The 112470-nt window shown below is 39.4% G+C and overlaps 1 protein-coding gene across 4 annotated transcripts; it reads left to right on the top strand.

The window, feature by feature from the left end:
- The first annotated feature begins 7461 nt into the window (after positions 1-7461).
- TASOR2 (transcription activation suppressor family member 2) lies at positions 7462-111761 on the top strand. Of its 4 annotated transcripts, XM_080669711.1 has the most exons (24): positions 7500-8024; positions 37507-37640; positions 43332-43477; positions 43751-43846; positions 44875-44947; positions 59586-59677; positions 63256-63393; positions 63522-63646; positions 63730-63749; positions 63849-63948; positions 66945-67045; positions 68775-68878; positions 71800-71872; positions 71972-72034; positions 77754-78470; positions 82073-82315; positions 88637-89513; positions 91110-91539; positions 94127-97873; positions 105040-105165; positions 105750-105903; positions 107216-107321; positions 109834-110015; positions 110591-111761. In XM_080669711.1, the coding sequence occupies exons 8-24, from the start codon at positions 63621-63623 to the stop codon at positions 110704-110706; spliced, it is 7185 nt and encodes a 2394-aa protein (XP_080525837.1). In that variant the 5' UTR covers positions 7500-8024; positions 37507-37640; positions 43332-43477; positions 43751-43846; positions 44875-44947; positions 59586-59677; positions 63256-63393; positions 63522-63620; the 3' UTR covers positions 110707-111761. The 4 variants fall into 4 exon arrangements, with proteins under 4 accessions (XP_080525834.1, XP_080525835.1, XP_080525837.1 ...); XM_080669708.1 differs by lacking the exon at positions 59586-59677 and having other exon boundaries at positions 7462-8024; XM_080669710.1 differs by lacking the exon at positions 7500-8024 and having other exon boundaries at positions 37511-37640; positions 66945-67123.
- Positions 111762-112470: the final 709 nt, after the last annotated feature.

Here is a 112470-nt window from a genome sequence, read left to right as displayed (position 1 = left end):
GGAATTCATAAATTCCAAATCATTCACATTCGTTAAAAAATAAAAAATAAAAAGCCTTTTCAAGTTCTTCTCATGACAGAAACGAACAATCTGTTTCCAAATGACTCTCAGTTGACAACTGAGTAAGGGAGCTTTTTCTTTAACCAACCCTGACCTACCCTGAGCCTAATTGTAGAAGTTAGTTTGGGCAAGAAAGTAAAAATATCAGGAATCGCCCTGTCTGGAAACACACAAGGATAAGCAGAGAGCAGAAAGTTTGGTGGGTCACCCAGGCAGAGGCTTCCCGAGGACTTGAATGTCCAGTCCAGTCCAGTCATTAGGCACTGTATTGAGCAGGGTTGGAGCCCTGTTAGAATTCAAAGCTGCTTGGAATTGAGAACTCCAGGCCTAGGGATGACATTTCAAGTGTATTAGCAATGTGTATTTGTACCCTTTTTTCCATTTGTCTACCAAAATTAGCCTCTTGAATTTTCTTTGCAAGCTTATTTACTAAATGTAGTACATTTTGTAATTAATACATTTGTCATGGGATGTTATATTTTCCCCATGACAATGCCATGTGCTTGTATGTTTGTATTTTCTTCAATATTTCTTCCTTGACAGAGTATCTAGATATGAGTATAAATCATATGTTCATATTTTTATGTGTATACTAGAGGCCCGATGCATGAAATTCATGCAAGAATAGGCCTTCCTTCCCCTGGCTGCTGGCACCCGGGACCCAGGCTTCCCTCACAGCCCTGGCTTCGTCTGGAAGGCCATCCGGAAGGACGTCCAATCTAATTAGCGTATTATGCTTTTATTATTATAGATGCCATATATATTTATTAGCAATACAATATAAATATAAATTTATATACTTAAGTCTATATATATGCATGCAAATATTTGCTAAAATATTAAAAAGCAAATATTCCTTATTAGCTTATTATGTTGTAATTTTTCTTCATTCTGTTACTTGATTTCAATAGTTAATTGCAGAAAACCTTTTTTAAGTTTTTATGTCGGGGTGGGGAACATCCAGCCCTCAGGCCATATAAGGCCCTTGAAATCATTTGGTCTGATCCTACCAAGGCATTAGGAGTGAGTAAATTAAATGTTTGACCAACCCAGCTGGCGTGGCTCAGTGGTTGTATGTCGCCCTATGAACCAGGAGGTCAGGGTTTGATACCAGGTCAGGGCACATGCCCATGTTGTGGGCTTTCTGTGAGCTCAATCCCCAGTGTGGGGCATGCAGGAGGCATCAGATCAGTTGATGTTTCTATATCTCTCTTCCTCTCTGAAATCAATAAAGATATATTTTTTAAATGTTGGACAAAATACAGCAGGCTAATTTTTAAGTTGATAATTTTGTATGGCCCAAGAATGATGTTATAAATAGCCAAATGGCCCTTAGCAGAAAAGTTTCCCCACCCCTGTTTTCTGTATTCAGAAATATATTGTGAAAGTATTTCCTCTTTCTTCAATATTCAGAATGTATTTTTCCCACCAAGAGTAAGAATATGTATATTACTCTGTTTTGTTGTTATTAAGACTTTCATTCATCTGGAATTTGTTGCAATATATAGAATCCAAGTTAATTTTTTTCTAAACTGAAACAGAATTGTTCCTAAAATAGTCATTAAATAGTAGTTTATTTGTCTATTTTTGTGTTAATATCCTTTTATTGTCTATTAGGTTCAACTATCTTATTTTTCTTTTTTAATTGAGATATAATTGGCATATAATATATTAGTTTCAGGTATACAACATAATTCAATATTTGTACATATTATAAAATGTTTGCCACTGTAAGTCTAGTAAACATTCATCACCCACAATTACAAATATTTTCTTATGATGTGAACTTTTAAGATCTACTTTCTTAGCAACTTTCAAATATAAAAACAATGTTATTACTTACTATGTGATACATTACATCCCCATGACTTATTTTATAACTGAACTAGAGGCCCGGTGCATGAAATTCATGCATAGGGCAGGGGGAGTGTCCCTCAGCCCAGCCTGCACCCTCTCCAATCTGGGACCCCTCGAGGGATGTCCAACTGCCCTCGGGCCTAAATGGGCAGTCAGACATCCCTCTCACAATCCAGGACTGCTGGCTCCCAACTGCTCACCTGCCTGCCTGACTGATTGCCCCTAACTGCTTCTGCCTGCCAGCCTGATCACCCCCTAACCACTCCCCTGCCAGCCTGATCAACACCTAACTGCTCCCCTGCCAGCCCGATTGCCCCTAGCTATCCTCCCCTGCAGGCCTGGTCACCCTCAACTGCCCTCCCTGCCAGCCTGGTTGCTTCCAACTGTCCTCCCCTGCAGGCCTGGTCGCCCCCAACTGCCCTCCTTTTCAGGCCATCTTGTGGCAGCCATCTTGTATCCACATGGGGGCGGCCGTCTTTGACCACATGGGTGTGGCCATCTTGTGTGTTGGAGTGATGGTCAATTTGCATATTACCTCTTTATTATATAGGAAGTTTGTGCCCTTTTGACCACCTTCATCAACTTTGCACCCCTCCCCCTACCTCTATCACCAATTGGTTCTCCGTATCTATTAATTCATTTTTTTGTTTTGTTTTGTTTTAGATTTCACATATAAGTGAGATCATATGATATTTGTTTTTATCTTGCTTGTTTCATGTACTATAATGCCCTCAAGATCCATTCATGTTATCTCTCTCTCTCTCCCCCCCCTCTATAAAATCAATTTTTTTAAAAAAACTTTTTTTTAAACCAACCTATAACTTCAGTCATCTCTCCACATTCGTGGATTCCCAACCTTGGATAGAAAATACTGCTATGTCCCAGGTTGGCTAAATCCATGGATGAACAACCCGGGAATACGAAGGGCCAACTGTATGATTATTTTTAAAAATGTGGCATTTTAAGTGGTTCTGGCCAGTTCAAACCCATGTTGTTCAAGGATTAACTATATTTTTATTTGTAAAGTTCACAAATCAAAATGTAAAAAATAATTATACATCAGTATTAGTAGGAATACCAAATATTATTTCACAACTGCCACTATGTGCTTCTTCTCTGACATGATTCACAGAGATCCAGTCTTGCTCTTTAATACCATTCACTTCCTTTGTCAACGAGCTTCTTTCATGATGCACTGTTCTTGAATCTGGCTGTAGGTAGATTTTTGGTAGATGTTAGTGACGAGCAACACATTTTATATGAGGATCATGTTGAAATTTCTTCTTTGATTTCTGGTTATAATCTTTGGCTACCTGTTCTCGTGATGTAAGCATACCATATTTTTCAGATGCATTAGCTTTCCATAGGTGAATATTCATTTCATCAGACCCACACATAATGTACTTGCTGTCAGCAGTCCATTTTACACAGATAACATGTTGTATCTCTTTGTTATATTTCCCCACTTCTACTTTTGTTCTCAGGAATAGATTTATCAAAACTAGCAGACATGACTTCTTTCCCAGTGGGAGAGTAATCCACATACACCACCACAGATATGTGATCCATGTGTACCATTACAGGAGTGTCCAGTGCACGCACACATGATTTGAAACAACAAAAAAAAGTATTTTTATTTGCAATCAACATGTTTGTCTTAGAAAAAAAGAATACAGCCCTGGCCAATTTGGCTCAGTAGTGAGAGCGTTGGGCCTGCAGAAGGAAGGGTCACATGTTTAATTTCTGGTCAAGGGCATGTACCTCAATTGCAGGTTCCCCAGTAGGGGTGCATGTGGGAGGCAACCAATCGATGTTTCTTTCTCCTCCTCCTTCCCTTCCACTTTCTCTAGAAGTCAATGAAAAAAATATCCATTGAGGAATAAAGAAAAAAAATACAGAAATAACTATGAGATCCAATACGTGAGTTTAGCAAGTTGCAGGATATAAGGTTAAAATGGAAAAATCAATTTTATTTCTATATACTAGCAACAAACCATTGTAAATTAAAACTTTTAAATATCACCAAGACAAAAAGATAAATATAACAAAATGTGTGCAAGACCTATACACTGAAGACTAAAAACATTGCTCAGAGAAATTTTTAAAGATCTAGAGATATCATATTCATAAATTTGAAGATAGAATATTAAGATATTAATTCTTCTCAAATTGAACTATATGTTTAAATCAATCCCAAACAGAATCCTAGCAGTTGTTGTTTTTTAGGTAGAAATTATAAGCTTAATCTAAAATTTATACAGAAATTTAAAAGAGAATAACCAAAACATATTTGAAAAAGAAAAAAGTTGGAAGCAATGCAAATTTAAACCATAACAGTCCCCAGAATAGCTAAAATAAAAAAGTGTTGGCAAATATGTAGAGCAATTAGAATTTTCATACATTGTTTGTGGAAAATTAACTTGGTAAAACCAATTTGCAAAAAGTTTGGCATTATCTATAAAGTTTAACATATGCCTTCTTTATTGCCACAATAATTCTGCATAATAAATAACCCCAAATTCAGTGGCTTATGACAACAGCATTAATTCTCATACTCATTGATCTTTGGAAATCTGAAATTCTGCTAATATAAGGTGGGTTTGAGCTACAGATTGCATTCCTATTTGCTCCATATATGTTTGTTCTGAGAGCCCACACTGGAGGGGAATGGCCACATGATACATGGTCTTCTCATGTGCATCATCTGAGCTCAAGAGCCAAATCAAACTATACATGGACCCTTAAGACTCCTGTTCATATCATGTCTGCTCATACTCTATCAGTCAAAAATTCACATGGCTAAAAGCAAATCAATGGGATAGAGAATTAAATTTGGCTAACAGTGGAAAAAAATTTTTCATAATTGCCAAAACTGGGAATAACCCAATGCCTACCAACAGTACAATGGATAAAAAAAAAAAAAAGTGCTATATCCACACTTACATTTAGAGATTTCCCCCACTGGAGAAGTAGAGTGTTCATTATGAGACCTTTCATAAGCCGAAATGGTGAGAAGTGAAGAGTATCCCCCACTTTCCAAAACATCATGATATTTCACCCTGCTACATTAGTACACTAATAGCTTTTTCCTTTTTTGGTAGTGAAAATAGGTACTAATGTCTTCTATAAAAGTGAAGTGACACAATGCAAACTATTTGAAAGTGAGAGATAACCTGTATAATAATGAAAATGAAAGAATAAGTACTCACAAAATTATGAGTCTCAGAATTTACTCCAAAGAAATCAAGCACAAAATCATTCAATTTATATAAATTTGAAACCACTAACTGATAAAGTTTAGGGATATACAATTATGCAGAAAACTGTCAAATGATGCTTGTTGGTGCCAGTTCAATCCCAACAGAAATCCCCAATTGGGGTGCGGTGAAGAAGGAAACTTGATTCAGTGCAAAACAACTAAATTGTTGCACAGCACAGCTGTGAGGCAGCCCTGGGACCAGGCCTCTCTCCAGCTAGATAGCTCTGTTCTGCTCCTCCCTGGTCTGCTTCCCTCTACTCGGACAAAGATGTTCAGTGTTTCAGCTCAGCCAGGGAAACAGTCTTCATTGGAAAGGAAATGTGCATTCCCAGAGCCAGAGAGAAGCTGACTTATAGACAGAAGTTCCTACTCCTAGTCCTTGATTGATCCGTCCTTATGCAAATGAGGACTCCAAATCTTCACAGTTTGATTGGTACACTTTCACTTTCTCTTCCCCCCTTCCCCTGCCCTCCTTCCTGTCATGATTTTGGTCAGAATAGAGCCACTCTGACTGTGGGTGATGGACGTATAGCTGCAAAGGTCCTATTGGATGGGGAAAGCCTCAGTCCTGTTGATTGAAATAGATTCCAGGAACTCTTATATAAGGGTTGGCTCAGATGGCAGAAACACAGTGCAGGCAGGTAGTTCAGTGCAAGCTTCTCCCTGAAGTGCAGTTTGCATGAGAGGCCCCTATGTGAAAAAGGCTGTTAAGTTTTTAAAATATTTTTGCTTTTTTAAAATGTGAGCCTAGTTAAGCTACCAGGAGTCCTTCTCAGGGACCAGTAGGTACCTTCTTTCTCAGGGTCCACAAAACTGATTAAGAAAGGTAAGGAATAGCCCAGCCTGTGAGGCTCAGTGGTTGAGTGTGAACTTAGGAACCAGGAGGTCACCATTTGATTCCCAGTCAGGGCACATGCCAGGGTTTTGGGCTCCATCCCCAGTAGGGGGCGTGCAGGAGGCAGCCAATCAGTGATTCTCATCATTAATGTTTCTCTCTCTCTTCTCTCTCTCTCTTCCTCTCTGTAATCAATAAAAATATATTTAAAAATAAAAAAGAAAGTTAAGGAAGAGATTACCATGGAAGTTAGAGTAGTGGTTTGGTTTGGCGATAGGGAAAGGAGGTGGGTATTAGTTGGGAGGTGGCACAAGAGAGAGCGTCTGGGGTTTTGGCAATGTCCTATTTCTTGACCAGGTTGGTGGTTTCATAAGTGACGAGTCATAGAATTGTATATTTTGGTTTTCTGTCTTTCAAAATACCTATTTTATTCTCTGCTTCTACAGCCAACCTTCTTCAGTTCCTGAACACAATTTCACTTCTAGGGCCTTTGCACTTTTGTCCTTTTGCTTGAAAAGCTCTTCCTCCACATCTTCCAAGGCCTAGTTTGGTCTGTTTTTATCATTGAAGTTTGACGGAGAATGTCCTTTTCAGGGAGATCTTGTATCTGTGCCTGTTCTGCCCCTGGCCTCCAGCCTCCAACCTCATCCTTCAACATTTCCAGCTTGGTTTCACAGCAGCATTGTTCAATGAAATTCTATTTTTGCTGTGGTGGTGATAGAGGTAATTTACTCCTGTCATACACCTCTAGAATAAGTTTCATCAGGTGCAGGGTCCTTGTCCAGCTTGTACATGACTGTAATCCTAGTGCCTAATTAAGTATCTGGCCACAGTAAACAGGAAAAGATGCCATTTAATGAATATTTCTATACCCAACATGTGGCACAGGACCTGTTTCATGGTGTCACATGTAGTACTCAATACCTCTCACTGGTAGAATTAGTGCTATTTGTGGTCCCTTTGGCTCTCTGCAGATTATAAACTTCTAGAGGTGTTTTCCTAAGGAACAGCCACGTAAACAAATACTACATAGATTTAACATTTGTTAAATTACAAGGACTAGATTTCATAAATGTCGCTTTCGAGCAAGATAAAACAAGCCTCACAGGGCCAGCTTCAGGGAGCAACGAAGGAGAGGCAAAGGCACCACACCGTAGAGAAAGAGACTCCCTCAGCACGGGTAAGCCCGTCTCAGTGGCGCCTCCGCGTCCTCGCCTGAGCGATTGACGACTCTCAAGCCCCGCGAGAAGACCCTGCGCGCGCCAAATCCCGTTGTCCAATCCCGGAGCGCTCTGCAGCACTGCGCCTGCGCAGAGGCGAAAAGCGAGCGCCGCGTGGACGTCAGTCCCAGCCTGCGCCTGCGCGTCTTCTTCTCTCGGTGATTGGCTTCTACCTTTAGTAAGTATGCTGCAGTTCAATTTTCACTTTCTCTTCCCCCGCCCCTCTTCCTGAGGCCGTGGGGTTTTACTTCCGGTTGCCAGCGCCGTCACTGAGAGTCGACTGTTCCCTCCGATCGCGAGGCGTCTTGGGGGTCGGTTCCTTTCTGTGATCCTCTGAGGGAGGGGCGACGTTTGGCTGACTAGCGCGGCGGGGCCTGCAGGCTCCGAGCCTGGACGCCGGGCCGCGTTCCACCCGCCTGCGCATCGGGCCCGCCCTGCAAGGCCAGGGCCGTCCTCCCGAAGCTAGCGGCACGAGGGCGGATTGAAGGACGGGCTGCGACGTGGAGGGTCCTGCGCGCCTCTGACGAGCTTGTGCTAACCGGGGAGTCGAGGGGCCATTGGAAATCCGGGAGGAGGGGGAGTCCCGCAAAAAAGCGACTCAAAGGCTCCCTTGCCAGGAAGGAGGCAAAGAAAGCGGCATATTAACAAGGTCCGAAAATATCTCTGGCACATTTGCCCGGGAGGGATCGAGAGAAAGGAAGCGCGTGTGTGAGGAGCGGAAAACATAAAAGCATGGGGAAGATATTGAAGAATAATCCCAAAATCTCGGGGGCTGCGCCAGCACAAAGGACAGGTAAAACTTCCCCCTTGTGGACGCTTGGGTTTGTGGACCTTCGTAGACACCTGGCTACGGTGCATGGCGTAGTTGCTTGGGCATTTGTGGCTTAGCTATTGTAATTAAAAAATTTTTTAATTGTATTTGCATGCTTTTTGTGAATGATTAATGACTAACGCATTCTTGCCTATTTGCCCTGCTCTAGGGTGAGTGGGGTAGGAGGGGCTGGAGTTTTCGGAGTCGTTTTTGCTTTGCTGCTTTTTAAATTTCTCCACCTTATATCACTTGTGGCCATTCTCAGTATCATAATTTGTTTCTAGGAAGTCAGCATTTTACAAGTTGGTATAAGGTTTCAGAATTTACCTTTCCCCTTTTTGAGGCAGAAAGTCTGGAACGGTATAAGCATTTCCTTTGAGTTGCTTGTTAGAGAACAGTTTCATCTTTATGGACATTATAATAAATAAACTTTGCTTATTTGGTTTGGAATGGCTGTTAAGTAATTTTCTAAATGTTCTCCATAAACCCTGAACCACACGTTCTTTCTATAGAGACTTCATGGCAGTGTGTGACCCTTTCTTTTTTAAAGTAGGTGTAAAAGGAAGAAGTCTATCCATGGGGAGGGTTATTTAGCAACCAACTGAAGTAGCGTCATGATAGTTTGGTACATGCAACCCCGCTGTTTATCTGAGGGTGGCACCAAGCCGCATTTTGTGAGAGAACTTGTCAGATTAACCTCAAGATTTGAAGACGATACATTGAAAATTCTCAAGTTTAATGTAATCACCATTTGTCTGTTTGAAATCCAAAAATTTAAATATACCTCCCTGACTCTTCTTTATTATCCCTGTAAGGTAAAATTTGAATGATAAGGCTTATGAAAATATATTCTAAACTTAGGTGTTTTATAAGTTTATGGTGTTATTGTAGTTATATTAGTGATCTAAGGACCCACAATGTTTTCCTGAAAAAAGGGTGTGCATATGATATTTAATATTATAGGATCTGAGATTGTTAGTAAGCCTACTCATGGAGTTTATAACAAAGCAGATACTCCTTGATAGTGTAAGAATACTCTTGTGTTGAAAAACTGCCTTCTGGAACTAGATAGCACTATACAGTATGTTCAGTACGTAAGTAAATAACCCAGACTAAAGAAAAATAAAAAAGTGACTGTACACAATTATTTTAGAAAGACAAAGAGCAGTGTTTGAAATTTTGTGTTTTCAGGACATTTGCCCAAATGTTACCAAATTCTCTCTTTAAAAAGTTTTTTTATTGATTTCAGAGGGAAAGGGAGAAAGAGAAACATCAATAAGAGAATAATCGATTGGCTGCCTCCTGCACGCCCCCTACTGGGGATCGAGCCCTCAACCCAGCCTGTGCCCTGACTGGGAATCAAACCCTGACCTCTTGGTTTATGGGTCCACGCTCAACCACCAAGCCACAATGGCTGGGCGGATATTACCAGTTCTCTTTAAAAACTGTATCATGAGCATCTCCTGTAATCCAAACATGGTTGCTTAAATGAATTACAATCTGCAGTACCTAAAAACTTGCTTGAGACGTAGTCATCCTAATAAAGAGGGAATATGCTAATTGACCATCACTCCGTCACAAAGATGGCTGCACCCACAGCTGAGGCCATGTTCCCATAAGGAGCCTTAACGAGCAATCAGCAGGGACCTGAGGCTACACCCTCCCCGCCCCCAGGGAGCTTGACAGGGCACCTCAGGCTGTGCCTCCCACCTGACAGGGCACCTCAGGCCGTGCCCCCCCATCCAGCGGGGCTTGACAGGGGACCTCAAGGCACGCCCCCCGTCCTGGCACCGGGCCAGGGGACCTGAGGCTACGCCCCTGCCCAGTGGGCCTTGACAAGGGTGGACTGGCAGGGTTTGGATCTAGCCCAATGGTGGAGGGCTGGCCGGGTCTGGGTTTCACGCGATTTTGAGGCGCATGTGGGTGGGCGGGGACTTGACTCTGGGTGCCGTGGTGCGCCCCAGACTCTGACAGGAGGAAGGTTTTCATATACATTTTACTAATTTTCTTTCATCTCTGACACTTCTATTATACAGAAAGGGCAAATAGCAATATTAAATTATTTCCTCTAATTAATCCCCTTTTAATGTGCACGAATTTCGTGCACCGGGCCACTTGTTTGATATAAATGCAGTATGATACCTATTTAGTATAATTAAGTAGATATGGCATCTATCAAGTGAGTCTTTCATCCCTTTATGAATGAATGCTTACGTTATTTTCAAGTTTTTTCTCTGTAACGATGCTGTAGTGATTATCTTTTTTGCTATTATAAACAATGCTTTATATGCTCATAATAATATTTCTGTAGAATTGATTCCCTGTGAGAATGCTGGATAATAATACTGTTAACTGGCCCTCAAATGATTGTAGCTTTTATAGTTGCTAAAACGGTGTGTTTTTATCTTTCTACTAGTTAGCACTGGATGGTAACTTTATTTCTTTAATATCTTACTAATTTTCTAGTAATTGAAAATAAAATGTCATTTTCATTTTTATCATCCTTGGATAACAAGAAAGTTAAACATTTTTGGCCGGGTCATATCCTTTGCTTGTTTATTTGGGAGGGTGGAGGGGATTCTGAACTCTTCTTTGACTTATATATGTTACCACACTGTTTTAATTATTGTAACTTTATAACATATTTTGATACTTTCTTTTGAAAAAAGTTTTGGGCTCTTCTTTTGCATATTTCTTCCAGATGAAATGTAGAATCATCTTTTCAAGTTCTATAGAAAATCTTATTGGGATATTGTTTGTGATTGCATTGAATTCATAGATTAATTTGAGAAGAGACATCCTTTGAGTTTTTCCTTCTAGGAGAATAGGTATGTCTCCTTGTTTCTTATATTACAATTTTTGTTGTGAAATATACAATTTATGTGTACTGTAAAAAAGAAAAGTATATGTGTACTCAGCTTAATAGAACACTGCAAGTACCTTAGAAGCCTTTAGCATGTGCCTCTCCCTAGAAGCAAAGTATTCCCTGCCCCATCACCATGGTCATTCTGAATTTTGTGTTAATTACTCCATTGCCTTCCTTTATAGTTTTATCGTATTGTTTACTTTCATCTGTTTTTTAACTTCATTTAAATAGAATCATACTGTATATTCTGTAAATTACTTTTGTTAAACATTAAATGTGTGCCCATAGTTCAGTAATTCAGAAACTTTTTTGGGCTCAGGACTCCTTTACACTTTTAAAATCTATTGAGGACCCCAAAGACCTTTTGTGTCTGTGGATTATATCATATTAGTCATTAAAACTAGCCAGTTTTAAATATATCGAGCATCTATTGGTATATTTACACCAATAATAAAAACAAACCCATTACACCTTAACATAAATAACATTTTAATGAAAAGTAACTATTTTCCAAAACAAAAAATATTCGTGACAAGAGTGGCTTTGTTTTACATTTTTGCAAATATCTTTAATAATTAGTCTCTCTTGTCTGTTTTTGCATTCAATCTGTTGCAATGTATTGTTTTGGTTGAAGTATATGAAGTTGGTTGCAAATATCTTTTATCACTTTGTGGTGGTATTTTTTTATGAGCAGAAGTTCTGGATTTAAATTTTTTTTATTTCATGTCTGTATAATTGGAATTGTTACTTGTGTGTAATTTGGAATATAAATATAATTGAACTTTTTCTCTTGTGGATAATCAGTTGTGGTAGAAATTACCATTGAATCCATTTAGGTCTGAAGTTTTGCTAGTAGCAGATTTTGACTAGTGATGTAATGTCTTTAATGGTTACAGGATTACTCAGATTTTTTTTTTAATTTTGTCAGTCGTGGTAAGTTAGATTTTTCTAGGACTCTGTCCATATTGTCTAAATTTTTTAGTATTTATTGGCACAGAGTCATTAAAAGTGCCTCTTCCCTAACCGTTTTGGCTCAGTGGATAGAACATCGGCCTGTGGACTGAAAGGTCCCAGGTTCGATTCTGGTCAAGGGCATGTACCTTGGTTGCGGGCACATCCCCAGTAGGGTGTGTGCAGGAGGCAGCTGATCGATGTTTCTCTCTATCCCTCTCCCTTCCTCTCTGTAAAAAGTCAATGAAATATATTTTTAAAAATAATAATAAAATAAAAGTGCCCTATTACTATCAATGTCTGAAGCATGTGTAATTATGTCTCCTTTTTTCATTTCTGATATTGAATATTTTTGTTCCAGTTTCCCTCTCTCCCCTTTCTGTTAATTCATTTTGCCTGTAGCTTATCAGTTAGGATTATCTTCTCATTGATGGTTTTTTTTTTGCCTTGTGGTTATCTCTATCAAATATTCTTTTTTTTGTGTTAATAAATAAAAAAAAGTAGACTACAGTAATCCTATCTAATAAAGAGGGAATATGCAAATTGACCATCATGCCATCACAAAGATGGCAGTGCCCAGTCCCCTCAGCCTCACCAGAGTCCCCCAGTCCTTTCAGCCCCATGGAGGTGGGGTGGCTGTGGCAGGCGTGCAGTGCGGCGGGACCCGCCCTCAGCGCTCTTTGTGCCTGCCACCGGATTCCCACAGTCCTTTCAGCTCAGCTGGCAGCGGGGGAGCATCTGGGGCTTGGTGCGGCTGGACCTGCCCTCAGCCCCCCAGCCTCCCAGGGCCAGCCCGAGGCACAGGCAAGCCTCGGATGTTGGCTGCCCAGCCACCCAGGGCTGCCCGAGGCTCAGGTAACCAGAGCTGGCCGAGGCTTGCGCTACCAGCAGTAGCAGCAGCAGAGATGTGATGAGGGCGTCGCCTTCCCCTGATCGCCGGGTCACCTCCCACCCCTGAGCACTCCTGGACTGTGAGGGGGCAGGCCGGGCTGAGGGACACCCCCCCCCCCTCCAGTGCATGAATTTTCATGCACTGGGCCTCTAGTTATCTTTCTAAGGCTCCTTTCAGTTCTGACACTGACTCTCTACAAACTGCCTTACTGGAGGCTTGTTATGTACAAGGCATTGGACACTGCACTAGATAACATCAAATCCCTTTTTATTTGTTGCCATGAAGAGGCATTTACCCTAGTATTTATTAGCAAGGAAGCATAAAAGTTAATATAACTTCTGTGAAAACTTGAAACTTAGAATACAGTAAAACTTCGATATAACGGACTAATTTGGACAAAGGGTGTCCATTAAAGCCAAAAGTCTATTATATAATAAAGTAATTTTTCTGAATACATATGTTAAAAAATTGACAAATTAGATGTAGACATGTTTATGTAATTAAAATTATGTGTGAAAAATTTAGTTTCACCAAAAAGTTTTCTATATGTATTCTGTAATTTTAAATTTATACTGTCTAGTTAAATGTGTGCATTCACCATCATTGAGAGTAAACAAATGCACATAGCTGGGGTGTGGCTTAGCACACATTGGAACACCAGGCCAGCAGGAGTTAAAACTGCTGCAGATGCCTGGCTGGCTGGCGTGGCTCAGTGGTTGAGCTGGCTCAGTGGTTGAGTGTTGATCTATGAACCAGGAGGTCATGTGGGGGGCATGCAGGAGGCAGGCAATCAATGATTTTTCTCTCATCATGGATGTTTCTGTTCCTCTCCCTCTCCTTTCCTCTCTGAAATCAATTTTTAAAAACTGCTGCAGAAAGTCACACAGTGAGACAACAGACCCAATTATTTCCTGAGATGCTGTGTGATCACGTGCTAATCATTTGCTAATCTTTCGCCGAACATTGCTTACAAGCAGAGACTCTTGGATTTAAATTTATGTAGACTGTAGTTGTAGATATGTTATATTTATTTATGTCAATGAAATTACTACAGTGGTTTTTTTCCACATATGGCCTATTTACTGGAATTTGTTAAAAATAACAGTAAAATAATAACAAAAAAACCTATTAATTTATTTATAAGCAAATCTTGGTTAAAAGCATTTTTAAATTAACAGTAATTATTCACATAAGATATACAAACCACACCTGTTAAATTTGAAGTCTGTTAAATTGAGGCATGCAAAATCTAGGGATTACTGTATTTTGAGAGAGCTTTAGTGTCATATTCACTCTTAAAGAGCACCTGTGGGAATTTTTTAATGCAATTTTAAAACAATTTTAGCTGGGACATATAACCTATTTACATTTACTACACTAGCTCCTATTTTGTGCTTTCTATTTGTCCTAGGTGTTCTATATTTATTTTCTCTCCTTTTTGTTATTTTTAAATATTGATTTAATATCTTTTATCATTCCATTTTTGTCTATACTAGTTTGGAAAGTGTACTTTTTTCTTTTTATAGTTATTTTAGAAATATGCATCTTTGACATTCAAAATCTAAAATTAACTGGTATCTTTACTGTCCTCTGAGACAATACAAGAATCTTAGAAGTTTAGCTTCTTCAACCCTTCATGACTGTGTGTTACTATCAGATATTTAAGCTAGAGGCCCCATGCACGAAAATTCATGCTCCTGGAGCAAGCCTAAGCACCAGTCTGGCCTCCTTCTGTGGGAGGCGACCAGGCGGGCCTATCAGGGGGCGAGTGAGCAGCTCCGCCCCCCCTCCATCGCCCCCCCCTCCATCGCCCCTCCGCTGCAGCTGGTCACTGCTGCCCAATCCCCCGCCCCCCGTCACTGTCCCCTCTCTCTGCCTGCTGGCACATGTCTTGGCTGGCCTGGCACTGACTGCTCACCAGCTCCACCCCCTGGTCGTTCCACGTTCAGTTGTTCTACCGTTCAGTCTATTTGCATATGCTTTTATTATATAGGATTTTTAAAAGTATTCTTAGCAGAGGGAGACCTGTTTAGAGTTGTTATTGTGTTTTAGTCAGTGCTTATGTACATTTCCCACATTTTTACTGCTTTCTCTATTCATTGCTTTCTTTATCTTTTTTTTTTAAATTTCTTTATTGATTAAGGTGTTACATATGTTTTAGACCAGCCGTGGGCAAACTACGGCCCGTGGGCCGGATCCGGCCCGTTCGGCTGTTCTATCCGGCCCACGGAGCCGAAAGAGCGGAGGGTTCTCTTGCTCTCCCCTCCACTCCTTTACTTTGAATTTATATTAGTTCACACAAACACTCCATCCATGCTTTTGTTCCGGCCCTCCGGTCCAGTTTAAGAACCCATTGTGGCCCTCGAGTCAAAAAGTTTGCCCACCCCTGATCTAGGGCCATTTTCCTTCTACTTAAAGTACATCCTTGGAGTATCTTTTATTAAAGGTCTTTTGATTATGAATTCTTAATTTTTTGTGATAAACTCTCAATTTACCTGAAAATACCTTTGTTTTACTGTCATTTATGGAAGATATTTTTGCTGAATATAGAATTTTAGTTTGTCAGTTTTTTTGTGTGTGTGTTTTTTTTTGTTGTTATTTTTAGTCCATTGAAGATCTCATTCCTCTGTCTTTTGGTTTTCATTATTGCTGTTGAAAAGTCAGCTGTCAGTTTCTCTACCTTTTTCTCTAGCTACTTTTTTCTCTTTGTCTTTAGTTTTCTGCTGTTTTGCTATAGTATTTATCTTGCTTGTGATTATTTGGCTTCTTAAATCTATACATTGGAGGTGCTTTGAAATGTATTTATTGGCTATTCATAATTCCTGAATTGTGAATTTCCATTTTTATATTCTATTTACTTATCTATCTTAATGTATAAATAAATCTTTGCTAAATAACATAGTATATATTTTTCTACTGGTCTTTTGCTTTGCCTTTGACTTTGTTTTCCACAGCTTTCCCAATAGAATGCATTACCAAACTTATGGATTTTTGATAATCTGATAAGTAAAAAGTAAAACTTGATAATAAAACTCGGTGACTTGCCCTGGTTGTGTTGCTCAGTTGATTGGAGCATTGTCCCATACACCAAAAGTTGCATGTTCGATTCATAGTCAGAGCACATGCTTAGGTTGCAATTTGGTCCGGGTCTGGGTGGGTACGGGAGGCAACCAATTGATGTTTCCTCTCCATCAAAAAACAAACAAACAAAAGCCAAAATACAAAACTCTGGGAATTGTCTTTTGGGAGAAGGGGTAGGACTATGACTAATGGTTTTTTCCTCATAATTTGTTTATTCAAATGTTTCTTCCATTTAGACCAGTGTTAATAAATTATATTCTTACATTTTCAAATTTACTAGTATAAATAGTGTATGCTAATTTTAGAAGTCTTTTCCTTATATTTATAGTAATAGCCTTTTTGTTCCTGATATTTAAATTTTTTCTTTTTTTAATTTTTATTATTTTTTTAAAATATATTTTTATTGATTTTAGAGAGGAAGGGAGAAGGATAGAGAGATAGAAACATCAATGATGAGAGAGAATCATTGATCAGCTGCCTCCTGCACACGCCCTACTGGGGACCAAGCCGGCAACCCAGGCATGTGCCCTTGGCCGGAATCGAACCTGGGACCCTTCAGTCCATAGGCTGATGCTCTATCCACTGAGCCAAATCAGCTAGGGCTAAATTTTTTCTTGATTATATTTGCTAAAAGATTATCCTATATAATAAAAGGCTAATATGCAAATCAACCAAAATGACTGGTTGCTATGACATGCACTGACCACCAGGGGGCAGACGCTCAATGCAGGAGATGCCCCATGGTGGTCAGTGCGCTCCCACAGAGGGAGCACCACTCAGCCAGAAGTGGGCCTAAGCCATCAGTCAGTCATCTCCCGAGGGCTCCTGGACTGTGAGAGGGCGCAGGCTGGGCTGAGGGACTGCATCCTCCTCTCCCCTCCCCCCAGTGCATGAATGTCATGCACTGGGCCTCTAGTCTAATATATTTCAAAAGAACCAGCTTCTGTTTTTATTGATTAACTCAATTGGGATTTTGTTTTTGTTTTTAATTTTGTCTCTTTTTTTAATTACTACTTTCATTATAAGAAATGGGGCATACTTTCTGTTTTCTCTTAATATTTTAATAATACTTAATTGAAGAACTAAATCCCTAGCTAATATTCTGTGTGAAGACTCACTGTTCTTTTGGCATGGTGAAATGGATCCTGTTTATTACCTTTGGGTACACCTGCTCCCTCATTAGGAGAAAGAATATTTAAGACCCCAGTTCTTGAGGCCTGGCTTCACCAGTCCAAATACCTGCTTCACCCTGTGGTTATCTTCTGCTTCTCTGTGAGCCACCTTTAGTGAACAGGACTGTTCTGTGCTCAGGGCATTTGAGATGGAGTGTATCTAAGGGTGGTTGCAATTTCAAAAACAAAAAGCTTCCTTGTGGCATGGATAAGGTATCACTTTCTCTTTTGTCATATGTAATAATTAAAAGAATTCAAAGCAGGTCTTAAAATGTAATTATGAGAGAAATTTGTTCTTAAATTTTCTTGTAAGAGGGACAAAACTACTTAATATCTTTGTAATAAATACATTAATGTGGCCATTTCATTGCAGACTGATAGTTTAATGCTAAAGCACAAATTAATAAGACAAGTTTAAAATGGGGAGCCAGAACAAAGGTCAGTTACTTTATATATATAAATGTCTAAAAATGTCACTATGTAAACTTAGAAGTGATTCTAATGAAAGGTTTTTACATGGAAAAGTATGGTTTCCAAAGAAACTGCTGACTTTTTATACAATGTAGATAAAAGATTATAAGCATCTGTTTGATATGCAAAAATATTTTCCGCAGTTGGATTGGATTTTAGAATATTAAAACAATATTCAAAAACTGAATATTAAATACAAAAGTAACCCACAGTTAAATGAAAAAGTCATATTACTTATAACTATAACTTATTTTACACAGTGGATATAAATCCAAAAAATATTTTTTCTAAAAGAGGCACCATTGGGTATACTAAATATCCAAAGTGAATTTGTTATTTTAAATAGTGTATAATTAATTTATGTATTTCTTTAAGTATTCTAGTAATTTGCTTTGTGAGCTCAGATTTTCCTGTTTTCTATATGAACAGCACAATAGCAGTGATGATTCTCCAGAATCTCCTGATTTCCTCTAGCAAATGCAGATGCTGTCTAGCAAATGCATGTTGATGTCTGAGGTTACTTGGTTAAAACATGAGTCAAGAGTAAAGATGTCCTTAGGTCAGGCCAAATACTTAATTCTCTCCTCCCCATTCAGTTTTATTTTTGGTGAGTTTTGTTAAGGCCACATTGCTTAGTGGAAAGGACTAGCATCCCCACCACAACCCCATGTGCTGGTGGCACTAGCATCTCTTGGGAATATTCAGCAGGCCTTTTATTTTTTGTAAATTGTACAACAAAGCCCCATGACCGCAGTTGGTGACTTTATTTGAACATAATAGAAAAGCTTAATAGAGGCATTGAGTTAGAATAATATCAGGTCACTGTAGTGAAAAGACATGGATTTCAAATTCGGTCCGGGATTAACACTGACCTTGTTAGTGAGTGCCTGTGGACAAGACCCTCCAGGAAATTGAAGCTTGGAGAGGTCATTGTAAAATAACGTCCACCTTTGGGTATTGGAGGACCTAAAAAAGAGGATCAAAGGCACTGTGCTTGCTTGCCTGCTGTCAGACCAGACTGCAGCTCCCCACGACTTCCCTACCTAGGTCTTTCGCCAGCTCGCGGTTGGTCGCCCTCGTTGAGTTTTAAAAGGCGCCATCCCGTGCCGCCCCGTGGCAGCCTGGTCCCGCGGCTGGCCACCTCACTGGCCTTCACTGGCGGCAGGTCCGGTGGCGCATCGGCACAGCCCCCTCCCCCACTCACCATGAGGTGAGGAGGGCTGGCGGGGGGGCCCCCCCACCCCCAGCTCTAGCTCTCCTCTGCTGCCTGGCGCACCTAAATGGTCAGCGAGCTGCCTGCCAGAGCTGCCTACCAAAGCGCTGGGTATAGAGGAGATTGATAGAAGGAATAGGCCAAAATGCCGTACCTGCAGGGGGCTTTAGGGAGTGGAGTGACTTTGGTGGGGCCATCGAAATGAGAGGTGACACACGGTTGTATGGTTCTTGAAGGTTTACTGAGTGCCTTTGTTCCTAACTCCTTATTGGATTCTGTGAGTATGGTAGTGGGGAAACCCTTGCAGAACTGCTAGAGAGATGGCATCACTTCTTACATCATTTCTGTGTGTGTAGATTTGCTATATTTTGGGTCATCTTTTGAAAATAAAACTGACTCCCAAGTGGGCTTTGCACTGCAGATAACAACCAGGGATATCTTGGATTTTATTTCTTCTGTGCATGATTATTTTGATATTAGAAAACTTTAAAACTTTTGTATATGACATGTAAAAATTTTTATGAATATCATACATTTCTCATTCTATAGTATTTTCTATTTTTTAATTTATTTTATTATTTTTTCCATCACCATTTATCCCCCCTATACCCTCTTTCACCTCTACGTACCCCCCTAATTTCCACAATCACCACACTGTCATCCATGTACATGAGTTCTTTCTTTTGTATTTTCTGTTTTTTAATGGGGACACTTTGTTTTGTAGGTCTCTTTATTATGAGAAATGCTATTTCCATTTTGTTTTCTCTACTTTGTTGTCATTTAATAAACTAACTTGTTGCTACTTAGGACTATAGGAGATCTTGTTCTCCAAAATGAAAATAGCTTTACTTCCCCCAGGTTGTATTTATACGAATGTAACATTTCAGGTAATAGTACATAAAATTGTAAAAATGTTACAAAAATTATCTGTATCCACCCAGAGACAACCTGAGTAGAGTATTGAGTATCTACTGTGGTGCTAGGGGCTCTGATGGACAAGGGGGACTTTGGTGAATAAGATAGAATATTTACCTCTATAGACCATACATTTACTTTTTGGGCAAGATAGGTCCCAAAAAAGTAAATTGATAAAATGTGGTTATGATGAGTGCTTTAAAGAAAACACCTACTTTACTAGTAGGTGGGGTGTTCAGAAGTTTATCTAAATAGGCGTCCTCAAACTATGGCCCGCGGGCCACTTGCGGCCCACCGAGGACATTTATCCGGCCCACCGGGTGCTGCTGCCTGTCCTGCTTAGCAGCCGACTCATCCCGGGCCCGCAGTGCGCATAGGAATTTGTTCATAGTTGTTTTTTAAACTATAGTCCGGCCCTCCAACGGTCTGAGGGACAGTGAACTGGCCCCCTGTTTAAAAAGTTTGAGGACCCCTGATCTAACAGGATAACTTCCAGATTACACTAAAGGAAGAGAGGGAGCTAAGCCATGGGCAAAAGGGGAGAAAGCATTCCCTTCAGAAATAACCAGTGCAACGGCCTGAAGACAGGAAAGGGCTTGAATCTGAAAGATCATTGTAGCTAGAAGTAACTTGGGAAGGTGGATTAAGGTGAGTAGGAAATTAGTAGGGGCCAGATTTTACATGGTTATGGCAACAAGAAGTCACGGAAGGGTTTTAAGTAGAGAAATGAAGTGATCAGGAAAACGAATAGATTCATTCATTACATAAATGTTTATTGAAACTTTATTGTGTATTAGGCACTATTCTGGGCACTGGAAAAGGACAAATTCCCTTATTCATAAAGCTAATAATCTAGTGGTAGGAGGATAATAAACCAAGAAAAATATCAGATATTGACAAGTGTTATGCAGAAGAGACCATTGTTTAAATTGTGGTCCATGCTCTTTAAGACTATATACACACACATATTTCTCTTTTGTAATCTGCTTTTCTTTCCCCTAATCAATTTATGGTAAGACATTTTTCTGTGTTATTAAATGAACAGCTTTTATTTGGGAACATCTTAATTTTGTTTTAAGATTAAGTATGGCAAAAATAGTCATAAGTGAAAAAATACTATATGGCAACAAAAATTTACATATTATAAGGCATCTGTTGGGAAAGAATTACGTAGTAACTTTGTTTTGAAGGTCCGACATGTGGCTTTCCTACTTAATCCCATATCCCAGCAGCTCATCTGTGTTTTTTTTTTTTTTTTACTTTGACCTATTTGTGTGGTTAGTTTATGGTTTTCCTACTTATTGAACTAGTTCTTACGTTTTTAGAACGAACCCTAATTGATTTCAGTTATTAATATCTTGATGGACTTTCTTTGCTGTACATATATTTTAGTATCAATACTAGAGGTCCGGTGCACGACATTCGTGCACTGGGCGAGGGGGAGGCATCCTCAGCCTGGCCTGTGCCCTTTAGCAGTCAGGGAGCCCTTGGGGGATGTCTGGGGAGCAGGCCTAAGCCGAAGTCGGACATCCTTAGAGCTGCCGCAGAGGCAGGAGAGGCTCCCGCCACCCGCTGCTGCGCTCGCCTTCCATCAGCCCGGTTTGTGGCTGAGCGGCGCTCCCCGTGTGGTCAGTGCGCATCATAGAACTGGTCGATTCACATATTACCCTTTTATTATATAGGACTCCTAAGAGATGGGCCTGCAGTTTCCTTTATATGCTTTCTTTGTCAGATTTTAGTATTAACATTTGACTGCTTTGTAAAAAAGAATTGGAAAGCTTTATTCCTTTTAGGTTTGGAACAGATTAAGTAGCATAAGTATTATTCTTTCATTCACTTACAAAATACGCACTTACTAAACACCCATGTGCCAGGCATTGGACTAGATGCTGGGTAATTAGAAGTAAACAAAACATACATGGTTTCTGCCCTCATAGGGCTTGATTTATTAAGAAAATAGATACTAATGAAGTCATTATCTTTATTTATTTTTTAATATATTTTATTGATTTTTTACAGAGAGGAAGAGAGAGGGATAGAGAGTTAGAAACATTGATGAGAGAGAAACATCAATCAGCTGCCTCCCGCACACCTCCCACTGGGGATGTGCCCACAACCAAGGTACATGCCCTTGACCGGAACCGAACCTGGGACCCTTCAGTCCGCAGGCCGATACTCTATCCACTGAGCCAAACCGGTTAGGGCATGAAGTCATTATCTTTATATATAAAAGCCTAAGTGACCATTACAACCGGCCACCTGGTAGCTATGCTGCGCACTGGCCACCAGGGGGCAGACGCTTAACACAGGAGCTTCCCCTCCAGGTGGTCAGTGCACTCCCATGGCCGGCCAACCTCCCGTGGTCCCACCCCCCAGCTGGTCGGCCCCTATCCAGACTGGGTCGGGGATCCCAACTGTGCACAAATTCATGCACTGGGCCTCTAATAAATACATAATCCTATATAATAAAGAGTGAATATGCTAATTGACCCTCACGCCGTCGCAAAGATGGCGGCGCCCACAGTGAATAAGGAGGGAATGCTAATTGACTGCCATGCCCTCAAAGATTGTGGCACCCACGGCCAATAAGAAGGGAATATGCTAATTGGCTGCCCTGCCCTGAAAAATGGCGGCACCCACAGCCACAAGATGGCAGCGCCCAGTACCCTCAGCGCTGCTGGCATGCCTGCCTCCGGAGTCCCCCAGTCCCCTCAGCCCCCCAGCTGCCGAGGGCCAGCCCGAGGCACAGGCAAGCCTTGGTGGCTGCCCAGCCACCCAGGGCCAGCCTGAGGTGCAGGCAAGCCTCGGATGGCAGCTGCCCAGCCACCAAGGGCCACCCGAGTTTCAGGTAACCAGGGCCAGCTGAGGCTTGCGCTCTCAGCAGTGGCAGCAGCAGAGGTGTGATGGGGGTGTCTCCTCCTGATCACCAGGTCACCTCCCGCTCCTGAGGGCTCCCTGATTATGAGCGGGGGTAGGCTGGGCTGAGGGAACCCCCCCTCCAGTACATGAATTTTCATGAACCGGGCCTCTAGTTACTAGATAAGTACTCTGAAAGAAAAGAAGGTGCTTTGAGAGGCTATTATTGAAAATCTACTTTAGGTTGTACTTCTTATGTATTTTAGTAAATAGTTATTGAGTATGTATACACTAAAAGTTAATTTTTTTAAGTATTTATTGAAGATTTAATGTGTAGTTAGGTCTGTAAATACACAAGTAAATAAAATGAGATATTTATAAAAGTAAAAATAAAAAATAATGGTAATAGTAGCTACCATAGTAGGTGGTATATTCCACATTTTTTAAACAAATTAAGAAATTAAAACTTAGATTAATTAAGACACTTCTAGTTTAATGTGTTCAGTTGTACACCCCCTCTGGAAATCCCACTAAGATTGTAATAGAAGAATAAAGATACATATCCTGAAAGAGGAGGAGAATGAGAGAGGAAAAGATAGGTGAAATCAATATTTGAGAAACTGGAAAGATGGTGACATAGTAAATGACTTAGTGGATTGGAGAAGGCTGAAGAGATAAGCCAACAAGATGCAAGCTCTTTCCCACCACAGAATCTGGAAAAGGCTCAGGATTTGGATGTACACAGTACTTCTCATGGCAGCAACACAGGGTAGAGCGGAAATAGAAGAGTTGATGGTGATTTTTATTATTTTGATGCCCTAGATCCCCTTCTCCACTCCACACAACTACCACTCTTCTACCCTGACAGAAGACTGAAGGTTTACACTCAGGAGACATTAACTAGGCAGGCTCTAGACAGCTGAAGTAGGGGTGAAGCACCTAAATGAAAATGGGGATTAAGTTAAAGTCTACAGACTGAACAGTGAAGTCAGACCTTCCTTTTTCTGTGTGGCTCCCAGAACTAATAGTCAAGCTTATGTTTCCCCCTAATCAAGGTATTAAAGGATTCTTTACCAGGGAAATTATGGCAAAATATTTAACAGATAAGGACTTTCGGCGTTGACTTGATTAAATAGCTGCATTGCCATCAGGAATGAGGGCTGCTGGTCAAGAAGCACTCTTCGTGCTTCAGACTTTCAGCCAGTTTGAAGTACCTACACCTAAATAGAAATGAACATCCAAGGATCACTAGCCATTTGAAGTCAACATAAAAGACAAGTAGGAAAGCCCGGCGTGGCTCAGTGTTGAGTGTCCACCTGTGAACCAGGAGTTCACGGTTTGATTCCCCGTCAGGGCACATGCCCGGGTTGTGTGCTTGATCCCCAATAGGAGGTGTGCAGGAGGCAGCCGATCCATGATTCTTATCGTGGATGTTTCTTTCTATCTCTCCCTCCCCCTTCCTCTCTGAAATCAATAAAAATATTTTTTAAAAAAAGACAAGTAAGAAATAAAAGGAACTTGGTAGAAATAGATTCATTGCAGGTAAGAGAATAAAACTTCAACAAAATAAAACTATAGTATCTAGAGAGAAAAGAGATGATCCATGAATGAAGATGAAGTTCTATTTTTAAAAGAGAGAAATTATTCAGAAAACAGAAAAAAGGTCTGTAACAGCAGAAATTGCAAAAAAAAATTTAATACAAGGGTTGGATAATAAACCTGAAGAACTCTCCCAAAAAAATAGAACAGCCACAAGAATTAGAAAATATGAGTGAGAATATTTAGTAAATAGTTATTGAGTATGTATACACTAAAAGTTAATTTTTTAAAGTATTTATTGAAGATTTAATGTGTAGTTAGGTCTGTAAATACACAAGTAAATAAAATGAGATATTTATAAAAGTAAAAATAAAAAATAATGGTAATAGTAGCTACCATAGTAGGTGGTATATTCCACATTTTTTAAACAAATTAAGAAATTAAAACTTAGATTAATTAGACACTTCTAGTTTAATGTGTTCAGTTGTACACCCCCTCTGGAAATCCCACTAAGATTGTAATAGAAGAATAAAGATAAATTAAAACGCCAAAAGTCCTTATCTGTTAAATATTTTGCCATAATAATAGAAAATTAGAAGACTAGTCAATGAGGTTCTTCATCTAATATAGTAGCAAGAAATTTATCTGTATCCCAGAACTGAAGAATATGAGTTTCTATGTTGAAAGAAACTGTTTATCTGGTGCCCTGGACAAGAAAACAGGAGAACAAAACAAAACCACCAAACTGAATGTACACTTCCAAAGGAACAAGACCAGATTAGTTCCTAATCTTTCTACTTATGAAAAGAACAATGGGAGGAGGGCAGCTCTCAGACTACATTTTGAAAAAATTCAGGAGAAAAAGAACCCTGTAAATTCCAAATTATCTGTAAGTGCTGTCAGAAAGCCATGATAGGAAGTTCCAACAGTTCTATGAGAAAGATAAGAGTTGTGCAGAGGAGGCATAGCTTAGAAATCTCCAGCAACCCTTCAGTCCCAGATAAGGACTAAGAGAATTGCTATGTACTGGCCTAAGACTAAACAGCTGTATAGCATCCATTAAGGAAAGCAGAGGGGGAGGAATTGGGAAGTGCCTGCGCAGCCCAGAGTTCTTAGAACATACTAGCAAAATACTCCTAGAAGTGAGTATATGCCCATGGAAGCAAGGGTGGGTTCTCTTAATGACAGTGGTCTTCAGAAGGAAACCAAAGCTGCAAGTAAAGTCCCTCCTGAACCAGATTTCACTTGCAAATTATAAGAGGAGTGGCAACAGAGGCACCATATTATTTAAAAATACAATCCTTGGAAGCAGAAACAGAGAAAGAAATTATTAAGCTAAGAAACCTGAAAACTGCTGTTTTCCCTACAGCCTGAGCCTTCTGCCAGTAGTCCAGGGTCATTCATCTCATGTACATATGAATAACAAAAATATGTACAACATTTATATGATCCTGTGGTAGACTGCATTTCATTGTTGGTTTTTGTTCTTTTAACATGTTTTTATTAACGGTATCATTCACCTGCCAAAAAATTCACCACTTAAAAGTGTACAGTTTATTGGGGGGTTTTTTTAGTATATACACCAGGACATATCACCATTTTCTTTTTAATATATTTTTATTGATTTCAAAGAGGAAAGGTGTGGGATAGAGAGAAAATAATGAGAGAGAATCATTGACCAGCTGCCTCCTGCACGCCCCCCTACTGGGAATTGAGACCGCAGCCCTGGCATATGCCCTGACCAGAAATTGAACCATGACCTCCTGGTTCGTGGGTCGATGCTCAACCACTGTGTGACAACAGCCATTTTTTATTAGTTATGTACCCCAGGGTTTTACTTCTTATATTCCTGTCATGACTCTGCAGTTCTCCCCACTAAGGGTATCTTTCCTTTCCTCATGATTTTGGGTTTGGCTGTGTGATTTGCTTTGATCAATAATATCAGGTAGAAGTGACAGCATGTCAGTTTCAGGCCTAATATGCCTTAATAGGACTTGGGTACATCCACTTGTTCTCTGTATCTCTGCAATTTCCATGAGAAAAGCATGCCCCTGTTAGCTTATTGGTAAATGAGGGATATAAAGTATGCAGTTCCACTCTCTACAAGCCTAATTTAGCCAATACTGTAGAAATGTAACAGTAAATGATTGTGATTATGCCGCTGAATTTTGGGATGGTTTGTTACTAAGCAATAGTTAATTGATACAAATGTATCACATACAAAAAAAAGGTTAAGGGGTGGGGGAACCACAATTTTCTACAAATGATTGGGGGGGAGGGGAAATGGCCACAAAGTAGATCATGTGTGGTCTCCCCTATTATGCTTCACCAGCAGAAATGACTATTTGTTCCAGAGACTGTGTGACACACAATCCTAGAATATTTACTGTCTAGATCTTATGAAAAAGATCTTCTCATCTCTTCAAGTAGGTAAAAAATGCAACCTAAAATTCCAATGTACATTTAAAAATAAATAAATGAATACATCACTTCCATACCTACTAGGATGGTTATAATCAGAAAGATAAGTGTCAGCAACAATGTGGAGAAATTAGAACTTCCCATGTAGAGCTGGTGGGAGTGTAAAGTGGTACAGCCACTTTGGAGAACAGTTTAGTAGTTCCTCAAATGCGTAAACATGTTTACCATATGATTTAGCAGTTCCCCTAGATGTATACCCAAAAGAAATAAAAACATGCCCACACAAAAACCTGTACATGAATGTTTATAGCACGATTATTCATAATAGCCCCAAAGTAGAAATGACCCAAATGTCCATTAGTTGATGATTGGATTAAAAATGTGATATATCCATGAAATAAAATAATTGGCCATAAAAAGGAATGAAATATATGCTACAAATGAATGAACCTAAGCCAGTCACAAAGACCACATATTGTATGATTCTTTTTTTATGAAATGATCTAGTATAGGCAAGGCTATGGAGACGGAAAGTAAATTAGTAATGGCTAGGCCTGGGGGTAGAGAACAATTGGAGGTGAGGAGGATGGTTAAGGGGTACTGGGTTTCTTTTGGAGGTAATGAAAGTGTTCTAAAAATGCTAGTGGTGATAACGTGGGTTGCACAACTCTGAATATGCTAAAAGTCATGGAATTGTATACTTTAAATGGGTGAATTGCATGCTATGTTAATTATATGTCAATAAAGTTGTGTTACAAATGAATTAGTGCTGGCCAACGTGGCTCAGTAGTTAGAGCACTGGTCCTTGCATTGAAGGGTCTTGGGTTTAATTATCCATCAGGAGCACATACCTGGATTGCAGGTTTGATCTCGGGTCCTGGTCAGAGTGCATGTGGGAAACAACCAATTGATGTGTCTCTCTCACATCAATGTTTCTTTTTCTCTCTCTTCCTCCCTCCTCCTCTCTCCCCTTCCATTCTCTAAAAATCAATGGGAAAAAAATATCCTCGGTTGAGGGTTAACAAAATTTTTTTAATTAATCAATTAATGATTATAGAACTATGTAAAAAGATACAAAGCAGAAATATAAGAATTTGAGGAAGAGAGAGCCAGATAGTAGGAGGATGTGAAATGGGAACTGGCAAAACAGAAAAGAAATGGAAGAAAAACATTAAACCTTTCCAGAGACAAAGAATAAATGAGCTACACATGGGAGACAAGGCACCATTGCAAAGAACACCAAGGTAGAAATGAAATCTTAGGTATATTTTGTCACAGTTTGAAAATGAAAAAAATAAACACATGAGAAATAAAACAAATATATTTTTATTTTTTTAATTTAATAAATCTTTATTGTTCAGATTATTAAAATTGTTCCTCTTTTTTCCCCCATAGCTCCCCTCCACCCGGTTTCTACCCCACCCTCTGCCCTTACACCCCCCCACTGTCCTCATCCATAGGTGTACGATTTTTATCCAGACTCTTCCCGCACCCCCTACAACCCTTTCCTCCCGAGAATTGTCAGTCCACTCCCTTTCTATGCCCCTGATTCTGTTATATTCACCAGTTTATTCTGTTCATCAGATTTTTTTATTCACTTGATTTTTAGATTCACTTGTTGATAGATATGTATTTGTTGTTCATAATTTTTATCTTTACCTTTTTCTTCTTCTTCCTCTTCTTAAAGAATACCTTTCAGCATTTCATATAATACTGGTTTGGTAGTGATGAACTCCTTTAGCTTTTTCTTATCTGTGAAGCTCTTTATCTGACCTTCAATTCTGAATGATAGCTTTGCTGGGTAGAGTAATCTTGGTTGTAGGTTCTTGTTATTCATCACTTTGAATATTTCTTGCCACTCCCTTCTGGCCTGCATAGTTTCTGTTGAGAAATCAGCTGACAGTCCTATGGGTGCTCCCTTGTAGGTAACTAACTGTTTTTCTCTTGCTGCTTTTAATATTCTCTCTTTGTCTTTTGCTCTTGGCATTTTAATTATGATGTGTCTTGGTGTGGTCCTCTTTAGATTCCTTTTGTTTGGGGTTCTGTGCACTTCCTGGACTTGTAAGTCTATTTCACCAGGTGGGGGAAGTTTTCTGTCATTATTTCTTCAAATAGGTTTTCAGTATCTCTTCTCTGGCACCCCATAATTTGGTGTTGGTACGCTTGAAGTTGTCCCAGAGGCTCCTTACACTATCTTCATATTTTTGGATTCTTTTTGCTTTTTGCTTTTCTGGTTGGGTGTTTTTTGCTTCTTTGTATTTCAAATCTTTGACTTCATTCTTGTGATTCTCTTGTCTGCTGTTGGATCTCTGTATATTATTTTTTATTTCAGTCAGTGTATGCTTAATTTCTAGTTGGTCCTTTTTCATATCCTCAAGGGTCTCGCTAAATTTATCGGCCTTTTCTAGAAAATTCTTATTTTTTAAATATATATTTTATTGATTTTTTACAGAGAGGAAGGGAGAGGGATAGAGAGTTAGAAACATCGATGAGAGAGAAACATGGATCAGCTGCCTCCTGCACACCTCCTACTGGGGTTGTGCCCACAGTAGGTACATGCCCTTGACTGGAATCGAACCTGGGACCTTTCAGTCTGCAGGCTGACGCTCTATCCACTGAGCCAAACTGGTCAGGACCTTGTCTAGAAAATTCTTGAAAAACCTTATAACCGTAGTTTTGAACTCTATATCCAGTCGTTTGCTTTCCTCCATTTCTTTCATTTGTGACCTGTTTCTTTGTCTCTGCATTTTGGCTGCTTCCCTGAGTTGATAGAGTGGCTTTGTGTTCTAGGTGTCCTAAAGGGCCCAGTGGCTCAGCCTCCCCAGTTACCTGCGGTAGACACTCTTGGTGCACCCCTTTGTGGGCTGTGTGCACAGTCTTGTTGTAGTTAAGCCTTGATTGTTGTTGGTATCCCTGGGAGGAATTGACCTCCAGGCCAATTGGCTGTGAGGATCAGCTGTGTCTATGCTGGGAGAACTTCTGTACTGGAGACTCCCTTATGAGACAAGACTTGCAAAAGCCTCTGTGCTCTGCTTGGATGGGGCGGAGTCTCAGGGCGGAGCAGACAGCATGGGCTTCCTGTCAGCCCCGCCCTAAGAGGCCCCTGTGTCTCAGTGTCCCGTGGTAATTGCTGCAAGCACCTCTGAGAGAAAGCCACCCTCGAGTTCTGCCTGCTGCCAGACAGTCCAGTTTCTCCCCAAATGAGTCTGGGTCCCCAGAGTCTCGCCCGGAACTGGAGTTCAGAGCAGTTGGGAGCTTTTGTCTCCCTCTCGCTTGACAAAGCCAGCTGCGTACTCAGTTGCCAGCCCTCCGCGCGCGCACGCCTCGGTACCTCTGCCTTCTGCAGTTCCTCTGAGTCTCAGTGCGCTTTTCTCTTTCCTGACAGTCCAGTTTCTCCCTGTATGAGTCTGGGTCCCCAGAGTCTCACCCAGAACTGGAGTTCAGAGCAGTCGGGAGCTTTCGTCTCCCTCCCGATTGAAAAAGCCAGCCGTGTACTCAGTTGCCAGTCCTCTCCGTGCGCGCGTCTCAGTACCTCTGCCTTCTGCAGCTCCTCTGAGTCTCAGTGTGCTTTTCTCTTCCCTTCTAGTTGTAGAATTTCCACTCAGCCAGCCTTCCTGTGGTTTTGGATGATGTCCGTTTTGTCTTTTAGTTGTAGTTTTGAAATTGTTGTGCGAGGCAACAGTTCAGGTGTTTACCTATGCCGCCATCTTGGTTTCTCCTCCCACAAATATATTTTTAAAAAGTAAATAATGAGGTAATGATATAAAAGGCCAAAATATGTAAAACTGGAGCCCCCAAAGAAGAAAAGCAAAACTATGCAATAAAACAAAGTGTAATTGAAGGTATTTTTTTCCTTAAATAAATAAACATATATATGAATCTACCTAATGAAAGTGTGCATCATGTTCCAAGGAAAAGTGGCACAGCACTGAGATATATTCTGGTAAAATATGCTGGGCTGGCAAAAGATCATATTGTCTTGGCCAGGTGGTTCAGCTGGTTGGAGCATCTTCTCATATACCAAAAGTTTGCTGGCTTGATTTTAGGTCAGGACACATACCTAGGTTGTGGGTTCTTGGGGTGAGTAGGGGAGGTAACCAGTTGATGTTTCTCACATCAGTGTTTCTCTGTCTCTTTCTTGTTCTCTCTCTCAAATCAATAAAAACATGTCTTTGGGTGAGGTTTTTTTTTTTAAAGATTATATCGTAAGGGAAAGAAAAGCAGGTTGGTGGCAGAACAGAAACAACACCAGAAAACTAATGAACCACATGCAAAATACTCAAGGAAAAGTGTGAGCTAAGGATTTTTGTTTTTTATTTTTTTGTCCTGCCAAACTGTCCTTTGGGTGTAATGACTATTGATGAGGAGTTTTGAACATTCATGGTTTCATATATTTTTTCTTTTTTTAATCCTCACAACATGCTTAGAGAGAGGAAGGGAGAGAGAAAAAGAAACATCAGTGTCACAGAGAAGCATCGACCGTTTGTTTGCCTTCCATTCACTCCCCAACTGGGGATCAAACCCCAACCCAGGTATATGCCCTGACTGGGAATTGAACCAACAACCTTTTGGCACACAGGACGATGCTCAACCAACTGAGCCATTTCAGCCAGGCTTCAGGTCTCTTTTATGCAAGTCTTTCTTGAAACAACTAGAAGACAAATTCCAGTTGATCAGTAAATGAGAAGGGAAACTTCAGCCAAGGAATTGACAACTAAAATCATACAATTTATTAGAAAGTGTTACTAGAGATCATTGTCTTTCTAATTTTAAAGGGAGTATCTTTTATGTTCCACCATCTATTTTTGTTGGTGATACTGCCTTAAAATTTTCTTCTTTATAGTTTACTAGAGGCCCAGTGCACGAATTCGTGCACTGGTGGGGTCCGGCCACCCATCCCAATGGGGCCGATTGGGGCTGGGCTGGCCAAGGGGATGGGCTGCAGAAGGTTGGCCACTGGCCTCGCGCCTGATTGGGGTGGGGGCACCAACTGGGGGCAGGGCCAGTCGCGGGGGGGGGGGGGGGGCGCTGCAGGAGGTCAGCTGGCCCTGCCCCCAATCAGGGTGGAGGGGCCGCAGGAGGTTGGGAGGGGTGATCAGGCCCCAATCAGGCCAGTTGGCTGCTGCGGTGCGTGTATAGCAACCTGTCATTCCAGTTGCTTGGCTTTTATATATATAGATTTTTTAAATATATTTTATTGATTTTTTTACAGAGAGGAAGGGAGAGGGATAGAGAGTTAGAAACATCAATGAGAGAGAAACACCAATCAGCTGCCTCCTGCACACCCCCTACTGGGAATATGCCCGCAACCAAGGTACATGCCCTTGACCAGAATCGAATCTGGGACCCTTCAGTCCACAGGCCGATGCTCAATCCACTGAGCCAAACCGGTTAGGGCTATATAGAGATTTTTAAATTAATTTTTATTTAAGTATAGTTGGTACACAGTCTTATATTGGTTATATTAATTTCAGGTGTACAATATAGTGATTCGACATTTTTATACTTTACAGTGTGATCACCCCACTAATTCTAATCATCTGTCACCATGTAATCTTAACACAATATTTTTAGTGTATTCCCCTTCCACTTTTCATCCATCCTCTCAAATGTTCCTTCTGATAACTATTCCTTTGATTGCTGTTTCTATGAGTCTATTCTTGCTTTGCTTGTTTTGTTTTAAGATTCCACATATAAATGAAACCTTATGGTATTTTTCTTTCTCTGCCTGACTTACTTCACTTAGCATAGTGGTCAGCAAACCATGGCTCGCAAGCCACATGCGGCTCTTTGGCCCCTTGAGTGTGGCTCTTCCACAAAATGCCATGGCCTGGGCGAGTCTATTTTGAAGAAGTGGCGTTAGAAGAAGTTTAAGTTTAAAAAATTTGGCTCTCAAAAGAAATTTCAATCGTTGTACTGTTAATATTTGGCTCTGTTGACTAATGAGTTTGCTGACCACTGACTTAGCATAATACACTCTAGGTCAGTGGTCGCCAATCTTTCGGACCTCATAGATCATCAGGTTGTTGCAAATAGCCAGATTTTATTCTTTTTTATTGGTGTGTAATATTTGTGTGTGTGTGTGCGCGTGCGTGCGCGCACAAGTGCCACCTCTTCCTTATCCATTCATCTATTGATGGACACCTAGGTTATTTCTATATCTTCTCTATTATAAATAACTAGAGGCCCAGTGCACAAAAATTTATGCACTCGGCGGGGACAGGGGTCCCTCAGCCTGGACTGTGCCCTCTCACAGTCCGAGAGCCCTCAGGGGATGTCCGACTGACGGCTTTTTCAACTTTCTCTTTTTTTTTTTTTTCCCATTAATCCTCAGCGAAGGATATTTTTCCCATTGATTTTTAGAGAGTGGAAGGGAGGGAAAGAGAGAGAAAGAGAAAGATTGGTTGCCTTCCTCCCCCCATCCAGGGTGGGGAATGTACCTGCACCCCAGGTATATGTCCCTGACTGGGAAATCGAACCATTGACCCTTCTGTGCTCAGGCTAAAGCTCTACCACTGAGCAACACCAGCCAGAGCTATATTCAACTTTTTTTTTTTTTTTTTTGCAAGCTGGATTCTGAGTAGGGGACGTGTATGATCTCTCCCTCCCTCCTCCTCCCTCTCTTTCTCCCTTCCTCTCTAAAATCAATAAAAATATTTTTAAAGACTTTTATCCTATGATCTTTTTCTAGAAATGTTACAGTTCTAGCTGTTATGTTTAGGACCATGATTCATTTCCAGTTGAATTTTATGGATTGAGTTAGGGCCCAGGGTTTATGGATTTTTCCATTTTGGTTGTTATAGCACAATTTGTTGTAAAAATGATTTTCCCCTATTGAAGTATATTGGCATTGTTGCTGAAAATCAGTATCTGAATTATCTATGGTGTTTCTTTGATCTGTAGGTATTATCTTTACATCAACACCACAGTCTTGACTACTTTAGCTTTATAGTAATTCTTAAACTCAGTCCTTCAACTTTGTTTTTCTCCAAAATTATTTTGGCTGTTCTAAATTATTTGGATTCCCATATAAGTTTTAAAATCAGTTCATCAGTTTCTGCAAACTGGAATTGTGTTGAATATCTGTAGATCAATGTTTTATCTCAGCATCCTCCAACAAGGTCACAAAGCTAGTAGAGAGCACAAGTACAGATTGAAGCTGGACCACATACTGCTCCACAAAGGAGCTCTCCGAAAACACTTGATGTATCTATCTATTCAGAGGTTATTTTTAGTTCTGTAGTACAATTTTAGGCCGAAATACTAATTGGTAACTGAATATTAAGCATACGCAGTTTGAAAGTCAGAGAAACAAAACATTGTGTAAGAAAGGAAATTGATCACCCATTGTGGCTCACTCATGATTAATGTATACAATGTCGTGAAACATTGAATACTGATTTAATAAAAATGATATTACTATGAGAGGATGGGAAGAAGTGTATTTTTATGTGTGTGTGGAAAGGTGTTTTTCATTAAAGGAATATCTAAAGTTTATACAGGTATTTTATTTAGAAACATGGAGTTATACCAGAAGACACAGCTAAAGTTGGAAAGTGGTCACCTAAGAGAATTGAAAATAGGGTGCCCTGGGAGGGTAGGGGCAATGACTGATAAGCCTAGTGGCATTTGGCTTTTTATTCAGTGTATATACTTTGTTGAAATTTATTTTTTAAAAGAAAGGGAAGAAAGATTGAATAGCTTTCTTGTTCTGACACATTCCTGTCACAAAGCTAGAAAGTCACAAAGCTAGAAAGACCTGGGTTCAAAATCTTGTCTTTCCAAGTCCTTTGATTCCAGAGTCCATGCCCTTAATCACCTCCCTTTAGTCTGAAGAGGAGATTGTCCTGAACACAATTGTTTCATAATTCTGAAATTATGACCTAAATGTTAAAGACTACCAGCAAACAGGTCTTTAGTTTTCTCCGCTTATCCCCAGCACTAGTGCAGAGCTATACATTTAAAAGGACTGTGGTAGATATCTGTGGAACACTTATGAAGAATGGAGTGGAAATGTGAAAATCAGACTATATGTAACTAAAGAGGGATATTACATGAATAGTAATAAGAATCAAGGGTATTTTGCCCTTGTGCCTGGGAGAAGGTAGATTTATTGAGAAGGTGGAAATCAAGCAGTCAGAGACTTTAAATACCTTATACAGTAAACCCTTGATTTTGTGGGCCTCAATTTAACAGACAAAATTTCTGGTCTGTATGTCACATGTGAAAATTAGGTTGGGTTTTTTGTTGTTATTAATTCATTGTTATTTTTAACAAATTTTAGTGAATAGGCCATATGTTGGAAAAATTACAGTAATACATATAGAAAACTTTTTGGTGAAATTAAACTTTTCATACATACTTAATTTTAATTATACAAATGTGACTACTACCTAAGTAAAAACAGGTAAACTCACTAATTTGTCAGTTTTTGAACATAATCATTTGGAAAATCTACTTTATTATATAATGGACTTTCAACTTTTAACAAACACCCCCTCTCCTAAATTAATCTGTTATATCGAAGTTTTACTATATTTTAAGTTTCGAGTTTTCACAGAAGTTATATTAATTTTTGTGCTTCCTTGCTAATAAATACTAGGATAAATGTTCTTCATGGCAACAAATAAAAAAGAAATTTGATAAATTATCTAGTGCAGTGCCCAATGCCTCAGACATACTAGGCCTTCAGTAAGGCAGATTTATAGTCACAGTGTTAGCACTGAAAAGAGCCTTAGAAAGATAATTATAATTAAACTAGAGGCCATTGCACAAAATTCGTGCACTCGGGGGTGAAGGGGTCCCTCAGCCTGTATTGCAAGAGGGCGCAGGCCAGGCCAAGGGACCCCACTGGTGCACAGTTGGGGCTGGGGAGAGAAGCGGGAGGTTGGCCATATGGGGAGGGACTGTGGAAGGGCTCCAGGGCATGTCTGGCCCATCTCTCTTAGTCCCGATCAGCTGGACCCCAGCAGCAAGCTAACCTACCGGTTGGAGTGTCTACCCCCTGGTGGTCAGTGCACATCGCAGCGACTGATTGACCAGTCGACTGTCTACCCCCTGGTGGTCAGTGCATGTCATAGCGAGTGGTTGGGTGGCCTTAGCATATCACGCTTTGATTAGTTGAATGACTGACCAGACAACCGGACACTTAGCATAGTAGGCTTTTATTATATATGATGAGGCCTTAGAATAAAACTTTAACAAGGTTCATAGTGTGCTTTCAGCTGCCAATCAAAGTGATTTAAACAATCAGGGACATGTATAATCTATAATGATGAAAGCATAATGTGCTAATTAGACTGGACGTCCTTCCGGACAAAGCCAGGGGCTGCAAGGGAAGCCCGGGTCCCGGGTGCCAGAGGGAAGCAAGTGCCAGCAACCAGGGGAAGGAAGGCCTACTCTTGCACAGATTTTGTGCATTGGGTCTCTAGTTTTACATATCAAAAGATTCAGAGGCAAGGCAGCTCCTGTTCATTCAACAGTTCTAGGACTTTGTTAAGGATCTAGATTCTTTCTGTTTGGTTCCATCATCATTGTGTTGGCTGCTCAATCTAATTATGGGTGCTGGGAGCTCTAGACAAGAAACCCATCTTCAGATAAGGCCTTAAGGCTAGAAGAAGATGGAGTCAGGAAGAGTGCACCTTTTCCTCCTGTTCTTTTTGTAAGAAACTTTTTTCAGAATTCTCTTTGTAGAGTCTTGGCCAGAGTTGAGTCACATGTTTATTCCTAAAACAATCACTGACCAAAGAGAATGAAATTACCATAATGAGCTTAGATTATTTGAGATACGCACACACCCCCTGCTTCCAAGCCTCTCCTGAAGCTTTGGATCACCCAATACCTAACCAAAATTGCTTGTTTGGGAGAAGGGAAGAAAAAGGGGCATTATTATTGAGAAGGCACTCAGTAATATCCCAGGAAGGTGTCAGAACAAGTTAATGATAGGCCTGCAATAGAATCCTGGTATCCTGATTCCCAATTTAATTCTCCCTTCTTCACATAATCCACTTGCTTAATGAATGAATATCATCATATTGCTACTTTTTCTTAAAACTATTCATATCCACACAATTCTGACTCAAATACTTTTGCAAGGGGGAAAGTGTAAAATTATACAACTATACATGTGATTTTTAAATTGCTTTTTGTAAAGCATATTGAATTCCTCAAATAAAAAACAATTTGCAGTTCCTTACATGTATCTTGTTTCTACCTCTGCATTTGTTCCATTGCCTAGAAAACATATACACTATGCCCTTCTTTGGCTTATTTTTAGTACTTATTCAGATTTCAAGTATCAGTGCCTTTCTGAAACCTTTCTTAACATATCAATGAAATTGGTTGTTTGTACCATTATGTACTCATTATATCGTGTTCTAGATTCTCCTACATATTTCTAGTACTTAGTTTCTTTACAGGCTTGTCTTCCTTTTCTAGTCTAATAGTTTTCATTGTAGAGACTTTTTCTAATACTGGGTATGTAATAATTGTCACTAATAATTTTATTTAATGAATGGATGAATCATATGACTAATTTATGACTTCTCCAGTGTTTTTGCTATTATGGATTCTGGTGCATGGAATACCCTTGTACATATATCCTGTGCACTGACACTAGTATTTCTGAGGAGTTGATTCTTAGAAATGGAATGGTTATTTGATATGAACATTTATAAGTTTTTTTTAGGTGCTACCAAATTGTGTGGGGAGATATTTTATTTGTGTTCTATTTGATTTTGCCGTTTCCAACCAGTAGAATATGAATGTGATTCTTTAATCTCTTCATTTTGAAGGATTTTTTTCCCAGTGAGGCAAAAGGGATTCTACTAGCATAATTTATTTCTGTGGACAAAATTTTCTTTAAAACTTAAAAAAATATATATTGGAGGAAAAGCATTTCATTTTATGTGTGTTACTGCTTATATAGCAACTTTAGCCCTTAGTTCTGTAGAGTGGTCATAGGAGGTAGCCATTACAGAATTGTACCTAATGCAAATTAGATGCCAGTAATTGTTTGTTTATGTAGTAGATATGCTGTAAATAGAACTATTCATTTTATGATATAATTTTTTCTTTTTTCATTTTAGCATCTATGGCATTAACAGAAAACAGGACTATGTCAAGAACTCTGGGGGTATACTTGGTGAAAATGAATTAAGACCACCCACCCAGCTACATTCTCTCTTAGAGAAGACCAGGACAGGGTTCATATCAGAAAACAGTGGGTATTAAACTAAATGCAATAAGTTATTACTAATAAATTCAAAGTAAACCAGTATAATTTTTAAAATTTTAATTTTAATCATATGAAAGAACTTTTAAAATTTATAATTTTCAATAGCTACAAATTTCTTTAAATCATTAGTCCAAAACTGATAAGTGATTGATTAAATTTTTTAATTGTATCAGGAAAGGTATTTAAGGAAAATTGTCTTACTCCTCATTTGTATTTTTTTAATTATGATTTATTTTACTTGATTCTGACTTAAAATATCTTAGAAGTAATATATGCTTATATAGGAAAAAACCTAAATTTGTAGAAGTATGTATAAAGTAAAAAATGTAAGTTCCCATTTTATCCATTTCCCACTCTCAATAACCATTGGTTTAAACACTGTTAACAATTTGGTTTCCCATCTTTCTAGATTTTTATCTGTATACTTTCAAACACATAATTTGGAATGTTGTTCTTTTTTTAACCACAATGACATTATATGATGCATGTTATTTACTCCATAGTATATAATAGATATCTTTATATGCCAGTATACGCAAGTTTATTTTGCTTAGTAAATGCAATGTGTTTCCCTGTTGGTGGCAATTTTAGATTATCTCCACTGTTTTTGCTGTTATGCATTCTGGTGCATGGAACACTGTTGTACATATATCCTGTGCACTTAACACTAGTGTTTCTGAGGAGTTGATTCTCAGAAATGGAATGGTTACTCGATATGCACATTTTTAAGTTTTTGTTAGGTCCTACCAAATTGTGCTCTAAAAAAGTTGTATTTATCTTAAACTGGCAATTCTTTAGTATATTAAAAGTAAAGGTAATACATTTAGAATTAGATGATTAAGGGGTGGGCTGTTCCTTCAACAACTATCAAATGGCCTGCTTAGACTTAAAATATAACATAGATAGTATTAGCAGGGGTAGTTTGCAATCCATCTATAGGAGATACTGATAAGGACCTTTAATGGCCTATATCCATGGTTGGCAAACTGCGGCTCGCGAGCCACATGCGGCTCTTTGGCCCCTTGAGTGTGGCTCTTCCACAAAATACCATGGCCTGGGCGAGTCTATTTTGAAGAAGTGGTGTTAGAAGAAGTTTAAGTTTAAAAAATTTGGCTCTCAAAAGAAATTTCAATCGTTGTATTGTTGATATTTGGCTCTGTTGACTAATGAGTTTGCCAACCACTGGCCTATATTGTTGGGTTCTGAGCGTTTCTCTTGTTGATGAGTGCTGTTGTTTAATGCACAGACAGGAGATGTGGTAATGAAAGTTCTGGGGTGATGTAAAGGTGGCTGATTTTTGTCAGTTTTGTGACACCTGAGTTGTTGGCATTAGTTCATCTCATTATTTGATGTCAGACCAGATGCTTATAGAATGAAAAATATACCTGTGATTTACCATCAGAAATCGGTTTATCCCAAAACCAGATACTCAGTATCTCTAATGGATTTTGAGAAAGGGGAGATTAATGCAGGGTACTTTGAACAGATTCTACCTTGTGTCAAGCTTGAGTTAGCACTTTAGATTGAACCCACATACAGCAGAGAAATGAGTCCAAAGTCAGGTGCTACAGGAAAGCATATTAACTCAATTTCCAGAGCCATTATGATTGAACTTAAATTTTCTTCATGTGCTCTCTATTGGTCACTTAAGCCCTAGGGCCACTTTTTCTACATTATAGGCAAGTACTTTTTAAGTTACCTTTTTAGATGTATTAGATTTTTTTTGTGCAGTAGTTCCCTCTTCATTCTCCTAATCCTCCTATCTAATAAAAGAGTAATATGCAAATTAACCATCACTCCGCTACACCCACCAGCCACGCCCACCAGCCAATCAGGAGCGAGTATGCAAATTAACCCAACCAAGATGGCTATGGCCATGGAGCGAGCAGGAGGCTTGGGTTTCCCCGGTAATGGAGGAAGCCAAGCTTTCCGCACACCCTGGCCAGCCTAGGCCTCCACTCAAGGCTACAAAGTTTCAATTATAGAAGATAGATAAATCCCAACAAAAATGGCGGCAGCCACAGAGCTGAAGAGAGCAGGAAGCTTGAGTTGCCCCCGGCGATGGAGGAAGCCAAGCTTTCCACACACCGGGGCCAGCCTAGGCCTCCACAAAAGGCTACAAAGTTTTAATTATAGAAGATAAATCCCAACAAAAACGGCTGCAGCCACAGAGCAAGCAGGAGGCTTGGTTCCGCTCAAGGCTACAAAGTTTCAGTTACAGAAGATAAATAAATCCCAGATACCAGGGTCTCCACTTGGGTTGCCAAGGGGCGTGGCTGGGCTGCAAACCACCACAGGACCCTCGCCCAAGCCGCCCCATGTCCCAAGGGAACCCCCACCCTGATCCGGGACACCCTTCAGGGCAAACCAGCTGGCCCCCACCCATGCACCAGGCCTCTATACTATCTAATAAAAGAGTAATATGCAAATTGACTATCACTCCAACACATAAGATGGCTGCCCTCATGTGGTCAAAGATGACTGCCCCCATGTGGACACAAGATGGCCAGCAGGGGAGGGCAGTTGGGAGGGACCAGGCCTGCAAGGGAGGGCAGTTGGGAGGGTCCACGCCTGCAAAGAGAGGGCAGTTGGGGGTGATCAAGCCTGCAGGGGAGGGCAGTTAGGGGTTACCAGGCTGGCAAAGGAGGGAAGTTGGGAGCAACCGGGCCTGCAGGGAAGGGCAGTTGGGGGGGTCCCAGGCCTACAGGGGAGGGCAGTTAGGGGTGACTAGGCCTGCAGGGGAGGGCAGTTAGGGGCAAACAGGCTGGCAGGGGAGCAGTTAGGCATCAATCAGGCTGGCAGGCAGAAGCGGTTCAGGGCAATCAGGAAGGCAGGCAGGCGAGCAGTTGGGAGCCAGCAGTCCTGGATTGTGAGAGGGATGTCCGACTGCCCATTTAAGTCGGACATCCCTCGAAGGTCCCAGATTGGAGAGGGTGCAGGCTGGGCTGAAGGACACACACCCCCGTGCACGAATTTCGTGCACCAGGCCTCTAGTATTCTTATAACCTTGAATGTATAAATAATGTGTATTGCTTACCAAAAATGTGACCATTAATTTAGTGCTTAAAATGTTTTATATAAGTTAGATTCTTAAATGAAAGTATATTATGTAAGGAGAGATACTGTCAAATAATTCCTCAATAAAATTCTCAACTATCTTATTTATAGAGTAGGAAACTTGTGCTTTCTTAAGAGTATAATTGAAGTAATTTATGAACTCATGAAAGATTGAAGATTTACTGTGATTTTCAACACTGTGGCTTTTGACATGCTTTCCCTTCTAACCATAAAAGGACTACTTTTGTATATATATTGCTGTTCGGAGGATGCTGATCTAAAAGGGAAGCATTTTTAACTATAAAGATATAGTTTTAGAAGTAAAAATATATAAGCACAAAATAATTTATTTCCTACTTGTTTCTCCTTATTTTTCCTTTTTTTTTGTATCTTTAAAATTTATTTTCTTTTTCTGTTTTTACTTATTTTCTTTTCTTGTTTATTTTAAATCATCTTTATTAATAGCTTTATTGGGAATACTCTGCACATTGGTGTAAAATGTTCTCTTACTACATGTATTTGGGAAACACTGTGTTAGATAGGTATGTTGTTTTTTTTAATTGCACTGCTTTTACAATTTTAAGTTTATTGTGCGTTAACACTCAAAAATAGGGATATAGTAGTATTCAGTACTTATGAAACTTAAAACGTGCCTATCTATTAACACCTTGTAGAATTTAAAGAAATTGATAGTCATAGAAAGTTCATTTTTAAAGCTATGATAACTTTTGTTTCTGTCACTGGAAGCAACATATTTCTCAAATATTGAGCCTCAAAGTACAGTTACGTTTTTTATATTATATTGCCTTTTAAAAATATTAAATACAAGTTTCCAAATCTATAATTTTTAAACGAATTCTGATTTGTATTTAAGCTTTTGTAAGATGAATTTACAAATGCATAGACCTCCTAGTTTAAGTAATACAGCTTTAGAAAGCCATAATTTTAATTATTATCATGGGTGTTTTGCTATTTTAATCTAGAATATCTTTATTTTGTATAGCACTAGTATATTGATATTGAAGGAGAAAGTGAAACTGAGAAAAAGCAAAACAGAATTGATATGGATCAGATGTACCACTTCAGAATATTCTTAAGCGTTTTATCCTCTTTTCTTTCCTTCCTTGCTGTTTATAATCTTTCATTGTTGGTACTAGGAAGTTTTGTTTATAAAGCATTTTAAACTAACTTTATAATTGAAGTGTTAGGACAGGTTAGTCCAAATTAGTTTCACTGAAATGTTTGTTTTCATTTCTGTGAGTCTAGTTTCTTTTTTTCTTATTTGTTGTTCATAATTTAATTTTAAATAATATGCTTTTACCCTAGCTGGCTTGGCTCAGTGGATAGAGCGTCAGCCTGCGGACTGAAGGGTCATGGGTTCGATTCCGGTCAAGGGCATATGCCTGGGTTGCGGGCTCGATCTCCTGTGGGGGGCATGCAGGAGGCAGCTGATCAATGATTCTCTCTCATCATTAATGTTTCTATCGCTCTCTCTCTTTCCCTTCCTCTCTGAAATCAATAAAAACATATTTTAAAAATAATAATAATAATATGCTTTTTTCCTTTAACTTTTGAACTGTAATTTGCAGAGTTCTGGTAAATGTAGGAAACCACATTAATGTATTTATTTGTACTATATGACTATAACTTACAGTACTATATAAATTATTCCATGTTCTTTCTTATTTACAAATTATCAGTTTGTACACTCCTCTCCAGCCTTGTTAAAGAAAGTAGAGAAGATACAAATAGAAAGGAGTAAACAAATTAAATTGTTAAATATTATGAGAAGTTATTAAGTTCAGTTCTTGCTAAAGACTTGTAAAGTCAAAAGACACAAAGGCTCACATCAAGAGAATTAGTGGGTTGAGTCAGCAATTCTTAATTAGGAAACATGCCTCTCATGGGAAGGGCATATCAGAATATGTGGGATAGCACATGAGTATGGTTTGAAAATAGCACTTTAAAAAAGTAATAAAGTTTTATTTTTGTAAAATGAAAAAATGATTTTGTAATACAAACCATAACATGTTCAATAGACATATCTAAGCTAGTGAGGAAACCCCAAAGATATAGTGATTTCTAATGTGTTTGCTGAGTGTGCAATAGTAGGCTCCTTAAAAAGAGCCCAACAGATGTACGTGGGGATTTGATGACAAGACGGGAAGGGTAAACTTAACAAAATATGGCATGGGTTTAAAAAATCATAAAGATGTGAAACATTGGTCTGAGTAATTGCTGATCACCAACTTGATAGTACAGTCACATCTGCATTTACCAGTTGCAGTTACAACATCCAGTTTAAACCACAGCTATAAGGGATCTGGCAGGGTACATTTTATTCTTGTATTGAAAATAATTCACCCTAAATTGTAATTCATTTAGATTATTTTCTTCACATGAGAGGCCCCACCTCCATTGGGCGAGATCCAGGGGAGGGCATTTTACTAGGTTTGGCTCATCTTTTAAATTAAGATATGATCGCCAAAACACATGGTAAAAGTCTTAGGTATATAGTAAGGAAATAGATGAAGTATTTAGTGATATTTAGTGTATCACTTTTAATCCCTTCCTTTGGTTATCTTAAATAGTTGCATTATTTTTGTTTGTGTTTTACAGTTTTTGAGACAGTGTCCTTGAGTTCAGACTCTCTCTTCCAGAGGGCAGTTTCAATTCTCCATACTTCTTACTTGGACTCTGCATCTGAGCATGGTTTTCAATACAGTCAAGTGACTTTGGTGAAAAATGACATTTTCTTAAATGAGGTGAGGTGCTTGGTACACATTGTGTCTGTGAGTTAGTTTTATTTTAGCTTTAAAGAACCATGATTTGGGGTATATAAGCCTAGTTCTTTTAAGCTATCGCTTTTCAAATTAGATAAAAGATTCTTGGAAACAGTCACTTGGTAATAATCTAAAGAATAGAAAAATAAATTTTATTAGTCTTTTAGCGGGAGCAATTCAGATGATGCATTTTTTAAAATTAACTTGCAAGGCAAAATAACATGTTTATACCATTTGGTTATTCTCTTTATATAGTACAAAACTTTTTACCAAGAAAAAAAAGCAAGTAACTACACTCAGGAAGAACTTCAAGAAACTTACGGGTTTCTTCTGTTTGAAAGTGAAAATCAGGTAAGGGAATTAGGTAGTATAAAATTAAATTTGTGAATTAATGTACAAAATAAATTCTAAAACTTAAGTATTAGCTTTTTACTTATAAGTATTATAAGATTAACAGTTCATCAGCCTTTTTTGTTACTTAGTTTGGTAGCAATGTAAATGACAGTGAAGCTAGTTATGAAAGAAATTTGATTTCTGCAACTTTTTATAGGTCCATTTTAGTTTTATCTTAAATAAAACTAAAAACATTTGTAAACTCATGGTCAGATTTGGATTAATACAGATTTCTTAGGTATCAGTAATGCCTTTTAATGGAATGAACGGCTATTTCTCCATTATGGATCATGGTTTACATAGATACTTTCTATTCTTTATGGAGGTTTTTCAAGTTTAAATGATATAGTTTTGGGCATAAAATGGGCACTTTCAGCATTCTAGTTAGTTGGAATTGTTTCATTCCCATCTTTGAAGATTGAACATCCATATTGTTGCTTTTACCTGACTTGTGGGAGAAGGAAACTGTGCAGGGTATGTCCCAAAGATGTGTTTGGCACCTTGATATAATTTTAACATAAGGTAATGTTTTAGTAGGGTTAATGGTATTTTAAAAACAATGGTAGATTTGCTTACAGAATGTTTAAAATTAGTATATAATTTAAAGATATTATAGTAATACCAGGATATTTTATTTAATCAACTACTTCCAAATAAGATGTGCTATGGATTCGTACTACAAAACACATTTGGGAGTAAAATATTTCCAAGCTATATTTGAAAAAGAAAACTTTAAGAAAGGACTTACCTGTGATCTTGTTTAATTTGGTTTTGCTGGTGACATTTTTGTTAACAGAAATGGTGGCTTTCATGAAAAAATTTGAACTATTAACCAAATGCAGTAGCCTTACATAACCTTGCTTTGTGCCATAAATATGTATAGTGTAAAGATTTTATACTTATTTGAAAGCCTATAGATTACAGTGTTCATTCATTACCTTCCCCAAGATGAATATGATAAGCGAAGTACTATCTTTTGTTTAAAGGCAAAATTGGTATGTCAGCGTGGACTCTGTATTGGCAGCAGTGCTATTACCACTCTGGGTGACCCAGCAAAAGGTAAGGAAAAAGAATTTATTCTTTTACAAAATGAAGTATGGTATAGTTTATTTCATAAGATATCCATATTAAAAGCCAGTTTCATTAATGATAAATAATAATCTTTAGAATAGAACTGTATCATATAAATGAGCTTTGAGCCTAAAGTTTTCCAATAGAAATTACATGATCAGAATTTGTTTTTAAAAGTTGGTTGGACTAGAAAACATACTGAAAGTATCTTTTAGTGCCAAGAGATTATTATAGTCATCCAGGATTAGTGAATCTCTCTTCTATGCTATCATAATAGCAATAGGAATAGAGAATATATAGAACTAATCAAACTTGGCAACTATGGAATGTGAGGAGTAAGAGAAAGGAAATAAAGATTTAAACTTACACTACAGTGATATTACTGATAGAAAAGAGACACAGAAGGAGAGAAGATTGGTTGGGAAGCTGATAAAAGAGAAAGGTAAATCGTATGATTAAAAAATGTAGATTAGCACTAAATTTCTTCAGTTTTCTCATATGTAAGACTAGAGGCCTGGTGCACATGTCGTGCACTGGGGGGGATCCTGTGCCCTTTTGCAGTCCGAGAGCCCTCGGGGGATGTCAGTCGGACATCCGTAGCGCTACTGCGGAGTGAGGAGAGGCTCCTGCCACCATCGCTGTGCTCGCCAGCTGTGAGCCTGGCTGCTGCATTGAGTGTCTGCCCCCTGGTGGTCAGTGTGTGTCATAGCAACCGGTCTCCCCATTCAGTCAATTTGCATATTACCCTTTTATTATATAGGATAGGTAAAATTGTCTTCTAGATTTGTTGTGAAAACACATGAGACTATGTAAAGTGCTGACCACAGCACAAACCTAGTAAACTCTCAGTAATTGGACGCTGCTACTTTCATGAGTTGAATTTGAAAAATAATGAGATCTTCATAAGCGTTTCTGGAAGATATCTTAGTGGTGATAAGAATAATTGGAAAAGGAATTAGGAATGTAGATTTTAGTTCAAGGTGATGGAGGTTGGTGTTAGTTGAAGCCAAACATAGTGTTACATAGAACAATATAGAAGGAAAAAATGGCAAAGAACAGAACTTTTGGATCATATGGGACAGGGGAGGGGAGGATAGGGAATGTGTAGAAGGAGGAGGAGTCAAGAGCAGTACAATGGATGAAGAATCAGAAGGTAAAGTTTTACAGAAAACAGAAGTATCTAAGCGGGGGGTGGGGGGGGATATATAGCTGTGTCAGGTGCTACAGAATCCAGAATGAGAAAGATTATTGGGCTTCATGGCTAGATTCCTGCTGACTTTTTAAAAAATATATCTTTTTTGAGATAAAATTCACATACCAGATAATACATCCATTTAAAATGTACAATTCCATGTTTTTTAGTGTAGTCGCAGCATTGTGCAGCCAGTAGCACAATTTTAGACTGTTTTTATCACCCTAAAAAGAAGTCCTGCACCTGTTAGCTACCTTTAGTCCAGGTAGTCGCTAATCTACTTCTTGCCTAATGGATTTGCCTATTCCAAATAGTGTATATAAATGGAGTCATATATGACCTTTTGTGACTTTTTTCTTTTACTTAGCTTAGAGTCCTTTGGGGTTCATCCATGTTTTACATGTACCCGTACTTTATTCCCTTTTTGGCTGAATAATATTTCATTGTATGGTTATACCATGTTTTTGTAATCCGTCAGTTGATGGACATTTGGTTGTTTCCACCTTTTGGCTATTATAAAAAGTTCTGCTGTATATATTCATGACAAGTTTTGTATAGATGTGTGTTTTCATTTCTCAGATATATACCTAGAAGTAAAATTGCTGGGTCATGTGGTAACTGTTTAAAACAAAATTTTTTAAAACTTACAGTCAGCTCTTCTAAAAGACATTAAAGGGAATAAATTCATAACCCAATGGCACTTTACAGTATATAAAATCTCTTTCTTCTTGCCTATTCTTTTTCACACACACCCCTCCTTTCCTTTATGAAAAATGCTAACATAGAAGAGAGCCTGGTTTAATATTTAATATACCCACCATGTAAGTCTAACAGATGTTTTGCATCATTCCCTTTCTTTGCTAAAAAATTTTTGAGTTTTTGTCTTTTTGTTGGTGGTGGTTGTTGTTTGTTTTGGTTTTTTTTCCTGAAGAATTTGAAAGTAAATTACAAATAAATACCTCAGCTTACATCACTAAAAAGTAAGGCCACTTTTCTATAATCCCATGCTTTTATTAATGATTTTTGAGAGGCTGGCTTCATAGGGTGGTTGAGCGGAAGCTGTATATTCCTAACAAATACAGATTCTTCTTAAACACATATACAGTAGGTCCTCGGGTTACTTCAGAGATCCGTTCCTACAGTGTGATGTTACGCGATTTTCGCCGTAGGTCAGAACCCACCTACATAAGCACCTACGTCACTCACATGGAGCACATACACAGCAGTAATGAAGTGAAACAGTAAAAAAAATTTGAAAGGTAACAATTCCTGATCTTTACTTGTGGTAAATAAATGATAAAAAACATAAAGCACATATGTACATACATCAAAATAACGGAACTTTTTTATATATAAATAAATGGGAGATGACAACATAACCACGAAACAATGTACATCAAGTCCAACGAAACACGAGGACTTGCCTGTACTGGTGCTGATAATAAAATTGCACCACTGTCTCTGTATATTTTACAGTTTTGGGCTCGAGTTGAAGTGGGTTGTTCTGTGTGTAATAGTAATCTATACTAATAAAAGTCTAGGTGTTCCTCGCGCCTTTGTGCAGCACCCTTATGTCATCACAAGATGGCCTCCACAAGATGGCCACCCTCACATCGTCACAAGATGGTTGGCAGGGGAGGGCAGTTGGGGGCGATCGAGCCAGCAGGGGAGCAGTTAGGCATCAATCGGGCCAGCAGGAGAGCGGTTAGGGGGAGATCAGGCTGGCAAGCAGAAGCAGTTAGGGGCAATCAAGCAGGCAGGCAGGCAAGTGGTTAGGAGCCAGTGGTCCCAGATTGCGAGAGGGATGTCCGGTGGTCCCAGATTGAAGAGGGTGCAGGCTGGGCTGAGGGACACCCCCCGCCCCGTGCACAAATTTCATGCACCGGGCCTCTAGTACTTTATATTAAAGTAGTGTTAAATAATTTTAAGAGGCTATTGCTCTTTCTCTTCTTGAGAACCCTGTGGTTTATATCTATGCCCCAAGGCCACCTCCCTCTTGAGTAACATACTCCTGAGTCAGTCACATGGTTGTTATTAGTAAACTAGTGGCCCGGTGCATGAAATTCATGCACATTAAAAGGGGATTAATTAGAGGAAACATTTTAATACTGCTATTTGCCTTTTCTCTATAATGGAAGTATCAGAGATGAAAGAAAATTAGTAAACTGTATATGAAAATCTTCCTCCTGTCAGAGTCTGGGGTGTGCCGCAGGACCCAGAGTCAAGTCCCCGCCCACCCGCGGTGCCTCAAAATCGTGCCATCCCCAGCCAGCCCCACTCCCATTGGGCGAGATCCAGACCCAGCTGGCCCCACCCTTGTCAAGCCCCGCTGGGAGGGGGGTGCGGCCTCAGGTCCCCCGGCCTGGCACCGGGGTGGGGGGGCGCAGCCTCTGGTCCCCCGGCCTCGCGCCGGGGCAAGGGGTGCATCCTGAGGTCCCCTGTCAAGCCCCCACTGTGCGGGGACGCAGCCTCAGGTCCCTGCTGATTGTTTGTTAAGGCTCATTATGAGAACTCTGCCTCCACTGTGGGTGTAGCCATCTTGTGTTATGGAAACCCTGCCTCCACTGTGGGCGCCGCCGTTTTTGTGATGGTGTGATGGTCAATTTGCATATTCCCTCTTTATATAGTAGATGGAAAACCTGGAACTGGAACCTAAACTTCTGATCACTAGTTCATTATTCTTTTCATTATATCAGAGTGTTCTCACCATTGTCTTTTACATTTCAAGCGTGAGATTTATATTCAAGAATATCTCTGAAATCTGTCCTTTCCTCCTCCTCCTCACTGCTGCTGCCTTGGGGGGTGGGCTCCTTCTTTCCTGTCTCAACTCCTATAGTTGTTTTTCTGTTTGGTTTAGTTCTTGTCTCTCCCCTTTTGAAACTCAGATTTGATTGGTCTCTATTGCCTACAAAATAAAGTCTAAGCTATCCTACAAAAATCTTTACTATATAGTTTCAAGCTTTCTTTTCAACTTCAGCTTTCACCACTTTCTCTCCTGCTTTCAACACTGGCCTACTGTTATAAACAATTTATGATTTTTTATGTTTTCATACTTATGTTCACTCTGTTTTCTACCTAGAATTATTTTCCTCTCTCTGTCTAAAGAACTCTTTCTCACCCTAGCTGGTCTGGTTCAGTGGATAGAGCGTCGGCCTGCAGACTGAAGGGTCCCACGTTCAATTCCAGTCAAGGGCACATGCCCGGGTTGAGGGCTCGATCCCCCAGTAGGTGCATGCAAAAGGCAGCCGATCAATGATTCTCTCTCATCATTGATGTTTCTACCTCTCTCTCCCTCTCCCTTCCTCTCTGAAATCAATAAAAATATATTACCAATAAATGAATAAATTTTTTTTAAAAAAAAACTTCTTTCTCAGGCAGATTTAATTACTTAACTAGAGACCCGATGCACGAAAATCATGCACTGGGGGGGGGGGGGGCGGTCCCTCAGCCTGGCCTGCGCCCTCTCGCAGTCAGGGACCCCTCGGGGGATGTCCGCCTGCCAGCTCCCTGGGGATCGGGCCTAAGCTGGCAGTCAGACATCCCTCTTGCAGTCCGGGACCCCTCACTCTTTATCACCCACCTGCAGTGGAGGCCAGAGAGGCTCTTGCCACCACAGCTGCGCTGGCCAGCCATGAGCCCGGCTTCTGGCTAAGCAGAGCTCCCCCTGTGGGAGCGCACCGACCACCAGAGGGCAGCTACTGTGTTGAGCATCTGCCCCCTGGTGGTCAGTGTGCGTCATAGAGACCAGTCATTCTGCCATTCGGTCAATTTGCATATTAGGGTTTTATTATATAGGATTAGTTCTACTTCTGTGTGTCCTCAAATGTAACATCTATATATATATATATATATATATATATATATGTCTAAGCAATCGTCCGACCATTCAGCCATCTGACTGGCTGTGATGCACACTGACCACCAGGGGGCAGACACTCAATGCAGGAGCTGCCGAGCGATAGTAACTTTGCAGAGCACCCTCTCGCACTCTGGGGCCCCTTGGGGGATGTCCGACTGCGGGTTTCGGCCCAATCCCCACAGGCCAGGCCAAGGGACTCCCACCTGCCAAAAAGACCCCTCTCACTCCACAGACGCCCTTCGAGCCTTGGTGCTGCCCCAGGTGTGGCCGGCCAGGGAGGGACCATGAAAGGTTGGCTCCAGGGCATGTCTGGCCCATCTCGCCCAGGCCACCTTCTAATTTATTTTCAATGTGCACGAATCTGTGCACTGGGCCTCTAGTATGTCTGATAAATAATTAAGTACATACTACATTTTGAGCTATGATATGGCTACAATGGTAAACAAACAAATATAACCCCTGTTTTACTAGAACTTACAGTGTAGCAGAATAAGCTGCTTAAAGACAGGGACCTTATTTTATTTCCCTTTGTGTCACAGCTGCCTAGCACAGACCTACCATATAGTAAACCTTGGTACATGTTATTAAATAAGAGTATAATAGTCCCCCTTACCTGCAGTTTCACTTTCCATGATTTCCGTTACCTGCTGTCAAATGAGAAATTCTAGAAATAAGCAGTTCCTAAGTTTTAAATTGCACCATTCTGAGCAGCGTGACAAAATCTTGTGCCATCCCACCCATGAAATGTATCATCACTTTGTCGAGCATCTCTACATTGTATATGCTCCCCGCCCATTAGTCACTTTGTAGCCCTCTCATTTATTAGATCAACTGTCATAGTATCATAAAGCTTGTGTTCAAGTAACCCTTATTTGACTTCATAATGGCCCCAAAGCTAAGAGTAGTGATATCAGCAATTCAGATATACCAAAGAGAAGCCCTAGAATGCTTCCTTTAAGTGAGAAGATGAAAGTTCTTCATTTAATAAAGAAAAAAATTATATGCTGAGGTTGCTAAAAATCTATGATAAGAACAAATACTCTATTTGTGGAAAGGGACAAAACAATTAGTGCTAGTTTTGCTGTCACGCCTCAAACTGCAAAAGTTATAGGCAGTGAGTAACTCAAGATGAAAAAAGCATTAAAGTTGTAGGTGGGAGACATGAACAGAAAACTTGTTCCAATCGATGGGACTGTCTTGTACAAGAAAGCATTTAGCCTGTTTGAAGACTTCACCAAGGGAACCCCTGAAATGAGTGGCACCAAGCCATTTACTGCAAGTAAGGAATGGTTACACTGATTCAAGAATAGGTTTGGACTGAAATTTTTAAAAATTACTGAAGAGGCTATATCGGCCTCTGAAGGATCTGCTGCCACATTTCCAGAAAAGTTGAAGAAGTTGATTAAGGGAAAAGGATACCATCCAAAGTAAACCTTCAGTTTTGATGAAACCAGACTTATCTGGAAGAAGATGCCTAATAGAACCCACATTTATAAAAATGCATAGTAGGCAACAGGGTATAAAACATGAAAGGACAGATTAACTCTAGTATGATGTGGTAATGCTGCAGGGCCTGTGATAAAGCCAGGTATGGTGTGCAGAGCCAAGAACCCCACACGCTTTCAAAAACAAAGAAAAATTACCTGCCTGTGTTCTGGCAACGTAATCATAAAGTGTGGGTGGTAGCCATCTTGTTTATGGAATGGTTCCACCATTGCATCACTAGAAGAAGGGTGAGTAATGCCATACCTTGGAGACAGGTTTGGTTCCAGAGACTATCTCAATAGAGAGTCATGAATTTTTTTGTTTCCCAGTACATATAAAAGACATGTTACAGTTTATTAAATGTGCAATAATAGCACTAAGTCTAAAAAACAATGTATAAGCCTTAATTTAAAAATATTTCATTGCTAAAAAATAATAACCATCATCTGCGTCTTAAGCAGTTGTAATCTTTTTGCTAATGGAAGATCTTGTCTCAATGTTGGTGGCTACTAACTGAGCAGGGTGGTGGTACTAAAGGTGGGGTAGCTGTGGCAGTTTCTCAAGACAACAATAAAGTTTGCTACATAGATTGACTTTTCACAAACAATTTCTCTGTAGTATGCAATCCTGTTTGATAGCATTTTACCCACTGTAGAAATCAATCCTTTTCAATCCTAGCCACTGTTTTATCAACAATCTTCTCAACATCTTTACCAAGAATGGAATCCATTTTAGTCATGGCACATGACCAGATAGCAAGCTCGACCCCTAATGGGCGGCATGCAGGAAGCGGCGATGAATTATTCTCTCTCATCATTAATGTTTCTATCTCTCTCTCCCTCTCCCTTCCTCTCAAATCAATAATAATATATTTTTTAAAAATCGCTCTCTATTTCTCATCCATAAGAAGCAGCTCATCTGTTAGTTTTATCATGAGATTGCAGCGATTCAGGCTGTATTTCTAATTCTAGTTCACTAGCTGTTTTCACATCTGGAATTACTTCCTCCACTTAAGTCTTGAACTCCTCAAGTCATCCATGAGGATTGCAATAAAATTCTTTGAAACTCCTGTTAATGTTGATATTCTGACTTCTTGCCATGCACCACAAAAATTTTTAATGGCATCTAGAATGGTGAATCCTTTCTAGAGGTTATTAATTTACTTTGCTCAGATCCATCAAAAGGAATCACTATTTATGGTAGCCTTATAAATGTATCTCCTTTTCCCCCCATCTTTTCAAAAAGTTCTATTGGACAACTCAGCTCCAGTACCTAACTTACAAAGCTACAAAATATATTTGTTAAATAAGAAGATTTGAAAGTTGAAATTACTCTTTGGTCCATGATTTGCAGAATGGATGTTGTGTTAGCAGGCATGAAAATAATAATAATCTCATTGTACGTTTCCATCAGAGCTTTTGGTGACCAGGTGTATTGCCAATGAGCAATAACATTTGGAAAGGAATCTATTTTTTCTGAGCAGTATGTTTCAATAGTGTGCTTAAAATATTCAGTAAAACATGTTTTTAACTGTTTTCCAGGCATTGTTGTTTCAGTTATAGAGCACACAAAGAGTAGATTTAGCATAATTTTTTTTTTAGGAATTTATTTATTTATTTATTTATTTATTTATTTATTTTAATAAATCTTTATTCAGATTATTACAATTGTTTCTCCTTTTTCCCCCCATAGCTCCCCTCCACCCGGTTCCCACCCCACCTTCTGCCCTTACCTCCCCCCACACTGTCCTCATCCATAGGTGTATGATTTTTGTCCAGTCTCTTCCTGAACCCCCCATACCCCTTTCCCCCTGAGAATTATCAGTCCACTCCTTTTCTATGCCCCTGATTCTATTATATTCACCAGATTATTCTGTTCCTCAGGTTTTTAATTCACTTGATTTTTAGGTTCACTTGTTGATAGATATGTATTTGTTGTTCATAATTTTTATCTTTACCTTTTTCTTCTTCCTCATCTTTAAGAATACCTTTCAGCATTTCATATAATACTGGTTTGGTGGTGATGAACTCCTTTAGCTTTTTCTTATCTGTGAAGCTCTTTATCTGCCCTTCAATTCTGAATGATAGCTTTGCTGGGTAGAGTAATCTTGGTTGTAGGTTCTTGCTGTTCATCACTTTGAAAATTTCTTGCCACTCCCATCTGGCCTGCATAGTTTCTGTTGAGAAATCAGCTGACAGTCCTATGGGTGCTCCCTTGTAGGTAACTAACTGTTTTTCTCTTGCTGCTTTTAATATTCTCTCTTTGTCTTTTGCTCTTGGCATTTTAATTATGATGTGTCTTGGTGTGGTCCTCTTTGGATTCCTTTTGTTTGGGGGTTCTGTGTGCTTCCTGGACTTGTAAGTCTATTTCTTTCACCAGGTGGGGGAAGTTTTCAGTCATTATTTCTTCAAATAGGTTTTCAGTATCTTGCTCTCTCTCTCTTCTTCTGGCACCCCCATAATTCTGATGTTGGTACGCTTGAAGTTGTCCCAGAGGCTTCTTACACTATCTTCAACTTCTTGGATTTTTTTTTCTTTTTGCTTTTTTGGTTGAGTGTTTTTTGCTTCTTTGTATTTCAATTCTTTGACTTGATTCTTGCGTTCCTCTAGTCTGCTGTTGGGTCTCTGTATAATATTTTTTATTTCAGTCAGTGTATGTTTAATTTCTAGTTGGTCCTTTTTCATATCTTCAAGGGTCTCGTTATATTTATCGGCCTTTTCTAGGATATTCTTAAAAAGCCTTATAACCGTGGTTTTGAATTCTATATGCAGTCGTTTGTTTTCCTCCATTTCTTTAGTTTGTGATCTGTTTCTTTGTCGCCACATTTTCACTGCTTCTCTGAGTTGGTAGGGTAGCTTTGTGTGCTAGGTTTCCTATACGGCCCAGTGGGTCTGCCTCCCCAGTTAACCTGAGGTGGATACTCTTGGTGCACCTCTTTGTGGACTGTGTGTACAGCCTTGTTGTAGTTATGTCTTGATTGTTGTTGGTATCACTGGGAGGAAAAGTCCAGGCCAGTTGGCTGTGAGGATCAGCTGTGTCTACGCTGGGAGAAGTTCGGTGCTGGAGATAGCCTTATAGGATTAGACTTGCCAAATTGCAAAAGCCTCTGCGCTCAGCTTGGATGGGGTGGAGTCTCAGGGCAGAGCAGACAGTCTTGGCTTCCCGTCAGCCTTGCCCTTGCGCACCACCAGACCTCTGCCTTCCCTGGCTCCCGAGTCTCCGCCCAAGAGTCCAGATTCCCCCCCACAAGAGCGTGGGTCCCCAGGGGCTCGCCTGGAACTGGGGTTCAGTGCAGTCAGAACTGGGGTTCAGTGTAGTCAGGAGCTTCGGACTCCCTTCTGCTAGGGAAAGCCTGTGGCAACCTCCGCAGTCTTTGTGCACACTGGCATGCGCGCCTCCAGCCCCCTGCCCGCGGGGCTCCCCCGCGGCTCCCCCAGGTCTCCGAGTCTCCGGGTGCCTTTCTCTCTCCCTGACAGTCCAGACTCCCCCTGTATGAGCCTGGGTCCACGGGGTTTTGCCTGGAACTGGGGTTCAGTGCAGTCAGAACTGGGGTTCAGTGCAGTCGGAGGCTTCCTTCCCCCTTCCGCCAGAGAAAGTCAGCCAGGCTCTCAGCTGCCCTTCCTCTCTGCGCACACAAAGACCCTTTGCCGTACCTCCAATTCTCTGTGAGCTTTTCTCTTTCCTTCTAGTTGTAGAATTTTCACTCAGCCAGCTTTCCTGTGGTTCTGGATGGTGTCCGTTCTGTCTTTTAGTTGTAGTTTTGAAATTGTTGTGCGAGGCAGCAGTTTAGGTGCTTACCTATGCCGCCATCTTGGTTTCTTGATTTAGCATAATTCTTAAGGGCCCTATGATTTTCAGAATTATAAATGAGCTTTGGCTTCAACTTAAAGTCACCAGCTGCATTAACCCCTAGCAAAACAATCAACCTGTCCTTTGAAGTTTTGAAGCCAGGCATTGCCTTCTACTCTCTTGCTATGAAAGTTCTAGATGGCATCTTCCTCCAATATAAGGCTGTTTATCTACATTAAAAATCTATTATTTAGTGTAAGCACCATCGTTAATTATCTTTGCTAGATCTTCTGTACAACTTGCTGCAACTTCTTCATCAGTGCTTCCTGCTTCATCTTGCACTTTTAGTTGTTGTTGTTAATCCTCACCCAGGGATATTTTTTTCCATTGATTTTTAGAGAGAGTGAAAGGGACGGGGAGAGACAGAGAGAGAGAAACATTGATGTGAGCGAGACACATCAATTGCTTCCCTCCTGAATGTGCCCTGACCTGGGGCTGGGGATTGAGCCTGCGACTAAGGTATGTGCCCTTAACCTGAATTGAACCCAAGGCCCTTCAGTCCACAGGCCTATGCTCTAACCACTGAGCAACCAGCTAGGGCTCATCTTGCACTTTTATGTTAAGGAGACAGCTACTTAAAACTCATGAACTATCCTCTCTGCTAGCCCAACTTTTCCGCAGCCTCCTCACCTCTCTCAACCTTCATAGAATTGAAGAAAGTTAGGGTCTTGCTCTTTATGCCTTGGCATAAGGGAATGTTGTGACTAGTTTAATCTTCTACCCAGACCACTAAAACTTTCTCTGTATCATCAATAAGGCTAATTCGCTTTCTTATCCTTTGTGTGTTCACTGAAACACATATATATATATTTGTAATACATTTTTATTGTTGTTGGTTGTTTTTGTTTTATTTTTTTAGAGAGAGGGAGAGAAGATAGACACATCTATGATAGAGAAACATCAATAGGTTGCCTTCTGCACGCCCCCTACTGGGGATTGAGCCTGCAACCCAGGCATATGCCCTGACTAGGAATCAAACCAACAACCTTTTGGTGCATGGGATGGTATTCAATCTACTGAGCCACACTGACTGGGCTGGAGTTTCATTTTTAATTTTCTTATGTATTCACCACTTGGCTAATTGTTTGGTGTAAGAGGTCTATCTTTGCTTTTGACATGCCTCCTCAGCTTAATCATTTCTAGCTTTTGATTTAAAGTGAAAGATGTGTGACTCTTCCTTTCATTTGAAAACTTGGAGGCCATTATAGGATTATTGGCCTAATTTCAATATTGTTGTGTCAGGGAACAGGGAGGCCTGAGGGGATAGGGAAAAAATGGGGAACAGCTGGCTAGTGGAGTAGTCAGAACACACACATTTATCAAGTTCACTGTGTTATATGGGCATGGTTTGTGGTGCCCTAAAACAATTACAATAGTAATATCAAATATCACTGATCACAAATAAACAACAAATCTATACTAATAAAAGGGTAATATGCTAATTATACTGGGAGACCGAGAGACCAGACGTCCTTCCGGACAAAGCCATGGTGGCAGGGCCAAGGCAGAGGCGGTTAGGGGTGAGAAGGTCGGCGGGGGGGAGGGGGGCAGTTGGGGGTGACCAGGCTGGCGCGGGGCGGGCACTGAGGGGCAAACAGGCCAGCGTGGTGGGGGGGCAGTTAGGGGCAACCAGCCGGCAGGCAGAGGCAGTTAGGGGTGATCAGGCTGGCAGGGGGGCCAGTTAGGGGCAATCAGGCAGGCAGGCAGGTGAGCAGTTAGGAACCAGCCATCCCAGATTGTGAGAGGGATGGATCAGCCCTAAACCTACAGTTGGATATCTCCCGAGGGGTCCTAGAATGGAGAGGCTGGGCTAAGGGCCCCCCCCCCCCCCCCAATGCGTGAATTTCATGCACCGGGACTCTAGTGTAATAATAAAGTTTGAAATATAGGGTGGGATAAAAGTAGGTTTACAGTTGTAAACCTACAGTTTGTGTAGAAAATAATATTATAATACTAGTGGGATCGGGCCTAAACTAGCAGTCGGACATCCCTCTTGCAATCTGGGACCACTGGCTCCTGACCACTCACCTGCCTGCCTGCCTGATCACCCTAACTGCCTCTGCCTGCCTGCCTGATTGCCCCTAACTGCCCTCCCCTGCCGGCCTAATCTCACCCCCAACTGCCTCTGCCTGCCTGATCACCCCTAACTGCCCTCCCCTGCTGGCCTGATCTGACCCGGTCTCTGTCTCTCTTTGTTTTTCTCAGCAGTCTTCCAGGCCTCCCTGCCGCCCTGTCTCCCTCTTTCTCTTTCTCGGCTGGGACGGAGCAGGGCCAGTGGGGACCTCTCCACCCTCTGCCCACCCTCCCTTCCATCCAGGCCTCTTCAGGCCCAGTCTGTTTTGTTATCTCATTCTGAGAGAGGCTCCAAGAGCAAGTTGGGAGGGAGGGGAAAAAAAGGAAGAAAAGGCTGTGAGCTGGTGGGCGCTGTGTGTGTCTGTGCGCGTGTGGAGTTGTGAGTGTGTGTGAGTGCCGCCTCCACCTCCCCTGTCCCCATTTCCGCTGCCACAAGTTCCCACCCACCAGAGCGTGCTGCGCGTGCAGCCTGGCCATTAGGTCAAGCCTCCAATCATTATGGATGTGACGGACCCAGGGTTTTTATATATTAGGACAAAAATAAACTCTGTGTACGTTCATGTATAACTGTAAACATCCTTTTTCCCCACTTGTTTTGTAAGAATTAGCCAAAGTGTGACACAGAGACCCCAGAAGAGCATGTGCTGTTGGGAAAGTGGCACCAAGAGATTTTGTTCAGCCCTATTGGTGCTTAGTGCTTGAGCATTGACCCATGAACCAGGAGGTCATGGTTAGATTCTTGTGCAGTTTGCAGGCTTGACCCCCAATGGGGGCATGCAGGAGACAGCCAATCAATGATTCTTTCTCATTTATGTTTCTATCTCTCTGTCACTCTCCCTTCCTCTTTCTAAAATCAATGAAAACATTTTTTTTTTTTTTTTAAGATTTTGGCCTGGCCTGCATTGCTCAGTGGTTGAGCATTAACCTATGAACCAGGAGGTCATGGTTCAATACCCAGTCAAGGCACAAGCCCAGATTGCGGGCTCGATCCCCAGTTTGGGGCATGCGGGAGGCAGCCAATCAATGATTCTCTCCCATCATTGATGTTTCTATTCTTTCCTCCCCTTTCCTCTCTGAAGTTAAAAATCTACACTAATAAAAGAGAAACATGCTAATTGACCATAACTTCATGACGCCCACCAGCCAATCAGGAGCGAGTATGCAAATTAACCCAACAATATGGCAGGTTAATTTGCATACGCAGGCGCTGAGCAGCCGGGGGTGGGACGGGATGCTTATATCGTTGCCATGGCGACAACGCGGGCATTCCACACCACCCCAGCCACTTGGGGCCTCTGGGTAGCGTGGGAAGGCAGAATGGCAGCTCTGGCCAGAGCGAAGGCGGTGCCAGCAGCCAGAGGAAGGAAGGCCCATTCTTGCACCAATCTTCATGCATCGGGTCTCTAGTAAATAAATAATGCACTTAAAAAAAAAAAAAGATTTTGTTCAATGGAGGCTTGCCACAAACCTTCAATTTGTAAAAAGTACAATATCTGTGAAACATAATAAAGCAAAGAGCAATAAAACAAGGTGTGGCTATGCAAGAAGATATTTTGAGAGCGGAAAGACCACATTTACATAATCTTTATTATAATTGTTATGATTGTCCTATTATCAGTTATTGTTAATCTCTTACTGTGCCTAATTTGTACATTAAACTTTATCATAGGTATATATGTACAGGAAAAAACAGTATATAGGGTACAGTACTTTCCACCGTTTCAGGCTTCCACTGGGAGTCTTGGAAAGTATATTCTGTAGATAAGGTGGGGTTACTATACTTACTAAGATTTTTTTTTTTTTTTTTTAGTAAAAAAAATAACTTGAAGATCAGATTACCATAGATCTTTTCACTGGATGATTACATGGAGAAAAAACAAACTTAGAATTTTCCAAAAATGTGTGACACTTTGTTTTCCATTATTAGGACACTAATAGAAAATTGGTTATCAATTAAATATGTTTTGTCTTACTTAGCTCTAATGTTTCTATACCTTTAGAATAACTTAAAAAAAATTTTTTTAAGTAAGCAGTTTCAAAACAGTTTTTAATGTTGACTTTTATTTATCTTTTTTCTTGTTCAGCTAAGGGTAGACCTACATTGGAATTGTATATGTGTAAATAATATTTTAAAAGTGAAAATTAATCTATATTTTATGCTCTTATAGGTGTATACATTTCCAAATACTCAGACTATCTTCATGCAAGACCATGGTATCATGGGAAGTCTGGTTATATTATAATTTTTAATCTAATTAAGGTAAAGCCTATGTGTACTTCTGTATAATTTTTCTTTTTAAAAGTAAAGGTTATCAGTTTGTGATAATGTTCTTTGCAGATCATTTGCTAAACATAGCCCTCACCAAAGACAGCTATTCAAAATCAGAAAATGAAATTGCTATTTCTGCTTTCCTTTAAAGACAAAGGTTTTTTGTTTATTTAATATACTAGGGAACCGGTGCACGAAATTGGTGCACGGAGCAGGGGGGTCCCTCAGCCCGACCTGCACCCTCTCTAATCTGGGAGCCCTCAGGGGATGTCCTACTGATGGCTTAGGCCTGCTCCCCATGGTTCTCTGCTGTCTGCGGACCTGCCTACTTGATGTCATCACAGGCCCTGGTGTCTGTTCTCTGTGGGGACCTGCTTGCCCTTCACCACCAAGGCCAGGGGCAAGCAGGGCCCTGCTGTCTGCTCTCTGGCTCGCTGCCGCAGGAGCAAGCAAGGCCCTGGTGTCTGCTCTCTGGGGGGGGGGGGGGGGGGAGGCCCTGCGGGGGACTGCTTGCCCCTCACCATGGCCAGGGGCAAGCAGGGCCCTATTGTCCACTCGCTCGCGCCAGGGGACGTTCCCACCCCACCCCTGGCTGCTTGCGCACGCACCGGCTTAGAGCACCTAGGACCTGGGGATGTTCCCGCCCCGCCCCTGACTGCTCGGCGCCTACACACATGTGGCCAGGGGTGTTCCGGGACCCTGAGCGCTCCAGGCCTACGTGGGGCCTACAGGCTCAGAGCGGCCTGGCTCCCGAGGACACCCGTCCCCAAGACCCAGGCCGCTTGGTGCGTGCGCGTGTGCAGGCAGCCACTCCGCCCCCAGCCGCTCGACACCTGCGTATGCAAGTTAACCCACCATCTTTGTCGAGTTAATTTGCATACTCCTGATTGGCTGGTGGGTGTCGTGAAGTGATGGTCAATTTGCATCTTTCTCTTTTATTAGTGTAGACCAGTGGTTCTCAACCTTTCTAATGCCGTGACCCTTTAATACAGTTCCTCATGTTGTGGTGACCCCCAACCGTAAAATTATTTTCGTTGCTACTTCATAACTGTAATTTTGCTACTGTTATGAATCGTAATGTAAATATCTGTGTTTTCCGACTGTCTTAGGCGACCCTGCTAGCGGTAGAGCCTAGGACCATCGGAAAACACAGAGATTTACATTACGATTCATTAACAGTAGCAAAATTACAGTTATGAAGTAGCAACGAAAATAATTTTACGGTTGGGGGTCACCACAACATGAGGAACTGTATTAAAGGGTCACGGCATTAGAAAGGTTGAGAACCACTGGTGTAGATGATCTACATTTAAAAAAACAAACCTTCGAAATAATATAAAAGTTACTCTGTGAAGTCTTCCTCTCACTCTTGTCCCACAATGCCACTTTTTAAAAATATATATATGTTTATTGATTTCAAAGAGGAAGGGAGAGGGAGAGAGAGAGAAACATCAATGATGAGAAAGAATCATTGACTGGCTGCCTCCTGCACACCCCACACTAAGGATTTGAGCTCGCAACCTGGGCATGTGACTGGGAATCAAACCGTGATCTCTTGGTTCATAAGTCGAGGCTCAATCACTGAGCCACACCAGCCAGGCCACAATGCCACTTTTTACACATTAAATAACAAAACAGGTAGCTGCTTGTAAAACAGTATACTTACAGTTAAAAGAGATGAATTTAGAAAACAACATTTGTTGTCTGATTTGAATTGTCACAATAAGAAATCTTTATTTTCTTTATCCCTAAAATATCCAGATCTTGTTTACATGTTTATGTGGCACCTATAACTTGATGATCTCAGAAACTCTTAAACACCCTTTAATAGTTCAATATGAGTGAATCTTGCAATTAGAATTTTCACTCAAGTAGTAGGAAAGCGCTGATTTTATAGGTTGGTGGACTTTTTGAGGGCATATTCTGTGGTCTTTTTGTTGTTTTTGCTTTTATTTTAGCTTTTGGAGTTCTTTGGTTATAAATCTAACAGAACTGATTTTTTTAAAGCGAGTGTAAATATGTTATATTTCAAAATTTTGTCCCCAAGAACTAGAGGAAAATTAGTGTTGCACTGGCACACGATCGCTGCTTTTCCTTTCTTAGTCCTTCCTCTCTTGCTCGATGATAAGTACTATAATTCTGCTATAGATAGTGTACCTGTCAGCTCAGATAACAAATGTTTGGTTTTTTATTTATGTCAGATTGCCTTGCCATTGGTTTATGCCCCTGTAACCCCTCTCTGTTTGGTGGATATTGCTGTTTAGTTTTTGCCTACATGTTCTCAGCCCTCCTTTACTGTTTACATTCTTTTGCTTCTTTGACCAAAGAATTGCCTTTCGTGGTCCTATAAATGAAGAGGCAGGATCTTAACAGCAAAAAACAAAACAAAACATCTTTTAAATAATTAAATTCTTCTTGTAAAAATAAAAAATAAATTTGTAATCTCATTCTCATTTTGGTATATATTTAGTATATATTTATTTTTCCTATCTATGTCATCATGTTGTTAAAAACAGCTTTTAAAATCATGCTATTTCATGATATGAAATAAAAAAACTTGAAGGCTTTTTTTCTTCTTTTTCTGGAAGACATGTAACCTTGATGAAGACAAGTCTATAATGGGAAATACTATTGACTATAGTCAGGGCCAGTGGTCTGCTAAGCACTTAGTATATATATTTGCTACTTGCTGAATTTCTGGGTCCTAATGTAATAGATATATCTTGGTCTGTAATTTATAATTGATAACTTAATACTCAGTTTGAAAACTCATCTTTGGAAATTTTAGATTTCATTTGTCATCTTTTATGTTATAGTCATTGAATAATCAATCTATTTGGTAAACTATATAATTTTTATCTTAAAGAAATGGTTCTCTTGCCCTAGCCAGTTTGGCTTAGTGGTAGAGAGTTAGCCAAGAACCAAATGGTCCTGAGTTCGATTCCAGTCAACGGGACGTATCTTGGTTTCAGGCTCGATCCCCAGCCCGGGGTCAACCAATTGATCAATGTGTCTCTCTCACATCAATGTTTCTCTCTCTCTCTCTCCCCCCTCTCCCTCTCTCTCTCTCTCTGTCCCCCTCTCTCTCTCCCTCTCCCTCCCACTCCCCTTCCCTCCCTCCTCCTCTCCCTCACCCCCTTCCCCCTCTCTCCTTCCTTTCCTCCTCCCCTCTCTCTCCCTCTTCCCCCCTCTCTTCCACTCTGTCTAAAAAAAATCAATGGAAAAATATTCTTTGGTGAAGACTAACAAAAAAAAGCGGGGGGCGGGGGAGAAATGGTTCTCTTAAATTTGTATTCCTTTGATATTGTGATAAAAGAAATGGACTTCTGCCTCAGAAAGATGCCCAAACATACCTGATTTTTAAATGCACTTTTAAGGGGTTCATGGATAATTAAAACTATTTTTGGCCTTAAAGATTATTTTCTAAGAACCGTACTTCTAATTCTTAACACAGTTAACTTATTAGTTGAAATACATAGAAATCTTTATTCAGCTACTTATAAATGAATCCTAGAATAAGATTATTGCTATTTGAAAACATCTGATTAGTCTTAATACTTTCATTCTAGGGAAAAATCAAGTTTGTGTCTGAGAATTATACAACTAACTATATTAGCCCATCTTCTGGCTATGATTGCCATGTGGCTGCAAATACTAACAAGGTTTCTCACAAGACGAGTCATTTTCGCGCCTTTGAACTGAGTCAGGTATAAATCATTTCTAAGATATATTTCTGCCTCTAATGTGTTAAGTTTCAGTACTGGGTAGGTTGAGATCAACTTGGTGCATACGGAATTCTATAGTGCTACCCTGATTATAATTCTTTTTCTTTTAGTATTACCTGTATGAACTTTCCGGCACCACTGTTATTGAGCGACCTAGACAGATTCATCCTTACGTAATTGTAGCTTTTCAGTACAAGGAACCTAAAAAGATGGCGGCACCAGCACATAAAAGCATGTAAGTAATTAAGTACATATTTTTATTTTACTGTATTTGTTTCCTTGGCTCTTATAAAATTGCTTTTTTTTTTCTTTTCCTAGACTTGAACTCAGTGAAAATGGTAAGGAATTATTTAATTGGTTCTTTTGTGTTTTTTAAGTAAATGTTTTGTTCATAAGTAAAATAATTTGTTTTTTTTTCTTACCCTCATTTCTTAAAGTTCTCAACTCCCCCTGGAAAGGGAAATTAATTATTAAAGGCTGTCTGCTGTGTGACATAACTCTTTTGTCCTCTTATGGTACAGTGGTTCCCACCCAGCTGTAAGTACTGAATTTGTATTCTTTACTATTGCGTGTATACTTTTTTTAAATTCTCATTTTGAGTTCTTGCTTGTTGGCACTGGTGTGAAATACAGCAGTTGTACTTGGTGTTAGATTACAGTACTTTTGGTCAGATGTATAGAGCATCTCCTAGATGCAAACTACGGCCCGCGGGCCGGATCCAGCCCGTTTGGCTGTTCTATCCGGCCCGCGGAGCCGAAAGAGCGGAGGGTTCTCTCGCTTTCCCCTCCGCTCCTTTACTTTGAATTTATATTAGTTCACACAAACACTCCATCCATGCTTTTGTTCCGGCCCTCCGGTCCAGTTTAAGAACCCATTGTGGCCCTCGAGTCAAAAAGTTTGCCCACCCCTGATCTAGGACCATGTTATAGGAGACCTAAATTCATATCTAAATTCTAACCTTGGCCTTAAATAAATTTGTTTTATAATCTTTGACAACTCAGTTTTTAAATTTTAGTATTTTAATATATACATGGGAGAATGATTTGATACTAGAAGTTAGACTCCCACCTCCCCCAAAAAATGGATTTGCCTATGATAGATACAGCAAATTATAACCACTTAATTATATTACTGAGTCTTTATTAATATTTGCAGTATCTGATTCTCTAATATTCACATTGAGTTTTCTAGACTACTATAGTATTAAATACAGTAGCTGCTATGTATTTACATTATAATATTTTCTTCTGGAGAATAATGAAGAGCATTTCTGAAATTTTTTATGAAATCTTTTTTAATTTGGTCTCAATTTGTACTGCAAATGATGGATAGGTATAGATAGTTTAATTGAAATATAAGACGAAAACTAGTGTGCTATCAGAATTCATTTTTTTTCTATTGACCTTTTTTAAGGAGAGATTATAACCCATAGAATAAAGTAAGTATTCTGTGAATAAATAAATGAGAAAGTTCTTCCTCACTATAGAGTGCAACTAATAAGTGTAGACAGAATGATGGAATTAGAAAATCATCATTGGTAACATCACAATAATCAGTGGATGCTTAAAATAGTAGGTAAAAGTTTGATGGTATTTACTTACCTCATAATATTTCCCCACAACTTACTAAATAATTACAAAGGGAAAAAATACTGGTTTTACAATGGAAAAAAAACTGCAGATACCATCTTAACTAAGTGGTTAAGTTATCGTCATCAGGAATGGAATTAACATTTCAGTGCATCACATCAGGAAACACATGAATAACACATATCATTTTTGAGGTATTCCTGCCACTCTAATCAGGAGGAAATAAATATACCAGGATTGAGACATTCTGCAAAATAAAGGGTTTATATTAAAAAATATCAAGGTCATTAAAGAAGGACAAAGACTGTTCCTGCTTGAAGGAGACAAAACAGACATACCTAAATATAGTGTTTCATCCTGGATAGGACCCTGGACTACAAAATGTTTTTCTTTCATTATAAAGGACCTTAGTGAGACGGTTGGCAGAATAAGGTCTGTAGGTTAATTAATTGTATTATATCATTGTTAATTTCTTGATTTTGTTCATTGTTTTGTCGTTGGATAAGGAAATGTCCTTTTTTAAGGACACACAGAAATATTTAAGAGGAAAGAAGGCATCTATAAGTCTATAAATATTTCAAAATGATTATTAAAGAAGAAAAAAGAATTTAGGTGAAATTATACAAAAGTTTGGATGTGATATTGCATGGTAGGCAATGCAATATTGTCAAAAGTTTTCAACACTTACATAGCAAATTCTCATTACAGTATACATAATTCTTCCATACATCTGGGTATTTTGGTTATACCAAAAATACATATATTCAGAAAATGTGAACATATTTGCAGACCACAGTTTATGGGGTCATATACTTGAAAATGTATATTTATAAATATCTATATATATAAAAGCCCAGCAACTGGAACGACTGGTCACCATGATGCGCACTGCCCCCTCACCCCGATCAGCCCCCTCCAACTACCTGCGACCCCTCCCCCGGCCAGCCCCACCTCCAATAGGCCCCATGACCTCGATTGGGGTCAGGGCTGGCTGGCCAACCTCCTGCATCCCCCCTCCCTGGCCGGCCCCCATCGTCCCCCCCTCATCAGGGGCAGGGCCAGTTAACCTCCCGCAGCCCCTCCCTTCCACTGGCCTGGCCTGATCAGCCCCCATTGGGGCAGGCCTGTCAGACCCCACCTGTGCACAAATTTCATGCACCCGGCCTCGTGTGTGTGTGTGTGTGTGTGTGTGTGTGTGTGTGTGTGCGCGTGTGCGCGCGCGCGCGCGCGGGTGCATGAAATTCATGCGGGGGGGGGGGGGGGGGTGGGGAGAGTGTCCCTAGCCCAGCCTGCACCCTCTCCAATCTGGGACCCCTCGAGGGATGTCCGACTGCCCGTTTAGGTTCGGGCCTAAACGGGCAGTCGGATATCCCTCTCACAATCCAGGACTGCTGGCTCCCAACTGCTCACCTGCCTGCCTTCCTGATTGCCCCTGACCACTTCTGCCTGCCAGCCTGATCACACCCTAACCACTCCCCTGCCAGCCTGATTGCCCCTAACTGCCCTCCCCTGTAGGCCTGGTCACCCCTAACTGCCCTCCCCTGCAGGCCTGGTTCCCCCCCCCCCCCCCCAACTGCCCTTCCCTGCAGGCCCGTTCGCCCCCAACTTCCCTCCTCTGCTGGCCTGGTCACCCCTAACTGCCCTCCCCTGCTGGCCCGATCGCCCCCAACTGCCCTCCCTTGCAGGCCTGGTTCCCTCCCAACTGCCCTCGCCTGCTGGCCATCTTGTGTCCACATGGGGGCAGCCATCTTGTTTGTTGGAGTGACAGTCAATTTGCATAGTACTCTTTTATTAGATAGGATTATTTGACCTGGAGTTTACCAATTTAAGAATTTTTTGTGGTTACAATATTTTTATTAACATTTATATTAGAAAACCATATACTATATATGAAGCTATAGTTTCAATGATTATTACATCACATGATATTATTTTGTTTTTTAGACCACATGAACTAGATTTTAAGTATGTAATGAAAGTGTCATCTCTGAAAAAAAGACTACCAGAAGCTATCTTTAGAAAACAGAATTACCTGGAGCAAAAAGGTTTGTTCACATGTACAGTAGGTCCTCGGGTTACGTCGGAGATCCGTTCCTACGGCGTGATGTTACGTGATTTTCACCGTAAGTCAGAACCCACCTACATAAGCACCTACGTCACTCACATGGAGCATATACACAGCAATAATGAAGTGAAACAGTAAAAAAATTTTAAAAAAAAGATAACAATTCCTGACCTTTACCTGTGGTAAATAAATAATAAAGATCATAAAGCACATATGTATGTTCATATGTCAAAATGACGGAACTTTTTTTTTTTTTTAATAAATGGGAGATGGCGACATAACCACAAAACGACGTATGTTGAGTCCCACGTAACCCGAGGACTTCCTATAATGATACACTGTATGTGCTGGGCTTTGTTCCAATTATTTCCCCCTCTTATACACACACTTTTGTTTTGCCTTAAGTGATTCTTAAAAGGGTCATTTGTAAATGTTGCAGAGTTACTATGTGATTCGGTTCCTTGGAGGCCAACTAGAAAAATAGTTTCATCTAAGATTGCAAAGTCTAGCTTTAATCCTATATAATAAAAGCCCAGCGACCAAACGGCAGAATGACCAGTCGACCAGTCGCTATGACGTGCACTGACCACCAGGGGGGCAGATGCTCCAATTGTAGGTTAGCTTGCTGCTGGGGTCCAGCCAATCGGGACTGAGCAAGATGGGCCGGATACGCCCTGGAGCCCTCCTGTGGTCCCTCCCCAGCTGGCCAACCTCCCGCATCCCTCCCCGGCCCCAGCCATGCACCGGTGGGGTCCCTCAGCCTGGCTTGTGCCCTCTCGCAATCCAGGACCCCTCTGGGGATGTCAGAGAGCAGGTTTTGACACGATCCTGCTCAACACAGGAGCTGCTCCCTAATGGTCAGTGCGCTCCCACAGGAGGAGCACTGCTCAGCCAGAAGCTGGGCTCACAGCTGGTGAGCACAGCGGTTGTGGCGGGAGCCTCGCCCACCTCTGCGGAGCGCAAAGGGTGTCCGAGGGTTCCCAGACTGCAAGAGGGTGCAGGCCAGGCTAAGGGACCGCCCCTCCCCCACCCCACCCAGTGCACGAATTACATGCATCTCTAGTTGATTAATAAGATTATGTAAGTTTCAAGTGTGCTGTACTATAATGCATCATCTGTATATTGTATTGTTAGCTCATCACCCAAAGTTTAGTTATGTACTTAGAAGTGAAGGGGGGGAAAGCAGAAAACCTGAGAAGGAAATTTCTCGATCATTTAGATTAATTCATGGAATATTGATGTTTATATTATTTATATAGTATTTATTTGCCTTGTTATAGTAGTGTCAGTAAAAGGAAAGCATTGTTTTGAAATACTTTATACAGTAACTTTAATTTTTTTATATATTGATTTCAGAGAGGAAGGGAGAGGGAAAGATAGAAACATCAGTGATGACAGGGAATGATCTATCAGCTGCTGCCTGCATGCCCCCTTTTGGGGATCAAGCCTGAAATCCTGGCATGTGCCCTGACCAGGAATTGAACTGTGACCTCCTGATTTATAGGTCGATGCTCATCACTGATCAACACCAGCCGTACTATACAATATAACTTTTCTTTAAGGTGTTTTATAACCAAGGACATTGAATGATAATTTTTTTAATTCTTAGTTTTTTGACTTTTTATTATATAAAATGAATAAATTGGTTATTTTAAAAAACAAAATAGCATTTAAAATAAGAAATGTTCTGTTTTTCTGATTTTGTCCAGTGTGTTGCCAAGATATGTACTTCAATATGTATGAGGTGGAATTGTCAAACAAACAAGGGGACAAAATAGATAAACTAACCGAAGTCATTAAAAATAAGCAATTGGTAAGAATCAATTTAAAATAATTATTTTTTCCTTAAATTGAGAATTTGATAATCTAATTATTAGTTGCTGCATCTAGATTAAATGGTTTTAGCTTACTGAAAGGATTTTTATCCTTTAATTTTTATTGACATATTGATATATTTATTGACTGATCTTTTCATCTTTGTATCTTAGTTTGTATTTCACTCATCAGTTTATACTCCTGATTTTAAGAATAAGAGGACAATTTTTCTCATTCTTTTGTTGTTTTTGTTTAATGACAGAATTGAGTAAATCACAGTGTTTTTGCATTAATCAAAGGACCACTTATGAAATAGTTCTTTAAAAGTGACCTGTGTCAATCCATAGGTTTAAAAGAGGGAGGGGAAAGTTGATGTTTCTACTGTTTTTGTAGTGTAGAAAGTAAGACTACTGAGAAATAAATAACATTCAAAGACCTCTCTCTGTTATGTTACTCAGGGTTCCTCAGTGTCAGGGTAGGAATAGATGCTGATTCTATATTGAGTGATTTCTAAACATCTTAGAGGAGATGGTGTAAGTGTAGGACATTGACCAAACAAATTCTGAGCCTTTTAGTGACATGATGGACTGTCCCCTATAGTAGGTAGCAAAAAAATTAATAACTTAAAATTGAACATGTGTAGCAGCTTTGAAGGTAAGCCTAAGCGTTAGGGATAGTGTCAGTTCACATACTTGAAGTTGTATGTAACAGAAAGCCAAGGTGGCTTAAACAATAAAGGGATTTAATAGGCTTAACTTTTCAATTAAGAGGGAGGAGGAGTGAGAACAGAGGAGGAAGTGGGGACTAGAGAGGGAGAGAGGGAGAGAAGGAGCGGGGAGGAGGAAGATAGAGCAGGAAGGAAAGGGGAGGAAGGGGGAGAGAGAGAGCTGCACATCTCTCAATCAGTAACTGCAAAGGGAATGGACTACACTAATTAGCTCAGACCATTCAGAGCCCACCTTCCAGAACTGGGTATGATGTTAGTTCCACTCAATCTACAGAGAGTTGTGCCCCACAGCAAAAACTGTTGGAATGGGCGGCATTGGATGCTGAGTGGATAGCTATCCACTATAGGATTGTAGGCTATGGTTTTTAAAGTACCATAGTCCATTTTATATTTGGAAATTAAAAGGAATAAAGTCCAAAGATACTTTCAAAATATGCATTCATGAAGGGACTACTTGTGAGTGGTTATAGCAGGGCTGGGGAACCTTTTTTCTGCCAAGGGCCATTTGGATATTTATAACATCATTCGAGGACCATACAAAATTTATCAACTTAAAAATTAGCTTGCTATATTTGGTCAAACATTTAATTAACTCACCCCTAATGCCTTGGCAGGGCGAGCCCAAATGATTTCTTGGGCCTTATATGGCCCTTGGGCCAGACGTTCCCCACCCCTGGCTTATAGTATTGAAAATAATCTCTATTATTGGTACAGAACTTGGCTTTGATTGAAACCCGTTTAGTAATAAAAATTAGTTACAGGAATTACATATCACTTAAGGTTCTTTCTCCTCAGTACTCAATGCTTTTCTTGCTTCATATACTGTATATTTTTATTCTATTTGCACATATTTTTGGAAGATAGAAATGTATGATTTTAAGTAAATAGGGATTTTATTTTTCATCTATTTTACAAAACTAAAAGGCAGAAAGAACAGTGTAGAGGCTAATTATTTGTCACTTTCACTTTTTACATCAATCAAAAATGAAACGAATTATACCTCTTTGCAACTTAATAGATGCCAAAGCTATGAGTATATGTAGTTATTGGTATATGTATTCAATAATTCTTGAGTGCTTACTAGGTGCCAGAAGCAAAAATAGAAAATAGTCCCTACCATCAAGGAACTTAAAAGACTGTGCAAAGATAAAAATGTCAACTATCAAATACATAAGGGCAGTAATAGAAGATTATAGAAACTTGCAATAGTGAATTGTCAGTGTCATAACTTAGTTCTAATATAATTAGAAAAGTCTTTTTTATACTTGAAGTGTTTATTGATGAATTTATCAATTTACCATACATTTAGGCTTCTGACCTATCAGTTTTTTTAATAGAATGTTTTATCACTTTATAAAATGATATATTTTTAGTTTGGTGTGTTTTTTTTAACTTAAAAATTATTGCATGAGCATTGGCTTTAGAAATGATGCGTAATGGAAAAGAGGAGCTGTTATTTTCATTATTTAGAATGATAGCTTTTAAATAACTTGCCCTGATCTGGGGACAGAATTTCCCTAATTTACTGTAAACATTAAAATTTTAAAGGTTGTTTGTTTGGGAGGTGTTTTTTGTTTTGTTTTTGCTCAAGATTCCACTGAAGACTGTGGTAGAGGGAAAAAAAGAAAAAATTATTTTCATCTGCATGTTTTCATTGCCGCATAAGCTAATTATGTTATTTTCTATTATTTTTTATCTCTCAGATGCTGTAGAAAGGATTCTTTTATTACATAGAATCTTCCAGAATTTCTAATTCTGGGATTCTATGATATGTTGTATATAAACATGAGCTTAAGATGCTAATCATAGGCCTGATTTACCTTAAATTTGTAGTGGCTAAATGGTAACAGATTGACTATTTAGGCAGCAGTATGAAATATCAAGCATCTTATTAAAAAAATGTAATTACTCTTTTCTGATAGGTTTGTTATGTAGTTGAAAACTATCCTAAAATTAACCCTTGATGTTCTAGTTACTATATGTAGTCCTAACAGGGCCAAGATTATTTGAGTGTTAAGGAACTTGCAGTTTCTGATACTAAAGGCAAAATTCTCCTGATTCCCATAAACACTAACACTTCAAATTTTTCACTTATTTATTTATTTATTTATTTTTCATGAGCTCAAAATTTACTGAATTAGTGGTGTGGTAGAGGGAGGGGAGGAATTGAATCTTTTTTTTTTATGTTTAAGGCACTCATCAAATGCTTAGAAGATCGAGAGGTTTTCATTTTACTTACATCATCAGCCTTCATTTCAGAAACAAGTAAGAACAACTTTTTAAAAATACTATTTATTTTGAATGTTTACTTTTGTTTTATAAGGGCAGCAACCTAACTTTTCTTCTGATTTTCATCCTGTATAGATTTTGGAGATGAGCAGATGGCTCTACATGGATTACATTTATTCCATTCATCCTTGTCAGCAGGTAAGGGCACAGTGACTTTTAGTTTACTAAATCTTTCGCATATTTTTCCATCCTCATCATGCTTAACCTCTCAACCCTGGTAACTAATGTAGTTTATTTCTTTAAATAACTCTTCCTTTAATCTCCCTGATTGATTCTTTGTCCCCTTTTCAGGCTTAGCCTTTCCTCTAAGCTTCACACCAGATATCCACCTGTTTATTGGTGTCTTAAGATGTCTCAGATGTTCCTCAAATTCAGCATTATTCAAACTGAATATTTGGTATTGAACAATAATAATAGAATACTACTGTAATAACTGTATATGGTGACAGATGGTTAGTAAACTTAATGGTGATCGCTTTGTAAGGTATATAAACGTTGAATCCCTGTGTTGTATACCTGAAACTAATATAATAATCACAATCAACTATAATAAAAAGTTAATTTAAAAATAGCCCTAGTCAGTTTGGCTCAGTGGATAGAGTGGCAGCCTGCAGACTGATTAAAATAAATTAAAAATTCATCTTTTAAAAAACCTGCAGCTTGGCCAGCATGGCTCAGTGGTTGAGCATCAGCCTGTGAACCAGGTCACAGTTCGATTCCTGTCCAGGGCACATGCCAGAGTTGTGCTTGATCCCAATGTGGGGCGTGCAGGAGGCAGCCAATCAATGATTCTCATCATTGATGTTTCTATCTCTCTCTCCCTCTCCCTTTCTCTCTGAAATCAATAAAAATATATATTATTTTTAAACCTGCAATAGCGAGGAAATAACTTTTATAATAGTCTACCAAGTAAGTAGGACTCAAGGTCTTCACAGTTGTAGTTCTCTGTCAGGACTACTTTTCTCCTTCCCTTTCATTGGGTGGTGTTTACCCCCATAGGGCAAAAAATATTATTCAAACAATGTATAAACAGATACATAGTTTATCTGTAGTATTAAAATTTTGGGGATAATGAATAAAATCAGGTAAAGCTCTGACCTAGTCCAGTCTGTTACTCAGGTCTGTCAGGTGTCAATTTAAATATCACTATTGATTCCCATCACCATTCTGACCTCAGTGAGAACCCTAGGCTTATCATCAATTGAACTTAAATATTTGTTTATATATGATTTAATGCCTGCCTTTCTTGTATTCTACTGTATGCCTATGGCCTAGCAGTGCCAGGCACATAAAAAAAATAAATGTTTGCTGAACAATATAGTAAATGAGTCATTTATTTTTGTTATATGAGGAAATTTTCCTCCTTATTTTATAATCACATTCTGTGTGTTTTAAACATAAAATTGTGTATAGCATTTATAAAGCTATAATCAATGTAAAAATGTTTTTAAAGTTGATTTTTTTTAATCTTTATTCAGGTTATTACAGATGTCCCTCTCTTTTTTCTCCCATAGTTCCCCTCCACTCAGTTCCCACCCCACCCCAGGCCCTCTCCACCTCACTGTCCACGTCCATAGGTCTGCATACATGCATGTAAGATCTTTGTGCAGTCTCTTCCCGCACCCCCCACACCCTCTTCACCCCGAAAATTGTCAGTCTGCTACATTTCCGTGCCCCTGATTCTATTACGTTCACCAGTTTATTCTATTCTTCAGATTTTTTATTCATGTGATTTTTAGATTCACTTGTTGATAGATATGTATTTGCTGTCACTTAGTTGTTCATAATTTTTTATCTTTACCTTTTTCTTCTTCTTCCTCTTCTTAAAGAACACCCTTCAGCACTTCATGTAATACTGGTTTGGTGGTGATGAGCTCCTTTAGCTTTTTCTTGTCTGTGAAGCTCTTTATCTGACCTTTAATTCTAAATGATAGCTTTGCTGGGTAGAGTAATCTTGGTTGTAGGTTCTTGCTATTCTTCACTTTGAATATTTCTTGCCACTCCCGTCTGGCCTGAATAGTTTCTGTTGAGAAATCAGCTGACAGTCATATGGGTACTCCCTTGTAGGTAACTAACTGTTTTTCTCTTGCCACTTTTAAGATTCTCTCTCTGTCTTTTGCCCTTTGCATTTTAATTTTGATGTGTCTTGGTGTGGTCCTCTTGTTTGGGGTTCTCTGCGCTTCCTGGACTTGTAAGTCTATTTCTTTCACTGGTATGGGAAGTTTCCTGTCATTATTTCTTCAAATAGGTTTTCAGTGTCTTGCTCTCTCTCTTCTTCTGGCACCCCCCTACTTCAGATGTTGGAAGGCTTGACGTTGTCTCAGAGGTTCCTTACACTATCTTCATATTTTTGGATCCTTTTTGCTTTTTGCTCTTTTGGATGAGTGTTTTTTGCTTTCTCATATTTCAAATCTTTGACTTGATTCTTGGGATCCTCTAGTCTATTATTGAATCTCTGTATATTTTTCTTTATTTCAGTCAGTGTATGCTTAATTTCTGACTGGTCCTTTTTTTTTAATTTTTTTTTTCTTTTTCTTTTTCTTTTTTCTTTTTTTTTTTTTTTGGCATTCTCACTAAGGTCCTTGAAGGTCTCACTAAGTTCCTCAGAGGTTTCTAGGAGATATCTTGAGTAACCTTATAACTGTGGTTTTGAACTCTATATCTAGTAGTTTGCTTTCTTTCATTTCTTTCATTTGTGACATGTTTATTTGTCTCTGCATTTTGGCTGCTTCCCTGTGTTTGTTTCTATGTATTGGGTAGCTGCTAAGTCTCCTTGAGTTGATAGAGTGGCCTTGTGTAGTAGGTGTCCTATAGGGCCCCAGTGGCTCAGCCTCCCCAATCACCTGAGGTGGACACTCTTGGTGCACCCCTTTGTGGGCTGTGTGCACAGTCTTGTTGTAGTTGAGCCTTGATTGCTGTTGGTATCACTGGGAAGAATTGACCCACAGGTCAATTGGCTGTGAGGACCAGCTGTGTCTACAGTGGAAGAGCTGCTATGCAGGAGACCCCCTTTTGGGGTAGGATTTGCTTCAGTAGGGCTTTGGTGCTCACTGAGTCTGCCCCTTGAGTGTGTCACTTATGGATGTGAAGAGTTGTAATCCGGTATGGTCTCGCACTGACCACTGGGTACACTGGCTCTTGGATCTCCAAGGAGGTGCAAAGTCAGCCACTGCCTTGGGCCACCCAGCCGGAGCTACAGAGAGATCTGCAGATTCCTCCTCTTTGTATCAGGTTCGAAAGTGCCCAGATGAGGCCCAGCTGTGAAGTAAGGCAGGCTGCTGCTGGTGCCAGCCTTGGGCCTTCTTTTGATAGCTTTGGGTCTCCCTGACGCAGCTGAAGCTTGTTTGACAGCTATTGGACTGAGAAAGGACAGGCCATTCATATGCAAAAGCCGTTGCTCACAGGTTGGGTGGGATTGTAAATTGGGTAGGGCGGGGTCTCAGGGAATCTCTAGGGTGGAGCAAATAGCAGTGGCTGCCAGTCAGCCCTGTACTGGGGAGGTCCCAGCACAGGAACAATGACCTTTGGGAGTACCTCTGTTTGAAAAAAAGCCGCCCCTGTATTCCTGTCCTGATGCCAGACCAGTTTCTCCCCGTATGTGTCTGGGTCCCCCCGAGTCTCCCTCAGCACTGAAGCTGAGAACAAGCAGGAGCTTGTATCTGCCTCCCAATTAAAAAAGCAGCACACCCGGATGCCAGCCTATTCAGCGCCTCCACACCTCCTACCAGTCTCAATGCACTTGCTTCTTTACTTCTCTAGTTGTAGTACTTCCACTTAGCCAGCTTTCCTGCGGTTCTGGGTGATAGTTGTTCTATATTTTAGCTGTAATTTTGATGTGGTTGTGGGAGATAGCAAGTACAGGTGTTTACCTATGCCGCCATCTTGGTTCTCTCCTAAAGTTGATTTCTTAACATTGTACGTATTCAGTTACCCAAAGCAGAGAACTGCACTGTCTTGGGCATCACTTCTTTGTACTAAAGCAAAACATTACCAGTTATAACAACATAATGCTGTTTGCATTTTTTAAGCATCTGCTATGTCAGGTATTGTGCTAAGTATACAGTTACTGATTTAGCTGCCCTTAAAATAGATATTCTTATTATTTCAAAGATGAGGAAACTGAGACCTAAGCTTGCCCATGGTCAAACAACTAACTCTCTACCTGGCTTCTAACTTTTATCCCATACTGCCTCCTTCTTCTGTCAGAACTCTGACTTCAGTTTATTATGAAATAAATAGGAAACATTAGTGCCTATACCATTCAGTGTTGAACAGCGCAGGATTTGTTTAAATAAATTTTGCAGTGTTATGTTGTAGTGTACACCTCCTCCTCTAGTTCTTTAAGACATTTTCTATGAATGGACATTTTCTATCAGGGTCCCAGCTATGGTTATCTGTTTTAAATGATAGATACTTTGCTTAGCAGATTTAAAATGTTCTTTTCCATAGATTTTATAATAGTCTATTACAGATCATTCTGGGTTCTCTCTTTCTAAATTCTTGAAATAATTAAATTTTCTGGAAAAATACTTCAGTGTGAACTGTTAGCAGTACATAAAGACCTTTTTCTGCACTTGTTACTTTTTAGGTAATAAACTGCAAAGAAAGGAATTTTTTTTTAAATATATTTTATTAATTTTTTACAGAGAGGAAGGGAGAAGGATAGAGAGTTAGAAACATTGATGAGAGAGAAACATCAATCAGCTGCCTCCTGCACACCTCCCACTGGGGATGTGCCCGCAACCAAGGTACATGCCCTTGACTAGAATTGAACCTGGGACCTTTCGGTTTAGGGCAAGAAAGGAATTTTTAATGTCTACCCACATTTTTTGCTTATTTTTATTTATCTTTTTATTCTTTTTCCTAATACCTCCTTTAGCTAAGGAGAGAAAGTGAAACACAGACTAGTTGGTTTAATTACTTAATTTAAAAAAAAATGTTTGCTTGATAGACAAGGTAATGGAATTTCGGGTTTACTTAAGGGTTTTACTTTTTCCATTTCACTTGGTTAGCATTGTAACTTAAACGAATTTGAACAACCCGGACTGGGTAGCTCAGTTGGTTAGAACGTCATCCCAATATACCAAGGTTCTGGGTTCGATCCCCACTGAGGGCACATAAAAAATTAACCAATGAATGCATAAATAAGTGAAACAACAACTCTGTTTCTTTCTCTCTAAAAATCAATACATTTTTAAAAATTTGAAGTAAATTATATAAGATAGAGATAAAATAAGACATTTAAAAGCAGAAAATGTTCGCCCTAACCGGTTTGACTCAGTGGATAGAGCGTCGGCCTGCGGACTGAAAGGTCCCAGGTTCGATCCTGGTCAAGGGCATGTACCTTGGTTGTGGGCACATCCCCAGCAGGAGGTGTGCAGGAGGCAGCTTCTCTCTCATCATTGATATTTCTATCTCTCTCTCCCTCTCCTTTCCTCTCTAAAATCAATAAAAATATATTTTAAAAAAAATAAGCAGAAAATGTTCATTAAAAAGTAGAAGAGCAAACCTGCCAACTCTAAATGCCACTGCTATTGCTTTGATGGTACATTGAGCTCATGCTGGTTCCTCATCAGATAAGATGGAGCTAGAGGCAGGTCAGCCTTCCTCATTCTAACCTGGTGATTGCATTTGAGTGATTCTTTTCTACTTCTTATTCCCACTCCCCTCTCTCATGTGATGAGATATATGTATTCATTAAATGTACCCATAGTCTTCTAATTTCCATTTAGATTTCTGTTTGGAGCACTGTGTAATATTTAATCATCCCATAATTTCGTAAGCATTTTTTTCTACATGTTTTTGTAAAATAAAGACTAAAAATTTTAGGTTTTTAATGTATGTACATATATTTTAGGGCTGAAAGACTTGAAAGTTGAAGATGACATCTCATCGAAGGTGATACCTATTTTACCTGCCCTTAATTGTGCACTGCTAGAAGCAAGGAAATCATTTACTGAAGAAGGAATCTGTCTAAATACATTAGTAAAGCATAATTTCCAAGAATTGTACAAGATGGAGAGAAATCCATTGACAACTTCTTCTCAGGATAGAGTGAAAGAGACTGCATTCTTTGGCAAAATGTCCAATGGTTTTGACTTGGTTCCTCCAGCTGAAAAGTGCCCTGTACAGTCTTTAACTCAGTTGAAGTCTTATTTTTCAGATCCTAATGGGTACATTTTGGAAGTATCTACTATGTTAGATTTATTGGCAGAGCGTCCACAGTCTCCTTGTATTTCAGATGGAATTTGTGATGCTGGATTTTCTTTAGTTATGACTCCAGATCCTGAATTTCTTGACTCAGAGGCAGAAGTAAGAAGAGAAACTGAAACAAAAAAGAATGCTGAAGAAATGTTTAAAGCTAGGAAGAGAAATATAGTTCCATTAAATCCAGCATCAAATCTGAGAGTTCAGCCAAAGAGGAAGGCCAGCATGCCACCTGTGGTGCAGAGTAAAAGAGTGAACTTGTGCTGTCCCTTCCCCAAAAGAACTCCTGCTAGAGCAAATAGGAGTTCAGCCCCTCCAACAACTCTCAAATTAGTTAAAGGACAGTTTCCTCAGAAAAGAAAAAGAGGTAAGCACAATTTATAGAGATTAATTAATGAATTAGTAATAACTGTTGTATTCTAACACTGTTCGTGTCCTATCACTGTGGACTGCAGCTGTGCAGTATCAGAAGTTTGTTAGAAATGCCAACATTTCTCTCTAGGTGATTTGTCTGCATGCTTAAGTTTGAGAAGCATTGAGGTAGACAATAGATTAAAAGATTAAAAACAAGAAATAGGAAAAACTGTAAGATATCTCCTCAAAAGCCCACCCACCAAAAGCTGCATTTCACTCTAAAACTGCTCAAGCTGTCAGTTATTTATGTACCATTCTAGAAAGATCGTTATCCATTGTCTTAGCTATCCTCAGACAAATAAAAGATGAAGAGGATCTTCTAAAATCATTCCCTCACCCTGTGGGTAGCTCAGTTGTTAAGAGTGTCATCAGTAGGTCAAGATTTAGGGTTCAGTACTCGGTCTGGGCACATATAAGGATCAACCAATGAATGTATTAATAAGTAGAACAATAAATTGATGATATCTCTCTCTCCAATAAATTTAAAAAATTTAAATCAGGCATACCAATACCAGCAAAAAGTAATAACCAGTAGCTTATACATGTATAAAGAGGTGGGGGAAATACCTAGAACCTTCAAAACTAAACCAGTCTGGGGTAGAATTTCTAATCCTCTATGTGTGTCAGAGTTTAAAAACAGTCACCTGGATCCTGCCATAGATCTGTTGAAACAGAATGTCCAGTGGCCTGTATTAAAACAGTTCCACAAGTGGCTTTGTTGCCCCCCTGAAAATTGAGTAATAATCAGAGTAGAGAGCCATTTAGTCTGTAGTTAAATGCACTTTAGTGAACATAGCACAACAAACAACACGATTTTGCCTTAGAGCCATCTCAGATTATAGGTAGTATATTTTGTTGAAAAGTAGGGAACTATATGCTGTATGACCCCTTGGAGAAGGGGTCAGCGAGGTGTAACCAAAGGACTCCTGAAGCAGTTGTCTCTGGCTACATCACACCCGTTTGCAGAGATGTGTGGTTGTGGATGAGAACATAATGACATTCAAATCTGAAAATATGTACTGTCTGGCCCTTCAACACAAAAAAGGTGTGCAAACCTATCTTTAGTATTTTGATTCTAGAAATTTTGGAGGTTAGAGAAGAAACATCAGGGATATGCAGAGCCCCAGGATTCTAGATGATTAAGATTTTACCCTGTGGTTCAACAAATAGTTACTTTTGGCCTGTTACAGTTTGAGAAAATAGCATATGTGTGTGTGTTTACAGGGGTGGGCAAACTTTTTGACTCGAGGGCCACAATGAGTTCTTAAACTGGACCGGAGGGCCAGAACAAAAGCATGGATGGAGTGTTTGTGTGAACTAATATAAATGCAAAGTAAAGGAGCGGAGGGGAGAGCAAGAGAACCCTCCGCTCTTTCGGCTCCGCGGGCCGGATAGAACAGCCGAATGGGCCGGATCCGGCCAGCGGGCCGTAGTTTGCCCACGGCTGGTTTAAGAGAATGCTGAAAAGTGTGACAATAGAAAGCAGTGAATCAGACTATACAACTACTTACAAATAAATTCCAGGCCAACCATGTTGAGTTTCTGCTCTGTATGAACCAGTTTACTTTAAAATATTAAATAAACAGTATATGTTTTCTGTTTCTCAGATGTTTTAAATTTCATCCACTATAAGAAATGTGTTTTATTTTGTAGTCAGTACACACAAATTCACACGTGACTGGAACAAAAATTTCAAAAGACATTGACCCTATGTGTAATACAATCTGATATTTCCTCTTCCACTCTGTTTCATTTAAGAAAGAATTCGCTTGCAACCCATTAACTTTATTTTATAATCCATCAATGGATTATTTTATGCAGTTTGAGAAACATGGCATTGAGTGACATTAATAAGCAGAAAAATCCCTACAGGACACCTTGTTCATGTTTCAGTTTTTCCTCTCAGGATTGTGAGAGATCTTCCCTTTCTGTTTGTGCAATTGTTTAAAACTTTCCCCTTTGTCTTGGTCATCTCACCTTATTTTCTTTCTCTTCTTAATTCAGACTTAACTGTTTTCCTACTTGATAAATTCTTAATGTATTTATATTCCTTTATGCTAAAAAAAATGTATAATGGAATGATAGGTCTTATTCCTTAAAAAAGAAAATATGCTGCTTTATTGAGTGTAATAGTTGACTAGGGAGGGAAATAATTGGACCCAAGGACATGTACAATATTAAGAGATTCTAAAGCTTTCCTAAAAGCCCCAAGAAATAAATTGGTCTCTTCTCTACATTTCATCAGCAGTCATCCCAATTTCTTAAACTGTTTAGTATCATGTTTTCTGTTCTCAATTAGAAATATTGTTTTCTGTATAATGTAATTTTAAAATTTTGCCAATATTTATGTGTGATTGTTTTATATAATGCCTTTGGGGCTAAATTTTTTTGATGGGAGACAACTGAAATTATATAAAGCAAATCGGTAAAACATACTAATAAGTATGTTTTAATTTTTAATTCTTAAAAAATTGAAACTCTTTTGTGTTATATAAGCAGGTATTCGCTAGTTTTGTTTTCCTCTTGTGCCTCTATCTCTAGCTATTTCCTTCCTTCCATGTGAGAAGCAAAGCTAAGCATTTTATAAAAGAGATGAGCAGTTAAAATAGATTTGTAGGAAATTAAATCAAGTGAACACTTTGTCCTGTGTGCTTTTTTCTGTCTTGTCTTTAAAAAATGATTTTTAGGGGTAGTATTAAGACTTAGATATTTACGAGTAGTAAAGTGAAATATATAAGATGGCACTTTATGAATATACAATCTCCTTTATGTTTTAACCATATCACTTCTTAGGGGCTATGTTGCTTTTGTGTACAATGAATTATCTATCTCCCAGTGCTATGAACTAGTATATCCAGGCTTACCTTACGAAAGATCATGGAGATTTTTAGAAAAATTGAATTCACCTTGTTTTTATAAAGTTAACACTCTAATATTTTTCTTCCTCACCTAATAGGGATATAGACCAACACTTAGCAAGTTTGTATTTTTATATTTATACTAGAGGCCATTTTGTGCACTGGGGCGGGGGGTGGGTGTCCCTCAGCCCAGCCTGCACCCTCTTCAATCTGGGACATCCCTCTAACAATCCAGGACTGCTGGCTCCCAACCGCTCACCTGCCTGCCTGCCTGATTGCCCCTAACTGCTTCTGCCTGCCAACCTGATCACCCCCTAACCACTCCCCTGCCAGCATGATCGAGGCCTAACTGCTCCCCTGCAGGCCCAATTGCCCCCAACTGCCCTCCCCTGCTGGCCTAATCACCCACAACTACCCTCCCCTGCCAACCATCTTCTGGTGACCATCTTTGACCACATGGGGGCAGCCATCTTGTGCAAGGGCATGAAAGTCAATTTGCATATTACCTCTTTATTATATAGGATGAGAACTTTTAACTCTTGCTTTATTAAAATATATATTTTAATGAAATACCCAAAATTTTATTTCTCGTTACTACAGTTACGCCCTAAAATAGAAACACAAATAAAAGGAAAAGCTATGCTGATAAATATTTGAGCCCTCTTCCCCTTAAAAAATGGTGTCTTTTTTATATAAGGTGCTGAAGTGCTGACTGCACAGTTTGTACAGACGACCAAATTGGATAGGAAAACCCAAGAAGCTCTTACTTCTAAAGATGTTCCAGTTGCAACGACTGCTAAAAGGGCAAGGAAACAAGAGAAATCTCCAGTCAAAACTGTTCCAAGGGCTAAACCACCTGTGAAGAAATCGCCACAAAAACAGAGGGTAAATATAGTAAAAGGCAATCAGAATCCCAGAATCAGAAAGCAGCCACAACCTGGTAAGAAATACTCTTCCTGTAAATTTAACATCACATACTGAGTAATCAAGGTTGCAAGATAGATAGTGTGTTGAAATAATATAAGAACAGTTAAAAAATCTATCGACAATTCTTCCTATATTCTAATTCAAACACTAATAGGACCAAGTAACTTGAGTTCCTATTGTAAATTAGGAAATTGCAAAGGATTCAAGTATCATAAATTAAACCTACTTTCTAGTTTGCATAAATCCTAAACATAAACTGACTACAAAAGTTATAACATGCCTTTTTTTATGACTAAATGCACAAGCAAGTAGTATCTAGCACTATTTTTCTGGACTATAACTGGTTATAAAAAGTAAATTGTAACTTTATTTGTCCCAGGGGAATTGTAAAGAGTGCTCAAAATAGTAATCCAGAATTCTGTATTTGGTTTTAAAAGGCATTAAATTTATTTTAAAAGAAGTTTTACTTTCCTAATTTTGCTAAGTGGATACTGAGGCTTAGTTATATGTACAGACAGCTGACTGCTCTAGTTCTGTGTTTTGAACTGCTAGACATACCCTCTTTACTTGGAAGTTCCATTTTCTCTGCAGACTTTACCTCTGAAACTGAACACACGCCAGCTCTCCTCCCAGGTCCACATCCCTTCTTAACTTTCCTCTTTCTATGAATAGTGTAGTTCTTCCAGTCTGCAAAATCTATAAATTTTACTTTATCTCCAGTATTGAGTCATATTGTTTCTTTTTTCATTTGTTTTAACAGACTTCATTTTCTCATAGCTTCATATTTCTATTGATTTTCTGTCTAATTTCCCTGATCTCCTTTCTCTCTTAATGTTTTTTTAGCTTTTAAAAAAATCTTATTTGGTGGGATTTTAAAGAAAGAAACTACAGTTTTGTTGGGGTGATGGTATTATGGGTTGACTTTCGCTTTTCTTTTCTAAGTTTTTTTTAAATATTGTTGAATAACTGAATATTTTTTTAAAGCTCACCATATTGTAAACCCAGCTTTTTTTTTTTTTTTTTTTTTTTTTTTTAATTTCAGAGGGGGAGGAGAGAGAGATAGAACATCAATGATGAGAATCGTTGATCAGCTGCCTCCTGCATGCCCCCCTACTGGGGATCGAGCCCACAACCAGGGCATGTGCCTTTGATTAGAATGGAACCCGGGACCCTTCAGTCCACAGGCCAACACTCTGTCCACTGAGCCAAACTGGCTAGGGCCCCACAGTATTTGCAATTTGGGCATCCATACCAAAAACTCTGCTTGTCTCTCAAGACAGTTAATGTGTTCTTACTTGCCCCTCGGGTCCATATTTATCTCTTGCTCTTTCCTAACATGTCCCTTTCCTGCCAGTGCCTCCCCACAGACATCATACCTCTTCTCTTTTCACTCCTGTGCCCTTCCCTTCCACCAGTCCAGGTTTCCTCCTGCTCTGATCTTCTGATCTCTCACTTTTCTCTCATTTCCTTTTGGGTTTTTGAGAACATTATGGAATTATATTTATCCTGCTTTTCAATCATTTGATATGGCTTGATCCTGTCTTTACAATTAGTTTATAAATGAGAATAGATACCTATATAATACCTGTGTTCTTAGCCATGTCATTTGAATTTTGGCTCTTAGGTAGTTGTAGACTAATTGATTAATTGGAAGAAGGTATACAATTGAGTATTGACAGTAAAGTGAGTCCAGAAAATGAAAAGTTTTGAAAATGTGTATTCAAAAATAGGCTGATTTGTATTGCAAATGTCTATATATATTGTGCAGCCACATTCCAAGTTAAGATTTTAAGATTACCACCTCTTAAATAATCTCTTAATTTTCTTTTATTTCTTAATAGTCTATACTAATCTGTTTCATTTTTTATACGTGACATATGAGTTTAAGAAGGCTCAATCATTTTGTTACTGAAACTAATGGTTTTCTGTTCTTTCTAAAGTTTTCAATATAGTCTTTGGTAACGGAACTCTATATTTTTTTATGTAATTGCTTTGGCATTCTCTTGTATTTCTTAAGATAGATTATTAGATCATATTTCCAATGATTGAGAAACTAGCAACTCAGTAATTAAATGACTTATGCTTATTTATTAACACAAACCCATTTGAACTCAATACAATATACTTTGTGTTCACCTTATTCATAGGTGATAAGAGCCATACTATTAACAAAGATAAAATGAAATTAGTATCAATAAATACATTAGATCATGAAGTGAATTTCATGTTTCCAAAACACCTGTGGGGCTAATGAGATGATTATAGACTTTGAGTCACTTAAAAACTGGACAGTGGTTGATGAATCTTACCCTCCCCACCATTTTCACACATTTTTCTTCTATTTGATGAATTGATAGTCCAGAGTTTTATTTTTTTTATCCTGTTTTTATTGTTATTATTTTTATTAAACAATATTATCCAGGACCCTTCAGTCCATAGGCCAACACTCAGTACATTCTATTAACTGATATAACTCCATCCAGTCTTTCATTACAGCAGTGAATTTTCAGGTTGTGCAAAGACATAAGTAATTTATATTCCAACACAACAATCACTTCTGGGTTAATAATTTTACAGTTTCCTATTACACGGCTGCATGTACTTACAGAGTTTTGGCACAAAGCCAATAAAATATGAAAATATCCTCATTCTAATGGTTATTGTGCCACTGGAGATGGGTGTCAGTGATGGGTATCCTCCTAAGTTCTGCAATCTGGGAATCAATCAAGGTGTCTCCCTCCTGGCTGCCTTGACCAAATTCATTATCACTAACACTGAGACCAGCACCAGTTTTTTAATGCAAATATCTAGTGATCATACTCCTGGTTCTCCTCATCAGCTGGCCATATCCTCCAGAGGAAGGGAATGTGGCACCATTTTTGCAGACTTGGCTTTAGGTCAGGACTGGCCTGACTGGCTTGTTGGAAAGATACTCTCTCCCAATCAGGTGGCACCTCCTCCATAGCACTGATTAGATTCTGGGTGGACTTGCTGATTTCCCCTCCATCAGGAGGCATTCCACTCCCAGGTCTGAAGAAAGCTGTGCTGGGTCCTTGGTGCCCATTCATTTTCACTGTGCCCTTGATTGGAATGGAACCCGGGACCCTTCATTTCCACTGTGTAGCTGGCCTTCATGGAGCAATAAGTCTGGTTGTGAAGAATGAAATAGACCACAAAAATGTCAAGTCCGCAGTTCCGAGCCCTCTGACCTCCAGTGCTGGGCAGGGGCATTGGGAGAACCAGAGATATACAGGGAGAAACTGGATTGTCTGGCATCAGGGCAGAAACTCTGGGGCTCCTTTCTCCCAGATGGAGTGCTTGCAGGAGTCATTGTTCCTGTGCTGGGACCTACCCCATCCCAGAGCTGACTGGCAGCCATATCTGAGTTTTCATCAGCATGGCTCACACTCAAGTATTTTTTTTAAACTAGAGGCCCGGTGCACAAAATTCATGCACAGGTAGGATCCCTAGGCCTGGCCGGTGATTAGGGCCAATCAGGGTCTTCAGGCTGCCGGCCAGGGCCTCCCTTCCCTGGCCGCCGGCTGGGGCCTTTTTTTGTTCCACGCTGCCCCTTGGTGGTCAGCGCACATTATAGTGAGTGATCAAACTCCTGGTCCCCTGGTTGAACTCACAAAGGGACAATTTGCATATTAGGCTTTTATATATATACTAGAGGCCCAGTGCACGAAATTTGTGCCTGGGGGAGAGGGGTGTCCCTCAGCCAAGGCTGCACCCTCTCCAATCTTGGACCCCTCAAGGGATGTCCGAATGGACTGGAATCGGGCCTAAACAGGCAGACATCCCTCTCACAATCCAGTACTGCTGGCTCCCAACTGCTCGCCTGCTTGCCTTCCTGATTGCCCCTAACCGCTTCTGCCTGCCAGCCTGATCACCCCTTAACCACTCCCCTGCCAGCCTGATTGATGCCTAACTGCTCCCCTGCCAGCCTGTCTGCCCCTAACTGCCCTCCCCTGCAGGCCTGGTCACCCCTAACTGCCCTCCCATGCAGGCCTGGGTCCCTCCCAACTGCCCTTCCCTGCAGACCCAGTCACCCCCAACTTCCCTCCTCTGCTGGCCGAGTCACCCCTAACTGCCCTCCCCAGCAGGCTTGATCACCCCCAACTGCCCTCCCTTGCAGGCCTGGTCCCTCCCAACTGCCCTCTCCTGCTGGCCATCTTGTGGTGGCCATCTTGTGTCCACATTGGGGCAGGATCTTTGACCACATGGGGGCAGCCATCTTGTATATTGGAATGATGGTCAATCTGCATATTACTCCTTTATTAGATAGGATAGAGGCCTGGTGCACGAGTGGGGGCCAGCTGGTTTGCCCTGAAGGGTGTCCCGGATCAGGGTGGGGGTTCCGTTGGGGTGTGGGGCAGCCTGGGCGAGGGGCCTGTGGTGGTTTGCAGGCCGGCCACGCCCCCCAGCAACCTAAGCAGAGTCTCTGGGATCTGGGACTTATTTATCTTCTACAATTGAAACTTTGTAGCCTGGAGTGGAGCCAAGCCTTCTGCTCACTCCGTGGCAGCAGCCATTTCCGCTGGGATTTATGTATCTCCTATAATTGAAACTTTGTAGCCTTAAGCAGAGGCCAAAGCAGGCCAGGGCTGCAGAAGCTTGGCTTCCTCCATCGCCGCAGGCAACCCTAGCCTCCTGCTCTCTCCAGCTCCGTGGCTGCCGCCATTTCTGTTGGGCTTTATTTATCTTCTATAATTGAAACTTTGTAGCATTGAGTGGAGGCCTGGGCCAGCAAGGGCAGGCGGAAAGCTTGGCTTCCTCCATTGCCAGGGAAACCCAAGCCTCCCTCCTGCTCTCTGTGGCTGCAGCCATCTTGGTTGGATTTGCATATTCCCTCCTGATTGGCTGGTGGGCGTGGCTGGTGGGTGTAGCGGAAGTACGGTCAATTTGCATATTACTCATTTATTAGATAGTATACAGATTGCCAGTGCGCGTCATGTGTACCAGACAGTCAGACGGACATATGGTTGGTCACTTAGCCTTTTATATATATAGATGTATCAGGGAGGTTAATAATTCATTCCAGACCTGCTACTATTAATTATAAAGGGGGCACAGTTAGCTTTTCTGTCTCTCTACCAACTTGCTACAGGGAATTGTTGCTTAGTGTTATGAACTTTGTCCTTCATGATAACCGCATTTAAGAAAGTCGAATTTATGTCCTGACAATACAAGTAAACCACTTAAGAATGTCAGTTTTCTGATTAAAGACAAGTGATGAGTAGGTAGATTTGATTATCTGCAGAGAGGAGAATTATCAGTAGACTAGTGGCCCGGTGCACGAAATTCGTGCACATCAAAAGGGGGACCCAGAGTCAAGTCCCTGCCCAACCACATGCACCTCAAAATCACGTGAGACCCAGACACCACCCCCCCCCCCCCGCAGCATTGGGCTAGATCCAGACCCTGCCAGTCCCACCCTTGTCAAGCCCCGCCAGGCAGGGGGCGTAGCCCAGGTCCCCTGTCCTGGCATCAGGCCTGGTAGGGGACATAGCCTGAGGTCCCCTGTCAAGCCCTGCCAGGTGGGGGATGCAGCCTGAGGTCTCCTGTCAAGCCCTACAGGGGCAGGGGAGGACATAGCCTCAGGTCCCTGCTGATTGCTTGTTAAGGCTCCTTGTGGGAACTTGGCTTCAGCTGTGGGTGCAGCCATTTTTGTGATGGAGTGATGGTCAATTAGCATATTCCCTCTATTAGAAAGGATAAGGAGATTTGCTACTGTGAAGATAGAGAGGAAATGTTTCAGTGCAGAAATTAAAGTTTTAAAAGGTAATGAAATCAATTAGCTCTTCTGAATACTCATGACTTTAAACTTTTTTATTCATATCAGTGCATATTATAATTAAATATCAACATGGTTAAAATCATCTCTATTTTGAACTTAGGTGGTTTCTCTAATCACTTATTAAAGGAAATAATTTAAGGAAGTATGTTATCATACTATAATATACAATTCAAACTTAGAAGTTCTTATGTTTACACTAGATTGTAAGCTCTCTGAGAGCAGGACTCTTGTTTTCTGCTGTTCATGTATTCCTTTAGCTGAGCAGGATGCCTGTGTGTGGTTCAGTACATGCATTTTTGAAGGGTGATTTCTTGTTAATATGCACATTCCTTAGGATTTCTTTCTTCCTCCGGTAATTACATTATAATAGATATGAGAGTAGAAAGAGACCTCATTCTGGTGGTAAAATTTTAATATAAAGTTTATGCAGCATATCAAGGTTTTTCTTGAATATATTGACTTAACCAATAATATGGCAAGGAATTAATTATATGAAATCAAATGCTATGGTTTTTTTCTTATTTTATATTGAAGCCAAAGGAGAAACTGCTTCACAGCTTCAATCAAAACTTTCATTATGTGGGCAAGAAGATGTTATTGGCATAAATACAGCTCAACCAGAAAACATCACAGTGGCTCAGAAAGCTCCAGCTGAGAATTCCATTGTTAACTGCGACTCCCAGGCCCTAAATCTGTTAGCTGATCTTGCATTAAGCGCTGCTACCTCTACCACACCACCATCTGAGCCCAGAAACCTTCCTTGCTCTTCTGAATTGCCACAAAGCAATGTTTTGCTTTCTAAAGAACATTCTCTGAGCAATACATCTGACCATGAATATCATAGAGGAGTTAAAAGTAGAAAAGGTAGAGTGTTACCTAAGCCCTCCTCTGATAAGAGTAATCTGACATCAGACTCAACTCTCAGCCAAGAGGAAGATAGCTTGGTTCCTGACAGTCAGACCCCTGTTGAAGCCCAGTCGGCACTTCCTGAGGAAACAATGGAAACTTCAGATGCAAGCCAAAGTTGTTCTGTTGCTGTGGAACATTCCTATGCCCTACTCCTTGCAGAACATTCAAAGAAGGTGCTACAGCAGAGAGGGTTACCAGGCCCTGCCTTCACCAAGAATGGCACAAAAGGCCCTGAAGCAGGAACCCCAGTGGGAAAAGTAATGCCATTTCGGCATCAGCTGAGCACCTCCCCTATTCAAAAGCTTCCTGAGGACCCAGTACTCAAGCGCAGGAGCAGATTGCTGTCTTCCAGCTTGAGAGACTTTCACTGCTCTCGTACTGTGTTCAGCTGTGACGGCTCTTTCAAGGTCACTTTCAAATGTGAAACAAACTATGTATTCAGCTTAGACAGCAAATATACCAACAACCCACTGGAGAAAACTGTACTAAGAGCATTACATGGGTAAGTAGAAGTGACACTTGATGAAATGGAGGTATATTTCCTATTGAAATAAGTATAATGAGCAGAGATACTTGTGCCAAACTGTGGGAAAGGAGAAAGCAGTATTTTATGTAAATCCAGTGATTCAATAATAATATCAAGCAGTTGTGTTTACTGATACCAAAGAATATGAGGCTGGTTGTGCCACCATCAGTGATCACATGGAGAACTTTTGCAAGGTAACTTTAGCCTCATGAATAGCTTGCCACTTTGAGGTGCTCCTTCATAAGCCTTTGCAGTCTTTGAATTATAACATTTAAGTGAGATCATAATGTAAAATAGTAAGATATAGAAGTAATGCTTTACAGACTGAATTCCAGAAGAAACATTCAAAGAATTACTTCTAGCTTGTAAAGCTGATCAGATTGCTATGAGTAAGCAGTTTTTCATGGGGTTGTTATATAAATCTTCCTCAAAAAGGGGTCAAGGCAGTAATACAAGTGGCAGAAAGTGTGGGCTTTGGAGTGTGGACTAATGTGGTGTTTTATCTGGGCTCTCCCACTTACTAGCTTCTGTGACCCAAAAGTTTCTGTGCTTCAGGACAGTGCTTCTCAATCTTTATTGTGTACACAATTCATGTAGGGATCTCACTGAACTTTTGACTCAGTCTATTTGGGATGGGACCTGATAATTTGTCTAACAAATTTCCAGGCGATGCCAACAGAGCATTAAATACTAGGTACATTCTGAGGTTGTTACATGCATTAGGGTTTTGCATGGTGTCTGGCACATGCTAATGAATAGACTAACAGCAGGAAGCATTAGCTGTATGAAATGATATTGTGCTACCTATTAGTGGAATATTTCATAAGTGAGTGACTAAATTGTGTCAGATTTGTTTCCTTGCTCGTTATGAGCTCACACTCATAAGAACATACATTGACTGGTATGTTCCCATGTATTTATGAGGGTTGTTTTCTTAGCCTTAATCCTATTTAACTGAAGCCTAGCTCGGTAGACCCTCTGACTCATTCCAATCCAGCTCTCTGCTATCCTTTTGCCTGGCAGTGGCCAGAACTGTTTTGTGTCACCCCTTTTGGTTTCAGGAGGTTTTCCAGAACTATAATCTGAAAATAGTATAGTTGCACTGAATTGCCCAGATATGTTTTAATTTTTAGACTTTCCCAACTATTAGAAGAGAGATGCAAAAGTAGAAATGAGTAAGCCAGATTTAGCATAGGCAGTTGCTAAAACCATTATCCACATAATAGGTATACTGTGTCCAAGAGAGTTTGCATGTTATCAAAGAAAAATCTATTGGGTGATCTGTTTTTATCATGTTTCTACCACTTATGGGTTTTGTGATTTGAAAGAAGTCACTTAAAGCTTTGATTTTCAGTTTTCCTCTCTGTCTCAGTAAATCAAGTAGATAAGGTTTATTGTAATTATTTGTTAAATCAGCTTCATTTTTTATCTTATTTATTGTCTCATGTCTGTGTAATTTTTTAAATAAAAATAAACTCAAAAATTAAGGTTAATGAAGGTTACTTGCTTATGTTAAGATAATAAAGTAATCATTTTCAATGACTTTTGTATGTTCTTTCTTTAAAATCTCAGGCCCTGGAACACTGATTTACCTGATAACGTGGAAGAAGTGAAGCTTTTACTTCATATGTGGGTGGCTTTGTTTTACAGCAATCAAAACAGAGTCATACGATCATCCCGAAAAGTAGTAGAACACAGCAACCCTGCCAAATATGTGTCTATCAATACCACAATAGAATCTTTTCAATTTAGTGAAATTGAGGAGTCCCCCAGTGTGGAAAGGTGTTCTGTAGGCCCTTTGTTGGAGACAGAGGAAGCTCCCAGAGGTCATAGTGCTGAAGTGTCCTTCCCTGACACTAATTCCTTGCTTCCTTTTATTAAACCACCACCTGCAAGAGGCTTGGAACTCTGGGTACAGAATGAACAGAAAGAAGTTTTTGTAAGAGAGGATCATGTAGATACGCCAGAAAAGCAGAATTTCATCTATTCTTGTAATAATGAGGTAAGTAAAGCTGAATACTACAAATTCTGGCATTTTTTAAGACGTTTTCTTCTTTATATATAAAATCACATTCAAAACAAATTCATTTCTTTTAGAAAAGTATATTCTTTAGCTTTGTAAGTCATTATAATGCCCAAAACTTAGTCTTCATAAGTATCACTCATTAGTTTGCAGGTGGAGCGTATCTATCATCCTGATTTGAAGAAACAGAAGTAAAAGATAATGGGGTTCAGATTATCTGAACAAGTGTATAATTATGTCACTTGTTTGTTGTATAATTTGGGACAAATTACCTGCTCTCTAAGCTTATTTTTCTTATAAAAAGAGGCGAATAATAAACATTATGTCTTACCCAGAATAGTGTTTTAAGGATCAGATGTGGTAATAGTAAGTAATAGAAATCTTTGATAAACATTAAAGTAAATTAAAATTATATTTGAAAAAAATACTGGAACAGAAAATAAAATGCCAGACCTCTCATGGGTCTGTAGGTAACTATTTATAAATAAAGGAAATACAGGCCAGATCATCAAATTTTAACTGGAGCAAAGAAGTTGTATATCAAGATTCTTAAGTAAATGGATTGACAAAAATGCCTGCCTTTTTAAACTTTCAGCCCAGTTTTATTTCAGAATAATTTTGCATGGTTTTGGTTACCTATAATGCCTGTCTTCACATGAGTAGGCAGTGTTTCTATACCTGGGATTACTTGGGGATTTGCAGGTACAGAGGTGAGCCTCAGGATCTGTGAATGTCTCCTGATGCTCATCTTCTTCATCATAATGAAGACTGATGTAGTGCTGTGGTCCAGATAATGGTCTGAGCCCTTGGCTTACGTTAACTCAGTTAATTATCACAAAACCCTATGAGTAAGAACCATTCCTTCCTGTCTTATAGATGAGAAAACTAAGGCATAGAGGAGTACAGAAACTGCCTGAAGTCATATAGTTAGCAAATTGTCAAGCCAGGATTCAAATCTAGACAGTCTAGATGTTTCTTAATGTCAAATTCTGTGTGCATATATGTGTGTTTATGTGTATACTTACATACATGAGTTTTATGTGTGTATATGATTTTTCTCCTGATGGGGTTCATAAATTTCATATGATTTTCAAAGATACATAAAATCCAGTTAAGAATTACTGCCTTAGAATAAGAAAATATTTATAGTTTAGTCAGGCTGATATATATATATGTACTACTAATAAAGTATTTTTTGTTGTGGTAATATATAATTAACTATCATCAGTACTAATTTTAGAAATTATCTTTTGTAAAAATAAAATAGAATATTAAGGAGGAAGTAATGGTATTAAAATTAATGATTTCTAAAAATTTCTATAGCATGTATTAAAATTTTCCATCATCTTCCTGGATACTGTGCCTTTACTTTGAAGGTGTGCACACAAATACTATACCACTCCTTTGTTCTACAAGTGGGCAAACTAGGACGCAAAAGAATTCCAGCACAGTGGGCATTAGAAACCAATAGCCATGTTGCTTTTAGTTGTGTGTTTAATTTTGCAGTTCTTTTAAATGATCACACTTTGCTTTAGAAACATTACACTTCACCTGTAGTCAAATATATATATATATATATATATATATATATATATATATATATATGTATGTGTATATATATATATCAGTCTAAACATATCAAGATTATCACAATTGCCTTTCCCTAAGACCTCAGGCATGATAAGGTTTGGGACTATGGTCAAAGATTAACAGCCACAGTGTGACTGGGTGGGAAAATTCTCAGAATAACTCCTACCATTAAGACTTTCCTGCCTGGCCAATAATGTACTCTTAAAACTCTGAGTCTCAGTTCCCACTCTGCCAGTTCCTCAGCTCTGTGTTTTCAGTTAAGACAGAGATGTTTTTAATGAGGTTTGAAACCCAGGTACTGGCTTTTAACATGATGTCACAAGACATGGAAGGAAGTCTGTGATCATAATGTTCCAAAAGTTAGAGATATATGGTTAATTGTGTGATCAGTCCATTTTACCATATTATGGATAAGACTATGTTTCAGCCTTTTAAAAAAAAAACAACAACCTGTTTATGAGGTTATCAAAATTATCCAGAAGTAATTCTCCTAATGTTTAACCCAGATCCACATTCACCATTAGTCCTTTTGGTTCAGTTTATTCATGCAAACTGCACTATGTTTTATTGTGCTCTGTTGAATAGGAGTTATTGTAATGAGAAAGAAATTACCTCCAGTTATAAGCAAAGAAGATAGCTGAAGAATAAGAGATTTTCAAGTCTTTCAATTGTCAGTGGGCTAGCCACTTTTCTTCCTAAAAGTCCTTTTTAAAAAATGGGCTGTGCAATAAATTTTGGAGATCTCATCTGTGTGTTTTATGTTTAAAGAAAACAAATTCCTATTTGTGGGGTATTTTAAAGCCTGTCTAAAAAGAGATGGATTTGTTTGATCTTTACACTGTCTTATTCTTACAGATTAGAAAATTCAAAAGAATAGATAAACTCAAATTAATCCTTGTCTATTCTGTTTAAAATGTTTAAAATAATCTGTTTGACTCTTGAGTTTGTTTTGTTTTTTTTACTTTTGTCATTTCAGATCATTGAGGGGAAATCCAAACAAGAGTCATCAGATAAAACAGAGACTTCTAATCTTATGCTTTCTAGCACTGGAAGTATCCAAACTAATGGACCTTCTATTCCTGGTGAAGACAAAACCTTTGAGCCACTTGATAGCACAAGAGTGACTTCTTTTGATACAGTCACACAAACCACATTCACCAAGACTTGTGATGGGATCAGCAATCAGTCAGTGATTTGTCAAAAATCTGTGTATAGCACCCTTGAAAGCAAAGTCGATAATTTCCATGCAACAATGCAAGCAAAAACAAGTGGTTTACAGGCCCTTATCGAGCATAGCAGCCCCCAAAACAAAGAATGTCAGCCTTCACAGGAAAAGAAAGGTGATATGGGGTATGTAATGATTAATCTGGAACCAGTTACTCTCACTTTTGAAAAAAATGCATGTATACCAATACAGGCAGAAATTGCAAATAGAGCTGATAAACCTACAGTCTTTAATAGGGAGTTGATTAAACAAGTATCACCTGCTACAACTCTTAGACTTCCTATATCCACATTTGAAAAGGTACAAACACAAGGTCTTAAGGACATTCTGTCTCTAGCAACGTCAGGAGAAAAAGGCACTAAGTACCTTTGTGCCTCCTCAGTAAGTGGAGAGACACTAGCTAATAATGAAATATGTTCATTACAGAAAGAGATTCCTGTTCCAGGCTCATCATCGCCATCTGATAATTCATTGGAAAAGGACACATTACCATTAGTTAAAAGTTCTAATTCTTCATTACCCAGAGAAGAAATGAAACTCTCTCAAGAACTTTTTCTGCAACCTAAGAGTCTCCTAAGCATATCTTCGGGAGAGATTTTGGAGCCATCACAGATTGAAGAAGCCTCACCATCAGCCTCTGCCATGTTGGGAAAAAATTACTCACTTAGCTGCATTCCATCAAGAAGTAATACATCAAATGGCTCTTTAGAATTAAAGAGTGACAAGAGTGGTCTAAACAGTGAAAATAGGAATTTTGAATCATTTAAGTCCGCATTTGCTAAACAAACCAGCCTATCTATAAATGGAGAGGAGGTAAGCCTAGAGTTAGAGGAAGATTCTGACATTGACCTAACTCTCACAATATCACCACCTACAAGTCCCAGAGAAGAAATGCCAGCTGGTGAAACAGAGCAACATCAGGAGGCCCCATCATCAAATTTAGAACTCCAGGATATAGATGAAGACATAATTAAGCCACAAGAGGTGACTTTCATAGAAAACAGAGAAGTGAATTCTGCTAAATATACTTCTGCCCTTGAGCTCACAGAGGAAGTTAATGTTACCTCAGACTTTCCCTTTGGTTCTTTAATTGAAGAAGTGTCACCAGCTTCTAGCCCTGACCCCCAGATACCAGTTGAAGAAACACAACCTTCTCGGGATGTGTCTCTGTGTAGTTTAAAACATCCTGATGCACAGAGTGGGAAAAGCGACAAATTCTCCCACATTGAGTCAGTAGATTTGGCCATAACAGAAAAAGAAAATTCTTTTGGTCCTATCCATCCAATGGGACAAAATAACCTAGCTCGGGTACGACAAATACAACTTCCTGCTGAAATGCCTCTACTATTAAATAATCACCCAGGAAGAAAAGATAGGGATTTAAACCTTCTGGGTAAAGTAACTAAGGAAATTGTCCCAAGTGAACATGATGAGGATTTCTTTTTCTCAGAAAAGATGCCATGCTGCAATACAGAATTAAACCAGCCTGCCTCAACTGGCAGTTACAGAGCTGACTTCAAGACTTCTCTAGAAAAATTGGTAACGTCAGGAAATCCATTGCAGCCGATTAGTATAGAGAACAGAAATTCGAGCTTAAATCATCTTGCCTTGGAGACCAGTGAGCCTCCATTTAGTCCTAGAAAGATTTTGGAAAATAAGTCTTTGGTTGATACATTTATTTCTACGAATAGTCCAAGTGATATAGTGAATGTATTGTTAAATCAGCAGACTAGCCCGCAAAGCAGTGATTTGAAGATAAATGAAGGCAATTGCATGCAAGTTCAATCCTTGAACTCTGACTCAGTTGATGGAGCTGATAATACACAGGCACACATGCACTCAGAGATCCCCAACCTTGCTTTTTCCTCAAGTGGTGCTACCATAACCCATTTTACAAGACCCATAAACATAGAGACAGGATTTCAAACACAGGAAATATCAGTAGTCAGAATGGCCAGTTTGCTTAAGAATAGTGAAACTGAAACTGAATTACATGAAAACAACATAGACCTAGGAGGTGTTGACTCTGAATCAAACACCACATCTCCAGAAGGCAAACAGAAAACCATCCATATGCTGCAAGATATGTCAACATGCAAAACAAAAGATCCGTTGAATAAAGGACTTTTCCCCATGTATCTATTTGCTGATTCTCACCAAAACACAGCAGTCACCAGTGAAAATGTCAATAAAGAGCCTTCTGCCTTTTTTGTTCCCAAATCTTGTGCTCCTCTTATTTGTGGAGTCTCTAAAGAGCAGGTGGAAAATAAAAGCTCTGGTCAGGGGCTCAGAACTGAGGAGGACTCTGAAACCCTGGGGGGAGACATGGATATTAGTGTGAATTCTGACTTCCATTATGAACCACTTTCCGGAGACTCTGATCAAGATTCTTTTGGTGACTGCAGAAATCTCAAATTAGACTTGGAGAGTTCCTGCACTTTGCGATGTAGTCACAAGAAAGAAGGTGCTTTGAAAGATGGTTATGACTCTTTCCTGAGCCTAAACAATAGTGATAATGACGATTGGGCCTACTCTAACCATGTTCCAGAGTTGGAGACCAGCATACCTCCCCGAAACTGGTTTGATGGATTAAAGAAAGATGATAAGTGTGTGCCATGTTACATCCAAATCAGAGATCTCCAGGGTATCCCCAGGACTTACACTAATTTTACTATAACTAAAGAGGTCAAAGATACCAAGAGAACTTTGCACCGCCTGAGGAGGCAGCCCAATTTCACTCCTAAACATGGCTTGCTAAGCTCCTGGACAAATACTTGGCAAATAGCAGATAACCTTACTCAGAACACTTTAGATCTGGAATATCTGCGTTTCCAACAGAAACTAAAGCAAATTATAAAGAAGAATGGGGATTCCCAGCTTTCTCCATCTTCCACCAATGACTTTTTGAAGGAACCACCTCTCCAAATTGCCTCTGAAGCTTTCCCTTTGCCAAAAATATCTGAATCCTCAGTTCTCCATCCTCCATCCCGGAGCAAAAGTACCCTCTTGGTAACAATCATGCACTCAGACTCCAGGCCACAGGGCCAGCACCCAAGACACCACAGGTCCAGCAATTTAGACAGTTCTTCCTTTTGGAAGGAAAGATGTGATCGCAGGAGAAATCATCTTACAAATTCTGAAAGAAATCAGACTGTTTCTTTCCACCTCAACAAACTGAAATATAACAGTACTTTGAAGGAATCCCGGAATGATATCTCCCTTATTCTCAATGAATATGCGGAATTCAACAAGGTGATGATGAATGGCAATCAAGTCAGTTTCCGAGATAAAGAGTCAAATGTTGGTTCTGGAGAAGCCACATCTCAAGAGATGTATTCATCCTCCCCAAGAAGGTCAGCCTCCTATGAAGACATGATTACAGACTTGTGTAGCAGTTTGCACGTCAAACTAAAAAGTGTCGTGAAAGAGGCGTGCAAAAGCACCTTTCTGTTTTACCTCGTTGAGACAGAGGACAAGTCATTCTTTGTGAGAACAAAGGTAAGGTGACAGATTTTTTCTTATAGATTATATTATTTTGATTGCTGTCTAATTTTAGCTTAAAATAATAAATTTAGCATGCTTGGCTTCAGAAAGAGATGATATATGAAGTGGTATTTGAGTTTCACAGCTCAGTTTTTATCTGCATACCAAATGTTATGCTACAAGGATCTATCTGCCTTTGGTACTATATTTGAAGATATGTATGATGTTCCAGAATTAATGGAATGCCTAATTTTCACAAAAAGTTACCAGTATAGACATACTCAAATTCAAATGTAAATACAAATATGTTCTTAAGGTAAAATTCAGATGTTTAAAAATTACTGTATTAACCCTAGCTGGTTTGGCTCAGTGAATAGAGCATCAACCTGTGGACTAAAAGGTCCTGGGTTCAATTCCAGTCAAGAGCATGTGCCCAGATTGTGGGCTCGATACCCAGTAGGGGGCGTGCAGGAGGCAGCCAATCAGTGATTCTCATCATTGATGTTTCTATCTCTCTCTCTCTCCCCCTTCCTCTCTGAAATCAATAAAATATAATTTAAAATGAAACTACTTTATTAATATGGATTATTGAGAGGGACCTCTTTTGGTTTTAGATGTATTTTTTTTTATTGAATAGTAGGATAACTGATGTTCTGGTAAGAACATAATCCTTAATTTTAAATGATGTAACCATGGTAAAATTCTAACTTCACAGGAGCCAGAATCTGTCTCCATTTACCATGAGCTTCCTCATTTTATCCCCTCAGAATTTCTCTTACATTTTTAGAAAATACAGTATTCTCTCTTTTGTTTTAACTTTTAAAGTATAATTTCAAATTCATATGAAGGTTGCAGAAACATTAACATTTCTGAACCCAGATACCTCACTATTTACATTTTACCCAGATGCCCCACTGTTAACATTTCTGAACCATTTGAAAATATGTTGCAGATACAATGTCCCATTACCTCTTAATACATATGTATTACCTTCATATGAGACTGCTGCACTAAGGCAGCAACTTGTGTATATTACCCAACAAAAAGGATAGTTTTGTATGATCACGGCACAACCCTAAAAATCAGGACCTGAGCACTAATGCACTGTGCTAGTTCAGTCCACAGAGCCCATCTTAAGTTCAGCATCATATTGTCTTTGCTTATCATGTCTCTGTTTTTGTCAGATTCCTATTGCTCAGTAAAACTTTGACTTTTTAGGCCTCAATTTAAAGGACTTCAGATTTAATGGACAAAATTTCCATGTCATATGTGAAAAATAAAACCTTGTTAATTCTAAAATGCTTTTAACCAAAATTTGCTTATAATTAACAGGTTATATTTTGTTGTTAACTCACTGTTATTTTTAACAAATTTTAGTAAATAGGCCGTATGTTGGAAAAAACACTAGTAATTTCACCAACATAATTATTACATATCTACAACTAAAGTCTACATATTTAAGTTAGAGTCACCATAAACAATGTTGAGAGAATGATTAGCACATGATCACACTGAATCTCTCGAGGTGATTGGTTCTGTTTTCTCAGGTGTGACTTAATACTGTCTGGTGTTCTGATGTGTGCTAAGCCACGCCCCAGCAATGCAGATTTGTTTACTCATGGTGACTGGTGAATACATGCATTTACTAAACCTATTCAGGATAAATTTAAAATTACAGTATAGAAAATTTCTGTGAAATTAAATTTTTCATACATATTTCATTTTAATTACACAAACATGTGTAATAAGTAAAAACAAGTAAACTAATTTGTCAATTTTTTAAAATACACATTCGGAAATCCTGCTTTATTATATAATCGACTTTCAGCTGTAACAGATACCACCTTACCCAAATTAATCCATTATATTAAGGTTTCACTATATTACATTTTTCATTTTGTTAAGATATTTTCTGCTAGTTCCCTCCAATGTACAGTTAATACGCATGTTGTAGTTATTAGTAAGTGGGAGAATACAATAGGATATGTAACTACCCTATTCTTCGTGAGACTTTCACCCACCAGATTGATTCTTGTCTGAATCAGTTATTATGATGGTTGCCACATCATGGAATTCTAATTCCGTCATTCCTTGTACATTCCTTAGTTGGCCTTCTGCTGTAGGGTAGATCTTTTCGTTCCCTTCCATTTGTTATTCTTTTGTTTCTATCAGTGTGAACCCATGTTCCATATTATTTTACTCAGAGTTTCATTTGGTTATGTTAATGCTCAGATTGTCCCAGACCCAGCTAGTGGGAGTCCCTTTAAGAGTTGGCTTCTGTGTCCTTTAGACAAGTCCCTATAATTCTTTGGCTACTTCTCCCTTTGTGGTACAATGTGATGTTACAGGCTTACCTTGTGTATTTCCTCAGTCTTGAAGTCAGCCACTTCTCCAAGGAGCTTTGATTCGTTTTAGTGAAGAATCACATTTGGAATTGTTGTGGGCAGCAGGAATAGCACCAGGTGTTAGATCAGTGGGGTCAGACCAGATCTGGGTTCAGCAACCTTGGAACTTGAGTTCTAGCTAGGAAAGAATTCAGAGCCAAGACTCAAACTATAAGAGAACATTCATTTGGAAAATCAGAGAGGTAGAAGTATTCATAGAAGAAATGGGCTTAGAAAACAAGTTACAGAGGTAAAGGAAGGGCCCTTGGAGCTTAGAAGTGAGCAAAGTAAAGGTGACGTGCCTGGGGAGGATAGAGAAGGGACTGGGGAAGGAAATAACAGGTGTGCTCTGGGAGGGAGAGTATGCTGGGTCCTCTGTCCTAAGGGTGGAGATTTCAGGGGAGGTCCTAAGGGAAGATCTCAGTAGAATATTCATCAGATTTCCAAGTGTGTCCTTTCAGGGTCTGGGTCTCCCCCGATTGATTAGTCAGTTGGTGCCAGGGTAGGGGATCATTCTCCAATGCATCCGGTCCTAAGGTCAGCTGGGGGTGGCTTGTCTGGTTTTGCTGCTTTCCTGGGCCTGGACCTGAGACAACTGAGGCATAGATATTATCTCTAGGAAAGAAATGTCATGGGATTGGGGTCTAAACCAGCAATATGCTAGGGCAGGAAAGGTCACCCTGGGACGAGATCCTACCCTACAAATGTCCATTGCTAGGCACCCGGGACCTTCCACCCTGGTGACCTTCTGTATCTGGCCCATCATCCTTGCTCTGCTCATGTCTGTCTTAACTGCCTGCCACAGAATCAAGACTTGGCAGTGGGTGAATTCAGTGCTACTGGATGCCTTTACATCTACATCTGCCAAGCAAACAGCCAAGAAATATGTGTTAAATGTACAAGTAACACCTGTATGTTTCTTTAAAAAATAAAAATAGGTGCATACTGCTCCCCAATTCCAGTCTAGTACCACCAGGTCTAGCCTACCTTTGTCAGAGTTGCAGTTCCCTTCTCCAGCTGTAAGGGCTCTCAATTGCCCTCATTGTACCTGCTGTTTGGCTCACCTCCTACCCCAAGTGTAATTAGCCCTGGTCATGCCAACCCCCTCTTCACCTGCCTGGAGCACCAGCCCAAAGCATGGCCCCTCCACACTGGTGGCAGGAGCCAGTTCAAATGACAGCAGCCCTTCTAAGTGTCTGTTTTAGAGCCCTGACATGTACAGATGAGGGGAAATGAAAAATACTGATAAAAATAAATGTAAAATTAAGTGTGGTAAGTGTAATGGTGCAGGTGCTTTGAAATTGTTTTGAGGGAAGTCGGGTATTTTTCTAGTTAGCAAGGTTGACATCTTATGTGAGGTGTGGAAGGCTAGACTAGTAAGTGTTCTAGTTCTAAATGTTTGGCTAGATTTGTTTTATAGTTCACTTATGTCAGTACTTCTGAGAAGTCCTGTATTTCAGATTATCTGTCACATAAGTTCATGTTGAGTTACTGAGTAACATTAGACATCTGAAGGTGTTTGTATGTGATGAGTGTGACAGTTACCACAGAGGGGCACATTAGGTAGATGCTAATGAAACATATACAGCATCTTCCTGCTCTTCCCAGAGGCAGGTGTGAAGCCAGTAAACACGAGGTTTTCAGTGTGGAGGATGCAGTGGATGCAGCACAGACACTCCCCTCCGGTTGGAAGTCTACCCAGAAAGACAGCAGGCAGTTTTAGTCATTGGTTCAGTGCTGCAGGAAGAAAAGCATAAGGGAACCCTGAGAGGGTTTCTGAAAGAGCCATGAGTACAGGGGCCCAGTGAAGAGGACTAGTCATTATGCCTGAAGCATAGTGTGCTCTGTCAAGAAACAAGTCTAGAGATGTAAGAAAGGGCCATTTTAGGATGGAAGGGCCTTAATAGAAATCATGCTAAGGCATTTAGACTATCCTGGGGTCATTGGGTAAGTACTGAGAACTATTTCTAAAAGATGAATAGCATGGACTGGAAAAATTATAGATGATAGGCTTTAACTTGAAGCTATCTATTGTTGTCACTTTCTTCTTCAAGATGGCTGATGGTTCCTATTTTGTGTAATTTAATTATGATCTTAAAATATTTAAAGTTTATTCCAAATTTATGTAGTCTGATCTTTCTGTGTAACAGATTTTATTTTCCTGTTGAGGATTATTTTCTTCTCCAAGGTACTTCATAAATGGTTGCCAGATTTGTCCCTGTACCCACCTACCCAAGTCCCCGTAGTTTTTGTTCCAGTTTACATGCCATTTTGGTAAGCACTATCATTTAAAAAAGTATTAAATAGCCTTCAGTCCTTTTGAAGGTGCTTAGCCTCCAAAAGTAACCTGAAAATTCATTTCCTTTTTACCTTGAATTAAAGTTACAGTAAAATCCTCAGTATTATAGACTAATTCAGGCAAGGGGGTGTCTGTTAAAGCAGAAAGTCCATTATATAATAAAGTATGTTAAAATATTGACAAATTAACCTGTTTTTACTTATGTAGACATGTTTGTGTAATTAAATTTAACTATGTATGAAAACTTTAATTTCACAGAAAAATTGTCTACATATTACTGTAATTTTAGTTTATACTGAATAGGTCTGGTTAAATGTGTGCATTCACCAGTCATCTCCAGTAAACAAATGCACACAGCTGGAGTATGGGTTAGCACACATTGGAACACCAGCCAGCTTGAGTTATATAACTATTGAATAAAGTCACACAGTGAGACAACAAACTCAATTATCTTGCAGGATGTGGTGTGATCACATTCTAATCATTTGCCCAGCATTGTTTACAAGTGGTGACACTTGGACTTAAAAATGTAGACTATAGTTGTAAATATGTAATATTTATGTCAGCAAAATCACTAGTGTTTTTTTCCCAACACATGGCCTATTTGCTAAAATTTGTTAAAAATAAATTAATAACAAAAAACATTTTAATTATAAGCAAATCTTGGTTAAAAGCATTTTTAAATTAACAGGGTGTTTTCACAGGTGACACTCACATGACAAATGGACCAGAAATTTTGTCTGTTAAATCTGAAGTCCATTAGATCAGGGTCTGAAAAATCGAGGGTGTAATGTAATTTTATTTGGCTAATTATCCCTGAGACATGTCCTAAAATAAGTCAGAGATTGACTGAGTTAGCATCATGGCCATGTCCATGTTTTGCCACCTTGAACAGAATACTTAAATTCCTTTTGCTTCCTTCTCAAAAGCAACAGTGCACTATCTTAGTTCTCACACAGATGATACTGGTTTTCATATGGAGAGACCATAGGTCTGGTAGGAATATTTCAAGATATCATCATGCATGTTTCAATAGTGAATGTGTCGTTTCATGATAATATTTTATCATGTGGCCACTGTTTACAACAGAAAATAACAAATTGTGTGCAAAGATAAAACTAATAAAACTAACCTCCAAGTGAGAAAGTTGACACATAAAATAAACAGGATTAAAATCTTGTCAAAGCAAAATGTTTTTAAAAGCTCACAAAGCTATCCTTATAATTAAATTCTTCAGCCCTGGAGAATCCTGAAGCACTCGATTGGTGATGGGATGTCATGACCGCACTTATATGTAAGATGAGGAAGATTTGTGAGGCCCTTTATTACTGTCAAAATTCAGAATGCATGACAAAAGAGCCCAGGATGTGAATGCCATAGGGTTTGGTGAAAATGTTGAACAGAAAATGTATTTATTCAAATAATTTATTAAAATAAGTGAGGGCTAAAGATTTATATTTAGACATTTTAGTGGGCTCTATTAAAAGAAATCTTGCCTGTAGGAATTTATTTGAAAATACATGGCCCATACATTTTGAGTGATGAACTGATATAGTCGAAGTACAATGTTTTTTATATAACTAGGAACATCAAGGTGTGCAATGAAAACCTCCAGGATCCTTCAAACAGAAACTGTCAAAATCACAAAGGAGGACAAAGTTAAGAAAGTTTTTATTAAATGAACTTACCCTCCCCCAAGCAGGCTATTACAGCCCTATTCTGTGTAACAGCACTGCCTAACAACCATGCACATATATCTTCCATGGTACTCAAATCCCCACATCCAAGGGACTGTTGTCTCGCATCACAACCAGTCTCCATTTAATGATACTCGAATACACAGCTGTTATGGGTATTACATTCAAAATGTTCTAGAAACATTTTGACCAGAAACATTTTTTAATGCATCACAGAATGCCTAAGGTAATTTCCCTTGAAGAGGTTTGAGACTCAATATATTAGTCTGGTGGTTTAAAAAAAAATCAGCCTTTGATACTTTATGGACATAAAAAACATGATTCATTTTTTTTTGGGGGGGGGGAGGGTTGCCTTTCTTATAAATTGATTTTTAGAGAGGGAGGAAGGGCAGAGAGAGAGACATCGATGTGATGTACATCAATCAGTTGCCTCCCATATATGCCCAGACCAGGGATTGAACCGCAACCTGGGTATATGCCCTGTGATCTTCCGGTGCATAGGATGGTGCTCCAAACTGAGCCACACTGGCCAAGGTTTTTATTTTTTCTTTCTTTCTTTTTTTTTTTTTTTTGCCTTTGAAATAAACTTATAAAACCCAACTGTTAGTGATACTGAGGAGTCATTTCCTTTATAGGTGAAAGCTCACTTAGTATCTAAGACAAACTGCCATTTATTGTTGCCTTGTTAGGATATAATTTAGTAAATAGGAAGTGCTTTTTTCATGTTCTTGGTAAATTATAAAAGTAGTTCTGTGCAAGCATCCTTTTTTTTTCAGTAATGGCTATTTGTAAATCTTTCAGAATATTCTGAGGAAAGGAGGCCATACAGAAATTGAACCTCAGCATTTCTGTCAAGCTTTTCACAGAGAGAATGATACGCTAATGGTCATCATCAAAAATGAAGATATATCATCACATTTGCATCAAGTAGGTTTGGAAATACCTTTCTTACAAAGAAATGTATTCCAGGCCTTTGTTACTCTATAATTATCAGACTTGTCACTACCTATTTTTATTCATAATAATTAACTAAGGCAGAACTATAAAAAGATACTAATTTTCATCTAATAGTAATAAATCTTTATTTTATAGGACTTATAAAATTTTTCTTAACTCTTTATTATATTTACCTATTAGTTGAATTAAAGTAATTGCTTCTTCCAAGATGATCTAACTTATGGGCATAGCCTGTCAGGAGGTAGTAACCCATCCCTACAGCACCCACACCAAGTGAAGCTGAAGACAGGGAATGATGGTGTTAACTTGTTACCTGCCTGATTACAGGTCCCTGAAACTTCAGGTATACTCTTCCCTATCTCCAACCTTTGTAGTTCTAGAGACTTTGTATTTGCTTGTTTGATGATGAACTGAGTTAATATTCCTTATGTGTGGTATCAGTACATCAAGTTCAAGTATTTTTAGTTTTCTGAATCTTGAAACTCTCGGATGAAAAGTGACAAAAACAACCCAGTAAACTTGTCTTTATTGTGGGATCCTTTTATGTTTAATAGATTCCTTGTTTGCTGAAGCTGAAGCATTTTCCCAGTGTCATCTTCGCTGGAGTGGACAGCTCTGAAGATGTTCTCAATTACACCTTCCAAGAGCTGTTTCGGACTGGAGGCTTTGTGGTATCAGATGACAGAATATTAGAAACTTTAACATTAGGTTAGTCTTTTAATTTCCTTTCCTTTTTCTTTCTTAAGTACTATTTCATGAAAAATATCAACTCAAAATATCAATCTCTACCTCTTGAGGGCTTAATTTTTGCTATATGCTATGCTAAGCAGATTTTTATAGAGTTCTCATTCCCAATGTGCATGCTCTTAACCTCCCTTGTTTTACTGATTGTCCTTACCACTAAACCAGCTCCTAAGTTCCTTCTCTCAGTAGTGTGGATAAAATAGTCATACAAATTTGAGATTTTGTTAAATTTGATTCCTTCACTTACCAAATGAAGTCAGCTACAGATTAATTTTGTTTAAAATCAGCCCTCTTCCATTTCTGTTTCTATCACCCTTACCACCTTTTTGATATGGAAATCTTAAAAAATGGTTACTGAAAGTCGTGTTAATTATCTGCTTGAACATTCATGTATAGTTAACCCTGAACAGCGTGAGTTTGAGCTGTGTGCATCTACTTATACTTTATCTGAGCAGTTCAAACCCATGTTGTTCAAGGGTCAACTGGAGATTGGAATCTGTGGGGGTAGGGGATCTACTTAAGTTACATGTAGTTATTAATCTATTGCATGAGCAGTCAATGACCCTAACCCTGAGTTGACCTAGGACAGAGCCAATTATCAACAGTACAACGATTGAAATTTCTTTTGAGAGCCAAATGTTTTAAACTTAAACTTCTTCTAACGCCACTTCTTCAAAATAGACTCACCCAGGCCCGTGGTATTTTGTGGAAGAGCCACACTCAAGGGGCCAAAGAGCCGCATGTGGCTCGCGAGCCGCAGTTTGCCGACCACTGACCTAGGAGATTGTCAGAGCAAAGAGCAGACACTTTTATGTATGATCAAAACCTGCCCTAGCTCTGATACCACATTAGAACAGAATGTGGATACACAACTTCTGAATTAGAAGATCAGGATGATATACCTTAACAAGCATGAATTGTGCATGGAAACTGGAGTTGAAAAATATTTGTAGATTCTGTATTTAGAAACGTGGATTTTGCTGTTGCAACTAAACCTCCTATGTGATCTCTACACGTTCAAAGCTTTAATTGTTAGGAATTGCTGTGCTCTTTCTCTACAGAGCTCTCTCCTACTGCAGTATGAGTAGGTAGGGCTGAATCGAGGGGCCTCAGGTTGCTGTATCTTTGAAATGTAGTATGGGATCCTATATAGACACACAAGTGGCAATGATGGTATACACTCAAACACAGGTCTTATTTTTTTTTACAAGTAATAAATTCTGGGCTTTGAGTAGAAAACCAAAAATCTTAAAACACAACTTATTCTATCCTGTAGTTCAACTAAAGGAAATTGTGAAAGCCCTGGAGAAACTAAATGGAAATGGAAGATGGAAATGGTTGCTTCACTACAGGGAAAATAAGAAGCTAAAGGAAGATGTAAGGTAGGGCCTGATGTCAGGTGAGGGCTTGGATGGGGGTCCTTCCCTTCCCTTTGACAGGGGGATATGGAAATACCATGTGATTCATTCACCCTGAAATGTTCAATGTGCTCTGGACTGGTATTATTCAAGGTTAAGTTTGTACTGGAATGGAAATCACCTGCTTCACTAAACACAGTATTTAGATCTGTTGACTGGTTTTTGGATTTTGTTTTTATAGCAGGGCATATTATTCAGTGAAAGCTTTGTGTTGTACTCCAAAGTTTATCGGCATATACTGTGAAAAGCGCTCTTAGACCAACAGAAGTCAGACATAGGGATCCTCAAATATCTATAGTTAAGTTCAGACTTTGCTACCATGAACTATAAAAAATATATTGAACTACAGGCTTGCCAGATTAATGCTTTTTAAGTTGCCTCAGTTATAACTAGGATGGAAAATTGAATTTTACCCTTAAACAACAGATTGCCAATTGGCCAATCTCTTTAAATATACGGCTGGGATTTTTTTTAATCGTCAAAGAGAGAGGAAGGGGGAGAGAGAAATATTGATGTGAGAGGGGAAAAAATCTATTGGTGGCCTCCCTTAAGCACCCTGACTTGGAATCAAACCCAAAACCTCTTTGGTGCATGGGACACTCCAACCAACGGAGCCAGCCTGCCATTCTACAGCTGGGATTTTTTAAAGAAAAGTATTTATTGATTTCTTGGCTAAAGGAACTTGGGGTCTGAGAGTAGCTCCTCCATATCAAAGATGTGCCTCCAGGTTCTAATGAGATTGGGAAAAGAAGGCCTGGAGCTCACAGACAGACTGGGAAAAGAATAGATTTGACAAGCCATTTGTTAAATGACTGTCTCAGGCACTGTTAGGTGTTCTTCTTCGATTATCTCCCCCTAACTTCATACAGAGTACACAATGACAGGCCTGACTTAGGTCAGACCTGGAGTCAGTTAGTTGTGAAACTAGGCTTTAACTCCAGGATGTTCATCTCTGAAATGCCCGTTACTGGGTTTAACCATAGTGATTTCTCCAAAGGAAAACAAACCTCGGTGTGAAACAGCCAAAATTATGGATGTGCATGAGATGTTGAAAGATGGCTTAGAAGTTCAGAAAAGGCTTATAGTTAGGAGGCACTAGGACAGGAGGACAACCAAGAGTTAACAGGGTCCCAGGCTGTGACCATGCATTCACAGGGAGTTCGCCAGAACAGTAATATGCTCTTCAAATTGTACTTATCTGGCATAATAAGAGCTCATCAGAAAACCTATCAGATTCTTTCAACTTTGGGGGAGTGTATCTACAACTGAAACCAAAAGAAAACCCTAGCTTTTAAAAACCACAGAGGGATTTATAGCCATTGATGGTTATCAATAACTACAAAACCAGCCTCAACTCCATCTCTGGGCTAATTTTGTTATCTAATTTTTCCACTGATTTTTAGAGAGAATGGAAGGGAGGGAAGGGGTTGTGAGGAGAGAGAAACATCGATGGGGGAAACACATCAATTGGTTACCTCTTGCACATGCCTCAACCAGGGTCAGGGATCAAACCTACAGCCCACCTACTTGACTGGGAATGGAACCCGAAACCCTTCGGTGCTTAGCCAACCCTCTTAACACTGAGCCATACCAGCCAAGGTCTGATTTTTTAATATTTGCAAAATAATGTCACACAAAACTTAACACAGTAAATAGAAACATATAAAGAGTTCCTGTTTATAACAATAAGGAATATAACGTAGAAAAGTTGGTATCTTACGTACAGTATGATGCCAATTGTAAATTGATATATAAGTCTGGAAGGAAATTCACCATTGTGATGTGAACAGTGCTTGTCGCTTCCGTGGTGGGGATACATATGATTTTGGTTTTCTCCAGCAAACAGGAGGGAGGATGTGATAGAGAAGACTGACTGGAGAGATGGAATCAAAAGCAGAGGTAGAGATGTTTAAAAGTTAAACATTTTCCTCTACTGTAAAAGAGTAAGAAAAAAGATAGGTAGTAAGATGATTTAAAAGAATGTGAGAAACTAAGGAAAATCTAGCTGCTACATTGTTTTAATCTGAAGTATAGAGAAGAATTTTTGAAGAAACTTAGAGATTTGGTAAGTTTCTATACCAAATGCTATAAAGAATGCATTAAGAGGTCCACTAGAAATACATATGAAGCTTGCCCGGTGACATTTTTGGAAGTGGTAGTAGATAAATGTGTAGATGTCCCTTCTGCTTGGAATCAGAATGCTATTTTTTTTAATCTGTATTTGCAAAAATAATGCGCCTGTAATGTTTTCAAGAATGCATCAAGACAATGACTTCTAGGAAGGCAAGTGTATGGTGGAAAAGAACAGGGACCAAGAATCTCAGTTGGTCTTATCGGAAGTAGTTAAACTAGGAATGTAAGTATAGTGAAGGCAAGAGAAGATTTGGAATAAAACAACAAAATTAAGATACAGTAAAAAAGAAACTTACATAAACTTACACTGAATCTGAATTTAACATTTCTATGTATTTTCCAGAGTGGATTCAATAGCACATAAGAAGAACTTAATATTGAAATCCTACCAGAGTGCAAATATCATTGAATTGCTTCATTATCACCAGTGTGACTCTCGGTCATCAACGAAAGCAGAACATTTAAAATGTCTACTAAACCTGCAAATTCAGCATATCCATGCCAGGTTTGCTGTCTTCCTAACAGGTAAAGGCACACAGCCTTAGTGCTGCCTCCATTTTATATCATCAATCAGTTAATGCCCAAATGGGTCAACTCTAGAAATGTCCTTATAAGAGGAGTCATTGGATGCCATAAGATAAATGTGGATATAGATCCAAGATCAGTTGTTAGTCTGATAAAGGCTGGGTGAGAGGTACTGTCTATAGTTTCTTTCTATTAAGTTTCATCTCCTTACTTAACTTTATATTTAATCCCTAATTTTTAATGTTTCATGTGAATCTTCACCAAACATTTAAAAATTAAGGAATGACTATAGTCATTTTATCAGTGGTTTCCAAACACTCTTCCCACCTCCCATGGAAGGGGCTGCTTCAAACCTTTTTCTTCTCTAGAACTAGACTCCTTTTTCTTCCCATATAGGAAGTTTCATAAAAGTTTTGTTTTTAAAAAACAAAGAGGGTTCTGCTATTTTTAAAAAGGTACATTAACATTGAATAACTGTTATACATCTGGAACTAATATAATATTGTATGTCAATGATACTTTAGAAAGTACATTAATGAATTTTTTACCAAAAAAGGATATTTTTCTTTTTACAGAAAAGCCTGTCTCCAGAGAAGTCTTTGAAAATAGTGGCATCCTTGTTACAGATGTAAATAACTTTATTGAAAATATACAAAAAGTAGCAGCTCCGTTTAGGAGTAGCTATTGGTAAGAACACTTTTCCTATAACTCTCCCATGTCAGCTGGAATTGAGGGAAAATACTGACATTTGTGTCTATGAGGGAACCAGTTGTTCAAAAACTCTGTTCTTTACCTTATATGTTATCATGCTATAAATTAAAAATGATTATATAGGTGTGAAATTCTAAAGTATCCACTAATGAAAGAAATAACCAACCCAATTACCTATTTTCTCTGTGATGTGCATTTTCACCTGCAGTTCATCCTGATCACCAAGATAGATGATGTAACCTTTACAATGCATAGAAATTTTCCCATTAGGTAGCATACTATTTATAAAATAGTTGTTGGTTATTTTGTTTTAAAGATGAAATGATTATCAATTTTATTTGACCAGGTTATTCAACTGTAGCTTGCCTAGACATCAATGATGCCAACAACAAATTAGTATTTTCCCTTTTATTTGAAAAACTTTGACACATTAAAAAAGTCTTCCCCTCTCATAATTGAAACAAATCAATGTTCTACAACTTGGGGGAAAATTCCTTCTTTCATTTTTTTACATTTTGTTTAAATGTCTGGCTTCATTTACAATGACACATTTCACTTTGGGTTGCAGTGTTAAATTAAGTATTTAAAGCTATCAATTGAATTTACAGTTAAAAATAATTTTATAAACATGTTTACTCAGTTGTAGCAAAAATTAGTCTATTTTAACCAATAGCTTTGTTTTTGCATGTTAATGTCAGCAATACATATGTAATGTATATTAGTCTGTTTTAAAGGTTTTTACTGCCCTTGTAAAAACTATAATCTCTGTTTCATTTGCTGTTATTCAAACACTACATAAAGTGAACCTTTTTTCCAAAATGGCACAAATTTATAAACTGTCATTTTCCACTTATTTTGTAAATAGTGCACTTATAAAAATCAACTCTGAGAATAATCACTTATTTATGATGTTAGAAATAATTAAAATCTTTAAACATGAATACTAAGCAAAAAACATTTGTAAGACACTTAGCATCTATTTGGAACAAAAGGTTTTTATTAACTAATTTGTTCATTTTTCTAATAAAGACAACTAAAAAATCAATTGTTTCTGCAAGGATTTCATAGCAAAAATTAAGAGTTTGTCAGGAGAGTTGTATCACTTTTTAGGCCACTTAAGCAAGAATAACTGGGTTTCAGAGGAATACTATCACTTATATCATTTTGGCCCTGATCTGTCACTTTAGTCCCAGCAGACCCGCCCAGTGCTTTCCCCTCCCAAGGTCGCGTGCACTGAGCTGCAAGCTCCAGAAAAAAGAGCATTCACAGGACTTTTCATCTTGCCCTTCTATGGGGGCTATTAGACCTATAAGAAACTTCTTTCAAAAGCCACTCATCTACTTTGTATACTTCTTACCTAAACAAAAGTGCCAGTCTCACTATAAGTTTTAATTATTTGACACTAGCTTTTGCTTAGAAAACCATTTTATTTTTACCTAAGGGTAAGATTCTAATAAGAGGATCATAACACTGAGTTGATTTGAAATTTCGAAGGAAAAGGAAACATTTATTGAGCACCTACTACTACCACCTGTCAGGTGCTATCTGTCCAATATAGTCATCTTTCAAGTTGTACCTCAAATGTTCGTCTCCCCTTACTGAAAAGCCTTTCAACATCTAATCCAAAGGCCATCAGTCCCATAGCACCATTTCTTTATTTTAACACTTAACCAAGTCACAGAACAATGGGTCTAACCTGGACTATAAGCTCTTCCAGAAATTGTGCCTTCATCATTTTTGGACT

Source organism: Plecotus auritus (genome assembly GCF_963455305.1).
Source record: "Plecotus auritus genome assembly, chromosome: 1".
NCBI classification, from domain to species: domain Eukaryota; kingdom Metazoa; phylum Chordata; class Mammalia; order Chiroptera; family Vespertilionidae; genus Plecotus; species Plecotus auritus.
Note: the sequence above shows the minus strand (reverse complement) of the source record. Positions and strands in the feature narration are given on the sequence as shown.

Coding starts and splice junctions, on each gene's coding strand:
- TASOR2 (XM_080669708.1), top strand. Junction 82,316..88,636: donor CAGAAAGCAGCCACAACCTG/GTAAGAAATACT, acceptor TTTATATTGAAG/CCAAAGGAGAAACTGCTTCA. Junction 105,904..107,215: donor ATTAGAAACTTTAACATTAG/GTTAGTCTTTTA, acceptor TCTATCCTGTAG/TTCAACTAAAGGAAATTGTG.